Source organism: Triticum urartu, chromosome 7A, assembly GCF_056163025.1.
Source record: "Triticum urartu cultivar PI428250 chromosome 7A, HENAU_Tu73, whole genome shotgun sequence".
NCBI classification, from domain to species: domain Eukaryota; kingdom Viridiplantae; phylum Streptophyta; class Magnoliopsida; order Poales; family Poaceae; genus Triticum; species Triticum urartu.
In genome coordinates, this window is record NC_141879.1 from 9454904 (window position 1) to 9599082 (window position 144179).

General features: G+C 44.1%; 6 protein-coding genes and 2 pseudogenes across 13 annotated transcripts; 3 read left to right on the forward strand and 5 right to left on the reverse strand.

Annotated features, from left to right (window-relative positions):
• Window positions 1–26287: 26287 nt before the first annotated feature.
• On the forward strand, window positions 26288–36263 carry LOC125525298 (uncharacterized). 3 transcript variants are annotated; one of them, XM_048690296.2, is made up of 15 exons: window positions 26289–26502; window positions 26611–26689; window positions 26785–27074; window positions 28535–28793; window positions 28895–29123; window positions 29196–29346; window positions 29451–29741; window positions 30135–30399; window positions 30773–31004; window positions 31084–31234; window positions 31353–31538; window positions 31643–31804; window positions 31931–31993; window positions 33459–33633; window positions 36121–36263. In XM_048690296.2, exons 1-14 carry the CDS (start codon window positions 26497–26499, stop codon window positions 33606–33608), a joined length of 2514 nt encoding a protein of 837 aa, XP_048546253.2. In that variant the 5' UTR covers window positions 26289–26496; the 3' UTR covers window positions 33609–33633; window positions 36121–36263. The 3 variants fall into 3 exon arrangements, with proteins under 3 accessions (XP_048546254.2, XP_048546253.2, XP_048546252.2); XM_048690297.2 differs by lacking the exon at window positions 36121–36263 and having other exon boundaries at window positions 26288–26502; window positions 31649–31804; window positions 33459–33849; XM_048690295.2 differs by lacking the exon at window positions 36121–36263 and having other exon boundaries at window positions 26290–26502; window positions 33459–33844.
• On the reverse strand, window positions 34576–35268 carry LOC147956846 (uncharacterized; annotated as a pseudogene).
• Window positions 36264–38912: 2649 nt separating the features above from the next.
• Window positions 38913–71715, forward strand: LOC147956847 (cysteine-rich receptor-like protein kinase 44). 3 transcript variants are annotated; one of them, XM_087534692.1, is made up of 11 exons: window positions 38913–39151; window positions 39295–39370; window positions 39445–39537; window positions 39778–40036; window positions 40139–40367; window positions 40447–40597; window positions 40739–41029; window positions 41120–41378; window positions 42044–42099; window positions 42201–42386; window positions 71096–71715. In XM_087534692.1, the coding sequence occupies exons 3-11, from the start codon at window positions 39475–39477 to the stop codon at window positions 71231–71233; spliced, it is 1632 nt and encodes a 543-aa protein (XP_087390818.1). In that variant the 5' UTR covers window positions 38913–39151; window positions 39295–39370; window positions 39445–39474; the 3' UTR covers window positions 71234–71715. The 3 variants fall into 3 exon arrangements, with proteins under 3 accessions (XP_087390818.1, XP_087390816.1, XP_087390817.1); XM_087534690.1 differs by lacking the exons at window positions 42044–42099; window positions 71096–71715 and having other exon boundaries at window positions 38914–39151; window positions 39778–40367; window positions 42201–42336; XM_087534691.1 differs by lacking the exons at window positions 42201–42386; window positions 71096–71715 and having other exon boundaries at window positions 38914–39151; window positions 39445–39621; window positions 39778–40367; window positions 41120–42194.
• Window positions 71716–77839: 6124 nt separating this feature from the next.
• On the forward strand, window positions 77840–85802 carry LOC147956848 (uncharacterized). Of its 4 annotated transcripts, none has more exons than XM_087534907.1 (15): window positions 77840–77972; window positions 78121–78196; window positions 78274–78467; window positions 78789–78864; window positions 78936–79168; window positions 81776–82034; window positions 82118–82346; window positions 82425–82575; window positions 82675–82965; window positions 83054–83315; window positions 83636–83864; window positions 83943–84087; window positions 84206–84391; window positions 84502–84657; window positions 85294–85802. In XM_087534907.1, exons 1-15 carry the CDS (start codon window positions 77967–77969, stop codon window positions 85456–85458), a joined length of 2658 nt encoding a protein of 885 aa, XP_087391033.1. In that variant the 5' UTR covers window positions 77840–77966; the 3' UTR covers window positions 85459–85802. The 4 variants fall into 4 exon arrangements, with proteins under 4 accessions (XP_087391033.1, XP_087391032.1, XP_087391035.1 ...); XM_087534906.1 differs by having other exon boundaries at window positions 84496–84657; window positions 85294–85801; XM_087534909.1 differs by lacking the exon at window positions 85294–85802 and adding an exon at window positions 84784–85220 and having other exon boundaries at window positions 84496–84656.
• Window positions 85803–91972: 6170 nt separating this feature from the next.
• Window positions 91973–93104, reverse strand: LOC147956849 (MDIS1-interacting receptor like kinase 1-like). Its single transcript, XM_087536675.1, has 2 exons — window positions 92450–93104; window positions 91973–92334 (listed from the first exon to the last, which is right to left on the reverse strand). Exons 1-2 carry the CDS (start codon window positions 93102–93104, stop codon window positions 91973–91975), a joined length of 1017 nt encoding a protein of 338 aa, XP_087392801.1.
• Window positions 93105–113767: 20663 nt separating this feature from the next.
• On the reverse strand, window positions 113768–114645 carry LOC147956850 (uncharacterized). Its single transcript, XM_087531489.1, has 2 exons — window positions 114551–114645; window positions 113768–114368 (listed from the first exon to the last, which is right to left on the reverse strand). The coding sequence occupies exons 1-2, from the start codon at window positions 114643–114645 to the stop codon at window positions 113768–113770; spliced, it is 696 nt and encodes a 231-aa protein (XP_087387615.1).
• Window positions 114646–117386: 2741 nt separating this feature from the next.
• LOC147956851 (MDIS1-interacting receptor like kinase 1-like) lies at window positions 117387–118241 on the reverse strand (annotated as a pseudogene).
• Window positions 118242–122790: 4549 nt separating this feature from the next.
• LOC147956852 (uncharacterized) lies at window positions 122791–130635 on the reverse strand. The gene is made up of 3 exons (XM_087531490.1): window positions 129864–130635; window positions 127108–129303; window positions 122791–123119 (listed from the first exon to the last, which is right to left on the reverse strand). Exons 1-3 carry the CDS (start codon window positions 130633–130635, stop codon window positions 122977–122979), a joined length of 3111 nt encoding a protein of 1036 aa, XP_087387616.1. The 3' UTR covers window positions 122791–122976.
• Between the last annotated feature and the right edge of the window lie 13544 nt (window positions 130636–144179).

A 144179-nucleotide genomic window follows, 5' to 3' on the forward strand; every position in this document is an offset into this window, starting at 1 on the left:
TTTCTCCTATCCCATGTTGTCGAAGTTGGCATTGGGTATATAATGCAAAAATTGCCATTAGACTCAAACAAGGTGGTCATGCTTCTTTAGATTTCTCGGTAAAGTTGTGTAAGGTTCAGAATTCAACACAATCTAGTGCTAGTAGAAATGGATTTCAGTTATACGGAGAGCAGTTAATTTGGGAATTTATTGCTAGGGTTTCACTTGCTTATACAGTGCTAGTAACTTTCCTAAAAGATTCCAAACAAGTTGTTTTAGATCCATATGCAAGGTTCCTTAGTTTTTATCTCTTCCACATCACAAAAAGGACACAACTTGCTTACACATTGGCAGTAAGTTGCCTAAAAGATACCCATCAAGTTGTTTTAGATCCATATACAAGGTTCCTTAGTTTCATTTTTTCCCACGTCACAAAATGACACGACTTGCTTACACAGTGCTAGTAAGTTGCCTAAAAGATTCAAACAAGTTTTTTGATCCATATCCAAGGTTCCTTAGTTTTTATTTCTCTCACATCACAAAAAGGACATAACTTGCTTACACAATGGCAGTAAGTTGCTTAAAAGATAACCATCAAATTGTTTCAGATCCATATACAAGGTTCCTTAGTTTAATTTTTTCCCACATCACAAAATGACACGACTTGCTTACATAGTGGCAGTAACTTGCCTAAAAGATTCCAAACAAGTTGTTTTAGATGCATATGCAAGGTTCCTTAGTTTTTATTTCTCCCACGTCACAAAAAGGACACAACTTGCTTACACGGTGACGGTAAGTTGCCTAAAAGATACCCATCAAATTTCTCTTTGTCATCCATATTCAAGTTGCTTTTCCAGAACTTTATCTTTTTAATTTCTTTGTCTGCACCACAAAAATTCACAGAACTTTTTTGTTTACACAGTTGCAATAAGTTGCCTAAAAGATACCTATCAACCTGAGTAGTAACCCACGTAACACATCCATTTAAAAAGGACCAAATTTGCTTACACAAGTGTAGTAAGTTGCCTAAAAGACACCGACAAGTTGCTTCTGCATCCCATATATACGCCCACTTAGTTAAACCATATTTTTTTGCTTCTTTCCGACACCTTACTAACCACAACATCCATGTATCTACTAGTGATTATCTAGATATTAAAACCATGACACCTTAGTTTAATGGGATTGATCCAATAGAAATCGTCACACACAATCTGAAAACATGCAAGACAAATGAAACTCCACAGGATGGATCATTCATAAAAGAACATCTTTCTTTTCTTTTAAAATCTCATCTCTTGTGGACTTGGTTATCCACCCACTCCCACACAAACCTTGTCTTGCATAGTGTAGGATTGTGATCAACAGAACCATAATAACTGCACTTATTCTTCCATTTGGGTGTAGCGTAACAACTAAGTTTTGTGTTTTCATTTTCGTTTTGTATTTTTCGCAGACCACAAAAAAAACCTTTTCTAGCTATCAAACTAATGCCCAAGTAAGGAAACCTCTACCAGCTACCACCGGAAACCTCTACCAGCTACCACCAGCTACTCTCCATGTAATTTCTCACTCCCTGCTCCAGAGACTTAATCGTTTTACTATCTAGATAATCTAGCACCCATGAGCACACAAGGAGTTGCTCGTTGGTAACACTTGTTTTGCCTAAACAATCCCTATAAGTTGCTGCATTTTCTAACACACTTCTGGTTCCACAACAAATCTAAGGAAAAAAAGAGTGGTCAGGTCAAAACATGACAAGAAATCAACAAAATTTTGCTTATTGGTAGCCTGAATTTGCTTAAACAATCTCATGACATTCCTATAGTATTTCAGGGGATACATGATTTGCTCACTTCAATCCACTTTTTTTGCTTGCAAGTGCTCAAGTAGTTGTTCACACCTTTTTTTGCACATTAAGGCCCTGTTCGGTAATCACCCACTCCCGGAGTCCACGGAGCGGGGAAACAGCTACTCCTCTGTTTTAAGCTGCAGCTCCGCCAACTCTGCTCCCGGAGTTGTGGAGCGGAGCGGTACCAAACAGGGTCTAAGTCTCTAGCACCCTGGAGAACAGAGGAGTTGCTCACTAGTAACATTGTTTTTGCTCAAACAAAGCCTACATTTTGCTACAAGTTGCTCACAACCTTTTATTTTCACACATTAAGTCTCTTTTTTAGGAACCAGCAGGAGCTCTGCCTCTCATTAAGAAGAGAATTGACTAGTTAATAAGGAAAAATGGCCGAAGACCGATACACATCAAGTTCTAGCACGCACGAGCACACAGGAATTGCTTACTGGCAACACTGATTTTGCTTAAACAAACCTTGAAAATTATTGCTCTTTTTTGTTTTTCAACACACTTGCAGTACAGAAAGCAACCTAAGAAAAACATCAAGGGGTTTCTCTGGATGTACAACAACCGGTAGTTGGACAAAGAAATCTGAAAAAGTTTTCATGTACTGACATGACTTGCCTATTGTCAACATTTGATTTGCTTAAAAAAACCACTATAGTTGTTCACACCTTTTTCTCCTACGCATCAAGTTCTAGCATGCACGAATATTGTTTACTGCCAACACTGATTTTGCTTAAACAAACCCTAGAACTTGTCTGCTCTTTTTTGTTTTCTCAATTCCTAGTACAAAAAGCAGCCTAAGAAAAGCATCAGGGTGTTTCAACGGATCTACAACAACCAGTAGTTGGAGAAAGGAAAACGAAACAGTTTTCATGTACTATCAGGGCTAGCTTTTTGTCAGTACTTGATTTGCTTAAAAACCCGCTATAGTTGCTCCCTAATTCCTTTTTGTCGTTTTCTTGCAACAGGTGCAGTACAAATCAATACTTACCTGCTCATGCTGAAAGAAACAACACTTGAAAAAAGAGTTGCAATCAGGATGAACAAGGTGAGGAAAAATCAAACCTTCTCGGGGTTAGTTAAATGTAGCGCGAGAAAAATATGGGTCAATTTTTCCTGAATTTTTATATGCAAGTTTTTACTTAGAAAAAACCCATATAAAGGTGCAACCAAACTTTATCTGTTTTTTGCATCTCGGAGTTTTGAGCATGGGTGGCCAATAAATCAGTCTCTTTTTTCACCCGCATACAAAACATAAGCCCCAGGAGATATTTGTCCAAAATCCAAAGCAAATGCTAAAACAAGAACTTCAAGAGGGCTATGTTTCTTTTTTTCACTCAACCAAATAAACATGAGTACATGACTTGCCTCGAAACCATTCCCTACTTGCCCAAACATTATAGAAACTTGCCTAGATATGTGAATAGCTAGAAGTACAACCAACACAACAACTACAGTTACAGCAAAGCCCCAGAAAGATACATTGCGCAAAATCCAGTAGCATAATTAAAAACGAAATACAACAACTACTGCTACAATTGCGCAACCTGTGGTTCAAGGAGATATTTGCCCCAAAAATTCCCTAGTAACAGCCAAACCTATAACTTTCAAGACCTCTTTTTTCCTTAATTTATTTTTCTACCACACAAGAAACATTAGTTGACTGCATTTTTTTCCCCATGATTGCCTGCACATATACACAACGTGCCCAAAAGCTTTGACAAGCTTGAAGATCAACCAAAAAACAGGAGCCTCACGCAACCCACAACACTCTACAGACATTTGCAAAAAATCCAAGCATAAACTAGTACAGTACTTTGAAGAGGGCGCTATCCCTGTGTTTTCAGCACGAGTTGCCTCGAAATCATTTCAGACTTGCCTGCACATCATACCAACTTGCCCGGGCAAACACATTTTTTGCACGCATAACATCTCACTTCTTTTTTGTAGTTCCAGAAACATTAACTGCCATGTTGTTGTATATTCCCTCACTGATACACCGTTGGTTCCCACAGGGTTTTGTAAAAGAGGAGGCGTCTCAGAGGGCACATCAAGATGGAAACTCACTTTTTAGGTGTTAGATTCGTTGCAGGAGGGCGAGTAGGGGGCGTGGGGGTGGTGGGGGTGGGGGTTTGTGGGTTGGGGAATTCAAGAATCCCTGAATCAGATCCATGACCACCAAAAAACCGGCAGCAGTTGTGGCAATGGAGAGGACAAATGAAGAAGGGCAGGTTTTGGGGGCTGCGATTAGGAGAAGGAGGCGAGGTGGGTTTGGTGCGTCGGCGGGAGCCTCACGCTAATGTCGGTAGGGGGAGCAGCACTTAATATCGTTTGCCAATTGGATCAGGGGAGAGGCCCACTACCTAATTTGGGGTGTGTGCCCTGGACCGCTAGCCAGCCAACGGTTGCTGGCTAGTCGCGTCCAATTATTAATATAGGAATAAAATTTCGACGTACATACACGACAATGTATTTCTTCTATATCTAGACCCATCATCTAAGAGAAGTAATATGGATCGAAGGAAGATGACAACAGCTTAACAGTACTAAGCTAGTATCGGAAAAGACGTCACAGGAGTCGATAGAAGGGCTCGTGGAACAGCCAGCGGTCCGACTGGAGCAGGTCGTCCACCAGCCTGCGCCCCTCCGGGTTGCCGTGGAGCCACGAGAGCCACCAAGACAAGGGCGAGCCAGAGCGCAGGGACGAGGGACACAAGCGCTAGCAGGCTGGCGGCGAGGTACAGCAGGCTGCCGGCGAGGTCTAGCAGCGCGGCCCATAGCGTGAGGTCATTAGACATTATGCCATTACGGTGGAAACCGCCGGTGCGCAGCAGGTCGGAGAAGGCGCGGAAGGCGACGTAGTAGAGACACACTGCGCAGATGACCATAAGCCTGCTCCGCTCCTCGGGCTCGGCCGCCACGGCTTCCTCGGCCTCGTCGCCGTTGTACGGATTATTATTCAGCGGAACGAGGTCCGCCATCGGCCGAGCTATGGGCCTATGGCTGCTGCGGTGCCACGTACGTCTCGATCTGTAGCTAGCTCTCGACGTAATCGATCACCTCGTGCGGTGCGTGTTGATGACTACCGTGTCCAGGTGAGTATATATGTGCTTGATTTATGGTGTCCTAGGTTGCAGAGTTGGGATCGGACTCGAGAATAGAGAAGGAAACATGTACACGTACGTAGGGTCGGGAGAGTCGGGGAGAAGTTGACCGTACTACAGATCGATCGTACGTGCATGCATCCACGGGCAACGTCCACTAGTAGAAAACGGGCCTATTGTCCCGGTTTGTAAGGGCCTTTTGTCCCGATTCCTGAATCGGGACTAAAGGGTCGTTATTAATGTCCTGACCCTTTAGTCCCGGTTCAAACCAGAACCGGGACAGATGGGCCTTCACGTGGCCTGTGCGCCGAGCCCAGGCAGGAGGGCCTTTGGTCCCGGTTGGTGGCACCAACCGGGACCAATAGGCATCCACGCGTCAGCATTTTTATGGCTGGGGTTTTTGTTTTTTTTTGAAGAGGGGGGGTGGGGGTTTGGGGGGTTAATTTAGGTATTTCATATGTTGTGTTAGATAGCTAATTAATAAAGAGAAGTGTCCTCTCTTATGTCCGTGCTTGGTTGACGCTACGTACTATACATACGTATAGAGAGGACTAGACACGCTAGCTAGCTAGTAAGCAAACGAAGGAAACAGAAGATCGTCATGAACATATATGCATACAGAGAGAAGTGATATCGACCACCTCTCCTTATCCGAGAGATTGGTCGAACAACAAGTTCTCGTATATCTATCCGACACTACCGGCTACATATATACAATAATTATCTCTTACAAATATAATCTTCTAAACTACGGACGCATGGTCCACATAGTATTCTCCGTCTTCAGCAATCACGTGGTCAAGAAAGAATGCCGCCAATTCCTCTTGAATTGCTCGCATGCGATCTGGTGCTAGGAGTTCATCCCGCATCCGAAACATCTAATTTGAAGAAGGGGGTTAATACATATATATATGAATGAATGAAACTTAACACAAATGATGGTAATAAAATAAAATTGTGAATATTGTTATTTACGCTCTTCATATTGTTCGTCAGAGTAGCCCCGCTCACAGGTCATGTGGCGGATGGACTCGCAAACGTAGTATCCATAGAAATCATTCCCTTGTTCCTGCCACAACCACTTTATAAGAAATAGAGGTCAATCAAACTGATAAGCAAGAATGCCAAATGGTATTGATGAAACTAGCGCTTGAATCACTGGAGATGCGCGGAACATGCTACTATAGTACTTACTTTCGGGTGTCTAAATTCCAGCTTCTTCGGCAGTCCCGGAGCTTTTCTGGTGAATTTTCTCCAAACCCTGCCAGACAAAGAAAACAATTACTTGATATCATAAATGAACAAAGTTGCTGATATGGTGGATAATGATCGATTTAACTTACTTCTTGAGCATTTGAGTCATGTCCGCATACTCCTGGGGATCTTTTCGTTTAGAGTCCAGACAATTACTACTCCCCGCTCAAGCTTAATCTCTAGGAGAACATAGTGGTACCTGCGCACGCATGCATAACTCATCAATTACATTACTATAACCTTGACTAATATATAAGGGAAACCGAATATGCACAAGACAGTAACACTCACTTGAAGTTGTAAGGAAAGAGTATTATATCTTTGTTTTCATTTATTACCAACGATCATAGCAAGTTGGCCTCGGTATCTGCGGCATGAAATTTAACCTCAGTTGCATCTATGAGATATGTGTTAATGAACCCAATATCACCGACTTGTCTTTTCTTCAATTCGACGATCTTCAATCTGCATAATATAGTGAGGATAATTGTAAATACATGCAATGAAAGAGCTGAGCTATATAGAGAGACTTAATGACAGAAGTAGTACTACTTACAGACAGTAGCAGGTGACCGTTGCTTTATCGAGGGCCAATTGATTGAAAAACTGATAGAACTCCTCAAATGGAATAGGCAACAGTTCAATTCCAACGAGGTCATGCTCCTTTTTAACTTTCACATACAAAGTATTCCTCCCCCCAGACTCTCTGCAGATTTTCAAGTACCAATCATGCAATCTTCGCATCATCGTTGATAGAGATCTTTCATCTTTGACGAGAGGCTTCCCGTACTCGTATCTGTGTATCCGCACCTCCATGAAATCATAATGTACATCGTTGGGTAGGTAATCTCCAAGATTGCTATAACCGGGCACCATCCTCGGATCGACGATGTCGCTAGGCACCTTGAGCGGGGGGCACGATTGATTCCCTTGTTTGCTGAGCTGGGCAATTTGTTTCCCAGCTCGTCGTTCTTTCATCCTTTGATCACTGACTGTACTTCCCGACCGCTCCGCTTCGACAAATGCCTTTCCAATAATGCGCTCATAGTTGCCTTTCGGTGGAGACTTCGGTGGTTTTGCCAGGGCAGCCAGAGTGCGCTTCGCTTTCACCGGATCTACCTTCACCTCCGAAGGTGGATGTCTCTGTGCTTTCAACCCTTGAAACCAGTCCTTCACTTCGGTTCGCGCGATCTTCGCGTTCTCCTTCGGGGTCATCTCATATGGTAAATTCTCTGGAGTCTTTAGAGAAGGACCGAATCTGTATGTCCTCCCGCCTCTGGCTGTACTGCTAGATGCCGGCAGAGTAGACGGAGCGGCTGTCTTCTTTACTTGCTTACGAGGCGGAGGAGAAGGACTACGACGCGCCGGAGCAGCCGGAGCAGCGGCGGGTCTCTTCCGCCCTTGCTGACGAGGCAGAGAAGGAGGAGGCTGGCTGCTCGGGCGCGCCGGCGCAGGCGGAGAAGGAGGCAGAGTGCCGCCACGCGCCGGAGAAGGAGCCGGCCGAGTGCCCTAATCGTCACTCGCTGGAGGAGTAGGCGGTGGAGGAGGAGGAGTGCCCTGACTCACCGGAGGAGGAGGAGGAGGAGGAGGAGGAGGCGGAGGCGTTCAGTTCGGAAGGTTGATGAGCTCCTTCCGCCATAGGCATGGAGTCTTCAGAGCAGAACCCAGCCGAGTCTCCCCTTCACCGGTAGGGTGGTCAAGCTGGAGGTCCTCAAATCCCTCTGTTATTTCATCCACCATCACCCTAGCATATCCTTCTGGAATCGGCCGGCAGTGAAAAGTTGCGCCGGGTTCAGTAGAAAAAATAGAGCCAACAGCCGCCTTGACCTTCATATTAATCCATTGCGTCATAAGGTGGCAATTTTGAGACTCCGTGATAGCATCCACGGGATAGCTGGCAGGAGCCGACAAGACATGCTCCGGCTGAAGCAGCTCGGTGGAAGCCACGCTGCTTCTCCGCTGAGATGGCGGGGTAGCTTCGGGGGAAGCTTCGGCAGTTCGTTTGCTGCGATTTGCTTCTCGTTCCTCTATCGCTTGTACCCTAGCGTGCAGCGCCTGCAGTTGGGTCTGCTCCACTTTCTTCCTCCTCTGTGGCATTTGTAACCGCCTGCGTCCGGAAACCCAGCCTTCCACGGAATGGAGCCTGGCGTGCCTCGTGTCCGTCCAGGGTGCTTAGGATTCCCGAGGGCCATTGTGAGCTCGTCGTTCTCTCTGTCTGGAACGAACGTCCCTTGCTGCGTGATACGTCTCCAACGTATCTATAATTTTTGATTGCTCCATGCTACTTTATCTACTGTTTTGGACTATATTGGGCTTTATTTTCCAATTTTATATTATTTTTGGGACTAACCTATTAACCGGAGGCCTAGCCCAGAATTGCTTTTTTTTGCCTATTTCAGTATTTCGAGGAAACAGAATATCAAACGGAGTCCAAACGGAATGAAACCTTCGGGAACGTGATCTTCTCACCGAACGTGATCCAGGAGACTTGGACCCTACTCCAAGAAGTTTCCGGGGAGGTCACGAGGGTGGAGGGCGCCCCCCCTGGGCGCGCCCCCTGCCTCGTGGGCCCCTCGGAGCTCCACCGACGTGCTCCTTCCTCCTATATATACCTACGTACCCCCATTAGACCAGAGACGGAGCCAAAAACCTAATTCCACCGCCGCAACTTCCTGTATCCACGAGATCCCATCTTGGGGCCTGTTCCGGAGCTCCGACGGAGAGGGCATCCATCACGGAGGGCTTCTACATCAACACCATAGCCCTTCCGATGAAGTGTGAGTAGTTTACTTCAGACCTTCGGGTCCATAGCTAGTAGCTAGATGGCTTCTTCTCTCTTTTGGATCTCAATACAATGTTCTCCCCCTCTCTCGTGGAGATCTATTCGATGTAATCTTCTTTTTGCGGTGTGTTTTGTTGAGACCGATGAATTGTGGGTTTATGATCCAACTTATCTATGAATAATATTTGAATCTTCTCTAAATTATTTTATGTATGATTGAGTTATCTTTGCAAGTCTCTTCGAATTATCCGTTTGGTTTGGCCAACTAGATTGGTAGTTCTTGCAATGGGAGAAGTGCTTAGCTTTGGGTTCAATCTTGCGGTGTCCTTTCTCAGTGATAGAAAGAGTTGCAAGGCACGTATTGTATTGTTGCCATCGAGGATAACAAGATGGGGTATTTATCATATTGCATGAATTTATTCCTCTACATCATGTCATCTTGCTTAAGGCGTTACTCTGTTTTTAACTTAATACTCTAGATGCATGCTGGATAGCGGTCGATGAGTGGAGTAATAGTAGTAGATGCAGGCAGGAGTCGGTCTACTTGTCACGGACGTGATGCCTATATACATGATCATACCTAGATAACCTCATAACTATGCTCAATTCTATCAATTGCTCAACAGTAATTTGTTCACCCACCGTAGAATATCTATGCTCTTGAGAGAAGCCACTAGTGAAACCTATGGCCCCCAGGTCTATTCTCATCATATCAATCTCCATTACTTTATTTTACTTGTTTTGCTTTTACTTTTCACTTTGCATCTTTATACCAAAAATACCAAAAATATTATCTCTATCAGATCTCACTCTCGTAAGTGACCGTGAAGGGATTGACAACCCCTAAGCGTTGGTTGTGAGTTGCTATCGTTTTGTGCAGGTACGAGGGACTTGCGCGTGACCTCCTACTGGATTGATACCTTGGTTCTCAAAAACCGAGGGAAATACTTACGCTACTGTGCTGCATCACCCCCTCCTCTTCGGGAAAAACCAACGCTAGCTCGAGACGTAGCAAGAAGGATTTCTGGCGCCATTGCCGGGGAGGCCTACGCCAAGTCAAGTCAAGATTTACTCTCCCGTCAACGAGCCATTTCTGGCGCCGTTGCCGGGGAGGCCTACGCCAAGTCAAGTCAAGATTTACTCTCCCGTCAGCGAACCATTTCTGGCGCCGTTGCCGGGGAGGCCTACGTAAAAGTCAACATACCAAGTACCCATCACAATCTCTATCTCTCGCATTACATTATTTGCCATTTGCCTCTCGTTTTCCTCTCCCCCACTTCACCCTTGCCGTTTTATTCGCCCTCTCTTTCCCTTTGCCTTTTTGTTTGCTCGTGTGTTAGTTTTCTTGCTTGTTCGTCAAGATGGCCTTACCTAATTTTGGTGATCTTCACCTTAAAAGGCTAGAAGATATCGAAAACGATGTCAGGAAGTTTATGGTCTTGCAATTTGAGCATAATAATTTCTTTAGAAACGAGCTTAAGGAACAAAAGAGTTTTATGAGTTATATGAATAAAGAGCTCGATGATATGTCCAAAGAATTTGATGGTGTAAGAGCCCAAATTGCTCATCTTGAAAAAATGACCGCTGAAATTTCGGATATGCAAGCCACCTTAGTCAATAAGATGGCCGCTAAACCGAATAACTATGAAAATCAAGATGAAGATCTAAAAGTTATTGATGTGTCCCCTATTAAATCTTTGTTTTGCAATATGAATCTTGATGAATCTGATTATGATCTTCCCTTACCTAGAAGGCGTTCTAAGAATTCTGAGTTTTTAGATCCTGATGATGAAATTGATAAAAAAGGGATTGAAAGAAATAAAAATCTAGATATTGCTAAACCCACTATTTTGGATCTCAAGGAATTTAACTATGAAAATTGCTCTTTAATTGATTGTATTTCCTTGTTGCAATCCGTGTTAAATCTCCTCATGCTTATAGTCGAAATAAGGCCTTTACCGAACACATTGTTGACGCCTTAATGCAATCTTATGAAGAAAAGCTTGAGTTGAAAGTTTCTATCCCTAGAAAACTCCATGATGAGTGGGAACCTACAATTAAGATTAAAATTAAAAATTATGAGTTTCATGCCTTGTGTGATTTGGGTGCTAGTGTCTCTACTATCCCCAAAGCTTTGTGTGATTTGCTAGATTTCCATGACTTTGATGATTGCTCTCTAAACTTGCATCTTGCGGATTCCACTATTAAAAAGCCTATGGGAAGAATTGCTGTTCTTATTGTTGCAAATAGGAATTATGTGCCCGTAGATTTTATCGTTCTTGATATAGATTGCAATCCTTCATGTCCTATTATTCTTGGTAGACCTTTCCTTAGAATGATTGGTGCAATTATTGATATGAAGGAAGGGAATATTAAATTCCAATTTCCCTTAAAGAAGGGCATGGAACACTTTCCCAGAAAGAATATAAAATTACCATATGAATCTATCATGAGAGCCACTTATGGATTGCCTACCAAAGATGGCAATACCTAGATCTATCCTTGCTTTTATGCCTAGCTAGGGGCGTTAAACGATAGCGCTTGTTGGGAGGCAACCCAATTTTATTTTATGTTTTTTGTTTTTGGTTCTGTTTAGGAATAAATAATCCATCTAGATTCTGTTTAGATGTGGTTTTATCTTTTAATTAGTGTTTGTGCCAAGTTAAACCTATTAGATCTTCTTGGAAGATAGTTATTTGATCTTGCTATAATTTCCAGAATCTTTGCGCTCAGTGCCCGAATTGTCAAAAATCTCCAGAACGTGATAAAATAGTGATTCCAATTGCTGCTGATCAATAAACAAATTGCCCAGGTCGTCTAATTTTGGTAGAATTTTTTGGGTTCCAGAAGTTTGCGTTAGTAACAGATTACTACAGACTGTTCTGTTTTTGACAGATTCTGTTTTGCGTGTGTTGTTTGCTTATTTTGATGAATCTATGGCTAGTAAAATAGTTTATAAACCATAGAGAAGTTGGAATACAGTAGGTTTAACACCAATACAAATAAATAACAAGTTCACTACAGTACCTTAAAGTAGTCTTTTGTTTTCTTTCTCTAACGGAGCTCACGAGATTTCTATTGAGTTTTGTGTTGTGAAGTTTTCAAGTTTTGGGTGAATTCTTTTGATGGATTATGGAACAAGGAGTGGCAAGAGCCTAAGCTTGGGGATGCCCATGGCACCCCCAAGATAATCCAAGGACACCAAAAAGTCAAAGCTTGGGGATGCCCCGGAAGGCATCCCCTCTTTCGTCCACTTCCATCGGTAATTTACTTGGAGCTATATTTTTATTCACCACATGATATGTGTTTTTCTTGGAGCGTCTTGTATTATTTGTGTCTTTGCTTGTTAGTCTACCACAATCATCCTTGCTGTACACACCTTTTGAGAGAGCCATGTATGAATTGAAATTTGTTAGAATACTCTATGTGCTTCACTGATATCTTTTGAGCTTGATAGTTTACTCTATGTGCTTCACTTATATCTTTTTGAGCGTGATAATTTTTGCTCTAGTGCTTCACTTAGATCTTTTAGAGCATGGTGGTGGTTTGTTTTAAAGAAACTTGATCTCTCATGCTTCACTTAGATTATTTTGAGAGTCGTTAATAGCATGGTAATTTGCTTAATGTTAATATACTTGGTATTCAAGATATGTGAAACTTTCTTTTTAGTGGGTTGAATACTAAGATAAGTTTGATGCTTGATAATTGTTTTGAGATATGGAGGTGATAATATCATAGTCGTGCTAGTTGAGTAGTTGTGAATTTGAGAAATACTTGTGTTGAAGTTAGCAAGTCCCGTAGCATGCACGTATGGTTAAAGTTGTGTAACAAATTTGAAGCATGAAGTGTACCTGGCTTGTGCATCCTTATGAGTGGCGGTCGGGGACAAGCGATGGTCTTTTCCTACCAATCTATCCCCCTAGGAGCATGCGCGTAGTACTTGATTTTTGATGACTTCTAAATTTTTGCAATAAGTATATGAGTTCTTTTGACTAATGTTGAGTCCATGGATTATACGCACTTTTACCTTTCCGCCATTTGCTAGCCTCTTCGGTACCGTGCATTGCCCTTTCTCACATTGAGAGTTGGTGCAAACTTCGCCGGTGCATCCAAACCCCGTGATATGATACGCTCTTTCACACATAAACCTCTCTATATCTTCCTCAAAACAGCCACCATACCTACCTATCATGGCATTTCCATAGCCATTCCGAGATATATTGCCATGCAACTTCCACCATCATCATCATCATCATCATGACATGCTTTACTTTTGTTATATTGCCATTGCATGATCTTGTAGTTGACATCGTATTTGTGGCAAAGCCACCATGCATTATTTTTCATACATGTCACTCTTGATTCATTGCACCATCCCGGTACACCGCCGGAGGCATTCGTATAGAGTCATATCTTGTTCTAGTATCGAGTTGTAATCATTATGTTGTAATCAATAGAAGTGTGATGATCATCATTATTAGAGCATTGCCCAATCAAAAAAAAGAAGAGAAAGGCCAAAAAGAAAAAAAGAAAGGCCCAAAAAAAAAGAGAAAATAAAAAGGGCAATGCTACTATCTCTTTTTCCACACTTGTGCTTCAAAGTAGCACCTTGTTCTTCATGTAGTGAGTCTCATATATTGTGCTTCAAAGTAGCACCATGATTTTCATATAGTGAGTCTCATAAGTTGTCTTGTTCATACTAGTGGGAATTTTTCATTATAGAACTTGGCTTGTATATTCCAACGATGGGCTTCCTCAAAATGCCCTAGGTCTTCATGAGCAAGCAAGTTGGATGCACACCCACTAGTTTTCTTTTGTTGAGCATTCTTAGCTCTAGTGCATCCGTTGCATGGCAATCCCTACTCCTTGCATTAACATCAATTGATGGGCATCTCCATAGCTCATTGATTAGCCTCGTTGATGTGAGACTTTCTCCTTTTTTGTCTTCTCCACACAATCCCCATCATCATATTCTATACCACCAATAGTGCTATGTCCATGGCTCGCGCTCATGTATTGCGTGAAGGTTGAATTTTTTTGAGATTATTTGAGTATGAAACAATTGCTTGGCTTGTCATCGGGGGTATAGAAGTTGGGAACATCTTTGTGTGACGAAAATGAAGCATAGCCTAACTATATGATTTTGTAGGGATGAACTTCCTTTGGCCATGTTATTTTGAGATGACATAATTGTTTGATTAGTATGCTTGAAGTATTATCATTTTTATGTCAATATGAACTTTTGTCTTGAACCTTTCGGATCTGAATATTCATACCATGATTAAGAAGATTTACATTGAAATTATGCCAAAGTATCACTCCGCATCAAAAATTCTCTTTTTATCATTTACCTACTCGAGGACGAGCAGGAATTAAGCTTGGGGATGCCTGATACGTCTCCAACGTATCTATAATTTTTGATTGCTCCATGCTACTTTATCTACTGTTTTGGACTATATTGGGCTTTATTTTCCACTTTTATATTATTTTTGGGACTAACCTATTAACCGGAGGCCCAGCCCAGAATTGTTGTTTTTTGCCTATTTCAGTATTTCGAGGAAACAAAATATCAAACGGAGTCCAAACGGAATGAAACCTTCGGGAACGTGATCTTCTCACCGAACGTGATCCAGGAGACTTGGACCCTACTCCAAGAAGTTTCCAGGGAGGTCACGAGGGTGGAGGGCGCCCCCCTGGGCGCGCCTCCCTGCCTCGTGGGCCCCTCGGAGCTCCACCGACGTGCTCCTTCCTCCTATATATACCTACGTACCCCCATTAGACCAGAGACGGAGCCAAAAACCTAATTCCACCGCCGCAACTTCCTGTATCCACGAGATCCCATCTTGGGGCCTGTTCCGGAGCTCCGCCGGAGAGGGCATCCATCACGGAGGGCTTCTACATCAACACCATAGCCCTTCTGATGAAGTGTGAGTAGTTTACTTCAGACCTTCGGGTCCATAGCTAGTAGCTAGATGGCTTCTTCTCTCTTTTTGGATCTCAATACAATCTTCTCCCCCTCTCTCGTGGAGATCTATTCGATGTAATCTTCTTTTTGCGGTGTGTTTGTTGAGACCGATGAATTGTGGGTTTATGATCCAACTTATCTATGAATAATATTTGAATCTTCTCTGAATTCTTTTATGTATGATTGAGTTATCTTTGCAAGTCTCTTCGAATTATCCGTTTGGTTTGGCCAACTAGATTGGTAGTTCTTGCAATGGGAGAAGTGCTTAGCTTTGGGTTCAATTTTGCGGTGTCCTTACTCAGTGACAGAAAGAGTTGCAAGGCACGTATTGTATTGTTGCCATCGAGGATAACAAGATGGGGTATTTATCATATTGCATGAATTTATTCCTCTACATCATGTCATCTTGCTTAAGGCGTTACTCTGTTTTTAACTTAATACTCTAGATGCATGCTGGATAGCGGTCGATGAATGGAGTAATAGTAGTAGATGCAGGCAGGAGTCGGTGTACTTGTCACGGACGTGATGCCTATATACATGATCATACCTAGATAACCTCATAACTATGCTCAATTCTATCAATTGCTCAACAGTAATTTGTTCACCCACCGTAGAATATCTATGCTCTTGAGAGAAGCCACTAGTGAAACCTATGGCCCCCGGGTCTATTCTCATCATATCAATCTCCATTACTTTATTTTACTTGTTTTGCTTTTACTTTTCACTTTGCATCTTTATACCAAAAATACCAAAAATATTATCTCTATCAGATCTCACTCTCGTAAGTGACCGTGAAGGGATTGACAACCCCTAAGCGTTGGTTGCGAGTTGCTTCTGTTTTGTGCAGGTACGAGGGACTTGCGCGTGACCTCCTACTGGATTGATACCTTGGTTCTCAAAAACCGAGGGAAATACTTACGCTACTGTGCTGCATCACCCCCTCCTCTTCGGGGAAAACCAACGCTAGCTCGAGATGTAGCACTGCGCTGCTTCGATATAGTGCTGAAGCCTCGTGACTGGTATTTTCAACTGCTCATCCGTCCAAATGCACTTCCCTGTTACAGGGTCCAAGGTTCCGCCAGCCCTGAAGAACCAAGTTCGGCAACGGTCTGGCCAGTTCATTGTCTCTGGTTCGATCCCATTATCAACCAGATCATTCTCAGCCTTGGCCCACTTAGGCCGGGCTGCGAGGTAGCCACCTGACCCCGTGCGATGGTGAAGCTTCTTCTTCGCAGCATTTTTCTTGTTTGTCACCGACATCTTCTTACTCTTTTCCGATGTCTTGTGGGCCACAAATGCGGGCCAGTGATCTCTGATCTTCTCATATCTGCCCTTGAATTCTGGTGTCTCTTTTTTATCGACAAACCTATTCAGCTCTTTCTTCCACCTCCTGGATAGGTCTGCCATCCTCTTAAGAGCAAAAGACTTGATTAATTCCTCTTTAACTGGCTTCTCCGGATCATCCTCTGGTGGTAGGGTGAAATTTGACTTCAGCTCAGTCCAAAGATCATTTTTCTGCATATCATTGACATAAGACACCTCAGGGCCTTCTGTAGCCGGCTTTAACCATTGCTGGATGCTGATCGGGATCTTGTCCCTAACCAGAACCCCGCACTGAGCAACAAATGTGTTCTTTTTCCGGATGGGTTCAATCGGTTGGCCGTCGGGCGCGATTGCTATGATCTCAAACCTTTCATCCGAGCTCAACTTTTTCTTCGGGCCTCGTCTCTTTACCGAAGTTGTGCTCAATTCGGAGGGCTAGAAAAAAGAACAAAGACTTAATTAATATGTGTACATACCAAAACAATGAATGCATCAATTAGCTAGTCAGCACACGCTTAACTAATATATATACCTGGCCGGACTCGGTTCGGTCACCGGAGCCGTCATCACGGTCTCCTTCTTGCACCGACATTGGGTCACCGGAGCCATCCTCACGGTCTCCTTCTTGCACCTGCATTGGGTCACCGAAGCCATCATAATCATAGCCAGCTGCTTCTTCACCCTCTCCTTCCAGACCATCGGTGTCGTTGAGAAACAACGAGCAGACGGCATCACTTCCTTGTGCGATTATGCCCCTCAATAATGCTTCTTTTGCTTCGTCTCGGGCGGTGTCCATAGTTTCTACAAATATTTACAACATGGCAATTATTATTCAAACATGACAGATGGATATATTAGTGGCAAACGTAGAACTAGCTAGCTAATCACAGTAAGGAATCATATTAATTAGTGGCCTCGACGCTGCTTGTCTAGGGTTTGGGGTGGCCTCGACAACGCTTCAAGGGTTTGGGGTATATCGACAACGACGACGTACATGGGAAAACAATATTATCGGGGAGGGGGTATATCGACCCCCCCACGTGTTGAAGTTATCGGGAGGGGGTATATCGACCCACCCTCGTGTTGAAGTTATCGGGAGGGGGTATATCGACCCCCCCTCGTGTTGAAGTTATCGGGAGGGGGTATATCGACCCCCCCCCACGTGTTGAAGTTATCGGGAGTTTATATCGACATGACATACATACATGGGAAAATAATATTATCGGGGAGGGGGTATATCGACCCCCCCCTCGTGTTGAAGTTGTCGGGAGGGGGTATATCGACCCCCCCACGTGTTGAAGTTATCGGGAGTTTATATTGACATGACATACGTACATGGGAAAATAATATTATCGGGGAGGGGGTATATCGACCCGCCCCCTCGTGTTGAAGTTATCGGGAGGGGGTATATCGACCCCCCCTCATGTTGAAGTTATCGGGAGGGGGTATATCGACCCCCCCCCCACGTGTTGAAGTTATCGGGAGTTTATATCGACACGACATACGTACATGGGAAAAATAATATTATCGGGGAGGGGGTATATATCGACCCCCCCTCGTGTTGAAGTTATCGGGAGGGGGTATATCAACCCCCCCACGTGTTGAAGTTATCGGGAGTTTATATCGACACAACATACGTACATGGGAAAATAATATTATCGGGGAGGGGGTATATCGACCCCTCCCCCTCGTGTTGAAGTTATCGGGAGGGGGTATATCGACCCCCCCCCCCCACGTGTCGAAGAAAAAAATAAGAAAAAAAAGAGGAGAAGAAGAAAGGAATAGAGGAGAAGAAGAAAAAAATAGAATTGTCTTCTTCTTATTTATTTCTCCTCGTCTTCCTCTCCCCTCTTCTTCTCCTTTCTTCCTCTTCATATTTCCTTTTCCTCTCATTCTTTTTCTTCTTCTTCCTTCTTAAAAATACATGAAGTATTATTGCTTGTTTTTTTAAATAATGTTCAAATAGAAATTTTAGAAAAAAGTAAAGGTTTTGCCTAATTCATTGTTCATATGAATATACAAACATTTGCATATTTACAATAATCAATATCACCAAAAAAAATCTATGAACAGAAAAAATACTATTTTTTCTAAAAATCTATCTTTTGCATACATATAAACACATACATATACTCATACATATACATATAATCAGGAAAAACATACATATATATATTTGCAAAAAAAACAGGGGGAAGAGGGGGGCAGTCCCGGCCCTGACCAAAGCGAGGCAGAGGCGACGGCGGCGCGGGGCGGCGACGGCGAGGCAGAGGCGGGGCGGCGACGGCGTCGGGGCGCGACGCGGGGCGGCGACGGCGTCGGGGCGGCGCGGGGAGGTGACCGCGACGGCGCGGGGTGGCGCGCAGCGACGGCGTCGGGGCGGCGCGGGGTGGCGATGGCGTCTGGGCGGCGCGGGATGGCGTCGGAGGCAGGGGCGACGACGGCGACGGCGAGGCGCAGAGGGGCAGCCTAACGGCGTCGTCGGGGCTGGATCGAAGAACTGAATGAAAATTTTCACAAGTCTTGCATATATAGACAGAGCATTGGTCTCGGTTCATGGCACGAACCGGGACCAATGCCCCTTTAGTCCCGGTTTGTGCCACCAACCGGGACCAAAGGCCTCTTTTTAGCAGCCCAAAGGGCGGGAAGCGGCGGCCTTTGGTCCCGGTTGGTGGCACCAACCGGGACTAAAGGGGGCATTGGTCCCGGTTGGTGCCATGAACCGGGACCAATGCCCCCCTTTGGTCCCGGTTCGTCCCACCGATCGGGACCAAAGGCCTTGTGCTGCCCCGCGCCTAAAAGTTTAGTCCCACCTCGCTAGTTGAGAGGGCTCGAGGGTGGTTTATAAGCGCTGCTGCGCCCACCCTCGCGAGCTCCTCTCAACTGCAGGCTTTCGGGCCTAATCTCTCACTATATGCCTGTGGGCCTACTGGGCATCCTGCGGGCCTGAATCCTGGCCCATGGTAGAGTTTCTAGTCGTATTCAGGCCGTGGGGGCCCAGTAGGCGGCACTTTTTTTCTTTTTTTCTTTTCTTTGTTGCTTTATTTATTTTATTTTGTTTCTACTTACAACAAAATTCTTATTGTTGCTATTTTTAGTTTTTTTTCTTTAGTTTTTTGTTTTGTTTTCTGCATTATTTATTTTCTTTTGTTTTTTTTGCTTTATTTTTTAATTCTTTTCGTTTTTAGTTTTAGAAAAATTATAAACTTTCTGTTAGTGCCATTAGTTTTCAAATTTGAAAACACTTTTTTCGTTTTTTGTTTTCTTTGTTGCTTGATTTATTTTATTTTGTTTCTACTTACAACAAAATACTTATTGTTGCTATTTTTGTTTTTTTCTTCAGTTTTTTTGTTTTGTTTTCTGCATTATTTATTTTCTTTTGTTTTTTGCTTTATTTTTTAATTCTTTTTGCTTTTAGGTCAGCAAAATTATAAACTTTCTGTTAGTGCCATTAGTTTTAGAAAAATTATAAACTTTCTGTTAGTGCCATTAGTTTTAAAATTTGAATAGTTTAAATTTGAATTAGTTAAAATTTGTGTGAATCACAAGTTTGTGATTAACTTTACTAAAAAAATGAACATAGATGCACCTATAGAGAAAATTCAACCTAAATTCATAATCAATTTCTATGAATTTCAGAGAAATTCATTATGAATTTAGGTTAAATTCCCTGTATAGGGGCATCTATTTTCACTTTGAGAAGAGCTCAACAAGGCAGAGAGGGACGGGCTTATAAACCGGTGTGGGCGCCCTTCGGTTGGCGAGGTGGGACTAAACTCTGGGTGCAAAGAGGACCAACCCTTTAGTCCCGGTTTGTGGCACAAACCGGGACTAATGGTCATGGGCCAGGGGCGAGCCCTATTTTTTTCCAGTTTTTTTGCTTTGTTTTCTGCATTATTTATTTTCTTTTGTTTTTTGCTTTATTTTTTATTTCTTTTTGCTTTTAGTTTGAGAAATATTATAAACTTTCTGTTAGTGCCATTAGTTTTCAAATTTGAAAACACTTTTTTAGTTTTTTTTGTTTTCTTTGTTGTTTTATTTATTTTATTTTGTTTCTACTTACAACAAAATACTTATTGTTGCTATTTTTATTTTTTTCCTAGTTTTTTGTTTTGTTTTCTGTATTATTTATTTTTCTGTATTATTTATTATAACTAAAAAAATGAACATAGATGCACCTATAGCGAAAATTCGACCTAAATTCACAGTTTTCAAATGAACTCTGAAAAGGTTGGCATAGCATACTCGTCTGTTACAAAGTTGGCATGGTATCATCAAAATAGTTGCGGGAGAAAGTCTTCACTTTTTCTTCGCTTGTGCATTTGCTTATTGCGCCGTAACCATGGATAATCTTCATCGTTTATCAGGATGCTTGCGTCAGCCTTGACATTGAAGGGAGGAATTTCATGAAACTTTTCATAATCTTCAGACATGTCTGTCTTGCCCTCCACTCCCAGGATGTCCCTTTTTCCTGAAAGAACTACGTGGCGCTTTGGCTCATCGTATGATGTATTCGCTTCCTTATCTTTTCTTTTTCTTGGTCTGGTAGACATGTCCTTCACATAGATAACCTGTGCCACATCATTGGCTAGGACGAACGGTTCGTCAGTGTACCCAAGATTTTTCAGATCCACTGTTGTCATTCCATACTGTGGGTCTACCTGTACCCCGCCTCCTGACACATTGACCTATTTGCACTTAAACAAAGGGACCTTAAAATCTTGTCCGTAGTCAAGTTCCCATATGTCCACTATGTAATCATAATATGTGTCCTTTCCCTTCTCGGTTGTTGCATCAAAGCGGACACCGCTGTTTTGGTTGGTGCTCTTTTGATCTTGGTCAATCGTGTAAAATGTATTCTCATTTATCTCGTATCCTTTGTAAATCAATACAGTCAAAGATGGTCCCCTGGACAACAAGTACAACTCATCACAAACAGTGTTGTCACCTCTTAGACGTGGTTCCAACCAACTGCTGAAAGTCCTGATGTGTTCACATGTAATCCAGTCGCCGCACTGCTCCGGGTGTTTGGAGCGCAGACTGTTCTTGTGTTCATCGACATACAGGGTCACCAAGGTAGAGTTCTGTAGAACCGTGTAGTGTGCTTGAGACCAAGAATATCCGTCCCCGCATATTATTGAGTCACTTCCAAAAGTGCCTTTTCCAGTCAGTCTCCCCTCATACCGCGATTTAGGGAGACCTATCTTTTTAAGGCCAGGAATGAAGTCAACACAAAACCCGATGACATCCTCTGTTTGATGGCCCATGGAGATGCTTCCTTCTGGCCTAGCACGGTTACGGACATATTTCTTTAGGACTCCCATGAACCTCTCAAAGCGGAACATATTGTCTAGAAATACGGGCCCCAGAATGACAATCTCGTCGACTAGATGAACTAGGACGTGCGTCATGATATTGAAGAAGGATGGTGGGAACACCAGCTCCAAACTGAAAAGACATTGCGCCACATCACTCCTTAGCCTTGATACGATTTCTGGATCGATCATCTTCTGAGAGATTACATTGAGGAATGCACATAGCTTCACAATGGTTAATCGGACGTTTTCCGGTAGAAGCCCCCTCAATGGAACCGGAAGCAGTTGCGTCATAATCACGTGGCAGTCATGAGACTTTAGATTCTGAAACTTTTTCTCTAAGACACAGTACACTGGAGTTTTCACCCGGCTTCACAGCCCCCTTACTTTTCCCATAGCCACGACTCAATGGATTACAAAGACGGCTTTGTAGCCTTGGCAACAAACGCAGCGCCCACGCATCCGTCGCGCTGCATGCACGGACATAATCTGCATGCCCACGACGCACATGACCCGGCCGTGGCCACTAATCCCTGCACTACCAAACTGACTTGACCGGCCCATGCAAGTAGCTAGCTTATCCATCCGACGCATGCACTGACGCACGACGCGGACAGCTCCACTCCATCGGCCACACCTAACAGACTGACTACTACCACCAGTACACACTCATGCTACTGCCATGAGCACGCACACACACTACACATGCACGCCACGCTGCTGCGTCCCACACGCCCCGCCCGTCCCACGCGTCACTGACACGTCCGACGAACCCGACGAGCCCGACGGCACCAGTGTGTCCCGCCCATCCCGCGCGCACCCGACACGCCTGACGAGCCCGACCACACACGCCGTGGCTTATTCCAACACAAAGCTTTAGATAAAATGAATGAACTCCTATATAAAGAGGAGATGCTATGGTTGCAGCATTCTAGAGTTAACTGGCTAAAAGAAGGGGACCGAAATACGATTTTTTCACAGGAAAGCAGTGTGGCGCGCGAAGAAGAATAAGATTGTGAAGTTGCTAAGGTCCGATGGCAGCTGGGCATCTTCACAGGCCGAGATGGAGGATATGGCCACCCAGTTTTTTCAGGTGTTGTTTTCTCAGGATCCAAACCTAAATTCGGACGACATTGTGAATTTGTTTGAAAAGAAGGTTTCCGAGGACATGAATGTTGCATTGTGTAAGGAGTTTTCTGACAAGGAAATATTAGACACTCTCTTTGAGATTGGCCCCCTAAAGGCCCCTGGTACTGATGGGTTCCCGGCCAGATTTTACCAAAGAAACTGGGGGATCCTAAAGGATGAAACTATTGCAGCGGTCAAAATGTTCTTTGAAACGGGTAACATGCCCGCTAACATAAACCATACTGCTATTGTTCTTATTCCAAAGGTGGATCATCCATCGAATTTGAGGGAGTTCCGGCCTATTAGTCTGTGTATGGTGCTGTACAAGGTTATTGCAAAATGTCTAGCTAACAGATTGAGGCCTATACTCGGTGATATTATCTCAGTGAACCAGAGTGCGTTTGTCCCCTGAAGGCTTATCACCGATAATGCACGTGTGGCCTTTGAGTGCTTTCATTTCGTTGAGCAAAACACAAACCCGGGGAAGGTTTTTTGCGCTTAAAAAATTGATCTGTCAAAGGCATATGATCGAGTGGACTGGGGGTTCCTTGAGAAGGCGATGAAAGGCTTAGGTTTCTCTCACTGATGGATCGGTTGGATCATGTCATGTGTGACCACGGTGAGCTAGTCTGTAAAATTCAATGGAACTTTGCTGGATTCGTTTACCCCTTCCCGTGGTCTCCGCCAGGGCGACCCTTTGTCGCCATTCCTATTCTTGTTTGTCGCAGATGGCTTCTCAGCTTTCCTACAGAAAAGATATTAATGGTAGCCGGATTGTGCCCTTGAAAATTTGTCGCCGAGCCCCGGGTATCTCTCACATGTTATTCGCCGATGATACGTTACTCTTCTTCAAGGCTGAGTCTGAGCAAGCTTTGCGGATTCAGCATGTGATCAATACCTATGCTCAAGGTACAGGCCAATTGGTAAATGTTGATAAATGTTTGTTGATGTTTGGGAAGACCTACCCTAGTGCTATCCAAGAGGAGGTCAAAGCTGTGCTGCAGGTTACACAAGTAGAGTTTGAGACTAAATATTTGGGTCTCCCAACCCCCGAGGGCCGAATGTCACGAGGGAAGTTCCAAACCATCCAGGCTAAGCTCCTAAAAATAATGGTGCAGTGGGGAGAATTTTCCAATGGTGGAAAAGAAATACTCATCAAGGCGGTCGCTCAAGCACTACCGACCTATGTGATGGGAGTATTTAAACTCCCTGCAGGGCTATGTGAAGAACTCATGAAAATGATCAGAGAATTCTGGTGGAGTGCTAGCAAAAATCAGAGGCGTAAACACTGGATCTCATGGGACTGTATGATCCGGCCAAAAGCTTGTGGTGGTATGGGTTTTCGAGATTTACAACTTTTTAATCAAGCTCTGTTATCAAAGCAAGCATGGAGGTTAATAGAGAATCCTGAAAGTTTATGAGCCCAAGTCCTCAGAGCAAAATATTTTCCAAATGGTCTGCTGGTGGACACGGTCTTTACTGGAAATGCGTCCTCAAGTTGGAAGGCAATTGAGTTTGGCCTTGAACTGCTGAAGAAGGGGATCATTTGGCGCATAGGTGATGGCGCAACGGTTCGGATCTGGAGAGACCCCTGGATCCCTCGAGGCCCCTCGTGCCGACCCATTACCCCTAAACATCGGTGCCGCCTCAAGTGGGTTACAGATCTACTGAACACAGATGGCTCTTGGAATATGGGGCTGTTACAACAACATTTTTATCAAGCCGACATTGATGAGTATTGAAAATTAAGCCTTCTCGGCGGCTGGAATCTGACGTCATGGCTTGGTTTCCAGATAAACGGGGGCTGTTCTCGGTCAAAACTGCTTACTTTCTTGGTTTACAGGAAAAAATGACTGCTAAGGCTGGTCGTAATGATAGTATCATAGCTAGTATCATGCATGCCAACTAGGCAATTTTGATGAGGTGTCATAACATTAAATGAAGAAAGAGAGGGTGTAGTATCATATCATGATACTGTATCATATTAAATGCTATGCTACTTTGTGTCATGCATGGCAATAAATAGAGTACTACATAATACTAATATATGATACTATGCATTAGGGAGGTAGTATCATACACTAGTATCATATGCATGATACTAGTATATGATACTCCCCATTACAACCAGCCTAATGATCCAGGAGCGACTAGCTCTCGTCCGGATGGCCGACGACCAGCCTGGGATCTCATATGGAAGAGCCCAGTGCCACCCAAAGTGCGCATCTTTGCGTGGAAAGCTGCACACAAAGCTCTGGCCACTGAAGCAACAATGAAGTCCAAGCACATGCAGGAGGTTCAGGCCTGTACTATATGTGGGAGTGATGTGGAGGATGCTCAAGGCCTCTACTATATGTGGGAGTGATGTGGAGGATGCTCATCATGAGCTAATTAGCTGCTCACATGCTGCAGGCCTATGGAACGCCATGAGGGAGGTTTGGGACATCCCAAACAGTGATGACCTTTAGGACAGGGAGCCGCAGTGGATTTTTCGCCTCTTGAAGAAGTTAACTGAAATTCAACGTACCATGGTTCTGATGACCATGTGGAGGGCGTGGCATGTGCATGATGAAATAACTCACCACAAGCAGGCAATCCCGATTGAGGTCTCACGTAGGTTTGTTGCAAGCGATTTAACCTCGCTTCTGATGCTGCAACAGCACCCCGAGGCTGATGACATCAAAGGTAAAAATTTGTTGTCGATTATCTTGGTGAACCTGCCTGCAAGATGAAGCCTACGTTGCCTGTGGAACGGTGGCAGGCACCGGTAGTCGGCTGGGCAAAGCTCAATGTGGATGGGTCATTCATGGCCACTGACGGTACAGCAGGGGCAGGCATGCTTCTTCGGGATCATAATGGGGCTGTGATGCTCGCTGCTATTAGAGGACTTGTGAACTGCGCTGATGCGCTGGAAGCAAAAGTGGCGGCAATCCATGAAGGTATTATATTGGCCCTTAGCTGGACTGAGGTAGACCTCATAGTGGAGACCGACTGTGCAGAGGCTATGCATTTGATTTCTTCTACAGAACATGATCGCTCAGCGCATAGCCACAGAATAATGGAGATTAGATTGTTGCTATCTCAAGAAAGGAGGATTCAACTAGTTAAGATCAAGCGTAACATGAACTCTGCTACTAGCCACACTCTCGCGCAAATGGGATGAATATTAACAGCGAACTGCTTGTTGGATGCGAAACCCCCCTGAGGAGATTGCGAGCATCATTGCCGCTGATTGTAACTACATTACTTGATGAATGAATTTTCCTTTCCCGCAAAAAAAAGATTGGAAAATACAACAAAATTAAATGGAAGTTTCCTTTGGGGTTGGGGTAGCATGCGAAGAACGAGACATGTGGATCCACCCGCCCTTGGCTAGCGGCCAGGAAGTGGGCTGCGTGGTGGGGGCACGGAACAAGACGCCAGCACAGTCCATGTGGAGTGCAGCTACTGTTGAGAGCAGGTCGAGCAAATTGAAAAATACTAGCTAACTAACCAATTAGCTATGAGCTGCGGCTAAGTTTATTTTAACAATTACGGTGGTGGTCGCGGTGTGGGAGTGCGGTAGGTGGGAGCGAAGACAAACATGGCATCTCTCCTCCCTGCTCCCCATTGCTGCACCATTATTCTTCCTGGTGAGGGGACGGCAACATATTTCCGTCGCCAATAATCGACTACTTGCAGTACTCTACTCTGTCCACTCGAGCACCATTTGGATTTGGGTGTCCGTCGATTCGGCCAACGTCGATTTTTCAGTAGCTTGATTGGCCGTGGGCTAAGCTTGATTTGCCGCCATGAGGGTGAGTTTAGCTGAGCAATCTTGCTGATCCGTAGCAACACTGGTTTGCAGACTATCGATCGGTTAATTTGTTGCTCATCTCGTTTTGTTCTTTCTATGTGGATCGCAGCGGAGGATGGTGATCAAGACGGTGCTGACCGACCTCAGGCAGCAGCGGAAGGTGATCAAAGCCGTTTCCACTCTCTATGGTACTAGTACTACCACTTCCCTTCAGTTTTCTCTCTCAATTTCGAGTCTTGCTCGCGAGTTCGTTTGTGACGCGAACGTCGACGATGAGCCTCAGGTATCGACGCGATTACTGTGGACTTGCGGCTCGGGACGATCACCGTCATCGGCGTCGTCGACCCCGTGCACGTCGTGGGTGAGCTGCGAAGGTTGTTTGGGATTGCTGAGATCATCTTGGTCGGGCCCGCCGAGTATGAGGAGAAGAAGAAGAAGGAGGCGGAGGAGAAGAAGAAGAATAAGGTGGAGGTTCCTCGGTATGAGTGGCCAGTCGGGTTCTTGAGCAGCATCACAGACAATTTCTCCGAGGAGCGCATCATTGGCCGTGGTCGGCATGGAGTAGTCTACAAGGTACCAAGTATGATTTATCCCGGAAGTGCATAATCGCTCCAAATTTCATTAGTATGTACTCCCTCCATTCCAAAATAAATGACCAGAGGGAGTAGCTGATAACACAAGATCCAATTTCTGCAATACCATCTTTGTGATTAAAGTTCTCAGCAGAGACATCCATATGCTCTGTTGGTGGGGATTCCATGTACAAGCTGTGTGGTCAACTGACCCCACAGCTTTTGGTCAAAACAGCCTAAATTTAGGGTCCCGATAACTGCCACATGTGTGGTGTATCGGGTAGTTGTGCCACACGCCTCGTGTGGCATGGACAGCAACCAGCCCACACACCTACGTGTGGGCAAAACAACTAATGCCCACACATATTTTTTTCCCCTTTTGAACCCTCTCACACGCGTGCGTGTGGGCGAAGTTGATAACGCCCACACGCTCGTATGTCAGGCCTCGTACCCTTCTGGTCCCGCACGTGACGCGTGACGCCTACCGCGCGCCCGCGGTTGCCATGGTCCAGACCCTCGTCCATGTTCGTTTATCTGCAATTGCCATGTCGCTGAACTATGGTTGCCATGTCGGACAACTGCAGTTGCCATGGTTGCTCAACTGCAGTTGCCATGTATGGTCTGATCTAATGTAGTTGCCATGATTTCATAACTTTAGGAGTTGCCACATACTAACACTAGGCAGTTGAGAGAGTTGACATGTGCTCACAAGCATGCTAGGGCAGTTGCCACGTAAAAGGAAGAGTTGTCATCTGCTTACGTGCACGTTAGGGCAGTTGCCATGTACCATGCAAAAACACATGGCAACTCGGTAAAAGACAGTTGCCATCTGCTTACGTGCACACTAGGCAGTTGCCGTGTACCCTGCAAAAACACATGGCAACTCGGGTAAAAAAAGAGAGTTGTCACCTGCTTATAAAGCACACTAGAGGCAGTTGCCATGTGCGCTGCAAAAACACATGGCAACTAGCAGCTTACGTGTGGGAGAGGAGACGGGCGTGTGGACGAGATGGCAAATGCCCACACACCAGCCCTTGTGCGTGACTGAAAACTGGTATGTGTGTGAACTGCTAAACGCCCACACACCGGCCCCTCCGTGTGGTAAAACGGATGTGCGGGCGAACTATGTCACACACCACACACACGCCTTGTCCTACGTGGCACAGAAAATCAGCCAGATTGTGTCAAAATTCGTGCATATAGTACTGGACGGTGATGGATGCGTGTGGTCGAGATGGTCAACGCCCACACTTGTGGGCGTTAACATTTCTATAAATTTACTGCACGATTACTGTACACTATGAAGAAAATAATCCTTAAAAGTAACACTGACCCCACAGATTCTTCTGGCTGGCTTCGCCACTTACTACTACTGTGTCCCACACATAGAAAAGCTTATAAAGCTGCAACAGCTCCGGAACAGTTAGCAATGGTGACTTAATACATAGTATATTTTAACAGGGAGTGCAGGACAATGGGGTATGCATTGCTGTGAAGAAGCTTCATCTCATGCCGGGAATTGACAACGAGGAATTCATAAATGAGTTTCATAATGTTGTGAGGGCCCGACATCAAAATACCATACTATTACTTGGTTACTGCCATCATACAGCACAAGTTCTTGTTGAGCACAATGGAAAACATGTTTCAGCTATAGTGGAAGAAAGATCTTTATGCTCTGAATACTTGCAAGGAGGAAGCCTTGACAACCATCTTTCTAGTATGATTATGCTCTACTTACTTGCACTATTATTTTTGCATGGAAGAACAATGATCCCTAAACTTTACTTTTTGGTAATAAATGTTTTTTTACTTCTATAGATGAACCATGTGCACTTGCTTGGCACACATGTTACAAAATAATTAGAGGGATATGTGAGGGTTTACATTACCTTCACAAAGGAGTTGAGTATCCTATTTACCATCTGGAATTAAAACCTACAAAGATTTTTCTGGATAACTACATGATGCCCAAAATTGGAGGTTTTGGCTTCTCTAGACTCTTTGATACAACGGAAACCTTCAATACATCAGAAGTTGCGCGAACAAGGTACGTTAATAAACATGAGAAGTAATCGGATTCTTGTATGAAGCTAAAATAAAATCTTTTTGTACTATTCAGTGTATACATGCCACCAGAATACATCAGCAAACGGCAAATCACACCAAAATTTGATGTATTCAGTCTGGGCATTATAATCTTGCAAATAATGGCAGGAAAGGAGAGCTACACCAAATATGCAGATATTCCTCCCAAAGAATTTATTGAACATGTATGAAAATACTCTATTTTATGAAACGTAACATTCTTTTTACAAATATTAGGTTGTGCATTACATCTAGGCATGCATGCTAAGGAATTGTTTCAATTCTGCAGGTATATGGATTATGGGTAAATAGGATGCAGGGCACAATATCGAAGGATACTTCATGTGAAGTTAGAACATGCATCGAAATAGCTCTAAAATGTGTGGAGTCCAGTCAAGTGAAGAGGCCTACTATAAAGCAGATCATACAAAGACTGAACAAGATTGATATTGTTGAGTGCTCATCTATAGGTGAACTATATAGGACAAGGGAGTTTGCATTTGAGTTCTTAGAACGTATTACAAATGACTTTTCTGACCAGAACAAAGTTGGCAGTGGTGGATATGGAGATATTTATAAGGTATGGTATTACTCCCTCCATTTTTACTTATACAAGGCCACTATGGAAAATACACTTTGCATCTATATAAGGCCACCAACAATAATCGAGACAATAGTTCATGATATCTCCTTGTACTAGTAACCTGTTTAATAATTGCATGCTTGCAGTCATAATAACATTCCACTCTGCTTGCTATCCCGTCCTTGCATGCATGCGATGTATTAATGATCCCAATAAATGAAAAGAAAAGTTGGTTTACAAAGCAAGGCATTAACTTTTACCTTGGTACCTGTAATATGAGTTTGTGGCCTTGTATATAAAAATGGAGTAAGTACTTCATCTTCTGAATTTCACATGAAACTACTGTTAACTACAAGAACAATGTGTGATAAAAACAGAAAATTTCAACAGGGGGTGCTAGACAATGGAGAAGAGATTGCTGTTAAGAAACTTCATCATCGTCAAATGTTGTTCATTACTGACAAGCAATTTAAGAATGAGGTTATTAATCTAATGAGGGTCGAACATGAAAATATCGTACGGTTAGTTGGCTACTGCCACCATACATCACAAATATTTGTTGAGTACGAAGGAAAACATGTATCTGCTAGTGTGCTAGAAAGAGCAATTTGTTTCGAATACATGCAAGGTGGAAGCCTTGACGATCAACTTTCAGGTATGATTCTGCTCTACTTGCACTAAATTATACATGCAAGGTGGAAGCCTCTCTTACATTTGTTTACAGAGGGAATATTTGAATTTCCTACAGCATAATCAACTACATAAGGGGGGAAACATGGTCTATTTACTCACCCTTGGATCCATACACATGATTCATGCTTCGGCTAGGTGTTGAATAGCAACCAACAAGAAAGGAGATAGTTCCCGCGAAAAAAAACCAAGAAAGGAGATAGATGTTAGGGTTGGGGGAGATAATGGAACTTTTCTTTTTGCAGCGTCTAGGAGGGAAATCGGGCGGTACGGTCGACTATTGTGTAGAGAAAATATACTTTATAAATACTAACATACTTTTTTATTTACTTATACAGCTGAATCTTGCAAACTTGATTGGGACAAATGTTACAAAATAATAAAAGGAATATGTGAGGGTTTACATTACCTTCATAATTCCGTTAATCCCATTTACCATCTGGACTTAAAACCAGCAAATATTTTGTTGGATAAGGATATGGTGGCAAAAATTGGTGATTTTGGCTTGTCAAGACTCTTTGATTCAGCGCAAACCTATATCACAGCATCCCGAGATCTTAAAGGAACATTGTAAGTTAATAATCCAGAATAATTAATTGACATCTTTTCTCAAACTTTCAGAAAAATAATTGTATTCGATGAAATGCAGTGGATACATGCCGCCAGAATACATCAACGGACAAATAATCAGTCCGAAGTTTGATGTATTTAGTCTCGGGGTCATAATCATACAAGTAATGGCAGGAAAGGAGGGCTACTTCAATTGTAAAGACACCCATCCGAAAGATTTTATTGATCATGTAAGGACAAGGATCCAGTATTACAGAAAACATTTTTTCACACGTATTTTATTGTGCCTTAACCCCCTCCCCCCGTTGTTCCTGCATGCTTTTTTGGCATTATGTTTCAATTATGTAGGTGCTTGAAAAATGGCGAGTGAGGCAGCAGGCAACAATGTCGTCCCATGTATCTGAAGAAGTGAGGACATGCATTGAAATAGCATTAAAATGTGTGGAGTATGACAGAAATCAAAGGCCTAAGATAGCCCAGATTGTTAATGAATTAAGTAACATTGGTATTGCTAAGAGTTCACCAGTAGGTCAGGTATATATCCTTTTCTCCTGTGGATCAATCTGGTTTTCATCATAACTAGCCTTTTTTGGCATTATGTTTCAATTAACCGGGTATGTGAAAACTGGTGAATGAAGGTGCAGACAACAATATCGCCCCATGTATCTGAAGAAGTGAGGACATGCATCGAAATAGTGTTAAAATGTGTGGAGGATGACAGAATGCGAAGGCCTACAATAGCACAGATTGTTAATGAACTAAGTAAGATTGGTATTGCTAAAGGTTCACCCATCAGCCAGGTACATATTCTCTGCTCCCGTGGATCATCTCTTTTTCCTCATGACTGGCCTAATGCCTTTCATCGTCCTACTTTAATTCATATGTTCCCTGCCCTAACCTGAAATTCTAAACACGTTCTCTCCCAGATTTCCCAAGCTACTTTTTCCAGCCCACAGCAGGTGGCACAGCCGGAACAAGGAGGAAGCCATGTAAATTACTTGCACTGAATTAGAAACATTTTTATTAGCAAATCTCTACCTCTCTACCTATATAATTAATTTTGCAATATAAAGCACGCATTGCTTCTGGTCGTCCGTCATCAAATTACCCTCGAAGTTGATAAGAATTACCCACCAATGCCACCCGTAAGTTACAAAAACGACTTGTGTGCAGGTGGCCTGTTTTTAAAATTTTGTTTTATTTTCCGATTTTTTTCTAATTTAAATAATTTTGGACTTAAAAAACTTCTGAAATTTTTAAAAACTGAGAACTTTGAAATAAAATTTTCAAGAAAGCATGAAATATTAGTGAATTAAAAAAATTCTCAGAATTTTTCTAAAAATGTTAGCATATTAAAAAAATCGCAATTTTGAAAAAAATGTTCGGAAAATAAAAAAACCAATGATTTTGAAAAGTCTGTGTATTAAAGTTTTTTAATAAAATTGAGCAAAATGTTTGCTAATTCAAAAATGTGCATGAATTTTAAAAATGTCCTAAAAATTAAAAACAGTTCATGAATTGCAAAAGAGTTTCTTGATTCATAAAATGTTCATGCATTTCAAAAAATGTTTGTGAATTTTAAAAAATATCCACCAATTTAGAAAAGAAAGTTCGTCTATTCTAAAATTGTTCTCCAATTCAAAAGGAAATGTTCCCAAATTTGTAAAAATGTTCACCAATGATCGAAGGTACGTAGTTAAACAGTAATGTTTCTGAGTCTTTATGACTATATACCTGTGTGAATTTTCAATAATTAACTTCCGGGATAGATCGGAATATTATAGTATGATTTAAAAAAATTCTTCAAATTTAGAATAATTCTTTGAATTACCAAGTTTTTTTACAACCATAATTTTTTTTCAAAAATGTGAACATTGCTTCAATCTGTAAATAAGTTTAAAAATGGTACATTTTCTTGCATTTGTGAATAAATTTTCAAAATCATGCGATGAGATGTGAACAAAATGTTGTCATAGTTATTGAAGATTATGACTTATTTTTTCTCCCGTTGCAACGCACGGGCCTTTTTGCTAGTATAATGTAATTTCTGAATGATAATAGAGACCGTATATTGGAGTTGCACCCACTAAGAATTTATCCCGCGATTGCTTTCCTACCATAAAAGCCAGTTGCCGATCATATCATCAATACTAGTAGGGACCGCTAAATGCACACCGATTATTTTTCACATACTAAATAACAAACACCAGGAATTGAACCTTCATTCTGAGGGACTGTTGGAGAAAAGACCAATTCACCTTGTCATAGACTTTTTTTTCCGACCAAGACCAATTCACCTTGTCATAAACTTTTGAGTGTCTGTTTTAAAAATAACACCGTTCAATGTTTTAGAATGAAGCTCGTGGACTGTCTCATTTAGTAAACATACCTAAGAAACATAAGGTGTGTATGTGTGTGTGTGTACCTGATTTAACAGTTCCATTCTGGATGTAGGAGGCAAACAAGCTGACTAGAACGCCATTGGGAGAAACGTCAAGATCAGGCCCTGGCCAAGCGTGCAGAAAGCTTAATTTGTGGAAGTGGAACGTAAAACTGAATCTGAAGAGGAAAGTAAAACTGAAGCTGAAGAGGAACGAAAGCTGAATTGGCACAAATACTCAACACAACTGTAAGTGTGTTCATGTTCGGTATGCAACTATGTATAGCTTTTCCCTCTTCTGTATAGGCATCCGGGTGGATCATTTGAATCAAAGCTAGTATTGCTGAGTATTTGTGGTGTTCGGCTCATCAGGCTTGTAGGATCGTAACAGGTTGCTTTGAGGACATTTTCATTGTCCACTCACTCCAAACACTGGTTGTTCCTCTTAGCCGCGGTGACCGCCATATTTTTCACACGGCCTCAATATTGCCCACGTATCGACGCATCGTAGCCAAACGGGATTGCTTGCATCAACACACGAGTTTGTTGGCTTCAATTAATGTGCACAAATATTCAAATTCTGTAGATTCATGGTGCCTAGGTATTACAAGGAGAACATGCACATCAGCCCTTGAAGTACGTACTCAATGCCTTCATCTAAGGCACTCCCAAAAGGGGACAGCAGAGATAATATTTTTCTGCACAAGCGGTGTTGGTGATTCTCATGTTAGTTTCAGCTGTCAAAGCAAGGACATGGCCATCTTAAGAACCAGTAGAGTGCTAGGGCAATCCATATGTTTTGACAAGTTCATGTGCCATACATAGTATGCTGGTTGGCATTAAGAGCATCTCCAACAGCCACCCAACGCGCCGCGCGCTAAAAACTACTTTGCCGCGCGTCCTTCACCTGGTTTTGCGCGGCCGGCAGCGCTGGCTTCAATAGCCGCGCTAAAATGCAGGCGCGCGCGCCGCTCCAGCAGCGCACGTGACTCGCTGGGGCATTGCCATATATTGCATTTTGGACACAAAATGGATTCCAAACAATCAAAATGCAATGAACATGGCATATAAATTTCACAGAAACAAGTTGATGAATAAAAGTTCATGCCCACAAGTTCAAAATCATGTCCACAAGTTCATCCAACCAAGTTCAAAATGCAAACCAAGTTCATGACACAAACGAAAGACACATCAAGCCTCGTCCTCGTCCTCGTCCTCATCTTCGGAAGACGATTCTTCCTCCTCCGAAGATGATTCTTCCTCCTCCTCATCATCATTGTCGCGCACCGCATCACGTGAAGCTCGGACGGTGTTGGCAAGATCTTCAACGGCATCTTCATGGGAAGGTGTGTGAGGCACACCGGAAGAGATTCCACCCATGGTGGCCGGAGGTGCACCCATGCCTCCCATGAGAGAAGCAAAACTCATGCCTCCCATGTCGGCCATGGCGCCGGGGGGTGCTCCAAAGCCACCCATGCCTCCCATGGTTTCCATGGTAGCTCCAAAGCCACCCATGGCACCTAAGCCGCCCACGGTACCTCCGAAGCCACCCATGCCTTCCATGGCACCAAGGCCACCGCCACCCATTGCTCGAATCATGGCTCTTTTTTGGATCAAGACTTCTTCACGGGCAAGATTGACATACTCCTTTTGCGCCTCATTAGGGATAGATGTGTCCAAGAAGAACAAGTGCTTCTCCCATTCCAACAATCTAGTTCACTCCTCATTGCTCACCTTCCTCTCCTCGGCCGCCACCCTCCTCTCCTCGGCCGCCAACCTCCTCTCCTCGGTCGCCAACCTCCTCTCCTCGGCCGCGGTATCTTGGTTCCTGGCCATTTTCCTCACCTCGTTGGCTTCTTTTCTTGCCTTCACAATAGCTTCCATAGCATTTTTGAGCTCATCATCCACTTTCCTCTTCTTCTTTTCGGCGGAGCTTCGGCGGAGGCGGGGCCAACGCTCCCCGCGTGAGGCCGATGCTCGGAGGAGCTCTGGCGGAGGCGAGGCCAACGCTCCCCGCGCTAGGGTTTGCGGCGGCGGCGGCGCCGGTGGAGGGGGCGCGGCTGTAGGATGGGGTGAGCGGGGTGCCGGCGCGTGCGTCCATCGGGTCCAGTTCGCCGGCGCCGGCGCGCGCGGGGCGAAGGTGGCGAGGAGGAGAGAGTGCGGCGTGAGCGCTCGTGTGTGCCGCGCGCGGAAGCGGGCGTCCCAAATACACAGTGCGAGTTGGCGATTCGGACCGCGCGCCCAACTCCATATGCCGCGCGCGCGGTTATTGAGCGCCCGCTGAAGCCACTCTACCAGTTGCGCGTGCGCTAAAATGGCCAAATTTACGGCGCGGCGCTTGTTTAGCGCAGCTGTTGGAGATGCTCTAACTTTGAGTGTAGAGAAGTATTTTTCTGCAAAGTTATAGGAGAAAACAAAGTACCACCTGTGCAAAAAATGTGGATTGACTATTGCAGGAAGCTGCCTGCAAAAAAAAAGACTATTGCAGGAAGGACCGTCAAACCAAAGGCTTAAATGACCGACAAAGAAAAATAAAATCCTAAGCTAGTAATCTATACAGGGGAACATTGTTAACTGTTAAGCCCTGTGGATTAGGGGAAGAGATTCATGGGAATTTGGCACACTTTGGGGATTTTTTGTGATGGAGGAATGATTCCCGTTGTCTGCTTATTTCTTTCCTGTAATGCTTATCTGTAATATAAAGTGTGTAACGGGGCTGCTGATCTGATTTTATAGAGCAGGGCCAATGTGCCTGTGGTCGATGTGCGCACAATGTTCTGCGATCTGTGTTCTAGACAGCGGGTTATGGGCGATATCGTGGGAAAATGACGGTGCTGCGCCGGCAATGGCTAATCCCTTCTTTGGATACCCAGAGTCTTGACGAGGTGAGTAGCTACTGGACATGGCAAACCCCACTGAAAGGGGAGCTCGAAATCACTGGTGTTTGTATGCTCTGTTCTTAGGCATGCTGCCTGAGAGGTGTTTGCTTAATTGTCTTGCCGTCGTGTCCACTTGAGAATTGAGTCCTCTTGTTGTGTCCAGATATCGTAAGATCAAGAGAGACTCCCAGAGGACTATCATTTAGTACCAGATCTAGATTTGGAGGAGCAGGAAAAGGTGATGGTGGACTTGGTGACGCTCAGGGGCGAGGAAGCAGGTGGAAAATGTTGAACCTCATGTATTATACGCACTTGTACCGTAGAGTAGTAGTAGCAGACGTGGGTGCAGTTTTGTTAGTCAAAGCGCACACGATCGCCTCCTCTCGAACGCGGCCTGGCCACGATCACCATCGTGCGCCCACGCCCGCTGTTCCCCTCTGTATAAGTGTCCTACTGATGCAATGCGATCGCTGTGTTCGATCCTCTTCCTTCTCTCTCTCTCGTCAACATGGTATCAGACGCCGAAGAAGCCAATCCCTTCGCGCCCAACCACCCTCCCTCTTCCGCTGCCATGGACACCAATCCTCTCACCTCTCCCCACTCCTCTGACGATGATGCGCCGCACACCGCCGGCGTTCTCCACACTGCCCTCGCTGACGCTGCGGGCGCGGCTCCGGTCGTTGCCCCGCCTTCGCTGGCCCCTGGCGCATTTCCATCCTCGGTGCTGCAGACGATCGATATTCGTCATCACGTCCCCATCACCCTGGACCTGCACGCCGGCAACTACAGCCAGTGGCGGCGCTTCTTCTTCACCATCGTCGGCATGTTTGGCGTTGGCGACCACCTCGTCGCCCCAACCGCTCCTCGCCGTCGCGATCCCGAGTGGGTCATGGTCGACCACTGCGTCGTCCACTGGCTCTTCTTCCGTGTTCTGCATGTCCCCACGCGACTCGACTAAGTCGCTGCAATGGGTGGAGGAGAAGAGCGTTGTGTTCATAAAAGGTTGTGGCTAAGTCTTAGTCGACTAAGACTTAGCATGGTTCTACGTGATTGTCTTGGAAAAAATATTTTCTCTTCTCGCAGGGTGCTCTTCTCCTGCCGAGATGCACTTGAGGCCGAACTATGTGCTTGCATGGAGGGTATTTCTCTTGCTATCCAGCGATTGGAGCTGCCAATTTGTGTGGAAATGGATTCCGTAGTGGCGGTGAATATGGTTAAGGACAAAGACACGGACAGGTCTATATTTGCCTCCTTGGTGAATGGGATTAAACACTTGATGTCCCTTCATGCAACTAGTTTATTTCATATAAATCGTAATCAAAATGTGGTTAGCGATTATTTAGCTAAATTTGCAAGAATTGAAGGTAGAACAGTAGTTTGGTTGGGCTCTGGTCCCTCACAGGTTGTGGACTTGTGTAAAGTGAATTGTAATTCACTGGATCCTTGATTAATACACGTCTTATTCGCAAAAAAAAAAACTACCAAGTCTTAGTCAAATGATATACTATACAAGAAGAAAATGAAAAAAACTGAAAATAAATTTTTTATACAAATCTCCATGCAACATCAAAGGCCCATAGCATCGACTGGGACATAACGAAGTCGACTTAGCAAAATTGTTCATAAAAATACGTTTGTGGAGGAACCAGTGGCGGCGGACTTGCTGACGTCAGAGGAGATGGCGGAGGAAGCGACGAAGTGGTGAGACATGGCTGTTGGCAACAGGTGGAGGAGATGAGCGTCGTGTTCATAAAAAAATGCAGTGTAGTCCCTCCGTTTCTAAATATAAGTCTTTTTAGACATTTCAAATGGACTACAACATACGGATGTATGTAGACATATTTTAAAGTGTAGATTCACTCATTTTGATTTGTATATAGTCACTTATTGGAATCTCTTGAAAGACTTATATTTAGGAACGGAGGGAGTAGAACGGATCGATGTCCTGTGAATCACGATACGGCCACTTGTCAGACTGGATCAGCACATCAAGCAACCCACGCACATCCGGGTTGCTGGTGCACCACTATACATAGTGGCGGAGGTAGAGGGTGGACAGGGTGGACCACGACCCACCCTAACATTGGAAAATGGGCTTTATACTATAGGGAAAAAACTAAAAATTAAAAGGAAAATGAAAATTATATGTACAATTGCACTGTTGGCCCACCCTGCCCTAGTGGGCTAGTTCCGCCACTGACTATACACGTGGGTCCGGGTCTGTATAGCCGGCTATTAGCGAGTGCGGACTTTTGGTGCTCGGCCATCATGCTGGATGATATTTTTAAAAAAAATCAAAAAGCCTATTTAAAAGTTTAAAAAAAATAAAAAAATCCGTGGAAACATATATGTGTTCCGCATGAACGTGTGCAAAATTCGTTTGAAAATGTTGTGATTTGTAGGCTGTACAAAAAAATAAAATCCAGGCCCAATAGCATAATATGCGTATGTTTGTTCACCAAAAAAATTCGAATTTTTTTGCTTTGTGGAAAATTGTATTTTGAAACGGTCCACCATGATGATCGGTCATCGTTGGCATTTTTTGGCTATTAGCTAACTATTATACATGAATATTATCATTTAACGGTACCCTGCTTAAAAAGCTATAGCGGCGCTTACTAATAGCCCCATATATGACTGGTGGGCTCGCTACGCAGGTCGACCGGCGCCTAGCGTCCACCTCGGAAAAGATCACGTAGCACAGCACAGGCCACGGAAACACTAGTCTCCTCGCAGGCCCGGCAGCAAGATATTTTCGACGCCAATAATTGACTCCTCGTAGTCCTCTTCCAGTCGGCTCAGATCTGTTTTGGCTTCCACTTTCCTCTCTCTCAAATCTATCTACCTCCATTGGCGTTGGTTTGATGGCCGCGAATCCCGCGATGAAGGTGATTATAGCTGAGAACTCTTGCTGATCTGTAGATGTTGCATGCCCGATAGATGCTGATTTGCAGGCCCCCGTTGCTTCCTCGTTTGTTCTCTGAGGATTACAGATTTTGCTCATCTCGTTTTTGTTGTATGACGATTGCAGAAGATCGTGTTGATGGTCGAGATGAAGGACGACCGACAGAAGCAGAAGGCGATAAAAGCAGTCTCCGTTCTCTATGGTACTATTACTACTTCTCTTCTTTCCAGTTTTGTTCCTGAATTCGTTTCTGACGTGAACAACAACGGGCCTCAGGTATCGAAATGATCGGTGCGGACATGAAGGATGGAAGGATCACGGTCATCGGCGGAGATGAGCCCATCTTTGCCGCCTGTTAAAATTTCAGCTGTAACTCGCAACAACAGTTCTGTCCAATTGCCAGTATTTTCTCGTCATACTGGTTGCAATCCAGAGCAGTACTGATGCATGCATGTAATTTCTTACAATTAGCTTACCTGAGATCTAGAGGTGGCAGAGGAGAAGAACAGTCTTGATCCATTAGTTTCTATCATCCATAATATTAAATGCTTAACAAATTAACAACACTATTGGTTAGCATAAAGTGACTTAATAGATATTTTTTAACAGGGAGTACAGGACAATGGTGAATGCATTGCTGTGAAGAAGCTTCATCCCATGCCGGTTCTTGATGACGAGGAATTCAAAAGCGAGTTTAGTAATCTTTTGAGGGTCAAACATCAAAATACCATACCGTTGGTTGGTTACTGCCATCATACAGCACAGGTGCTTCTTGAGCACAATGGAAAGCATGTTTCTGCCAGAGTAGAAGAAATATATTTATGCTCGGAATACTTGGAGGGAGGAACCCTTGACAAGCATCTTTCTAGTATGATTATGCTCTACTTACATTATCATTTTTGCAGGCATGAACAATTAATGATCCCTAAACTTTACATCCTCGTAATGCACATTTTGTTTACTTCTATAGATGAACCATGTGCGCTTGTTTGGCACACATGTTACAAAATAATTAAGGGTATCTGCGAGGGTTTACATTACCTTCACAAAGGATTCGAGTATCCTATTTACCATCTGGAATTAAAACCTACAAAGATTTTGCTGGATAACGAAATGATGCCCAAAATTGGAGGTTTTGGTTTCTCTGGATTCTTGGATACAACGGAAACCTTCAACACATCAGAAGTTATGCGAACAAGGTATGTTTAACACATATGGGAAATAATTAAATTCTTTGATGAACTTTTTGAGAAAATGAATTCTTGTTGTACTACGCAGTTTATACATGCCACCAGAATACATCAGTAAACGGCAAATCACACCAAAGTTTGATGTATTCAGTCTGGGCGTTATAATCTTGCAAATAATGGCAGGGAAGGAAAGCTATCCGAAATGTGCAGATATTCCTCCTGAAGAGTTTATTGAGCCTGTAAGGAAAATAACTATATAATGAAATATAACCATTTTCACTAATATTAATTAGGTTGTGCTATACATTCCCTGCAAAAAAAAAAGGTTATGCTATACATCTAGTCATGCATTGCCAAGGAATTGTGTTTCAATTCTGCAGGTCTATGAATTCTGGGTAGATAGGATGCAAGGCACAATATCCAAGCATACTTCACACGAAGTTAGAACATGCATCGAAATAGCTCTAAGCTGTGTGGAGTTCAATCGAGTGAAGAGGCCTACTATAAATGAGATCATACAAAGACTGAATAAGATTGATATAGTTGAGTGCTCATCTATAGGTGAGCTATACAAGACAGAGGAGTTTGCATTTGATTTCTTAAAACATATTACAAATGGTTTTTCCAAGAAGAATATAATTGGTCATGGTGGATATGGAATTGTTTACAAGGTATGGTTATTACTTCATCCTCTAACTTTCATATGAGCCTTGCCGTTAACTACAAGAATGACATGCCATAAAAATTGTGATTTTTAACAGGGATTGTTGGACAATGGAGAAGAGATTGCTGTTAAGAAACTTCATCAAATGTTATGGATTGAAGATGAGCAATTTAAGAATGAGGATAATAATCTAATGAGGGTGCAACACAAAAATATTGTACGGTTAGTTGGATACTGCCACCATACATCACAAATATTTGTTGAGCACGAAGGAAAACATGTTTCTGCTAGTGTAGTAGAAAGAGCGATTTGTTTTGAACACATGCAGGGTGGAAGCCTTGACAATCAACTTTCTGGTATGATTCTGCTCCACCTGCATTAATTAAATTGAATTTAAAATTTCTAGTACATAATGTACTACAGGGTGAGGGACATGGTTTATTTACTCACCCTTGTATGCGTACACATGATTCACGATTGGGCTAGGTTATAGAGGTTATGGTTGAGGAAGATGATGCGAAATTGGGGCGGTACGGTGTACTATCTTTTGGAGAAAACATACTTAATAATACTAATATACATTTATTTACCTAGTGGTACTAATATACGTCTTATTTATTTCTACAGCTGAACCTTGCAGACTTGATTGGAACAAATGTTATAAAATAATAAAAGGAATTTGTGAGGGTCTACATTACCTTCATAGTGCTGATAATCCAATTTACCATTTGGACATAAAACCTGCTAATATTTTGTTGGATAAGGACATGGAGGCAAAAATTGGTGATTTTGGTTTGTCAAGACTCTTTGATTCAACACAAACCTATATGACAGAATCCAAAGAACACGGTAAACTAATAACTCAGAAATGATCAATGAACTTCTTTCTCGAGCTTCTAGAAAAATAATTGTTTGATGAAATGCAGTGGATACATGCCACCGGAATACATCGACAAACAAAAAATCAGTCCGAAGTTTGACATATATAGTCTCGGGGTCATAATCATTCAAATAATGGCAGGAAAGGAGGGCTACTTCAATTGCCCACACACCCCTCCAAGAGAATTTATTAAACATTTAAGGGAAGGGAAACGATATCATGGAAAACATTATTCCACAAATATTTTATTGCCCCTTACCCCTGTTGCCTCTTCTCGTATTATGTTTCAATTATGCAGGTACGTGAAAAATGGAGAGTGAGGCTTCAGGCAACAATGTCGTCCCATGTAACTGAAGAAGTGAGGACATGCATCGAAATAGCGTTAAAATGTGTGGAGGACGACCGAAAGCGAAGACCTGCAATAGCGACAATTGTTAATGAACTAAGTAACATTGGTATTGCTAGAAGTTCACCAGTAGGTCAGGTACGTATTCTCTAAACCCACGGACCATCACTTTTTCATCATGACTGGCCTTATGACTTTCATCATCCTACTTTAATTCGTATGTTCCCTGCCATAACATGTAATAGTAAACATGCGCTTTGCGCTGGTAGGAATTTTAAACGAAACTAGTAGTAACCTAATAATATCAAATTTTCTAAAAAAAAAGATGTAGGATTTTGTTGGTATTTGTTTTGCCAAAATACAATATTCTTCATGACTGTGTTATTGAGGATCTCCCGAGCTACATTTTCCAGCGCGTAGCAGGTCCCTGTAGACACAAGTAGAAAACGGCCCATTTATCTCGGTTCCAGAGGCCCTTTAGCCCCGGTTCCAGAACCGGGACTAAAGAGTCGGGACTAAAGCCCAAAACCTTTAGTGTCGGTTCGCTTACAAACCGGGACAGAAGGGGATCCACGTGGCTGCTTCGGGCCACCCAGGCAGGAGGACCTTTAGTCCCGGTTGGTAAGACCAACCGGGACCAAAAGGCATCCACACGTCAGTAGCTGGCAGGAGCTGGGTTTTTTTTAAAGGGGGTGGGTTAGGGGTTTTGGAGGGTTAATTTAGGGGTATCATATTGTGTTAGCTAGCTAATAGAGAGAAGTGACCTCTCTTTATCTCTGTGCTTGGTCGACACTAGCTACTATACGTATAGAGAGAACTCAACACGCTAGCTAGTAAGCAAGTGAAGGGACCATTAAGTACACAAGATCGTCATGAACATATACAGAGAGAAGTGGCCTCTCTTTCTCCAAGAGATTGGTCGAACAACAATATAAGATCTCTTACAATCCCTAACATCTAAAGTCTATATCAATTTTCACATGGTATTCTCCGGCTTTATGTATGACGTGGTCAAGAAAGAATCCCGCCAATTCCTCTTGAATTGCTCGTATGCGATCATGCGGTAGGAGTTCATCCTGCATCTGCCAGATATAATTTAAAGAAGGGGGTCAATACATATATATGAATGAAACTCAACATAAATGATGCTAATAAAATAAAATTGTGAATAGTATTGTTTACGTACTTGATATTGTTTGTCAGAGTGGCCCCGCTGAGAGGTCGCGTTGTAGATGAACTCGCAAACGTAGTATCCACAAAAATCATTCTCAGCTTCCTGCCACAAGCACTTTATGAGAAATAGAGTTCAATCAAACTGATAATCAAGCATGATAAATGGTATTGATGAAACTAGAATCAATAAGAGATGCGCGGAACTAGCTAGTAGTACTTACTTTCGGGTGTGTAAATCACAGCTCCCTCGGTAGTCCCGGAACAATTCCGGTGAACTCTTTCCAAACCCTGCCGGACAAAGAAAATAATTACTTGATATTAGGAAATGACCAAAGTTTTCGATATGGTGCGATAATGATCGATTGAACTTACTTCTGGAGCATTTCAGTCATGTCCGCATAGTCATGGGGGTCTTTCCGTCTCGAGTCTAAGACAGTTACTACTTCCGGGTCAAGCTTTATCTCTAGCAGAATAAAGTGGAAGCTTCTCATGCATGCATATAACTCATCAATTACATCACTATAACCTCGAGTAAGGGAAACCGAATATGCACAAGACAGTAACACTCACTTGAAGTTGTAAGGAAAGAGTATTTTCTCTTTGTTTTAATTTTTAAGCAACGATTGTAGCAAGTTGTCCTCGGTATTTGTGTCTTTGTTTTTAACCGACCATTCATTTATGGTATTTGGGTTAATGAACCCGATGTCATAATCTGCATAATATAGTGAGGATAATTATGTATACATGCAATGAAAGAGCTGAGCTATATATAGAGACTTAATTACAGAAGTAGTACTTACAGACAGTAGCAAGTCACGAGTTGTTTGTCAAGGGCCAATTGATTGTATAACTGGAATAACTCCACAAATTCAACAGGCAACAGCTCAGTTCCAACGAGGTCGTGCTCCTCTTTAATTCTCAACATCAAACTATCCTTCCTAGACTCGCTGCAGGTTTTCATGTACAATTCATGCAATCTCCGCGTCATCGTTGTTAGAGGAGGACGACCAGGTTTGACGAGAGGCTTCCTATACTGGTATCTGAATTCATCCACCTCCATTATTTGAAACTCTACATCATCGCTCAGGTAATCAGCAGGATTGGTACCGGGCAGTATCCTGAGATGATTAGCGACTATATCGCTAGACGCCTTGAGCAGGGGGCACGATTGGTTCGCCTGTTCACCGAGCTGGGGAATTTTTCCCACTTCTTCATTCTGCTAACCTTGCATCACTGGAAGTACTTCTCGACCGCCGCGCATCTTCATATGTCTTTTTAAGACAGCGGACATAGTTGGAATCCGGCGAAGGCGGTGGTGGTCACTTCAGGGCATCAATAATGTGCTTCAATTTCACCGGGTCTAGCATCTCCTTCGGAGGTGGAGGTTTCTTTGCAAAAAGTCCCTCACTTGGGCAGCACAGATTTCCTCTTTTTCCTTCTCGGTCTTCTCATATGGTAACTTCTTGAGAGCCTTGAGACTTGGACCATATTTTAATTGCTTCCCGACTTTGCTTGTACTGCTAGCCGCCGGAGCGGCGGCTTCTCTCTTCCGCCTTTGCTGACGCGGCGGAGTCCGCTGACACTTCGGAGGAGGCGGAGTGCTGCGACACATTGGAGGAGGTGGAGTGCCCTCACACGCCGAAGGAGGCGGAGTGCCGTGATCACTCGCCGGAGGAGGAGGAGGAGGAGGAGGAGGAGGAGGCGTCCAGTTTGGAAGCTTGATGTGCTCCTTCCTCCATAGACATGTACTTCTCAAGGCATAAACCAACTGATTCTCCCCTTCACCTGTAGGGTGGTCAAGCTCTAGCTCCTCAAATCCCTCCATTATTTCATCCACCGTCACAACAGTATAGCCATGTGGAATCGGATGGCAGTGAAAAGTTCCGTCAGCTTGAGGAGGTGCAACAGAGCCGACACCCGCCTTCAAAGTCAGGTTCTGCCATTTCATCATAAGCTCGCAATGTTAGGCCTCCGTGATAGTTTCCATGGGGTAGCGAGGAGCCGTGAAATCAGGCTGAACGAGCTCCGTGGAAGCCACGCTGCTTCTCCGCTGAGATGGTGGAGTAGGTTTGTGCCGCTGAGATGGTTGGCCGGCAACTGCAAGTTCCTCTAGCTTCGCTATTCTTGCATTGAGCTTCTGCATTTTGCTCAGCTCCGCTTTCCTCTTTCTCTCTCAGCTTCTGTAACCGCCTGCGTCGGGAAACCCAACCACCCACGGAACGGAGCCTGGTGTGCCTCGTGTTTGTCTAGGGTGCTCAGGATTCATGAGGGCCTCGGTCAGCTCGTCCTTCTCTCTGTCTTGAATGAACGTCCCTTCCTGCGCTGCGGTGATATAATCCTGAAGCTTCTTGATGGGTATTGCAAGTTGCTCGTCCGTCCAACGACACTCCCCTGTTTCTAGGTCCAAAGTCCCCCCAACCCCGAAGAACCAAGTCCTTGAACGGTCTGGCCAGTTCAATGTTGCTGGTTGGACCCCTTTAGCAAGCAGGTCTTGCTCAGCTTTGTCCCACAACGGCCGGGCTTTGTAGTAGCCACCTGACCCGTGTGATGGTGATTCTTCTTCTTTGCAGCATTTTTCTTGTTTGTCTCTGACCATTTCTTACCCTTCTCCGAATTCTTGTAGGCCACAAATGCGGGCCAGTGATCTCTTATCTTCTCATAACGGCCAGTGAATTTTGGAGTCTTCCCTTTATTGACAAACTTTGTGCTCAACTCTTTCTTCCAATTCCTGAATAGACCTTCCATCTTTTTAAGAGCACACGCCTTGACTGTAGGGTGAAATTTGCCTTCAGCGAGGTCCAAAGATCATATTTCTGTCTATCCTAGACATAAGAAACTTCAGGGTCGTCCTTACTCTTATTCCATTGCTGGACGCTGATCGGGATGCTGTCCCTAACAATCGCTCCGCATTGACCAACAAATGCATCTTAATTTGGTCCGCTTGGGTTCAATTGGGTTGGCCATCGTCCGCGATTTCTGTGATCGTGAACCTTTCATCCTGGCGCAACCTTTTCTTTGGGCCTCGTATCTTTATGGAAGTTTGGCTTGATCCGGAGGGCTATAAAAGAAGAAAGAAGCGTTAATATATGTACATACCAAAACAATTAATGCATCAATTAATCAACACAAGCTTAATAAATATATATACCTCGCCGGACTTTGCAACAGCTCCCTCCTCCGTTCGATCACCGGAGCTGTCATCATGATCTCCTTCTTCCTCCGCCATTCGGTCACCGGAGCCGTCATGATCTCCTTCCTCCTCCATTGTTGGATTACCGGAGCCTTCATCATCTCCTTCCTGACCATCGGTGTCGTTGAGAAACGACAAGGCATCACCTCCATCGCGGATTATATCCCCAACAACGCTCTTTCTCTTCTAGGGTTTGGGTGGTCTTGAGAGTTTATCGGGTAGGGGCGGCAGGGGGTAGGAGATCGACAACACTCTTTCTCATAGGAGAGGACACTTTGCAAAAAATAAACGCTATGCATGAGATCAAACTATCCATACATTCTCCCCCATTGACCTATGCCGGCAACAATAGATCAACGACGCTTCTAGGGTTTGGGGTGGCCTTGATAACGCTTCTAGGGTTTGGGGTGGCCTCGACAATGCTTCTAGGGTTTGGGGTGGCCTCGACAATGCTCTTTTAACTTGGTGAAATTGGGTGGCCTCGACAACTCTTCTAGGGTTTGGGGTGGCCTTGATAACACATTTTCAGTCCCGGTCCGGAGAGTTGGCCAGGCGAGAGGGGGTTGATCGATGTCCCCCCTCATGTCGAAGTTACTTGAGCACAAGAGCTCCGATTGAGACGATTTTGGATCCGTTGGAAAGCTCTCGGGGAGCCGATGCCAACACGATGATAGGGGGCCGGGGTGCTCCCTTGGCCTTGTTGATAGATAGAGCCGATGCCAACTTGATGATAGAGTCGATGCCCAAATTTTCATTTAACAAAAAAACTACCTTCAAAAAATACTTGCTTCGCCGCGGGTACTTGGTGCGACATGGACTCGGTGGAAAATGCGGTGGTGGCCGGGCCGGGCGGTTTTCTTTTCCTTCTTCATTTTTATCCTTTGTTTTTTCTTATACGTTTGTTTTCGTTTTCACTCTACATTTTCATACATATGAAAAACAACGAAGTTTGTATACAAAAGTGAACATATACATCTCATACATGAACATATACACATGAAAATTTATCTATCTATCTCATCTCATACATGAACATATACATGAACGTATACACATATACATGAAAAAACATATATACATGAACATATACACATATGCATGAAAAAACAGAGCATGGTGCTGCCCGCCGGCGAACATGGAGCAGCGGCGACGGGGAGCAGGGGACATTGGGAAGGGGGGCTCACTGTGGAGGGGGGGGGGAGCGCGGCGACGAGGACGGTGGGCTCAGGAGGGTACGCACGCGCGTGGCGAGGGCGAGGGCACGGGCGCGTCAGCTAGGGCACGTCGGGGCGGGCAGGGGCGCGGGGAAGCGTCGCCGGCGTCGGGGCAGATTGCGTCGAGGGCGGCGGTGGCGGCGACGGTGAGGTGGAGCAGCCTGACGACGTCGGCGGCAGATTTTCAGTAGCTTCTGAAATCCATTGTCAGATACACCATTGTCTGCCTTCTACTGCAGCAATTCTAGGATGGTACCGAGCTTTGTGTTGCCATCTTCGTAATTTGGGTACAACCCTTTTTTGTGATCCTCTAACATGTGATCGAACTTCAACTCTCCTTTTCACTCTCGCATTGTCACTTTGCATCAACAATGATCCAGCAAAAATCATCATCGAGCACATCGTCTGGTTCCTCTTGATCTTCAGCTTCCCCCGTTGTAGCATCACCGTATTCAGGGGGCACATAGTTGTCATCAGCCTCTTCTTTTTCATTGTCTTCCATCATAACTCATCTTTCTCCGTGATTGGTCCAAACATTATAGTGTGGCATGAAACCCTTCTCAAGCAGGTGGGTGTGAAGGATTTTCCAGTTAGAGTAAGACTTCGTATTCCCACATCTAGGGCTGGACAACACATAAAACTATTCTACTTGTTTGCCTCAGCCACTTCGAGAAAATTATGAACGCCCTTAATGTACTCGGAGGTGCGTCTGTCACCGTACATCCATTGCCGGTTCATCTGCGTGCATTATATATAATTAAGTGTGTCAAAAACCATTACAGAATATCATGAATAGAGAAGTGACCAAATTAATAGAAGTTTATCATCACATTAAAACCAAAGTACAGTAGTGATCAAATGTTACTACTGAAAAAATAAATACATAAAGTTCATACATATATAGTTCTCATTGAACAATAATAACTCTCTAGAGCATCTTGTTGGAGTTGTGTCGAATATAGTGTACAAGGTAGGTTACATTTGGACTTGTAGTTGTATTGTGTTTAGATAGGATATGGAGTCGTGTCCAAGTAGGACACTTGTATCCTAGGCCTCTCATATATAGCGGGGGTAGACACACGATGTAACCTATGCCAACATAATAGCACCGGAACGCGGGGTAAGCCGGCGGCATGTGCCGGTGTCCAGGGCGACCGGGTGCGGTATTGTGACGGTGTCATGGGGAGGAGCGCCCATAGTCAGGCCCCGGGGATGTAGCCATATCGGTGAACCTCGTTAACAAATCTCGATGTTGTGCTCGTGTGATTGTTTGGTCCTCGGATGATCAACGGTATGCCTCGAATTTATTCTAACAAGTGGTATCAGAGCTAGATTGTTCGGAGGCTGTGGATTATTGATTCAGAGGAAGATTGCCGTTGAGTTCATCGAGTGCGGAAGAATCAGTCTTCGGCCAAAGCTACTGCTCGGATCAGAAGCAAGTTTTTCCGTGAAAGTTATCATATACCGCGGTCGTCGGCGAATATTGGAAGCGTCGCGGTGGAAGGATCGCGATCGGTTGGTTGGCAGCTGACGTAGCGACAACCCTAGGCAGCGCGTGCGAAGTAGGCGCGCACACAGTACGGGCTGGCCCAGGCGGGGCTGGCAGGTACACGCGGCCACGCACGAAAAAGCTAGCTAGGCAATTGGCATGCTGCATGGAACGACTGCGGTGCAGATCCGATCGAGTCAAGAGATTTGTTTGACAAAAAAAGACACATGGCAGACCCAATCGGCGGAGAAACATTCATGGATACGTATCCGTTGAAGCTAGCAGGGACATTGACAAAGCAACAACCAGCATTGGAGATTGAGCCTTGGAGCTACACCACGTGAAGGCCAAAATTGTTTGGTTAAATTGCTATTAGTACTAGGAGGTGACAACGGGTTTGCTTCATGTATTATTGCATCGTGAAAAGTTCAATTGGCGTGACAGAGATGCTTGAAGGAGTTGCAGGAAGTCGTGACAGCTAAGGTGGAATTGTCATGTGATGGATGAAAATTCGCGGAAGACGGTTTGAGAGCCTTGAGTGTGTCATACAGTCGAATGAGTTCGACTGGGTCGGACTAGGCGGTCTGACGGATCGACATGAGTCAATTGGTACAGAAGACGGTGCGGGATCGGCGACGATGACATATGAGCGTGATGCTGATGGTGACCGACTTCTGGGCGTGGAAACACGTGGCGTAGGCCCGAGGCTTGTGTGGCTTCGACAAGACTATGGCGCGGGGTTGATTCAAGGTGATGTACACATGGAGCTTGGAGTCAACGGGGCGCGGGGTGGCACGTACAACCACCATGGAGTCATGTTGAAGGTGGAGCTGGATTGAGGGGCTACGGCGTAAGTCGACAGAGAGTCGAAGCCTATTCAGCTGGGAAAAGCGAGTGACATGCAATTTGGACTGGAGCCTAGTAGTCTGATGGAAGCATGAAACTCGTCATCGGTCGGCGATGATCGGTGGTACTCTGCAGTGGGTGTTGAGTGGTGTGGGTTTGCGACCCTTGAGACTCGATCGGGACAGCGGAGGCTCAACGCGGTAATAGCAGCAAGGCGTGCGGCATGCACGGGGGATGGAGACGGGCCAGGCCTCTGGCGGTCATACATGTGATGAGACAACTGCGAATTTGACTCAGGATGACTACAAGCAATGGTGAAATTCCTTCAAATTTCAGACAGACGGTCAAGAAAAGAGCGGTGATGTTGAGTTCAGGTAACTCTTATGTGTGACACCCAATATGTGAGTTGTTCACTTTCACGCAGGTCAGTGATCGGTGTGTGATGTCGTGGATGAATACTCTGGAAGTTGGAGCACAAACTAGAGTAACAAAGAACTTAATTTTGCTCGAGTGTTGACCATGGCAAGAAAAGAAGGGACTACAAGTTGCAGGTGGAGTCATATGGAGTCTTTGAAGTAGCAGCGGTACTCATGGGATAAGCTCAAGTCTAATGTACATGAAAGTTTGACGCATGAACAAATCCAGGGTGGTGGAGTATATTCGCCAAGGTGGAGTTTGATGGAGTTGCGTCGAATATAGTGTACAAGGTAGGTTACAGTTGGACTTGTAGTTGTATTGTGTTTAAATAGGATATGGAGTCGTGTCCAAGTAGGACACTTGTATTCTAGGCCTCTCATATATAGCGGGGGTAGACACACGATGTAACCTATGCCAGCATAATAGCACCAGAACGCAGGGGGAGCCGGCGGCATGTGCCGGTGTCCAGGGCGGCTGGGTGCGGTATTGTGATGGTGTCATGGGGAGGAGCGCCCATAGTCAGGCCCCGGGGATGCACTACAAGAAATATGTCAACTTATGACCTTCTGTCAGTGACCCTCGAAGAATTGGTCATAAATTTATGACCATTTTAGACCAATTGGTCAAAAGCTGTTCAGGGGGCTCCAAACCCTAAACCATTGCGACCATTTTGGTCAGAAAGGTCGTAATTTCCTTACACGAAATGGTCACAAAGCAAACAGTGCTAGTCCGCTGCCTTATTTCTAGTTGTTAATGACCAATATAGATGGTCATAGCCTTGTAGATTGTGGTGGGTTGTGATGACTAGGCGCTATCTCATCAGTTTTGCCTATGTGTCATGTCCATGTGGCAGTTTTTGCCCTAGGTTGTGAAGCAACCTATATTTCTATCATTCCCAAAATTCCAAAAAAAATCTCATAAATTCTTTGGGGCATATCTTCATCAAATATGTAAAAATCCTTCCTTGCCTAGTTCAAAACTAATTCAACAATATTCATTTTCCTATTCTGTTCACAACAACACTTTATGAAGGAAGTGCTATTTATATATTCTTGATTGCCCTTGGAATTTTTGGGCACTCTTTCCTATCCAAATCATTACCGCATGACAAAATTCAGCTCCATTTGCCTAGCAAATCTTCCTCGGGAAATTTCCAAAGTTTTTGTCCACCTAGAAGCATTGTGAAGGAAGTACCTTTTTTATATCTCTAAATGACATGAAATTTATACAGTTCCTTCATATGCCCAAATTATCACCCTCCTCCAAATTGCAGCTCAGTCAAATCATCTATGTGAGCCCAGGTTCAATTTATATTTTATGGCCAAATTGGCTCGTTGCAAAGCAAGTGTTATATAGACCCCTCCTATTACCCTCAAACTTTTCGGGCACTCTTCCATACCCAAATCATTGCCACATGGTAATATTCAGCTCAATTTTCCTAGTAAATCTTTCTCGGGAAATTTCCAAAGTTTCTACCCCTAGAGAAGCTTTGTGAAGTAAGTACTAGCTAGGCTTACCCAAATGATCTGAAAATTTACCAGCGCATGACCATACCTAAGTAACTTACCTACACCAATTTTGAGCTCATTTCATTCATCCAATCTCTCTCACTAGTTTTCCCAAGTTTCTGTCCATAGAAGAGCATTGTGAAGGAAGTACTACTTTGGCATGTCCAAATGGTATGAATTTTCTACAATGCTTACCTATGCCCAAATAACCATCCTCCACAAAATTTCAACTTACTCCATTCATTATTTTGAGCCCAGCTTCAACATTCATATTTTTGTCCAGCGTGGTCCTTTGCAAAGCAAGTACCACCTAGGATCCTCCTTTTGAGCTAAAAAATTGTGAAGACATTCTCCTTAGTAGATGATCATCCTCAGCCAAAACTCACGCCCATTGGCCATGTACATTTCCCGTACCGCTAATCAAACACTTGGCTGCTAATTCATGTTTGAGCATCGATCGGTCTCCTCGTGAGAATCTTATGTTGTAATTTTCTTCCTAGCACCAACCTGGGGAGTGCCCAACCCACTAGACATGCCTAGTCTTCCCAGAACACATGGCAACATTACGGTCACACGGTGACCACGCGACGGGCATGCGAGTTTACGCGCACTAGAGTTGGGGCCCTCGGCCACCGCCCAAACCTCGACGTATCGCCACCAAACCATGTATTTATGATTAAATAGGTCCTTATGTAACTAGAAATGATTTTTGGAAAAAATAAATAGCAAACTATGAGGCAGCTGCAGTTCAAATTTGACCCGCTTCCAACTGAATCGGCAGAAATTTGTCTTTTTCACGAGAGGTGGATCAAAAAAATTTACACCCAACCATTTTGTAAATTGTGCATTAAATATGTCCTAGTATTTTATAAAAATGATTTGGTCCAATTTTGCAACAATTATTTGGTAGTTCCTTCACAAAAAAACCTCCTTTCGGGCACTCGAAAAATGGAAAATGGTTTTTTCGTCCAACGAAAATGAAAACTTCCTTAGACAACAATGTTTGCCATTACAATATGCACTCTTGTGCACAATATGAGATCATTTGAACAAACTATGCCATGAATGTGGCCATAAGATTGATCATTTGGCTTGAAAGCCATTGATCTCCACACATGATAGCTCGTTTCTGAGAATACTTTTTTAAAATAATTACCGTATTACAAGTTTGTTATTTTTCCTGGGAACTTGGCCACATATGATGACACAATGCGGAGGTTTCCCAATTTTTTGATTTTTCTTGAATTTTTTACGCCCGTTTCAAAATGCGGTCAAAACGGCGGGAATGACCGTTCCTAGCTAGTGGTTGAATCTTGGAATTTTTTTGGTGTTTCTCTGATTAAATATGTCCTTATGTACCTATAAATGATTTTTGGAAAAAATAAATAGCAAACTATGAGGCAGCTGCAGTTCAAATTTGACCCGCTTCCAGCTGAATCGACGGGAATTTGTCTTTTTCACCAGAGGTGGATCAAAACTTTTGACACCCAACCATTTTGTCAATTGTGCATTAAATATGGCCTAGTATTTTAGAAAAATGATTTGGTCCAATTTTGCAACAATTATTTGGTAGTTCCTTCACAAAAAAACCTCCTTTCGGGCACTCAAAAAATGGAAAATGAATTTTCCGTGCAAAGAAAATGAAATCTCCCTTTGGCAACATTGTTTGGAATTCCAAGATGCACCCTTGTGCACAATATGAGATCATTTGAACAAACTATGCCATGAATGTGGCCATAAAATTGATCGTTTGGGTTGAAATACATGAATCTTCACACATGATAGCTCATTTCCGAGAACACTTTTTTAAAATAATTACCGTATTACAAGTTTTTATTATTTTTCCTGGAAACTTGGTCACATATAATGACACAATGCGAAGGTTTTCCATTTTTTTGATTTTTTTTGAATTTTTTATGCCCGTTTCAAAATGCGGTCAAAACGGCAGGCATGACCGTTCCTAGCTAGTGGTTGAATCTTGAAATTTTTTTGGTGTTTCTCTGATTAAATAGATACTTATGTACCTAGAAATGATTTTTGTAAAAAATAAAGAGCAAACTATGAGGCAGATACAGTTCAAATTTGACCCGTTTCCAACTGAATCGACGACAATTTATCTTTTTCACCAGAGGTGGATCAAAACTTTTTTCACCCAACCATTTGGTCAATTGTGCATTATATATGTCCTAGTATTTTAGAAAAATGATTTGGTCCAATTTTGCAACAATTATTTGGGAGGTCCTTCACAAAATAACCTCCTTTTGGGCACTCGAAAAATGGAAAATGGTTCTTTCGTCCAAAGAAAAAGAAAACCTCCTTAGGCAACATTGTTTGCCATTCCAATATGCACCCTTGTACATAATATGAGATTATTTGAACAAACTATGCCATGAATGTGGCCATAAGATTGATCATTTGGCTTGAAAGCCATTGATCTCCACACGTGATAGCTCGTTTCTGAGAACACTTTTTAAAAATAATTGCCGCATTACAAGTTTATTATTTTTCCTGGGAACTTGGCCACATATAATGACACAATGCGAAGGTTTCCCAATTTTTTGATTTTTTTTGAATTTTTTATGCCCGTTTCAAAATACGGTCAAAACAGCGGGAATGACCGTTCTTAGCTAGTGGTTGAATCTTGGAAACCTTTCTATGTTTCTCTGATTAAATAGACAGTTTTGTACTTAGAAATGATTTTTGGAAAAAATAAAAAGCAAACTATGAGGCGGCTACAGTACAAATTTTACCCGCTTTCTACTGAATCGTGAAAATTTGTCTTTTCCACGAGAGGTGCATCGAAACTTTTGACACCTAACCATTTGATCAATTGTGCATTATATATGGCCTAGTATTTTAGAAAATTGATTTGGTACAATTTTGCAACAAATATATGGTAAGTCCTTAAAAAAAGTTATTTTGGGGCACTCAAAAAATGAAAAATTGTTTTTCATGCAAAAGAAATAAAAACTCCCTTTGTCAATGTTGTTTGCCTCCCTTTGTCAATGTTGTTTGCCAATCTACGATGTAAACTTGTGCAAAAAATGACATCATTTGAACAAATATTTGATAGGTCTTTTACAAAAAAACTCATTTTTAGCATTGAAAAATGAAATGAAAAATTTGTATGTAATCAATCATGACCAATTTATATGGTCAAAAAATCTTCAAATTGTTGGTGCGCTCTGATTGGTCCATAGGCATATCACGCGGATCATGCATCAACCACCGTCGGATGCTTCTGGATCCAACGGCAGCCCTCACTCCCTCACCCAACCGCAGCCCAGCCACCCAAACCCTAACCTGCACCCGCACTCCTTCTCCCTCAGCTCCTCGCCGCCACCACCTCCTCCCTCTCCGCCCCAACCTCAGATCCATCCTCTATCCCGCCGACGACCCGCCCTCCCCCAGATCCCGCAGCCGACGACCCGTCCTCCCCTTCCTTCCCCTCGCCTCAGCCACCACCTTCGCTCCTCTCCCCTCTCCTCCCTGGCTGCAGATCCACTCAAGCTCCTCCTCTCCCCACCCCCACCTCCACCGCAACAATCCCGCCGCCGACACCCAACACCGCCCCCACCTCCACAGCGACCTCCCTCCCCAGCCCCTCCCCGCACCCGGAAGCCAAGCAAGGAGGCGGCGTACAAGGAGCTGTGCTTGCATCTCAGCATCATGGCGGGCTGCATCGCCATCATCGCCGTCATCCTGGTGAGCGAATCCACCGATTCCCTCGCTTTCCCCCTTGTTTAGTCACCGTTTGCGCCGCCCACCACTTCCCTGCGGGCTCGTGCTCACCGCGCCGGCCGCCCCTCGCATGGCCGTGTGCCACCCACGCCCTGCCTCGCTGAGGCCGCACCCTGCCCGCGCCCTCACGCGCGTGTGCTCGGGCTTGTCCGTGACCCGACCCTGCCGCCACGATCACGCCTGCTGGTGCCGTCGTGCCATCGCCGCTGCTCGCCCGCCGTCGCCCGTCCGCTCACGCCCATGGTTGCCCTCGTCCCGGCCCTTCCCCTGCATCCTGCGCACGACCTGGCCACGCCCCTACAGCCACCCGTGTGCAACAGCCCCTTCCCCTGGCCACGCCTACTGCTCTTTAGATGCTTGCTTTTGCTCTCTGTAGCCTGCTGCTTGCTAGCACTGTCGCCGCTGTTGCTAGCCAAGGCCAAAGCCCCGACAGCGCCCCCAACCCCAATTGCTTGTAATTTTATGGTTACGTGTGTACAAAAGGTGATCCGTTGTTCATTATTATTTTTAAGTCTTAGAACGCTGATTTGCAAATTGATAATTGCTGGAACTTAACTAATCATGACATGTCAATATGGAATTCAACCCAACACGCATCTTCGTGACATGTCATGTTTCTGTATTGTCAGTTTTGTTACTCCTTGCAAAGGTCAAAATTGCTCACATGCGTATTGATATTGTAGCATGTCATGTTTTTTAAGAAAGAAATCAAGTCAGATTATATACGTACAATTATTATGCACATACATATGGTGACATCTCATTATATTCTTCTGCTTCCACTTATATCCCTTCGGAAACATTCTTTGAGAATTTTGTAATGCCTCCTTTGGGGTGTTGATACACTATTGCACAAGTTCTATTGTATGTGAGTTCCTTTTGTTGCTGCAAAGCATTGATACAATATGTCATTTGCAGGGAGCTCGCTCTGCATCCGAGTCTCAGTCATCCCGCACAGCAAGGAGCCGGACCAAGGGAGCAAGCAGCGCTGCTGGTTCCTTGAGACATGTGCATGTGTGGAGTAATTTTGCTTAGAGTATTTAACAAGATTGAACTGTACATGTGTGGAGTAATTTTGCTTGGAGTATTTAACAAGATTCATTAAGATTTAACTTACTTTTCCAGTTAATTAAATGTACATCTTGGATTAGTTAGAAAATCATGAATTATTTGCAGAAATCCATAGAAGTATTGTACTCCAGTGTGCATTACTTACATAAACTTGCTTGCAAGCTTATTTTCTGACTTGTATATTCTGAAATTGAAAAAGCTTAGTGAACTTATGTTAAGTTTCAGTAATATTCAGTGGAGTATTTACTATAAATTTTGCACATCACAGTAATTTAACTTGCTGTTAACTGCTGTAGCATTAGGAGTAGTTTTACTACAGTACTGCTTGAACAGGGTGAATGGAGGGTGAGGAAGTTTTAGTGCAAAGTAGGATTGCACATGGAGTAGTTAGCAGTAGTAGATGTTGATGATCATAGTCAGGAGTAGTTTTGCCTTTGGTGATCATCCAAAAATGTGATGTACTATTGTACTTTGATTGAAAATGGAATGGTGTGATCCTACACAACATACTTTGAGTGAATGTTGAGTACTGTATGCACTTGTAGTAGATGTTGAGTACTGTATGCACTTGTGTAGTAGATATTTTATTGACTAGATATATACGTGTAGACGATTGATTACTGGTTTTAGCCCCAAGCCATCTTGTCTTGCTGTTTTTGGTGAGCTGGTGACTTGGGGCTAAAACCACTGTTTATGGTCGTCGGTGATGGTCATATATTAGCTATGAGATGTGAGGGAAGTACTGTAACCTCAAATGTGTGTCATCATGTTACTGTTGTAACCTCATACCGATCTCACTTTGGCTAATCTACAGACCGTGTCTTGTTCTTGTACACTATCTTGTCTCTAAAAAATGCATCTTTTTCTCAGAAATTTTACACTATATTGATTCTCGGACCAATGATAAGATGATGAAATTTCTTACTGCCCTTCAAGGTCAACTGTGCTGCCATCTATCTTGCTAGAAAATCTTAGTTAGTTTATGCATATAAATAGGTGTTGTTACCTGTTTGCATCTGAGATTGCATAATATTGGAGGAACATGCTTAATTGGCTTGTGTATTTTGCACTAATGGACCGGTGTCTTATTCTGTGCGTGCTGATGATGATGCTGATGATGCTGTGCGTGCGTGCTTGTAGGGCCCATGGGTGAACACCTCGCGCTGCTGGTGGACCGGCTGCTCACGGAGTCCATGCTGGAGATGGCCATCGGGACCAGGAAGCAGCCTGACACGGAGGCGGCGCTGGCCATCGACTACTGCTGCAACGTCACTACCGCCGCCGGTGACCGCGGACCGCCAACGCCGAGCAAGATGGTGGAGTGCAGGATCTGCCAGGAGCAGGACTGGGACTCCAGCATGGAAGCCCCCTGCTCCTGCCACGGCAGCCTCAAGGTAATTAAGACAACGCAAGCTAACCATAACAATGTCTGAATTCCGAACTGGATCAAGCAGCAATAATTGGTTGTTTCATCAGGATCGGACTGTCTAATTCTGCTACTATGTGCTATGCTTGTTGAGGTTGTATGCTTCAGGTGTAGAATATTCTTGCCACTACTATTGCGTAGTTAGTCTTTTTGCACTGCATTTGTACAATTGTATATTCTTGCCACTACTAGGTGATTCCTTGAATTATTCAGTTCGTTGTAGAATACCAGTTTGATGGAATGCCTAAGGTCTAAGGAGATAAACATTGGTATCCAGAATAGATCTACCTAAACCAACATGCACAAAACATGCATATCATCCCTTTAATCTGCATTAGTGTGTCTAAGTGGTTAGTGTATTGTAAGCTCCATCCATGGAGCAGTGAAATAAGCTGACGCTGTATAACGTGCAGCTAGCTTGTTGTTTAGACATTTTCCCGTTTTAAGTATTACTTTTCTCTATATCTGTGAATTGGATTGTTGATATTTCCTGGAGTCAATTTTGCTGTGTCAAGTCCACAACATCACCATGCATGTAGGTCTACTTGGTTCATCTTCAGGTTCAGGTGTAGGGGTTAGTGGCCTTAAGCATTAACCATTTAATCCTGATGAATGCTGCTTGTTTTGCACAGGCTGACAAGGACAGTGACGAGGTCTACGCATAGATGACTCTGCAATCAATAAACTCTGTAAGTACTGTCAGAAACGGAGCTTGGTGAAGATATTCAGAACATGCTGAAATGCGTTTTCTCTACATGTGCTTTTATCAGTTTGCATGCTGCATGTTTGATGTTTTGCCTGAGCTGGGGACGAAATGGTACAGAATGCCTGAAACTAACATTAACAGTGTTTAGTTTAAGTGTACATTTTTAGACCAGTGCCAGTGTTTATAAACGCTCAAAATCTATACAGTATTTCTTAGATTAATAACGAGGGCTTACTGTATAATTTAGGAAAGTTTTAATAATACTACAAATTAAATTAGGAAGTGAAGCACTACCAAACGTACTGTATACAATGTTCAGTTCAAGTTTAATTTTCAGTTTAGTGCCAGAGTTTATCATCAACCCAAAAAATATATATCTGATTTTCACATTGACGAGTACTACTGCTTACTTCTCCCATTCCTTGGCTGAAGACTCTGTTTTGAACCGATCCTCGCAGCAAGGAGGGAATGGCTGCGTCTGTTTTGTGCTTGGACGCCTTCTCCTATTTGTGCTAAAATTGAGGTGCCTGTTTAATTAACAAGCACCTTTCATCCCCACTGTGACAGTAATGCATTGAGGTGCCTCTGGACTGTAGTGTATTAGGTTGCCCGGAGTAGTAAAACTTAGTGTTGTATTGAGGATTGAGGGTGGCTAGGCTTATAAGTTAATCATCAGCGTGAATGCTTCGTTTGTCTGATCCTCACATGTTAATGCTTTGCTTGTCTGGGTGTATGATAATGACATATGTCTTGTGCAATCAGATTACATTTCTGTTTGTTATGGTAATCATCAGCATGCCTTTCATTTCTTTAGTTTGATTGTTTCCCTTGTATTCAATATTATTGGTTCTAATGGCTGATCCTTCCATTTTTATTGTGGCATCTTTATTTTCACAGGTGTTGTGTGTTCTGGAAGACGGAAGAGGAAGAAAACTTATTTTTGTTGAACTAAATTTTATGTATTCTGTTTTGTTGTACGTATCATTTGATACTTTTGTATAGGAACAAGTGATACTATTTTGTAGGGCTTTATGGCCTGTGATGTAAAGATATTTAGTGCTGAAATATGAAATTATTTGCAAAATTTGTCGAAAAGGAGGATCATTTGTACGAATATGTGAATGGGATGAAAAGAGTACTGGACCAACTTCAGGATTGAATTGTTATTTGAATGTATAAAAAGGCTGAATGTAAACCAGAAATGTTAAAGGGCCATGGACCAGAAATAAATAAAATCCCGAATTGTTGGGCCAGACCCATGTAGCTGACCAAAATTAAAAGGAAAAAAAAATCATAAAAAGGCCGAATTGTTGGGCTCGGCCCATGTAGAAAACTGAATTGGACCGGGCTGAATCTTGTGCCACATCAGCTTGCCACGCTGGATGCCTACGTGGCCTGGAGAGGTTGCTAGTGACCAAAACGCCACAATGGACATATTTTGGTCATAAACGTTTGCGACCATTCCAGAAGAAAGGTCGCTATAGTCAGTTTACGACGCCCAGCTTTTGACCTTATGCTTTTGGTCACAAAAAGGTCATAAATGGAAATTTGTGGCCATTCAGTGACCAATAGTGGTGGTCATAAGTTGACATATTTCTTGTAGTGATGTAGCCATATCGGTGAACCTCGTTAACAAATCTCGGTGTTGTGCTCGTGTGATTGTTTGGTCCTCGGATGATCAACGGCATGCCTCGGATTTATTCTAACACATCTAATTAAACAATACATTGAAACTATGTAAAACATTTCAATGCAACAATAAATGCGATCATAATCGCAACTAAGGTAACAATTGATCCAACGACGTAATGATACCAAGCCTCGGTATGAATGGCATATTTTCTAAGCTTTCTAATCTTCAAGCGCATTGCATCCATCTTGATCTTGTGATCATCGACGACATCCGCAACATGCAACTCCAATCTCATCTTCTCCTCCTCAATTCTTTTCAAATTTTTCTTCAAGTAATTGTTTTCTTCTTCAACTAAATTTAACCTCTCGACAATAGGGTCGGTTGGAATTTCCGTTTCACATACCTCCTAGATAAAACATCTATGTCACGTTGGTCGGCATAATTTTCATAAACACTAAATAAACCAAATAGTTATAAAAGATAATATATATACCACATATGAATCATAGACAGGACGAGGGCCGACGGAGGCGGATATCAAAACCATCGCACTATATAATAACAAACAATAATAAAAGTAAGAAAATTATACAATTATCTATATAAATCATATAAGTAAGAACTTTTTTCTTTTAGAAAGAATATAAAAACAAGAGGCTCACCACGGTGGTGCCGGTGACGAGATCGGCGCGGACGATCGACGACGGCCGAGGACGGGGACGGGACAGGACATACCGCCAAACCTAGACAAATCTTGAGAGAAATGGAGTTTGGGCAAGGAGCTTCAAGAGGAGAAAGCTTAAGTCTGGCTTGGGCATTTCATCGAACACCTCATCTGCATAGAAGGTGAGCTAGAGCACCATAAAGCTCTCTCACGGCCGGCTAAAAAACAGAGCAGTGGCTCTGTGAAGGAAATATGCCCTAGAGGCAATAATAAAGTTATTTATTTCCTTATAATCATGATAAATGTTTATTAATCATGCTAGAATTGTATTAATCGGAAACATAATACATGTGTGAATACATAGACAAACAAAGTGTCACTAGTATGCCTCTACTAGACTAGCTCGTTAATCAAAGATGGTTATGTTTCCTAACCATGAACAATGAGTTGTTATTTGATTAATGAGGTCACATCATTAGTTGAATGATCTGATTGACATGACCCATTCCATTAGCTTAGCACCCGATCGTTTAGTATGTTGCTATTGCTTTTCTTCATGACTTATACATGTTCCTATGACTATGAGATTATGCAACTCCCGTTTGCCGGAGGAACACTTTGTGTGCTACCAAACGTCACAACGTAACTGGGTGATTATAAAGGTGCTCTACAGGTGTCTCCAAAGGTACATGTTGGGTTGGCGTATTTCGAGATTAGGATTTGTCACTCTGATTGTCGGAGAGGTATCTCTGGGCCCTCTCGGTAATGCACATCACTTAAGCTTTGCAAGCATTGCAAGCATTGCAACTAATGAGTTAGTTGCGGGATGATGTATTACGGAACGAGTAAAGAGACTTGCTGGTAACGAGATTGAACTAGGTATTGGATACCGACGATCGAATCTCGGGCAAGTAACATACCGATGACAAAGGGAACAACGCATGTTGTTATGCGGTCTGACCGATAAAGATCTTCGTAGAATATGTAGGAGCCAATATGGGCATCCAGGTCCCGCTATTGGTTATTGACCGGAGACATGTCTCGGTCATGTCTACATTGTTCTCGAACCCGTAGGGTCCGCACGCTTAAGGTTACGATGACAGTTATATTATGAATTTATGCATTTTGATGTACCGAAGTTAGTTCGGAGTCCCGGATATGATCACGGACATGACGAGGAGTCTCGAAATGGTCGAGACATAAAGATTGATATATTGGAAGCCTATATTTGGATATCGGAAGTGTTCCGGGTGAAATCGGGATTTTACCAGAGTACCGGGAGGTTACCGGAACCCCCCCGGGAACCATATGGGCCTTAGTGGAAAGGAGAAAGGGGCAGCCCAAGGTGGCCGTGCGCCTCCCCCTTCTCCTAGTCCTATTAGGACTAGGAGAGGTGGCCGGCCCCCTCTCTCTCTTTCCCCCCGAGGAATCCTATTCCAACTAGGATTGGGGGGGGGGAATCCTACTCCCGGAAGGAGTAGGACTCTCCTGGCGCGCCCCTTGTGGCCGGCCAGCCTCCCCACTTTGGTCCTTTATATACTGAGGTAGAGGCACCCTAGAACACACAAGTTGATCCAGGTGATCTATTCCTTAGCCGTGTGCGGTTCCCCAGCCACCATAGTCCTCGATAATACTGTAGCGGAGTTTAGGCGAAGCCCTGCTGCTGTAGTACATCAAGATCGTCACCACGCCGTCGTGCTGACGGAACTCTTCCCCGACACTTTGCTGGATCGGAGTCCGAGGATCGTCATCGAGCTGAACGTGTGCTCGAACTCGGAGGTGCCGTAGTTTCGGTGCTTGATCGGTTGGATCGTGAAGACGTACGACTACTTCCTCTACGTTGCGTCAACGCTTCCGCAGTCGGTCTGCGTGGGTACGTAGACAACACTCTCCCGTCTCGTTGCTATGCATCACATGATCTTGCGTGTGCGTAGGAGTTTTTTTTGAAATTACTACGAAACCCAACAGTGGTATCAGAGCCTAGGTTATTTATGTTGACGTTATATGCACGAGTAGAACACAAGTGAGTTGTGGGCGATATAAGTCATACTGCCTACCAGCATGTTATACTTTGGTTCGGCGGTATTGTTGGACGAGACGACCCGGACCAACATTACGCGTACTCTTACGCGAGACCGGTTCCCCCGACGTGCTTTGCACACAGGTGGCTTGCGGGCGACTGTCTCTCCAACTTTAGCTGAACCGAGTGTGGCTACGCCCGGTCCTTGCGAAGGTTAAAACAGAGTCTATTTGACAAACTATCGTTGTGGTTTTGATGCGTAGGTGAGATTGGTTCTTACTTAAGCCCGTAGCAGCCACGTAAAACTTGCAAACAACAAAGTAGAGGACGTCTAACTTGTTTTTGCAGGGCATGTTGTGATGTGATATGGTCAAGACATGATGCTGAATTTTATTGTATGAGATGATCATGTTTTGTAACCGAGTTATCGGCAACTGGCAGGAGCCATATGGTTGTCGCTTTATTGTATGCAATGAAATCGCGATGTAATGCTTTACTTTATTACTAAGCGGTAGTGATAGTCGTGGAAGCATAAGATTGGCGAGACGACAACGATGCTGCGATGGAGATCAAGGTGTCACGCCGGTGACGATGGTGACCATGACGGTGCTTCGAAGATGGAGATCACAAGCAAAAGATGATGATGGCCATATCATATCACTTATATTGATTGCATGTGATGTTTATCCTTTTATGCATCTTATCTTGCTTTGATTGACGGTACCATTATAAGATGATCTCTCACTAAATTATCAAGAAGTGTTCTCCCTGAGTATGCACCGTTGCCAAAGTTCGTTGTGCCTAGACACCACGTGATGATCGGGTGTGATAAGCTCTACGTCCATCTACAACGAGTGTAAGCCAGTTTTGCACACGCAGAATACTCAGGTTAAACTTGATGAGCCTAGCATATGCAGATATGGCCTCGGAACACGGAGACCGAAAGGTCAAACGTGAATCATATAGTAGATATGATCAACATAACGATGTTCACCATTGAAAACTACTCCATCTCACGTGATGATCGGTTATGGTTTAGTTGATTTGGATCACGTGATCACTTAGAGGATTAGAGGGATGTCTATCTAAGTGGGAGTTCTTAAGTAATTTGATTAATTGAACTTAAACTTATCATGAACTTAGTACCTGATAATATCTTGCTTGTTTATGTTGATTGTAGATAGATGGCTCGTGCTGTTGTTCCGTTGAATTTTAATGCGTTCCTTGCGAAAGCAAAGTTGAAAGATGATGGTAGCAATTACACGGACTGGGTTCGTAATTTGAGGATTATCCTCATTGCTGCTCAGAAGAATTACGTCCTGGAAGCACCGCTGAGTGCCAGGCCTGCTGCTGGAGCAACACCAGATGTTATGAACGTCTGACAGAGCAAAGCTGATGACTACTCGATAGTTCAGTGTGCCATGCTTTACGGCTTAGAATCGGGACTTCAACGACGTTTTGAACGTCATGGAGCATATGAGATGTTCCAGGAGTTGAAGTTAATATTTCAAGCAAATGCCTAGATTGAGAGATATGAAGTCTCCAATAAGTTCTATAGCTGCAAGATGGAGGAGAACAGTTCTGTCAGTGAGCATATACTCAAAATGTCTGGGTATAATAATCACTTGATTCAGATGGGAGTTAATCTTCCAGATGATTGCGTCATTGACAGAATTCTCCAATCACTGCCACCAAGCTACAAGAGCTTCGTGATGAACTATAATATGCAAGGGATGAACAAGACTATTCCCGAGCTCTTCGCGATGCTGAAAGCTGCGGATGTAGAAATCAAGAAGGAGCATCAAGTGTTGATGGTTAACAAGACCACTAGTTTCAAGAAAAAGGGCAAAGGGAAGAAGAAGGGGAACTTCAAGAAGAACGGCAAGCAAGTTGCTGCTCAGGAGAAGAAACCCAAGTCTGGACCTAAGCCTGAAACTGAGTGCTTCTACTGCAAGCAGACTGGTCACTGAAAGCGGAATTGCCCCAAGTATTTGGCGGATAAGAAGGATGGCAAGGTGAACAAAGGTATATGTGATATAAATGTTATTGATGTGTACCTTACTAGAGCTCGCAGTAGCACCTGGGTATTTGATACTGGTTCTGTTGCTAATATTTGCAACTCGAAACAGGGACTACGGAATAAGCGGACACTAGCAAAGGACGAGGTGACGATGCACGTGGGAAACGGTTCCAAAGTCGATGTGATCGCGGTCGGCACGCTACCTCTACATCTACCTTCGGGATTAATATTAGACCTAAATAATTGTTATTTGGTGCCAGCTTTGATCATGAACATTATATCTGGATCTTGTTTGATGCGAGACGGTTATTCATTTAAATCAGAGAATAATGGTTGTTCTATTTATATGAGTAATATCTTTTATGGTCATGCACCTTTGAAGAGTGGTCTATTTTTGATGAATCTCGATAGTAGTGATACACATATTCATAATGTTGAAGCCAAAAGATGCAGAGTTGATAATGAAAGTGCAACTTATTTGTGGCACTGTCGTTTAGGTCATATCGGTGTAAAGCGCATGAAGAAACTCCATACTGATGGACTTTTGGAACCACTTGATTATGAATCACTTGGTACTTGCGAATCGTGCCTCATGGGCAAGATGACCAAAACACCGTTCTCCGGTACTATGGAGAGAGCAACAGATTTGTTGGAAATCATACATACCGATATATGTGGTCCGATGAATATTGAGGCTCGTGGCGGATATCGTTATTTTCTCACCTTCACAGATGACTTAAGCAGATATGGATATATCTACTTAATGAAACATAAGTCTGAAACATTTGAAAAGTTCAAAGAATTTCAGAGTGAAGTGGAAAATCATCGTAACAAGAAAGTAAAGTTTCTACGATCTGATCGTGGAGGAGAATATTTGAGTTACGAGTTTGGTGTACATTTGAAAAATTGTGGAATAGTTTCGCAACTCACGCCACCCGGAACACCACAGCGTAATGGTGTGTCCGAATGTCGTAATCGTACTTTACTAGATATGGTGCGATCTATGATGTCTCTTACTGATTTACCGCTATCGTTTTGGGGTTATGCTTTAGAGACGGCCGCATTCACGTTAAATAGGGCACCATCAAAATCCGTTGAGACGACGCCTTATGAACTATGGTTTGGCAAGAAACCAAAGTTGTCGTTTCTTAAAGTTTGGGGCTGCGATGCTTATGTGAAAAAGCTTCAACCTGATAAGCTCGAACCCAAATCGAAGAAATGTGTCTTCATAGGATACCCAAAGGAGACTGTTGGGTACACCTTCTATCACAGATCCGAAGGCAAGACATTCGTTGCTAAGAATGGATCCTTTCTAGAGAAGGAGTTTCTCTCGAAAGAAGTGAGTGGGAGGAAAGTAGAACTTGACGAGGTAACTGTACCTGCTCCCTTATTGGAAAATAGTACATCACAGAAAACTGTTTCTGCGACATCTATACCAATTAGTGAGGAAGCTAATGATGTTGATCATGAAACTTCGGGTCAAGATACTACTGAACCTCGTAGATCGACCAGAGCGAGATCCGCACCAGAGTGGTACGGTAATCCTGTTCTGGAAATCATGCTACTAGATCATGATGAACCTACGAACTATGAAGAAGCGATGGTGAGCCCAGATTCCGCAAAGTGGCTTGAAGCCATGAAATCTGAGATGGGATCCATGTATGAGAACAAAGTATGGACTTTGGTTGACTTGCCCGATGATCGGCAAGCAATTGAGAATAAATGGATCTTCAAGAAGAAGACTGGCGCTGATGGTAATGTTACTGTCTACAAAGCTCGCCTTGTCGCAAAAGGTTTTCGACAAGTTCAAGGGGTTGACTACGATGAGACCTTCTCACCCGTAGCGATGCTTAAGTCTGTCCGAATCATGTTAGCAATAGCCGCATTTTATGATTATGAAATTTGGCAGATGGATGTCAAAACTGCATTCCTAAATGGATTTCTGGAAGAAGAGTTGTATATGATGCAACCGGAAGGTTTTGTCGATCCAAAGGGAGCTAACAAAGTGTGCAAACTCCAGCGATCCATTTATGGACTGGTGCAAGCCTCTCAGAGTTGGAATAAACGCTTTGATAGTGTGATCAAAGCATTTGGTTTTATACAGACTTTCGGAGAAGCCTGTATTTACAAGAAAGTGAGTGGGAGCTCTGTAGCATTTCTGATATTGTATGTGGATGACATATTACTGATTGGAAATGATATAGAATTTCTGGATAGCATAAAGGGATACTTGAATAAGAGTTTTTCAATGAAAGACCTCGGTGAAGCTGCTTACATATTAGGCATAAAAATCTATAGAGATAGATCAAGACGCTTAATTGGACTTTCACAAAGCACATACCTTGACAAGATTTTGAAGAAGTTCAAAATGGATCAAGCAAAGAAAGGGTTCTTGCCTGTGTTACAAGGTGTGAAGTTGAGTCAGACTCAATGCCCGACCACTGCAGAAGATAGAGAGAAAATGAAAGATGTTCCCTATGCTTCAGCCATAGGCTCTATCATGTATGCAATGCTGTGTACCAGACCTGATGTGTGCCTTGCTATAAGTTTAGCAGGGAGGTACCAAAGTAATCCAGGAGTGGATCACTGGACAGCGGTCAAGAACATCCTGAAATACCTGAAAAGGACTAAGGATATGTTTCTCCTATATGGAGGTGACAAAGAGCTCAACGTAAAAGGTTACGTTGATGCAAGCTTTGACACTGATCCGGATGATTCTAAATCACAGACCGGATACGTGTTTACATTAAACGGTGGAGCTGTCAGTTGGTGCAGTTCTAAACAAAGCGTCGTAGCAGGATCTACATGTGAAGCGGAGTACATAGCTGCTTCGGAAGCAGCGAACGAAGGAGTCTGGATGAAGGAGTTCATATCCGATCTAGGTGTCATACCTAGTGCATCGGGTCCAATGAAAATCTTTTGTGACAATACTGGTGCAATTGCCTTGGCAAAGGAATCCAGATTTCACAAGAGAACCAAGCACATCAAGAGACGCTTCAATTCCATCCGGGATCTAGTCCAGGTGGGAGACATAGAGATTTGCAAGATACATACGGATCTGAATGTTGCAGACGCATTGACTAAGCCTCTTCCACGAGCAAAACATGATCAGCACCAAGGCTCCATGGGTGTTAGAATCATTACAGTGTAATCTAGATTATTGACTCTAGTGCAAGTGGGAGACTGAAGGAAATATGCCCTAGAGGCAATAATAAAGTTATTTATTTCCTTATAATCATGATAAATGTTTATTATTCATGCTATAATTGTATTAATCGGAAACATAATACATGTGTGAATACATAGAGAAACAAAGTGTCACTAGTATGCCTCTACTAGACTAGCTCGTTAATCAAAGATGGTTATGTTTCCTAACCATGAACAATGAGTTGTTATTTGATTAACGAGGTCACATCATTAGTTGAATGATCTGATTGACATGACCCATTCCATTAGCTTAGCACCCGATCGTTTAGTATGTTGCTATTGCTTTTCTTCATGACTTATACATGTTCCTATGACTATGAGATTATGCAACTCCCGTTTGCCGGAGGAACACTTTGTGTGCTACCAAACGTCACAACGTAACTGGGTGATTATAAAGGTGCTCTACAGGTGTCTCCAAAGGTACATGTTGGGTTGGCGTATTTCGAGATTAGGATTTGTCACTCTGATTGTCGGAGAGGTATCTCTGGGCCCTCTCGGTAATGCACATCACTTAAGCCTTGCAAGCATTGCAACTAATGAGTTAGTTGCGGGATGATGTATTACGGAACGAGTAAAGAGACTTGCTGGTAACGAGATTGAACTAGGTATTGGATACCGACGATCGAATCTCGGGCAAGTAACATACCGATGACAAAGGGAACAACGTATGTTGTTATGCGGTCTGACCGATAAAGATCTTCGTAGAATATGTAGGAGCCAATATGGGCATCCAGGTCCCGCTATTGGTTATTTACCGGAGACATGTCTCGGTCATGTCTACATTGTTCTCGAACCTGTAGGGTCCGCACGCTTAAGGTTACGATGACAGTTATATTATGAATTTATGCATTTTGATGTACCGAAGTTAGTTTGGAGTCCCGGATGTGATCACGGACATGACGAGGAGTCTCGAAATGGTCGAGACATAAAGATTGATATATTGGAAGCCTATGTTTGGATATCGGAAGTGTTCCGGGTGAAATCGGGATTTTACGGAGTACCGGGAGGTTACCGGAACCCCCCCCCCCCCCCCCCGGGAACCATATGGGCCTTAGTGGGCCTTAGTGGAAAGGAGAAAGGGGCAGCCCAAGGTGGCCGCGCGCCTCCCCTCTTCCCCTAGTCCTATTAGGACTAGGAGAGGTGGCCGGCCCCCCCTCTCTCTCCCCCCCCCCGACGAATCCTATTCCAACTAGGATTGGGGCGGGGGGGAATCCTACTCCTGGAAGGAGTAGGACTCTCCTGGCGCGCCCCTTGTGGCCGGCCAGCCTCCCCCCTTTGGTGCTTTATATACTGAGGTAGAGGCACCCTAGAACACACAAGTTGATCCAGGTGATCTATTCCTTAGCCGTGTGCGGTGCCCCAGCCACCATAGTCCTCGATAATACTGTAGCGGAGTTTAGGCGAAGCCCTGCTGCTGTAGTACATCAAGATCGTCACCACGCCGTCGTGCTGACGGAACTCTTCCCCGACACTTTGCTGGATCGGAGTCCGGGGATCGTCATCGAGCTGAACGTGTGCTCGAACTCGGAGGTGCCGTAGTTTCGGTGCTTGATCGGTTGGATCGTGAAGACGTACGACTACTTCCTCTACGTTGCGTCAACGCTTCCGCAGTCGGTCTGCGTGGGTACGTAGACAACACTCTCCCCTCTCGTTGCTATGCATCACATGATCTTGCGTGTGCGTAGGAATTTTTTTTGAAATTACTACAAAACCCAACACTCTGCTCGCAGGCAGGGGTGGGGGTATATATAGGCCACTCTTTATTCCCTGTTGGTGGCTAAAGCCGGGACTAAAGGACCACATTTGGTCCCGGTTCCAGGCACCAACCGGGACTAAAGGTTGTGGGGGAGCGAGGCCCATTGGTCCCGGTTCGTGTCTGGAACCGAGACCAAAGGGGTCAGACGAACCGGGACCAATGGCCCCTGAGGCCCGGCCGGCGCCATGGCCTCACGAACCGGGACTGATGCCCCGTTCGGTCCCGGTTCGTGAGTGAACCAGAATTAATGGCCTTACCCAGGCATCAACCAAAGCTCTATTTTCTACTAGTGAGAATTTCCTATGTAGCAAGGCCATGTAAAATATCTGCATTGACTTAGAAATTTTTTATTGTCATATGCAATATTTTTTCTGCATAACCAAAGCTTATTGTCACTTATCATGTGATTGTTTTCCTACGCTATTAGGGGGCGCTAAATGCACACCAATTATTACCGCATACTAAATATAAAATACCAGCAATTAGACCGTCCTTCCGAGAGACTGTTGGAGAACAGATCAATTCACCTTGTCATAGGCTTTTTTGAGTGTCTGTTTTGAAAATAACACCGTTCAATTTTTCGGAATGAAGATCATAGACTGTGTCATTTAATAATTACATACCTAAGAAACATATGGTGTGTGTGTGTGTGTGCATGCGTGCGTGCGTGCGTGCGTGCGTGCGTGTGTGTGTGTGTGTGTGTGTGTGTGTGTGTGTGTGTGTGTGTGACTCCCTACATGATCTAACAGTTGCTTTCTGGATGCAGTGGGCAAATAAGCTGACTGCATTGAAGTCCTTGTTATTATCCACTCACTTCAAACACTGGCTGGTCCTCTTAGTCGCAGCAGGGATCGCCATATTTTTCGCATGGCCCCAATTCTGTCCAGGTATTGACGCACTGTAGCCGGGCAGGATTGCTTGAACGCGTGAGTCTGTTGGCTTCAATTAATGTGCGTGAATCTTGAAATTCTGCAGATTCATGGTGCCGAAGCATTACGCGGAGAACATAAAACAACATCCCTTGAAGTACATAGTCAATTCGCTCATGTAGATATGCACTCCTAAAAGGCTGACAACAGAGAGAATATATTTGTTACACGAATGGTGTTGGTGATTCTCATGTCAAGTTTCAGCTGTCAAACAAAGGAAATGGCCATCTTCAAAACCAGTAGAGTCCTAGGGTATCTGTATTTTTTTAGAAGTTCATGTGCCATGCATATAGTCTGATGGTTGGCATGAACTTTGAGTGTAGAGAAGTGTTTTTTGTAAATGTCTAGGAGGAAACAAAGTGTCACCTGTGCGAAAAACATGCATTGACTATTGCAGGAAGGACCGCCAAGACAAGGCTTAAACGGCCGAGAAAGAAAAACAAAAGCCTAAACTAGCAATCTAGATTACAGGGGAACGTTGTTAACTATTAAGCCCTGAGGATTTTGGTGCACTTTGGGGCTGTTCTGGGATCGAAGAAAGATAGGGAAAGAAGGAAGTGTTAGTTAATCTAAGCCTGCTCTCTGCTTATTTCTTTGCTGTAACATTTATCTATAATAAAGTGTGTAACGGAGCCGCTGGTCAGATGTTATAGACCAGGGCTAATGTGCCTGTGGTCGACTTGCTCACCTGTTCTGCGATCTGACATGGGGTTGTGGGCGATGTCGAGGGAAAACGGCGGTTGGCGCCGGCAATGGCGCGGCTGATCCCATTTGTGGAACTCCCACCAGTGTCTTGACGAGGTGAGTAGCTAGCTACTGGAAATAGGACGGCAACCCCACTGAAACGGGAGCTGGAAATCGCTGGTGTTTGTGTGCGCTCTGTTCTTAGGCATGCTGCCTGAGAGGTGTTTGCTTAATTGTCTTGCCGTCGTGTCCACATGAGAAGTGAGTCCTCTTGTTGCGTCCAGATATGGTGTGATGGAGAGAGACTATGAGAGGACTACCATTTAGTACCAGATCCAGATTTGTAGGTGCAAAAAATGGTGATGGTGGAATTCTGACGCCCTAGGCGTTGGAAGAGGCGGCGAGGAGATGTGATTGTCGGCAATGGGTGGAGCAGATGAGCGTGGTGTTCACCGAAAAATACGTTTGTGCAACATGTGCAACAGTCTCATTGCACATACAAAGAATTAAACAAAAAAATCATTACACTTTAGCAACGGTATATATTCTAGACACTAATTAACAGTGTTTGAAAATTAATGATGAAAAGATGATCAAACTATGCATCTACAAAACCTCAAAAAAGAAAACAAAACACTATGCGTCTACAACATGTGGATCAAGGGCCGATCGGATTGGATCAAGCTATCCACAAGCCTCTCTCCCTCGGGATTGCCGTGGTACCACTCAATGAGGAGAAGAGCAAACTTGCCGAAAGAGCGGGCAAAGCAGAAGGAGACGGCGCCGGTCAGAAGCGCGACGAAGAGCTTGGCCGCGGTTGACAATGGCCGAAGGGATTTCTCGTACACGAACATCCATGCTAGGATGATGCCGAGCGTGACGGTGAGGCAACCCACTAAGCATATGAACACGCGCCTACTGCATTCGATGGGCTCCGCCTCTACCCCCATCTCGCTGCTATCTAGATTCAGCTGAACGTCGGCCATGTCCCGGTCTCGTCGTGTCCGACCGGCCTGTGTGATTTCGACTGTCGGTGCTGAGGCATGCTGTATTTGTTGACTGTTTGTACACGTTACTCCTTGTCCTAGCCTTTAGGATCTGACAGTTGGACGACGGCTGCGTGGCTAATTCTTAGGGACTCTTGTGATGGCTGATCAACTTATCCCTATATAGGTACGGCAATACCTAAGTCAATTCCGTCGGTGTTGGAATCAAACATGACATACGTGTTGGTTTCGTAGCCATCCCCGACAAGAAGTATTTGGCTTGGTACCGTACCACGAGTCGAAGGAATAAATGACTTTTCGCCTAAATTTATCTCTACAGCTGTAGATCCCACGAAAGTACATACTGGCTAGTACTTTTTACACGATTGCCCCAAGAATCTACAATGTGGGGTAATTGCTAATGTTTTAATTTTTCTCTTCACAATGCACCGTGCTTTAGTTCGTTTTTTTTAAGTTGTGAAGTCAGCTGACCCACAGCCAACACATAGAATCGCCACTGCACGCATCCATGGCCGACATCGTCGAGGATCATAACATGGTGGTGGCGTCGGAGCCTGCCCAGTGGTGTAGGCGCGTGTTCATCTACATCTCGTTCGCCACATTCATCACCGTCTCCAAATTCTTGACGGACCACATTTTTTCGTTTGTGTGTTATTTCTTAGATTCAGAGCCCCGCTTCGGTACAACACCCCCATCGGTGAAGTTGGCCCCTGCGTTCATCCTGGGGCTCCAGGCTTGGCTTCATATAGAGATGAAACAAAATTAAACTGATGTGTGTGCTACAGTACATATTTAGCTGCAAATGAGACCGATGTTCTTAATAGTTTCCACCCTCCTTAATTGAATGTAACTGTTTGTGCCAGCCACCTTTCATTCAATTTGTAATTTGTGTATGTTCCACAAGACACTTTTTGTTTTGGTGTGCTGGGCACCTCCAGAATGTGAATATGCGATCTTTGCCTATGTGTGTTTGAGTTTCCTTTTTCCACCACTATTTGTCTCCAACCTTACTGGAGCTTCTGATCATCGTATTCATGTTCTAAGGAGAAAGAGGGAACCACACCATGCTACTATGGCTGTTTGGGACCTTCCTCATGCCCGTTGATTAACGTTGCTGCTTGTCGCGACATTCCATGAATGCGTGTTTGACGAGAGTGACCTTATTATGGCATTGTAGAAGTTGTTAAGGTCTTGCTTGACAGTGCAGCGGCCTAAAGTTAGGGGTCTTTGTTTTGCTTTGGATGCTCATTTGTGTGTTATTTTTTAGATTCAGAGTCCCACTTCGGTACAACACCCTAACTAAACTTATAGAAGTCAATATGAATCTTTGGCAAATCATAGCCACGCTGTATGTGCTCATTAGCTATTCTTTTTTACCTTTTTTTAACCTTCGAAAAATAGGTGCGTCAAAGTGGGGTTTGAACTCCTGACCTCCTTGTGTACTTCCACATCATCTAACCAACTGGGAAAGCAAGGTGTTCGAACTCTGGACCTCCTAATATACTTCCACACCATCTAACCAACTGGAAAAGCAACTTTGTTGTGCCTAGTTAATTTATTTTTTGTTCTTCTTGTCCGTCTTCTATGTCTGGTATCTTCGGTTTTATTTGTTTTTTTCTTTTTGTATTTTCTTTTCCATTTGCTTGAATACATTAAAAAATCATGATTTTTCAAAAAATTCATGAATATTTTTCAAATTTATGAACTTTTTATTAAATTCATGATTTTTTCAAATTCATGAAATTTTATTCAAGTTGATAAAAAATCACATATCGTTAAAAAATATAAATTGATGAGCTTGAAATGCTCCCAATTCATGAACTTGAAATTTTATTCAAGTTGATAAAAAATTCACATATCATTAAAAAAATACAAATTGATGAACTTGAAATGCTCCCAATTCATGAACCTGCAGCAGTGATGTATAAGTTATGGAGAAAGCAATAGCAATGAACTAAACGATCATAGTGCTAAGCTAATGGATGGGTCAAGTCAATCACACAATTCTCTAATGATGTGATCTCGTTCATCAAATGACAACTCATGTCTATGGCTAGGAAACTTAACCATCTTTAATTAACGAGCTAGTCAAGCAGAGGCATACTAGTGACACTATGTTTGTCTATGTATTCACACATGTACTAAGTTTCCGGTTAATACAATTCTAGTATGAATAATAAACATTTATCATGATATAAGGAAATAAATAATAACTTTATTATTGCAATAAACATGATCCAATCATATTCATGCTCAACGCAAACACTAAATAACATTTATTTTAGGTTCAACACTAATCCCGAAAGTATAGGGAGTGTGCGATGATGATCATATCAATCTTGGAACCGCTTCCAATACACATCGTCACTTCACCCTTAACTAGTCTCTGTTCATTCTGCAACTCCCGTTTCGAGTTACTATTCTTAACAACTGAACTAGTATCAAATACTGAGGGGTTACTATAAACACTAGTAAAGTACACATCAATAACATGTATATCAAATATACCTATGTTCACTTTGCCATCCTTCTTATTCGCCAATTACTTGGGGGAGTTCCGCTTCCAGTGACCAGTCCCTTTGCAGTAGAAGCACTCAGTTTCAGGCTTAGGTCCAAACTTGGGTTTTTCACTTGAGCAGCAACTTGCTTGCCATTCTTCTTGAAGTTCCCCTTCTTCCCTTTGTCCCTTTACTTAAAACTAGTGGTTTTGTTTACCATCAACACTTGATGCTTTTCTTGATTTCTACCTTCGTCGATTTCAGCATCATGAAGAGCTTGGGAATCGTTTCCGTTAGCAATGTGAGACAGTTCTCTTCTAAGGAGGTCCAACTACTCTCCAACTAGCAATGTGAGACTAAACTACCCACCACACCCATTGCCATAAAATTCACATGGGCTCTTGTAGATATTTCTGAAATTGTTAGATGGGCCCTAAGGCCCAACCACATCTTTCAACACCATTGAGAGATTTCTATGGTTTTGTAATTGGTAATTGGTAGAAGAATACACTTGGTTCCATAATTGAATCCATACATTTGGTTCCATTGCTGGATCCATAATATTGGTAATTGGGAGATTTCTATGGTTGGATCCATACACTTGGTTCCTCAGGTTTGTTTGTGAGATTTGTATTTTGCCCATGCGGATTCTCCTGCATCTATCCCTCCTATAGTCTCCTAGAGGAAAAGCAAACACAGACTGAAAAAAAAGGCAAGAACAATAAGTAAGGGCTGTTTTGCCCATAGTAAGGTTGTAAAGTTTGTGTGCATCTCATCAGCCACCAAGAACCACAAATTGCTGATTCCCTATCCCTACATATCAGAGGACAAACGAACTTCAGAAAGGCCTCAAGAATTGGCAAAAAAAAAACCTAACCGCTGCTGAGCGCCGCCCCTCCTCCTCCCTTGCTGGAGACGGTGGCGGTAGGGCTTCCCGCCTCCTTGCGTTTGGATCCGGTTAGGGCCGGGGCACCACGAATCAGAGGGTTGTGGCAACGCAATATGGGACCACCTGTCAGCCGTGATCGCTATGACTCGCTTGATATGGGATACACTTGCCAGCTGCGAGTGCTGTGTCCCGCATTAAGCGAGACGCTAGCGGGTCTCGCGTCATGTGCTACAGTGTTGGACTGGCCAACTAGAGCATTTTTTTCAGAAAAAACTGAGTGAAAAATGTGTCTGTGCGCCGGATCAAACCTGGGATCTCCTCATTGCAAGGGAACATTGCTAGCCTCTGCGCCACCATCGAATTGGTGTCCACTACATAGGGCGTGATCTACTAAGAGTAAACAGCACCGGTTTTTATACTGGTTCATTTTTTCCTACTTTTACTGTTTTTTCTTTCTTTTTTCTTCATTTCTATTCGGTTTTCTCCGAGTTTTCTTCTTTTTTCCTTTTCTTCTGTTTTTTCTTTTTTCTCTACTTTTTTTGTTTCCCTTTGTTTCTTTCATTATTTTTATGAAGTTTTCCTTTCTTACTCATTTTTCTTCTTTTATTCTTAGGTTCTTTGGTTCTTCCTTGGTTATCAATGCTTTTTTTGTTTTCTTTTGTGTCTTTTCTTTTTTCTTCTCTGCTTTTTCGTTTTGTTTTCATTCTTTCTGCATTTATTTCTTCTGTTTTCTTTGTTTCTTTTTTTTCTACATTTTTTGTATATGTCAACAACATTTTTCTAATACTTCTTTAACATTTTTCAATACTAATTTAATGTTTTTTAATGCGTGGTTAACATTTTTATTGTACCATTTTAAATTTTTTTAATGCTTGATTAACATTTTGCAAATACAAGATTAATATGTTTTGAATACATGGTCAACTCTTTTCCTATACAGACTTTAAAAAATCATGTTAGATTAACATTTTTCAAATACAAGATGAACATTTTCTAATAAATGGTCAACTTTTTTTCGATGCAAATTTAATATATTTTCAAATGCTTTATTAACTTTTATAAATAGAATATTAAAAACCTAACACATGGTCAACATTTTTTCTATACACATTCAACATTTACCAAATGCTTGATTAACTTTTTTTCAAATGCTTGATCAACATTATATATATATATATATATATGATTAAAAAATCATCATTTTCAGTACATGTTCAAGATTTTTTCTATACACATTCAAAATTTGTCAAATGTTTGATCAATATTTTTCAAATAATTGTTCAAAATTTTTTGAAGTGCTGGATTAAGATGTGAGATAGTCATCTCACATCTAGATGTGAAATAGCAAATCTGTACGTGTACGACAGGCCATGGAAACAAGTCTGGTGTGGTCTCCTTGGGCTGACACCGGGCCCCACATAGTACGAGTGTGCGAGGGCGAACCACAACGCAGCAGATGGGGGATAACGGCCACCAAGATATTTTCGTCACCAATAATTGACCCCTTGTAGTACCCCTCCAGTCGAGCAGGATTTTGAGTGTCCATTCGGCCGACTCAGATCTATTTTGCCTTCCCCTTTCCCCTCTCTTAGATCTATCAACCCACGTTAGCGTTGGTTTGAGGGCCGCCATGAAGGTGATTATAGCTGAGAACCCTTGCTCATCTGCACATGTTGTCAGTTCTTTGGATACTGATTTGCAGGCCTCGGCTGCTCATCTCGCTCTGTTCTCTAAGGAAGGATTGCAGACTTTGCTCATCTCGTTTCGTTGTCTGACGATTGCAGAAGATCGTGGTGAAGGTCGAGCTGAAGAACGACAGACAGAAGCAGAAGGCGCTCAGAGCAATCTCCGGTCTCCATGGTACTACTACTACTACTACTCTTTTTTCCAGATTTGTACGTGAATTCGTTTCTAACTTGAACAACTACGGGCCTCAGGTATCGATCAGATTGGTGTGGACATGGAGGATGGGGAGATCACGGTGGTCGGCCCCGTCGACCCCGTCGCCGTCGTGGCCAAGCTGCGAAGGTTGTTTGGGAAAGCTCAGATCGTCTCGGTCGGGCCCGCCAGAAACATTTTATCCGAGGAGGGCATAGAAATTGGTCGTGGTGGGCATGGAGTAGCCTGCAAGGTATACTATGAGATTACTATGCATCTTTTGTTTTCTAAGAAACTGATAACACAAACAGCCCAAAATATCAGCCAATGTGAATCCTGAGTGATCATACACGTAGGTTCATAAAGAATGGCATTGCGGAAACATATTGCATTCCTCGTCTTCCACAACGCCCAAATAACAACAGATACACCTACTTTTAGTAAGCTTCTACTAGCTTTCATCGGCAAAGTAAAAGGCCATCTACTGAGATCCTTAACAGACTTCATGGTACTACTACTACTTCTCTAGGATTACAGACATTGCTCATCTCGTTTTGCTGTCCGATGATTGCAGAAGATTGTGGTGAAGGTCGAGCTGAAGGACGGCAAACAGAAGGCGAAGGCGCTCAAATCAATCTCTGGTCTCCATGGTACTACTACTTCTCTTCTTTCCAGTTTTGTTCGTGAATTCAATTCTCATGTGACCAACAACGGGCCTCAGGTATCAATCAGATTGGTGTGGACATGAAGGATGGGAAGATCACGGTCGTCGGCGTCCTTGAGGCTGTCGACGTCGTGGCCAAGCTGCGAAAATTGTTCGTGCATGTCCAGATCATCTCCGATGGGCCCACAAAGGAGGCGTACGAGTTTACATTCGGATTCTTGAACCGCATCACAAACAATTTCTCCGAGGAGCGCATAATTGGTCGTGGTGGGCACGGAGTAGTTTACAAGGTACTGTATGATTACTACTCTTGCATCTTTTGTCTTGTACTCCCGAAAGTTATAACACAAATAGGAAATGAAAACAAGCGCCCTCTAGCATTGGCAGACGCTTTATAGGCCTCAAATGTACACTATGGTCGGAGACTAGTCATAGTAGTGAAAGTAATATAAGTACTCCCTCCTTTCCGGTTTATAGGCCTCAAATCTGAAATCTCATCAATCAAGGCATATGGTGAGTAGAGGAATGTATCTCGTACTTTACAAAACTACCCAAACTAAATTGATGCATTAATTTGAATTAGTTGCAGTGCATGCATGCTTGGCCACTACATGAGTAGTAGCATTACATGCATTGGTGAGTTCCTTTTTAATTCTTGCATGCAAAGATTTGATACACCTCAAAATCTCAAAAGGAGATGGAGATGGGCCCTTTAAATTGAAAAAATGAAAAAAAAAATGAGATAAGCCCTATAAACCGGAAAGGAGTAGTAACATGCATCCTCATTCAATGATAAATAGACATATTGATGATAATGATATAGTATTAAATGAGCAATAATATGTTATGTTACCATCACACAACGGTTCTCAGGAAAAAATAAGTCTACAAACTAATAAATGCAATCATGTATGATACGACACCTATGTATTATTACGTGCAATGTGAAACCTAATCATCAAATCCAAATTATTACATGCAATGTGAAACCTAATCTAAAGTGGAGCTCGTCCGACTCTGCCGTGCCCATCTCCAGCGGCCGGTTGCGCCCCTCAAAGTGTTGCTCTAGTTACCGGTGAGGTAGAATAGGACATGGCACACGCACCGGTTCACAGGACTCGAGGCGCCACCGTCTCCCATGCCCTACTCTTCCTCGTTGGAGCCCGTTGCGAGCACGTCACCGGTGGACGTAAGGTCGATGATGGATCCATCATGGGAGGAGCTGGCGACGTCCAACACGACGCGGTTGCGGAGTCCGGGGTGGTCTTGCACCATACACGGCACCGGAGAGTGCGAATCCACCTTGCCAATGTCCACCGCTAGGGCTTCCGCTGCCTCACACGGCGGGCACGCCACGCTATACTTGGATCGGACGACACTCATGCGTTCACATTAGCCTCGGCGCACCAATGTAGCGGTTGCACATCTGGCAGCATGTTGGGATGTACGAACCGCACCGCCTCCAGTGAGATAGCAGCGGCACACCTCACGCCAGATCCATGTGCCATTTTGGAGGACACTATGGATTCCCGACGGAAGGAGTCTGGCCGCTGCAGTCAAGCTGCCACCTCCTGGGAGCGGCGCGGCGTGAGGCAAACGACCATCTCCTCCTCAGGCCCGCCTGGGAAGAGCTCCGGGTCAATGGATCTGGAGGCGTAGGACTTGGATCCGTTGCCCGCCTTGCTGGAGACGGTGGGAGATCGCTGGACGGGAGCTTGTGGGCTGAGGGGAGTGGAGTGGAGTGGAATGCGGGTAGGTTTTCTTCCAGAGTTCGGATAGGGTCTAATTTATGTGGGGTCGGGTGGTCCAGATCAAGGATTTGGATTCCGAGTGCACCTTTTTTTCTCGTGGGGCACCGAAATTCCCGGTTACCGCGGTAACCACAAAATCCCGGAAAAAAATCGCACGAAATTTAAATCTGAATTTTGAATTCAAAACTCTGAATGATGTATAGATTGGATCTGGACTCAGTTTTGTCAGCAAACCACCTTGTGGCGCAGTGGTTAGCTCGTATATGAGCTTCGTTATTTTTAACTGCAGCTTCCCCTTTTATCATAAAAATTGTGAAAAGAAAAAAAAGAACGTCGACACTCGAACCCGTGACCATAGGGAAGAATAAGCAAGTCCGCGTTTACCACTACGCCACTACAGACTGCCAATCTTACAAAGTTCCGAGCATATCTAACCTAACTATCAGAGTTTAAATTCAAAAAATTCGAAAAAATTCAAACCTTTTCGCTCGGTACTTACTTTTCTCGTGGGGTGGCGAGAAACGCGGATACCGGCGGTATCCAAATATTCCGCCCGGTACCCAAAACCATGGTCCAGATTGGGCCGGATCCGACATGGCGGACGCGTCCGGGTGTCCCATATCTGGAAAGTGGGGAGTGCCGGTCTGGAGTTTCGGCCGGATATTGGGGCGCCTGGTTGGGTGGCGTTTTTTCGTCTGAACAATGACTGGATGGCCGGCCCGGCCGTTTGAAGCGGGTATGGGCCGGGGAGGGGGGGGGGGGGGGGTGGTCTGGTTATAGATGCTCTTACACCATAAACACTTCTTCCTCCCACAGGACTAGAGAAACCGGAGCCAAAACACACCCCTCAGTCATCTATCCTCGACACCACAAGAGCCCATCTTCTCCGCCTGCTAAAAATTCCTGCTGCATTTCGCAATAGCAGTTCTGGCCAATATGACCAGTACTTTCTCGTGGCACTGGCTGTAGTCCAGAGCAATAGTGATACATGCACGTAATTTCTTACGATTTACTTACAATCTAGAGGTCGAAGAGGTGAACACCACTCTTGGTCCATTAGTTTCTATATATCATCCATAATATTAAATGCCTAACAAAGAACACAATCGGTTAGCATATAGTGACTTAATATATATGTTTTAACAGGGAGTACATCACAATGGTGAATGCGTTGCTGTGAAGAAGCTTCATCTCATGCCGGGGCTTGATGATGAGGAATTCAAAAACGAATTTAATAACCTTATGAGGTTCCGACATCAAAATACCATACCGTTGGTTGGTTACTGCCATCATACAGCACAGATGCTTGTTGAGCACAATGGAAAGCATGTTTCTGCTCGAGTAGAAGAAAGATATTTGTGCTCCGAATACTTGGAGGGAGGAAGCCTTGAAAACCATATTTCTAGTATGATTATGCTCTACTTATTCTATTATTTTTTTAATGCATGAACAATTAATGATCCCTAAAGTTTACATCTACTTCTATAGATGAACCGTGTGCACTTGCTTGGTACACATGTTACAAAATAATTAAGGGCATATGTGAGGGTTTACATTACCTTCACAAGGGATTCGAAGAACCTATTTGGCACTTGGAATTAAAACCTACCAAAATTTTGCTGGATAAGAACATGATGCCCAAAATTGGAGGTTTTGGTTTCTCTAGACTCTTTGATTCAATACAAACCTCCAACACATCAGAAGTTATGGGAACAAGGTACGTTAACAGACATGAGATGTAATCCAATTCTTCTATGAATTTTTTGTGAAAATAAATTATTTTTGTACTATGCAGTGTATACATGCCACCGGAATACATCAGTAAACGGCTAATCACACCAAAGTTTAATGTATTCAGTCTGGGCGTCATAATCTTGCAACTAATGGCAGGAAAGGAGAGCTATACCAAATGTGCAGACATTCCTCCCGAAGAATTTATCGAACGTGTATGAGAAAACTCTTTTTTATGAAATTAACAATTTTTACAATATTAGGTTGTGCAATACATCTAGGCATGCATGCTAAGGAAATGTTCAATTCTGCAGGTATATGGATTCTGGGTAAATGGCATGCATGGCACAGTATCGAAGCATACTTCAAGTGAAGTTAAAACATGCATCGAAATAGCTCTAAAATGCGTGGAGCCAAATCGAGTGAACAGACCTAGTATAAATGAGATCATACAAAGAATGAATAAGATTGATATTGTTGAGTGCTCATCTGTAGGTGATCTATATAGGATAAGGGAGTTTGAATTCGAGTTCTTAGAACATATAACAAATGTTTTTTCTGAGCAGAACATAGTTGGCCGTGGTGCATGTGGAGTTATTTACAAGGTATGGTATTGCTTCATCTTCTGACTTTCATATGAACCCTACTGTTAAATACAAGAGTGATGTGCCATAAAACAGAGATTCTCAACAGGGAGTGTTGGACAATGGAGAAGAGATTGCTGTTAAGAAACTTCATCAAACGTTGACGCCGATTGATGACAAGCTATTTAAGAAAGAGGTTAATAATGTAATGAGGGCCCAACATGAAAATATTGTACGGTTAGTTGGCTACTGCCACCATACATCACCAATAATTGTTGAGCATGAAGGAAAACATGTTTCTGCTAGTGTGATAGAAAGAGTAATTTGTTTCGAATACATGCAAGGAGGAAGCCTTGACGATCAACTTTCAGGTATGATTCTGCACTAGTTGCACTAAATTATATTTGAATTTCTTACCACATAATCAACTACGTAAGGGGGGGAAACATGGTCTCTTTACTCACCCTTGGATCCATACATATGATTCATGCTTCGGCTCGGTGTTGAGTAGCAACCAACAAGAAAGGAGATATATGTTAGGGTTGAGGGAGATAATGGATCTTTTTTTGTAGGATCTAGGCGGTGGAAATCAGGCAGTACGGTGGATTATGTCTTAGAGAAGACATACTTGATAATACTCCTGAAAACAGGCAGTACAGTGGAGTACTAATATACTAATTTACTTATACAGCTGAATCCTGCAAACTTGATTGGGACAAATGTTACAAAATAATAAGAGGAATATGTGAGGGTTTACATTACCTTCATAATGCTGTTCCTCCCATTTACCATCTGGACATAAAACCCGGAAATATTTTGCTGGATAAGGATATGGTGGCAAAAATTGGTGATTTTGGTTTGTCAAGACTCTTTGATACAACGCAAACCTATATGACATGTGGAGTTACTAAAGGAACACAGTAAGTTAGTTATTCAGAAATATTTAATCAATTTCTTTTCTTGGGCATGTAAAAAATAATCATTTTGATGTATTGCAGTGGATACATGCCACCAGAATACATCAATGAACATCTCATCAGTCCGAAGTCTGATGTATTTAGTCTCGGGGTCATAATCATAAAAATGATGGCGGGAAAGGAGGCCAACTATGCACACACCCGTCGGGAAGAATTTATTAACCATGTAAGGAAAAGGATCCAGTATCACAGAAAACATTTTTTTCACATGTATTTTATTGTGCCTCACCACCACATTGTTCGTGCACACTTCTTTTGGCATTATGTTTCAATTATATATGTAGGTATGTAAAAAGTGGCAAGTGAGGCTGCAAGCAACAATGCGGTCCCATGTATTTGAAGAAGTGAGGACATGCATCGAAATAGCATTAAAATGTGTGGAGGATGACCGAACTCGAAGGCCTACGATGGCCCACATTGTGAAGGAATTAAGTAACATTGGTATTGCTAAAAGCTCACCAGTAGGTCAGGTATATATCATTTTCTCCTGTGGATCAATCTCTTTTCCACCATAGCAAGCCTTTTTTGGCAGAATGTTTCAATTAACCAGGCATGTGAAAACTGGTGAATGAAGGTGCAGGCAACAATGTCGCCCCATGTATCTGAAGAAGTGATGACATGCATTGAAATAGTGTTAAAATGTGTGGAGGATGACAGAACACAAAGGCCTACAATAGCCCAGATTGTTAATGAACTAAGTAAGATTGGTATTGGAAAAAGTTCAACCGTCAGCCAGGTACATATTCTCTGCTCCTGTGGATCATCTCTTATTTTCCATGACTGGCCTTATGTCTTTCACCGTCCTACTTTAATTCATATGTTCCCTGCCCTAATCTGAAATTCTAAACACTTTCCCTGCCCGGATTTCCCAAGCTACTTTTTCCAGCCCGCAGCAAATGCCACAGACGGAACAAGGAGCAGGCCATGTAAATTACTTGCACTGAATTAGGAACATTTTGTTTGTCAAATATATTGCAAATTTTGCATTACTAAAGAGACCGCACATGGAAGTTACACCCACTAAGAATTTATCCCGTGATTGCTTTCCTACCCTAAAGGCCAGATGCCGAACACATCATCGATGCTAGTAGGGAACGCTAAATGCACACCCATTATTTTTCAGATAATAAATTAGAAATACCAGCAACTAAATTTCATTCCCAGGGATTGTTGGAGAAAAGGCCAATTCACCTTGTCACGGGCTTTTGAGTGTCTGTTTTAGAAAGAACAAGGTTCAATTTTTTTAAGAATGACGCTCGTGGACTGTCACATTTAATAATCACATAGCTAAGAAAGATAAGGGGTGTGTGCGCGCGCGCGTGTGTGCGTGTGTGGATCCCTACCTGATTTAACAGTTCCATTCTGGATGCAGCGGGCAAGCAAGCTGAGTGGGCTACACCCCGTATGCAACGCCGTTGGGAGAAACGTGGATATCATGCCGTCGCCAAGCGTGCAGAAGCTGAATGTGCGGAGGTGGAACGGAAAACTGAAGCTGAAGAAGAACGTAAAACTGAAGCTGAAGAGGAACGTACACTGAAGATGAAGGGCACTGCCGAAATTGAAGCTGAACCCTGCAACACAAGATCAGAAGTGGTGACACCGCCGGAAGCAGGAGAACAAGAGGGCGGGTCCCACAAGTCAGCCAGACTTCATGCCCCCTCTAAGCGATACGCTGGCAATGACTGGGTCCGGTATTACACAGTGGTCCACAACTGTGTAAGTATCAAGTGTGTGCATGTTTGGTATGTAAACTATAGTGAAGTCTATTTTAAACCCTGAATTTGTACGCCTAGTCGGGAATGAACCTCAATCTCTCAATCTCTGAAGTTCATGTCCTGTACTTACACATCCCGGTCTAATCTCGACCCCAGCCCGGTATTAGACTAATTTGGTACACCAGAAAAGGGACAAACCCCACCAGGATAACTCTCTACTCTCACTGACTAATGGGACCCACATATCATATCTATCTTCTCACCTTATCTCGTCCCCAAATCCCCTTCGTCCTCCCCGCCTCATCTGCTCGCGGGCAACCGCTGCCGCGCCTCCGGTGGCTTGCCCCACCTATCTGGCCGCCAAGAACCGGGGTCATCGACTAGCAGCACCAAGCAGTAGCACCTGAGCTACCCGAGCAACCGCCATGTAGCAGAGCACGGCGCCCTACCTTTGGAAGAGCAGCGTTAGGATCACGCACCGACCACCGGGTACACGCGCAGACGATGTGTACCACTCGCTGCGGCCGCCGGGGATCCCCGTCCTACCTGGACCGTTTCGTCATCGACCTCCTCCTCCGCCATGGACGCATGCCCATCTACACCCGCACTGGTCGTACTCAATTTCACTTGACCGGAGGTGGCCGCAAACTTGCCGCCGGCCCGTACTACAGCCATCACATTGCAGATTGATTCATAAGCCAGCGACTGAATTTAGTGCTTTCAATCTAGCTGACCTAAGCAAGCAAGCAGGTGGATTGATTCTACTGGATTACAAGTATAATCCACGCGCTGCTCTACAACTAGCATTACTAGCATGGATGTGCCGTCAGAGGTGAGGCGAGCCGTCGCAGTAGGCGGTGAGCCCCCGCCGGGCGGCCGCGGACACAGGAGGAACTGGAGCGAGGCAGATATGGGCGCGAGCAAGCTAGCCAGTAGCGCACGCTATCATTTGAATCGAAGAACCCTGAGAAGGGCGAAACACCCTCGTGTAATTCTACATCAGCGAGTGAGTAAAGCTAGTAGTGCTGAATATTGCCCATGTATCGACGCATCGTAGCCAAACGAGATTGCTTGCATCAACACATGAGTTTGTTGGCTTCAATTAATGTGCACAAATATTCAAATTCTGTAGATTCATGGTGCCTAGGTATTACAAGGAGAACATGCACATCAGCCCTTGAAGTACGTACTCATGTTAGTTTCAGCTGTCAAAGCAAGGACATGGCCATCTTCAGAACCAGTAGAGTGCTAGGAAACTCATGTGACATACATAGTATGCTGGTTGCTTGCATTAACTTTGAGTATAGAGAAGTATTTTTCTGCAAAGGTATATGAGAAAACAAAGTGCCACCTGGCAAAAATGTGGATTGACTATTGCAGGAAGGACCGTCAAACCAAGGCTTAAATTACCGTAAAACCAAAGCAGGCTCGTCGACCACGGGCACATTAGCACTGGTCTATAACATCTGACCAGCAGCAACGTTAGTACGGAACCCTACCGGACGCAAATGGTGAGCTCGTCGACCACCAGACGCAAATGTATTTGTAGCTCAGCAATGCTGATCCCATTTGTGGAACCCCAGTGTCTTACGAGGTGAGTAGCAACCGGAAATGGCAACAAAGAAGGCAGCCCCACTGGCAGGGAAGCTATAAGTGACTATTTTTTGTGTGCTCTGTTCTTAGCCATGTTGCCCGAGAGGTGTTTGCTTACCTGTCTTGCCATCGTGTCCACCTGAGAATTGAGTCCTCTTGCTGTCTCCAGGTATCCTGAGATCGAGAGAGACTCTGAGAGGACTACCATTTAGTGCCAGATCCTGATTTGGAAGTACAAGAAAAGGTGATGGTAGATTTGTCGACGCCAGTGGCGTTGGGGGAAGCGGCGAGGAAGCAGGTGGAGGAGCCGTGACTCTCGGTGGAAGACATGAGTGTCCTTTCATCGAAAAATACATTTTCGCAGGAAATAATGATGTCGGACTTGGAGCGTGTTTGGTTGCTACCCTGGTGCAAAATTGCCTGGCCTGGAGCTTCCTTGGGATCTGCCTGGTCCTGTTTGGTTTGTGTCCAGGGACATTAGATACTAGCCTGGCATGCAAAAGCCTGAAACCTGATTAGCCGCACCTGGCCGGCCGGCAGCGGGGTTAGCCTAAGCCAGGCGTCCATCCCCATGCGCCTGGGTGTGCCTGCTGGAGTGCCGGAGGAGACGACGGAGCCCGTGAGGAAGCCTATTGAAGATCCAGATAGCCAGCTGAACAACACTGTTACAGTCAGATGGTGAGCTGTTGATGATGTAGATCGGACCTCGTGGTGAGATCCGATCGGTTTTTGCGGCCCGACCTTTCACGACACTCCACCTTCAGTAGCACTAACCTCTCGCCCGCGCACGCGATGTACACGAAATAGAGGGTTTGAAACTTGCGGCTCAGCACGAGAAAACCAGTCTCGATGACGGTACTCACGCGCAAAACAATTTCCTCGCAGAGAAATCGCAACACAGAGGTTTTCTAAAGCTTCCTCCAAAACTTAGGGATTTTTAGACAGCTTTCTCCAAAACTCAATAAGGGGATTTACCCTAAAAACACTATCGTGTTTATTATCAAAATATAACCTGCCCTTTACAAAGACCGTACTTTGGCTATTTATAATAGTATAGCTAACCCGTACATGGTTTGACCAACAAGCTAACTACACCCCTAAACTGAAAAGGAAAACAAACTTGACCATGACAACCGACTTGACTAAATCTTAGGAAACAAAAACAACTAGGACGACTTGTTATTTGGTGCTGGTGACTTCTCGTACAATTCACAGGTGGACCCCACCCGGTTTCTTTCAAAGAAATCAAGTCTCTAATCATAGTTGTCCACGAGTACGCTTCTTTGTCGGGCGGCCGCACCAGATGGAACTTGTATTTTTTTAGAACTCCTTGTTGGTGGTTAGCTGCGTACATGACTAATCTCCTTTGGATGCACGTGAACTCATTTATCTCTGGCCCAAACTGAAACTGATCAATGTTGCATGCGGATTCCTTCGCTGGCTCAAACTGAACTCCTTCCAAAATATCTCCACGAACGTGACTCACAAAGGCTTTATATTTCCTATGCATGCATGGCTGTACGCACATGCATACAAGTGCTACTGTAGGCCTACTAGTAATTTCCATGGAGTCTTGTACATTCTTTACACTTTCCTGATCAATATGCATATACTTCAACGCATCTGTGTCATCTATTTTCAATCTTGGCGATGCAACAATTATATCTTCATCTTGAACAATACTAGTATCATATTCGGCCATCTGTGCAGACTTTGTTTTATCACTAGCGACCATCATAGATAAATTACACTGGGTCATATCAGTTGAAGATCCTATGGTTGCCTTCGATCCAGATCTAACAGACAACATTGCGAATGTTGCCTGTCACAGTATTATTGTACATCATTTTTCTCTAGTTTGAGATATACATAATTTGAAAATATATCATGCATACCACCACAGTTTTATCAAAGATTCTTATTTTAGATTAAAGTACATTATGAGCAACAACATTTCACAAACAAGACACGTCCACTAGGCAACCATATAGATGACCACTATTCAAAAAGTCGGTCGATTAATCAATAACTGGCCGAGTGCTTTTGCCAGCAAATCTTCGGCTTATTACTTTCTTTTTCTTTTCTTGTTTCCCATCAGAGGTTTGTACAAAGATATTGTTACACATTGGTTTCACATGTGAAATGGAGCCCGGGAGGTCCTCCTTGTAGATCCAAAATGAAGCCATCCATTCATATCGAGAAGTGTAGTGAATTTACACATTTACACAGGCAGAATATTTCCTAAAAATTCTTAATCTTCCATTGTCACAAAAGCGTGACAGGCAATATAGTCAGACACACTTAAAGAAGTAATAAAAAACACTTCTTCTTCGTTAGAAACACCCTAAACACATCAACGGAGGAGATCTCTACAATTTTCTAAAATGTGAACAATTTTGTAAAAAACAGAAGCAAAATTGAAAAGCCAAAATATTTCGAAATTATGAACAATTTTATGAAAATAATAACATTTTGCGAAATTCTGTTAACTTTTTGGAATTTGGAACAAAATTAAGAAAACATGAATATTTTTTGAATTTTCTCTTTTTTAAGATATTTTCAGAAAAATGAACATTTTTTAAATTTGGAAATTCTAAAATTTTAGAAAATTTTATTAAAAGAAAGCAACAATTTTTAAAACTCTAATTTACTTTATTTTTTATTTTTTGGAAACAAAGCTAATATTTTTTTAATTTCTGAACGTTTTTGGATTTTCTAAGCAAAATTTCAAAACAAGGATATATTTTAGAAAATTGAAAAATTAGAAAAATTGCTATTTGTTATAAATTTCCGAACAATCATTCATAAAGAACAGTCAAATTGAAGAACTAAATATGAAGGTAAATAAAAAATGGAAATGGAAATAAAAAATAACAAAGGAGAGAAAAGCAAAATAAAGAAACAGAAAAAAGTAAAACCAGAAAAAAAAGAAAAAAATGCCAGGGCCGTCCAACAGGCGCTCGGCGGGAGCGATGCCGTCGCCTAGTTGGGTCAACGGATTAACATTTTTTGCTTTCTTTTATATTTTTTCGTTTTCCTTCTCTTTTTGAACTTTATTATTCTTTTTAAACCATGCTTAAAATATGAAATATTGTTTGAAATACCAAAAAAATCTTGTTTCCAAAAATTTTCTGCAATTTTTATAAAATTTCTTGAATTTCAGAAAATATTCCCATTTTTTGAATTTTTTTCCACAAATTTAAGTAATGTATGTGTTCCAAAAAAGTTAATAAATTTGAAAAAGTACATGGTTTACAATTTGTATTCAAAATATCATCAATTGTTGGAAAATTGTTAACAATTTTTGAAAAAGTGTTCAAGTTTGCAAAATTTTCATACACAATTTGAAATTTTGAAAAATGTTTACAAATTTCAAGAAATCTTTACGACATGAGAAAATGTTCATGCTGATTGATAATGACGGAAAATAATAGAAAAGTTAAAATTAGAAAAAACTGCATGCGCACGGATGCAATCGTTTGCCGTAATCTGGCACGCTCCTCTCAACTCGTGATTTTTTGGATTATGGATAAATGATCCAACATCTTGCAACAATCTTGCACGAACAGATGAGGCATTTGTGCCAGGTTATAATGAATCTCGACACCGTTTACAAGTTGCGAGACATCCAACAATTTATCGGCCTTTTTTTTATCAGGAAAACCCACAAAATGTAAAATCCATCGAAAACTGAAACAACTTGGCATAGTGCCCTTAATTGGTCATGAAAGGCCATGGAAAAAAATTAGTCATGAAAGGCCATGAAGTGACCCAAATTTTGACCGGGTGGCCATGCCTATAGTAGGCATCAATGCCTGGTTTGAACGGATTCTGATGCTTTATGCACGTTGCTTAAGTCTGGCCGTATGTCGTCCTTTTTTGACCGAGAAATTTCAGAAAATGCAAAAATTGTCAAAAACCAAAATAAATTGGTGTCTTGAATTGGTCATGGCAAAAATTGGAGCCATTTCAAAGATGTAGGGAAATAAAATGCTCTCGGATGGAGCCTACTAGCCTACCCGAACACCCTCCGTTGAACAATGTCTATTTTTGGACATCTTTCAAATGACCTCAACTTTTGCAAGAAGATGCTTAGAAATGGACTTACCGAAGTATTTACCATTGTTAGTGGAAAACCTGTTACTCTCTTGATCAGGAATTCATCTTATCATTTTTCTTATAAGAAAACTATTCTTGTAGCTACAAAAGTGGAAGGTCGTGACAGAAATCAAAAAATCGCACATGTTCATGCGATGAGCTTTGGGGGAGGCTCCCTGTTACAAATAGAAATACCTGGAGGTAATGCATGCTCACGCCCCAAACAAATATCTGATGTACATGTTCACTTTGACCTCTTCGGTCGTTCAGTGCAGCTCCTGTCAGCAGAAGGAACTGAAATATAAAATCTGATGTGATCCTGCAAAATGTCCCAAATAACAATCCCCAGGATAATGTTATGTCATATACTCATTATTCAAGTGCTCGGAACTAGCAGGAAGAACGTTATGCACACATAGAAGGAAAACAAGCGGCAGAATTTTACAGAGGTGAACTCAATAGGACAGCAAAACGTTCTCGGAAAATGACAGAGCACCCACGTTATTACTATGGCAAATTTTAACATGGTGAGGGACCATGTTAAAACTGCTCATTAATTATACTTGAGATGTCTCTACAAATTTATTCAATTGAGTCATCATACGACCAATTCACGAGTGTTCTTTCCCAAAAAGATAACAAGCATCACAGCCGGGTGAGGAGGCCACGGAATGGGCCACACCCACGGCCACGGCGGAGTCGTTTGAGAGCCATATGCATGGACGGCCTTTGCTGTGGATCCACAACGGTGCACTCGACGCCCAGCCTGAATACAATTGCCATGTCGTCCATGTACCGTGCTTGATCTGGGATGCGCTTGTCCACGGCACTCTCGAAATTCACCAGTTGTTTTCCCATCAGCCCAGTGAATTTGTGCGCCCAAATCACCAGATTACCATCCCCTCCAGCTTCATTGGCCAGCCGCCCCGTCACGAGCTCTAGCAAGATCACACCAAAGCTATAAGTATCTACCTTCTCCGTCATCTGGCTTGCCGTGTTCCCATACTCTGCAGCAAATCATTTATAAGTACTATACTAGTTAAACACCAAGCTAGCTAAGACAGAATTCCTGTTAAAATGTCAAGATAAAATTCTATTGCGTGCATCGATAGCCCAACATACCTGGAGCTGCGTAATAAAAGTTCCCAGGAAGCACGCCCATGATTGGCAACGGTTGCCCGATTCCGGCCATGTTCATCCATGCATCATTAAAATTGGTTATCACGGCCTTGCGATTCTGATCAAGCAAGACGTTGTCAGAGCTGATGTTGTGGTGGATAATTGGCTTATTGCATCCGTGGTGCAAGTGGCGGAGCCCGTTGGCCGTGCCAATGGCGATGAGCCTCCTCTGCGGCCAGCACAGCGGCTGACGGGCATCCATTGGTTGGTGCAGCCAGGATTTAAGGCTGCCATTCACCGGATACTCGTAAACGAGCATGATCGCATCTTCTCTCTCGATGAGCTCTATGACTTTGATGATATTATCGTGAGGATTGCTGGCTAACATGATCATCTCTGACCTGTAGCGGTACATGAAATTTTCATCTACTTGTGGTGTTGAGTTCATTTTCTCGAACTTCTTGACGACCAGCGGGCACGGGTGAGTGATGCCAGCAACGCCCTGACCATGGACTAAGTATTGTTGTTCGTCCTTCCATGTCCTTCTGCTAGACCATATCGTTTTCACGTTATCTTCACAAAGGTTGTCGACAATGGCTTGTTCATTGAGCAGAATTGGCTGCGTCACACCAGGACGGCTCCAGAACAGCGAGCTCATTCTCTCAGAGGCTGGGTAGGGCGTGGAGAGGTTGTGTCAAGGATGTGTCAACCTGCAGACACATTATTTATCAGTATTCAGCAGTACTATCTCGGTTATATACATATAAAACTGTTGTGAGATGAAGAGGGATGCATGTTCATTATTAGTTTGACAGCAATGGACAAAGATCGGTGTTTTGTAGAATTTGTGTGCCTTTCGAAATAATACAGGTTGTTATTTTTTCTAACTGGCGTCACGCAACTTTCTATTAATTGCTTGACCGGAACTCCCATGGGCGTGTTATGCATGGAGATTGTTGGATCGGGTGGGATTCGGTCGTGTCCATTGGTTCTCTGTTAATGATCGAGCAGCGAAGCTCTCCTATCTGTTGCCATCAGGAGATATGTTTAGCTCCATGGTAATGTCAGAGGAGGAGAATGTCATGGAAGCCGAGATTAGAGGACTAGTAATGGCGATTGGAGTCTACAGCGTTGAGGAACTTGCTTGGAGTTTCGGGATTCGTAGCAGCGGTATGTAAGTGGGGGCGAAAACATAGGTGAAGTTCAATGTCTTTCGTTCTGGGTGAAAATCTAAGGTCTGGTCTTAATTGGTTGTGACTGGCAATGGTCTTGTTGAAGGCATTGTTTTGAGAGTGGGGATTATCTTCAGGGTGAAAACCCAAAATCTACGATCGGACGACGATGGCGTTGGTGCACTGTTTCCTCCTTGGAGGCGCGTCGCTTTTGGAGAACCTGGACATTAGGTGTTCTCTTGGTGGTGGTTGTGCTGCTGCTGCAAGACCTGAAACACTGTAGCAGATTTTTTGGCTATGTGCATCCGTCATACCATTAGGACATGCGTTGTTGCAGAGGCCGGGTGTAATTGGTATCTTCGCGATATTAATATATACTCTATCAAAAAACATAGATCAACGGCACCTAGATGTTAGACCCAAACAAGTAGCAAGTGAAGGGGCAGGAAAGGGAAGAGGCAAAACTCGCTATCAGTGCTCGATGTCGAAACACCAGTTGTGGGGCAAAAACCTGTTGACACCATAACCCGCTAAGAGAATCTTCAACATACAAGAGTTGCTATATTTTTTGTGCAGCTTATTTTTCATGATTCTTCATACACAACGATACAAGGATCAAATTACTGAAATGTTGATAACTCACTGAAATGCCCGTTTTTTACCACTTACTAGAATAGAGGAAGCGGAGAGGCGGCATCATGGGGGGAGATGAGAGGACCGTCTACATGGGAGGAATTTGATGTTGGAGATCGAACAGGTCGGAGTTTGAGAAGAAGGGTGCAGCCCAGGAACCGGTCAGAGTTTCTGTCCACCATTGCTTACTAGTTCATTTTGAGATAATAAAATTCACCCTTTGTCGAAAAAATTGCTTACTAGTTGAGAGAGAGGGGGGGGGGGGGGGTGCTCTTAAAGAACAAGGTGAGAGGGAAAAGTGGGAATGCAAAAAACAGCTCGCCTCGGTCGTTCTCGCCGGTGGCTGGGCGAAACCCTTGCCGCCGCCACCAACACCTCCTTCCCCGCCACCCCTCCCCTCACCATCGTCGGGCGAAGCCCGGCTGGCGGTGGGGCCTCTTTTCACCCCTTGCCACCGCCGGAAAGCCCGGCTGGCGGCGGGGCCTCTTTTCCCTCCTCGCCTGGTGGTTGCGATGCGGGACATGATGAGCAGGTGGGGAATGAAACGCTCACGCGGGGCGGCGCCTCGGGCGGCCGGGCCTTGGGCATGGCGGCGGGACTGCGTGGTGGCGGCTGCGTGTCGATGGTGGTGGGGCGGGCCAGCGTAGTGGCATGGTGGGGCGACTAGCTATGTGTCGGCTTCATCAGATCCGGCAGCTGGCACCACGGGCTGCAACGACGCGGCATAGCGGTATTTGGAGAGCATGTGGGGTTGGGCCTCGACCTGCGTTGTCCGGTCAGATGTAGCATGGCTGGAGGGCTCCTACTAGATGCGGGTTTGATCTGCCTGAATCTCGCTCTGGTCAGCGACGGGTGGCTTGGGGTTGTGGCATGGCCGTCCTAGTTGGTGCACAGTCATGGGCTACCACGGCATGGACGAGCGAGCCGAGTGAGGCCCGTCGCTGCTAGGCATGGGCTGAAGCAGAGCGTAGCGAGTCTAAAGTTAGCCCATGTGGGCCGCCCCGTGAGGGACGCCTGGTGGTGCCGTGGGGAGGTGCAAAGTCCCCCCGCTGTACAGATCAGTATTGACCTAGGTCACTTGTGTTATATATATATCCTTTGAAAGCCGCCACACGGGATAAGTTGATCAGTTGAAAATCCCCAGCATTTGTAACCTCCCTTGATATAGTGAAGATTTGTGGGCTGGCGCCCGTAGTTTTTTCCGTTCATGTTGGAGGGGCTTTCCACGTTAAATCTCGTGTCTCCTGTGTTGATTTCATTCTTCTTTGCTTCGATTTGCATGTCGCATCTCCAACAATTGACATCAGAGCCTTGTTTATGTATAGGGTTTTGAAGAAATGGCATCGATGAAGTTCGATCTTCTGTTGTTGGACCACGGCATGAGGTTTTCCTTGTGGTAAGTAAAGATGCGGGCTATGCTGGCACATGCTGATCTGGATGAGGCGCTAGATGGCTACGGTGGAAAAGAACAGAAGGCGTGGACTAATGATGAGAAGCGCAAAGATCATAAGGCTATGTCTACGATTCATCTTCATCTGTCTAACAATATTTTGCAAGAAGTGCTGGAGGAGAAAACTACAGCAGCTCTCTGGCTCAAACTAGAGTCGATCTGGATGTCCAAGGATCAGACCAACAAGATGCACATGAAGATGTAGTTGTTCATGTACAAGTTGTAAGAAGGTGGTTCGGTACTAAACCACTTATCGATCTTCAAGGAAATCGTTCCTGACTTATAGTATATGTAGATAAAGCATGATGATGAAGATTTAGGTCTTCTACTTTTATGCTCGCTGCCTAGTTCCTTTGCAAATTTCCAAGACACTGTATTATATAGCCATGATGAACTAGCTATTGGGGATGTATATGAGGTCCTTCAAGAGAACGAAAAGATGAAAGATATGTTGCAATCTGAGAAATCGTCCTCCAAAGGAGAAGCTTTGCAGGTACGAGGCAGGCCCTAGTACAACAACAACAACAACAACAACAACAACAGAGATAAAAGCAATAGCGGTAGAGATAGTTCGATGTCCAGAAGATCTGAGAAGGACAAATTCTGCACGTATTGTAAGAAAGAGGGTCACCTCATTGATGACTATTGGAAGTTGGAAAATAAGGAGAAGAGTAAGAGTACGTGGAACCCTAAAAAAATCTGATGGTATTGGTAACGTCATTGTTGCATCTAGTAATAAGTCTTATTTAGATGATGCTTTAGTTGTTTTTGCTGGCTGTGTTTCATGTCATGATGAATGGATACTTGATTCTGCATGTTCGTTGCATATATGATGTAACAGAGATTGGTTCAGTACTTTGAGTTTGTGTGGAGTGGAGATGTTGTGTGTATGAGAGATGACAACCCACGTGAGGTTATGGGAATTGGTTCTGTTCAGATTAGAATGCATAATGGCATGATACACACGTTGATAGATGTGAGATACATACCAGGCATGGCCAGAAACCTCATCTCGCTGATACTCTTGACGTCAAATGGTAAAAACACTCTAGTTTACATGGAGTTCTGAAGGTAACAAAAGGTTCCTCGTTCATATGATAGGTGACATGAATTCTGCTAAGTTATATTGTTCTTAGAGGAAGCACTATTAGTTGTTGTTATTTTTTATAAATGCAGTAAAACTAATATTTGGCATATGTGCCTTGGGCATATTTGGCATGGCAGAATTGACCAGGAGAGAACTTCTGGATGGCTGCATCGTAAGTGAGTTGAAGTTTTGTGAGCACTGCATTTTTGGTAAGCACAAGAGGGTAAAATTCAATGTTGTTGTTCATGCCATAGAAGGTATATTAGATTACATACATGCTTATTTGCGGGGACCTTCTCCTAAACCCTCACTTGTTGGTGTTCATTATATGCTTACAATTATTGATGACTACTCCAAAAAAGTGTGGCCTTATTTTCTGAAAAATAAATATGATGTGTTTGATGCTTTTAAGGATTGGAAAGTTATGATAGAAAGGTAAAAATACTTCGTACTGGCAATGGTATGGAATTCTGTTCGAAAACTTGTAACAGTTATTGCAGAAACTTGGGCATCATCATGCACCACCACTCCGTACACTCCTCAATAGAATGGTGTGCCTGAGCGCCTGCACAGAAACATCATCTCTAGGGCTCGTTGCATGTTGTCTAATGCACGCATGGGCAAACACGTTTGGGCTGAAGCAGCCTCCACCGCCTGCTACCTCATCAACAGGTCACCGTCCGTTCCACTTAACAAGAAAACTCCCATTAAGGTCTGGTCTGGTACATCAGTTGATTATTCAAAGTTGAGAGTTTTCGGCGGCACTGCATATGCACACGTTGATAACAGAAAACTTGAGCCTAGATCTATTAAATGTGTGTTTGTTGGTTATGGTTCGGGGAGTAAAGGAATACAGGTTATGAAATCCAGAAACTAATAAGGATTTTGTGAGCATGAGTGTTTTTTTCAATGAATCCATTATGTATCATGATGAAGTGTCCACATATACTTTGGATGTAGAGCCACAATGAGTTAATATGCAGGTGGAGCACCTTGATGAGGAGGAAAATTTAATTGTTGACTATGATGATGTTGCTCTAGATGGACAGGTAGATGATAATGTTGATGATGCTTCAGATACAGAGGTTCATGATGATGATGTTGTGCAGCACTCACCCATTGTTTTGCAGTGAGAAATTTAGTCTCTTGTACCCGATAGGAGAAAGAGAGTCATTAACAAACCTAAACGTCTAATTAAAGAGTGTCACATTGTTCATTATGCTTTCAGTTGTGCAGGACATGTTGAGAACATCCTTGAGCCATCCACATACACTTCAGTAGTTATTTTCGGTGACAACAAGGAGTGGATTGCTGCTATGCAAAAAAAGATGCAGTCACTTGAGAAAAATGGCACATGGCATGTTGTGCGCTTACTTAAACAAAAAAGAAGACTGTTCGCTGCAAATGGATCTTCAAAAGAAAGGAAGGTTTGTCTCCAAGTGAGCCCGCGAGGTTTAAGGCAAGCCTAGTAGTTAAGGGCTTCAGTTACATACCTGGTATTGATTATAATGATGTGTTCTCTCCAGTTGTGAAGCATAGTTTTATTTGTACACTTTTCGATATTGTTGCTATGCATGATCTTGGGCTTGAGCAGTTAGATGTCAAGACTACTTTTCTGCATGGAGAACTGGGGGAGGAGAATTACATGGACCAACCAGAAAGTTTCATAGTGCCTGGTAAGGAGGAATTTGTTTTCAAGTTAAAGAGGTCCTTATATGATTTGAAACGGTCTCCGAGACAGTGGTATAAAAGGTTTGATTCATATATGATAGCACATGGATTTAAGAGGTCTGCATATGCTAGTTGTGTTTACATTAAATTTGTCGATGGATCACCTATATGCTTGTTGTTATATGTTGATGACATGTTGATTGCGGCCAAGGGCAAGAATGAGATCACTGCTTTAAAGGCACAATTAAGTAGTGAGTTTGATATGAAGGGTCTTGGTGCTAATAAGAAATTTCTAGGTATGAAGATTACAAGGGACAGAAATTCTGGTTTGCTATTTCTTAGTCAAGAAAGTTAGATTAAGAAAGTTCTTCATCGTTTTAACATGGATGATGCTAACTCAGTAAGCACTATCATTGCTCCCTGTTTCAATTTATCATCTTCTCAATGTCCTACTACGGATGAAGATTTTGAGTATATGTCGAGGTTTCCATATTCTAATGTTGTCGGTTCTTTAATGTCTGTCATGGTGTGTTCTCATCCTAATTTGTCACTTGCAATGAGTTTGGTCAGTAGATACATGGGTAACCCTGGTAATGGACATTGTAAGGTTGTTCAATGGATTTTCAGGTATCTTCGTGACACTTCCAATGCTTGTTTAAAATTTGGATGACTGGTGAGAGACTAACTGGCTATGTGGATCCAGATTTTACGTCCAGCGATTTGAATAAGAGGGGGACCCTTCTAGGTTATGTGTTCACTATTGATGGTTATGTCGTGAGTTGGACGACAATGTTGCAGCCAGTAGTTGTCCAGTCTACCACTGAAGCAGAATAGATGGTTATTGCAGAAGCATGTAAAGAATTGGTTTGGCTAGAAAGTTTGTAATCTGAGCTTCGTGGAGATAATTCTTCCATTAGTTTGTTTTGTGACAGTCAGAGTACCATACCTCACCAAGGATTAGATGTTCCATGAGAGAACAAAGCACATTGATGTCAAATACCATTATGTTCAAGACATTGTCGAGCAAGATAAACTGAAGGTATGCAATATTAGTACTCATGATAAACGTTTGAGCTTTTGCTCAGACTTAATTGGTATAACTCATCAGTCTTAGGTGCTTGCTTGGCGCTGAAAGTGTTTTCTTTGTTGTTTAGGGAGGAGGTTCTCATTCATGCTACAAGATAAAATTTGTCTCAAGGTGGAGTTTGTTATGTTATGATCCAAATATAAGTATTAACCTAGGTCACGAGATAAGTTGGTCAGTTCAAAATCCCTGGAGTTTGTATCCTCCTTCGATATAGTGAAGATTTGCTGGCTAGCGCCCATGGTTTTTTTTCACTTCGTGTTGGACGGGGTTTCCATGTTAATCTCATGTCTCTTGTGTTGATTTCGTTCTTCGTTGCTTCGATTTGCCAGTCGCATCTCTAACACTGTATACTATCTAAGCTTAGATGAAAACATTCCTATTCTCCTGGGAGAGCCACATGAGTTTATTTATCAAGGGCAAAAACCTTGCCGTGGTTTACAAGAGAACCAACCGATCGCAAGGATACATCTGTTACATAGAGATATAAAAGATAGATACGGGAAGAAGATAGTTAAGATTACATGTCATGTTGTCCTCAAACTCTAACAGGTTAATGCTTGGTTCTTTATAGATAAAACGGGGCCAAAGACTTTTTTTGTAAGTGGGAAGGCGACGGGGAGCTCAGCGTCGGTGCATCAAATTAGTTGAGCGAAACGTAGAGGCAGAGGTCGGAATTTGAGAAGAAGGGTGCACCGAAGGAATTTGGTATTGGAGACTGGACCAGTCGGAGTTTGAGAAGAAGGGTGCAACAAGGGAAACGGGAGCTCGAAGCGGCCGGTGACGAAATCAACTTTGGAAAGTAGATCCTCGTCTCCCGGTGCTTCGGAACCGACCCTACGACGCCGGCCGGTGGTGGCTGTTGTTGTTTTTTTGCGGGTAGAAATATTGTATTACTCAAGCCATCAAAGAGTTACAATCAGCGGTGACTAGCTCAAGCACTGCCGGGGGACCAGAGCCAATCCAAGTCATGGTTCTTCCCTTAGTACGCGCAAAATTTGCTAGACTATCGCTAACCTGATTTTGAGTCCGGTTTACATGAGTAATACAACTTTCACGAAGTGATAAAAGATATCTAATCTCTTTAACTAAGGAAGCATAAATAGACATGTCTTTCTCCTGTCCTTGAATAAGCTTTATAGCAACAAGTGAATCCAATTCAATGGCCACTGGACGATCACTTCTCTGGATCACTAGAGATAGCCCTTCCATGCAAGCACACAACTCCGCCTCCAAAGCATCACGACACGAGTAGAGTGTTCTGCAAGCTGAAAAGATTACGCCCCCCGAAGGGTTCCGTAATACCATACCTGCTCCTGCCCTGCCATCAGCAAAAGAACCGTCCGTGTTTAGCTTTACCCACCCTTCCGGTGGAGCAGACCACTTGGGGCCGGCCGGTGAGGGCGCTGCATCAGCCTGAAGTAGTGTGCGACCGAAGGAGATGATCGATTTCCCCTTGACTGGATCCATGTGTGTGTTCATTTTGATAGCAATTAGCGACTCCAGATAGCTAACAAGGAACCTCCTCGATACCTCAAGAGGCGGCGGAATCTTGTTGTGCACTATCTCATTACGAATGAACCAACACCTCCAGAGTGTCATAAGAAGCATGGACCTCTCTATTTCATGTAGTGGCTGTAGCACTTGGAACAGCCATTCCTTTCCAACATTCGCCACAGTATCAACCAATGGAAGATTCCAAACATCTGACATATACAACCATAATTCTCGTGCTCTAGGTGTTGGAAATATGCCCTAGAGGCAATAATAAATTGATTATTATTATATTTCCTTGTTCATGATAATCATTTATTATCCATGCTAGAAATTGTATTAATAGGAAACTCAGATACATGTGTGGATACATAGACAACACCATGTCCCTAGTAAGCCTCTAGTTGACTAGCTCGTTGATCAATAGATGGTTACGGTTTCCTGACCATGGACATTGGATGTCGTTGATAACGGGATCACATCATTAGGAGAATGATGTGATGGACAAGACCCAATCCTAAGCCTAGCACAAGATCGTGTAGTTCGTATGCTAAAGCTTTTCTAATGTCAAGTATCATTTCCTTAGACCATGAGATTGTGCAAATCCCGGATACCGTAGGAATACTTTGGATGTCCCAAACGTCACAACGTAACTGGCTGGCTATAAAGGTGCACTACGGGTATCTCCGAAAGTGTCTGTTGGGTTGGCACGAATCGAGACTGGGATTTGTCACTCCGTGTGACGGAGAGGTATCTCTAGGCCCACTCGGTAGGACATCATCATAATGTGCACAATGTGATCAAAGAGTTGATCATGGGATGATGTGTTACGGAACGAGTAAAGAGACTTGCCGGTAACGAGATTGAACAAGGTATCGGGATACCGACGATCGAATCTCGGGCAAGTACAATACCGCTAGACAAAGGGAATTGCATACGGGATTGATCGAATCCTCGACATCGTGGTTCATCCGATAAGATCATCGTGGAACATGTGGGAGCCAACATGGGTATCCAGATCCCGCTGTTGGTTATTGACCGGAGAACGTCTCGGTCATGTCTGCATGCTTCCCGAACCCGTAGGGTCTACACACTTAAGGTTCGATGACACTAGGGTTATAAAGGAAGATGGTATGTGGTTACCGAATGTTGTTCGGAGTCCCGTATGAGATCCCGGACGTCACGAGGAGTTCCGAAATGGTCCCGATGTAAAGATTTATATATGGGAAGTCCTGTTTTGGTCACCGGAAAAGTTTCGGGTTTTATCGGTAACGTACCGGGACCACCGGGAGGGTCCCGGGGTCCACCAAGTGGGGCCACAAGCCCCGGAGGGCTGCATGGGCCAAGAGTGGTAAGGGACCAGCCCCTGAGTGGGCTGGTGCGCCTCCCACAAGGCCCAAGGCGCAGCTAGGAGGAGAAAGGGGAAACCCTAGGCACAGATGGGCCTAAGGCCCACCCTAGGGCGCCCCCCCCCTCTCCCCCTCTTGGCCGCCCCCCTTTTTCCCATATAGGGCTGCCGCCCCCCCTAGGGGTGGGAACCCTAGAGGGGCCGCACCCTCCTCCCCTCCTCCTATAAATAGTGGGGGTTTTGGGCTGCCCAAAACGCGCGATTTGATCTCTCCCTGGCGCAGCCCTACCTCTCTCCTCCTCGTCTCTTGCGGTGCTTGGCGAAGCCCTGCTGGAGTACCACGCTCCTCCACCAACACCACGCCGTTGTGCTGCTGCTGGATGGAGTTTTCCTCAACCTCTCCCTCTCTCCTTGCTGGATCAAGGCATGGGAGACGTCACCGGGCTGTACGTGTGTTGAACGCGGAGGTGCCGTCCGTTCGGCACTAGGATCTCCGGTAATTTGGATCACGACGAGTACGACTCCTTCAACCCCGTTCTCTTGAATGCTTCCGCTTAGCGATCTATAAGGGTATGTAGATGCACTCTCCTTCCCTCGTTGCTAGATTACTCCATAGATTGATCTTGGTGATGCGTAGAAAATTTTGAATTTCTGCTACGTTCCCCAACAGTGGTATCAGAGCTAGGTCTATTGCGTAGATTCTATGCACGAGTAGAACACAAAGTAGTTGTGGGCGTTGATTTTGTTCAATATGCTTACCGTTACTAGTCCAATCTTGATTCGGCGGCATTGTGGGATGAAGCGGCCCGGACCGACCTTACACGTACTCTTACGTGAGACTGGTTAAACCGACTGACATGCACTAGTTGCATAAGGTGGCTAGCGGGTGTCTGTCTCTCCCACTTTAGTCGGATCGGATTCGATGAAAAGGGTCCTTATGAAGGGTAAATAGCAATTGGCATATCACGTTGTGGTTTTTGCGTAGGTATGAAACGTTCTTGCTAGAAACCCATAGCAGCCACGTAAAACATGCAAACAACAATTAGAGGACGTTTAACTTGTTTTTGTAGGGTATGCTATGTGATGTGATATGGCCAAGAAGAATGTGATGAATGATATGTGATGTATGAGATTGATCATGTTCTTGTAATAGGAATCACGACTTGCATGTCGATGAGTATGACAACCGGCAGGAGCCATAGGAGTTGTCTTTATTTATTATATGACCTGCGTGTCATTATACAACGCCATGTAATTACTTTACTTTATTGCTAACCGTTAGCTATAGTAGTAGAAGTAATAGTTGGCGAGACAACTTCATGAAGACACGATGATGGAGATCATGATGATGGAGATCATGGTGTCATGCCGGTGACGATGATGATCATGGAGCCCCGAAGATGGAGATCAAAAGGAGCAAAGTGATATTGGCCATATCATGTCACTATTTGATTGCATGTGATGTTTATCATGTTTATACATCTTATTTGCTTAGAACGACGGTAGTAAATAAGATGATCCCTCATTAAAATTTCAAGAAAGTGTTCCCCCTAACTGTGCACCGTTGCGAAAGTTCGTCGTTTCGAAGCACCACGTGATGATCGGGTGTGATAGATTCTTACGTTCGAATACAACGGGTGTTGACGAGCCTAGCATGTACAGACATGGCCTCGGAACACATGCAAAACACTTAGGTTGGCTTGACGAGCCTAGCATGTACAGACATGGCCTCGGAACACAAGAGACCGAAAGGTCGAGCATGAGTCGTATGGTAGATACGATCAACATGAAGATGTTCACCGATGTTGACTAGTCCGTCTCACGTGATGATCGGACACGACCTAGTTGACTCGGATCATGTAATCACTTAGATGACTAGAGGGATGTCTATCTGAGTGGGAGTTCATAAGATGAACTTAATTATCCTGAACATAGTCAAAAGGTCTTCGCAAATTATGTCGTAGCTCGCGCTTCAGTTCTACTGTTTAGTTATATTCCTAGAGAAAATTTAGTTGAAAGTTGACAGTAGCAATTATGCGGACTAGGTCCGTAAACTGAGGATTGTCCTCATTGCTTCATAGAAGGCTTATGTCCGTAATGCACCGCTCAGTGTGCTGAACCTCGAACGTCGTCTGTGGATGTTGCGAACATCTGACATACACATTTTGATAACTATGTGATAGTTCATTTAAACGGTTTAGAGTTGAGGCACCGAAGACGTTTTGTAACGTCGCGAAACATATGAGATATTTCGAGGGCTGAAATTGGGATTTTAGGCTCGTGCCCACGTCAAGAGGTATAAGACCTCCGACGATTTTCTTAGCCTGCAAACTAAGGGAGAGAAGCTCAATTGTTGAGCTTGTGCTCAGATTGTCTGAGTACAACAATCATTTGAATCGAGTGGGAGTTGATCTTCCAGATGAGATAGTGATGTTTCTCTGAAGTCATTACCACCAAGCTGCTAGAGCTTCGTGATGAACTATGATATATCAGGGACATATATGATGATCCTTGAGATATTCGCGATGTTTGACTCCGCGAAAGTAGAAATCAAAAGGGAGCATCAATCGTTGATGGTTAGTAAAACCACTAGTTTCAAGAAGGGCAAGGGCAAGAAAGGGATACTTCATGGAATAACAAATCAATTGCTATTCTAGTGAAGAAACCCAAAGTTGAACCCAAAACCGAGACTAAGCGCTTCTGTAATAAAGGGAACAGCCACTGGAGCAGAATTACCCTAGATACTTGGTAGATAAGAAGGCTGGCAAGGTCGATAGAAGTATATTGGATATACATTATGTTAATGTGTACTTTGCTAGTACTCCTAGTAGCACCAGGGTATTAGATACCGGTTCGGTTGCTAAGTGTTAGTAACTCGAAATAAATGCTACGGAATAAACGGAGACTAGCTAAAGGTGAGATGACGATATGTGTTGGAAGTATTTCCAAGGTTGATCAAATATCGTACGCTCCCTCTACCATCGAGATTGGTGTTTGCGTTGAGCATAGACATGATTGGATTATGTCTATCGCAATACGGTTATTCATTTAAGGAGAATAATGGTTACTCTGTTTATTTGAAAAATACCTTCAATGGTCTTACACCTAAAATGAATGGTTTATTGAATCTCGATCGTAGTGATACACATGTTTATGCCAAAAGATAGTAATGATAGTACCACCTACTTGTGGCACTGCCACGAAGTCATATCGGTATAAAACGCATGAAGAAGCTCCATGTTGATGGATCTTTGGGCTCACTCGTTTTGAAAAGTTTGAGACATGCGAACCATGTCTATTGGTGTATATGCATGAAGAAACTCCATGCAAATGGACCGTTTGGACTCACTTGATTCTGAATCACTTGAGACATGCAAATAATACCACATGGGCAAGATGACTGAAAGCCTCGTTTTCAGTGAAATGGAACTAGAAAGCAACTTGTTGGAAGTAATACATTTTGATGTGTGCAGTCCAATGAGTGCTGAGGCATGTAGTGGATATCGTTATGTTCTTACTTCACAGATGATTTGAGTAGATGTTGAGTATATTTACTTGATGAATCACGAGTCTGAATTATTGAAAGGTTCAAGTAATTTCAGGGTGAAGTTGAAAGATCGTCGTGACAGGAGGATAAAATATCTATGATATGATCGTAGAGATGAATATCTGAATTACGAGTTTGGCACAGAATTAAGACATTGTGGAAATTGTTTCACAACTAATACAGCCTGGAACACCATAGTGTGATGGTGTGTCCGAACATCATAACTGCACCCTATTGGATATGATGCATACCATGATGTCTCTTATCGAATTACCATGATAGTTTATGGGTTAGGCATTAGAGACAACCACATTCACTTTAAATAGGGCACCACGTAATTCCGATGAGATGACACCGTATGAACTATGGTTTAGGGAAACCTAAGCTGTCATTTCTTAAAAGTTTGGGGCTGCGACGCTTATGTGATAAAAGGTTTCAGGCTGATAAGCTCGAACCCAAAGCGGATAAATGCATCTTCATAGGACACCCAAAACAGTTGGGTATACCTCCTATCTCAGATCCTAAAGCAATAAGGGATTGTTTCTAGAATCGGGTCCTTTCTCGAGAAAAAGTTTCTCTTGAAAGAATTGAGTGGGAGGATGGGGGAGACTTGATGAGGTTATTGAACCGTCACTTCAACTAGTGTATAGCAGAGCACAAAGAGTTGTTCCTGTGGCACCTACACCAATTGAAGTGGAAGCTTATGATATTGATCATGAGACTTCGGATCAAGTCACTCCCAAACCTCGTAGGATGACAAGGATGCGTACTACTTCAGAGTGGTACGTAATCCTGTCTTGGAAGTCATGTTGCTAGACAACAATGAACCTACGAGCTATGGAGAAGCGATGGTGGGCCCGGATTCCAATAAATGGCTCGAGGCCATAAAATCCGAGAGAGGATCCATGTATGAAAACAAAGTGTAGACTTTGGCGGAACGGCTCGATGGTCGTAAGGCTGTTGAGTACAGATGGATTTTAAAAGGAAGACGGACAATGATGGTAAGTATCACAATTAAGAAAGCTCGACTTGTCGTTAAGATGTTTTCCGACAAGTTCAAGGAGTTGACTACGATGAGACTTTCTCACTCGTAGCGATGCTAAGAGTCTGTTGGAATTATATTAGCAAATACTGCATTATTTATGAAATCTTGCAGATAGGATGTCAAAGCATTGTTTCCTCGACATTTTCCTTGAGGAAAGGTTGTATGTGATACAACCGGAAGGTTTTGTCAATCCTGAAAGATGCTAATAAGTATGCAAAGCTCCAGCAATCCTTCTAAGGACTGGAGTAAGCATCTCGGAGTTGGAATGTATGCTTTGATGAGATGGTCAAAGATTTTGGGTGTATACAAAGTTTATGAGAAACTTGTATTTCCAAAGAAGTGAGTGGGAGCACTATAGAATTTCTGATGAATATATGTTGTCGACATATCATAGATCGGAAATGACGTAGAATTTCTGGAAAGCATATAGGGTTATTTGGAAAGTGTTTTTCAATGGAAAGCCTGGATTAAGCTACTTGAACATTGAGCATCAAGATCTATAAGGATAGATCAAAACGCTTAATGGTACTTTCAAATGAGCACATACCTTGACATGATCTTGAAGGTGTTCAAGATGGATCAGTCAAAGAAGGAGTTCTTGCCTGAGTTGTAAGGTATGAAGTTAAGACTTAAAGCTCGACCACGGTAGAAGAAAGAGGAAGGACGAAGGACGTCCCATATGCTTTTATCATAGGCTCTCTACAGTATGCTATGCTGTGTACCGCACCTGAAGTGTGCCTTGCCATGAGTCAGTCAAGGGGTACAAGAGTGATCCAAGAATGGATCACAGGACAGTGGTCAAAGTTATCCTTAGTAACTAGTGGACTAAGGAATTTTCTCGATTATGGAGGTGGTAAAAGAGTTCGTCGTAAAGGGATACGCCGATGCAAACTTTGACACTAATCCAGATTATTCTGAGTAGTAAACTGGATTCGTATAGTAGAACAGTTATTTGGAATGGCTCCAAATGTAGCGTAGTAGTTGCATCTACAAGATGACATAGAAATTTGCGAAGTACATACGGATCTGAATGTTGCAGACCCATTGACTGAAACCTCTCTCACAAGCATAACATGATCAAACCCAAAACTCTTTGGGTGTTAGTCACATAGGGATGTGACCTTGAGTGTTAATCACATATCGATGTGAACTGGATTATTGACTCTAGTGCAAGTGGGGGACTGTTGGAAATATGCCCTAGAGGCAATAATAAATTGATTATTATTATATTTCCTTGTTCATGATAATCGTTTATTATCCATGCTAGAAATTGTATTGATAGGAAACTCAGATACATGTGTGGATACATAGACAACACCATGTCCCTAGTAAGCCTCTAGTTGACTAGCTCGTTGATCAATAGATGGTTACGGTTTCCTGACCATGGACATTGGATGTCGTTGATAACGGGATCACATCATTAGGAGAATGATGTGATGGACAAGACCCAATCCTAAGCCTAGCACAAGATCGTGTAGTTCGTATGCTAAAGCTTTTCTAATGTCAAGTATCATTTCCTTAGACCATGAGATTGTGCAAATCCCGGATACCGTAGGAATACTTTGGATGTGCCAAACGTCACAACGTAACTGGCTGGCTATAAAGGTGCACTACGGGTATCTCCAAAAGTGTCTGTTGGGTTGGCACGAATCGAGACTGGGATTTGTCACTCCGTGTGACGGAGAGGTATCTCTGGGCCCACTCGGTAGGACATCATCATAATGTGCACAATGTGATCAAAGAGTTGATCACGGGATGATGTGTTACGGAATGAGTAAAGAGACTTGCCGGTAACGAGATTGAACAAGGTATCGGGATACCGACGATCGAATCTCGGGCAAGTACAATACCGCTAGACAAAGGGAATTGCATACGGGATTGATCGAATCCTCGACATCGTGGTTCATCCGATAAGATCATCGTGGAACATGTGGGAGCCAACATGGGTATCCAGATCCCGCTGTTGGTTATTGACCGGAGAACGTCTCGGTCATGTCTGCATGCTTCCCGAACCCGTAGGGTCTACACACTTAAGGTTCGATGACGCTAGGGTTATAAAGGAAGTTTGTATGTGGTTACCGAATGTTGTTCGGAGTCCCGGATGAGATCCCGGACGTCACGAGGAGTTCCGGAATGGTCCGTATGTAAAGATTTATATATGGGAAGTCCTGTTTTGGTCACCGGAAAAGTTTTGGGTTTTATCGGTAACGTACCAGGACCACCGGGAGGGTCCCGGGGTCCACCAAGTGGGGCCACAAGCCCCGGAGGGCTGCATGGGCCAAGAGTGGTAAGGGACCAGCCCCTGAGTGGGCTGGTGCGCCTCCCACAAGGCCCAAGGCGCAGCTAGGAGGAGAAAGGGGAAACCCTAGGCACAGATGGGCCTAAGGCCCACCCTAGGGCGCGCCCCCCTCTCCCCCTCTTGGCCGCCCCCCTTTTTCCCATCTAGGGCTGCCGCCCCCCTAGGGGTGGGAACCCTAGAGGGGGCGCACCCTCCTCCCCTCCTCCTATAAATAGTGGGGGTTTTGGGCTGCCCAAAATGCGCGATTTGATCTCTCCCTGGCGCAGCCCTACCTCTCTCCTCCTCGTCTCTTGCGGTGCTTGGCGAAGCCCTGCTGGAGTACCACGCTCCTCCACCAACACCATGCCGTTGTGTTGCTGCTGGATGGAGTCTTCCTCAACCTCTCCCTCTCTCCTTGCTGGATCAAGGCATGGGAGACGTCACCGGGCTGTACGTGTGTTGAACGCGGAGGTACCGTCCGTTCGGCACTAGGATCTCCGGTGATTTGGATCACGACGAGTACGACTCCTTCAACCCCGTTCTCTTGAACGCTTCCGCTTAGCGATCTACAAGGGTATGTAGATGCACTCTCCTTCCCTCGTTGCTAGATTACTCCATAGATTGATCTTGGTGATGCATAGAAAATTTTGAATTTCTGCTACGTTCCCCAACACTAGGGCATCGACAAAACGGATGGAAGTTGTCCTCCGGTTCCACGCCACACATCGGACATATGTTGGTGATTTCCAAGGTCCTTTTATGCTTGTTAACCCAAGTAGGAAGGGAATCTGAGACCACTCTCCAAGCAAAAAATTTGACTGTGGGGGGACTTCCGTTTTCCATATCAAGTTCCAGATGGCCCGGCAGCCCTCCGGATTAGTGCTAGACGCAGGTTGATATTCTCTGTTGGCTTCCTCAAAAGCAAACTCATACGCCAACTTCACCGAGAATTGTCCAAACCTCCCTGGACCCTATGCAATTGTATCCTTCTCATGCCTCGGAGACGCTCTAATTTTAATGATTTCATTCACATCACAAGGCCAAAAGTAATTCTGCAGCAAGTTCATATTCCATGACCCATTGTCAGTAAGTAGTTCGGACACATAACGGATGCGGCAATTACCTCTTGGAGTGACCGGTTTGAAGGAATGGGGTCTAGGTATCCAATTGTCTCTCCACACACGAATGCTTGCTCCATTGCCCACTCTCCAGACTAGGCCTTTTTTCAGGAGCTCTAGTCCATAGCTTATGGCTTGCCATGACGAGGAGGCATTACCAGAAAAGACCGTGTCCTCAAACTGACCATCCGGATAATAACGAGCTTTTAACAGTCGAGCACAAAGGCTCTCCAGCCTCTCAATAAGTCTCCAAGCTTGGCGTGCGAGGAGTGCTTGGTTGAACAGTCTGTAATCGCGAAATCCAAGCCCTCCTTTACATTTTGGCTGCAACAAATAATCCCAAGACTTCCAATGAACTTTCCTGCGACCATCTTTAGAGCCCCAATAAAAGTTTCTCATCATCCTTGTTAAGTCATCACAAACTGAGAACGGAAGTGTAAAAAACGCCCATTATGTATGTTGGGAGAGATTGTGCAACTGACTTGATTAGAACTTCACGGCCCGGTTGCGCCAGCCACCCATCTCCCCACTGTATGAGTCTCTTAGTGAGACTAGCTTGCAAATTTTGGAACCGTCCTTTAGACATCCGACCTTCAGATGTAGGCAGACCCAAGTATTTTTTCTCAAATTCAGCCTTGGTAACTTCAAGTATAGTACGGACATCATTCTGGACATCGTGTGGGCAAGCATGTCTGAATAATATAGAGCACTTGTTTAGATTAATGCTCTGGCCAGTAGCACTAGCATACAGGTCCAAAATCTCCTTAACTTTCAAGGCTTGATCCCGTGTTGCTTCAAAAAACAGCAAGGAGTCATCTGTGAATAAAAGATGTGATATTCCCGGCGCCCTTCTATAGACTTTTATAGGAGTGATATTGCCAATATTAACTTCATGATTCAGAATCACAGAGAGCCCGTCAGCAACAAAAAGGAATAAGAAGGGCGATAATGGGTCACCTTGCCGTAGCCCACGCGACGGTGCAAACGACTCTAGAAGGGTTCCATTAAGTTTTACCGAATACCTCACCAAAGTGACACATGTCATAATCCAGTCCACCCAACGATGAGAGAAACCCAATTTCTACATCATTTGCTTCAAGAAAACCCAATCAACTCTGTCATATGCTTTTGATAAGTCGAGCTTATAGGCACAAAAATTTCTGGTGGGATCTTTCTCTTGCTTTATATGGTGTATGCACTCGAAAGCTATGAGTGCATTATCCGTAATCATCCTTCCGGAGATGAAAGCACTCTGCTCCGGCGATATAATATCATCTAAGATTGGCCTCAACCGGTTCACCAAACACTTTGATATGATCTTGTAGATAACATTACATAAGCTCTCTTGTAGCTAGAGGTAGAAAAAGGAGGAGCACACAGTACATTGGAGTTTCACCCGGTTTCACAGTCCCGTTACTTTTTCTTTCCAAAGCACAAAACTTCCGTACAAACAATGGCCGTGAATTTATAGGCTCACAGCTGGGTAGCACCCAAGTTTCCGTTGCCCATCTCCTCCACTCGCTAGAGCGTGCGAGTCATGGGCTTCGGCTGCGCTCTTGCCGCGCACTAACGCGTACGACGCGGCCGGCCATTGAACTGACCGCTACGCGCTGCCGCTAATGTCGCTACGGAACTACTTTGCGGCCGACACTTCATGCCCGATTTGCAGACGATACTTTATCCAGCGGCTGTTAGACACTTGCTCTGAGCCATGCATGGTTGGATTTATAGCGTCGTCTGTAAATCGGCCGAACAGTGTCGTCCGTGTAGCAGTACTCATGTCGCTAACAACACAGGCCTATGCAATGGAACCCAACGTGAGCTCACGCACCACCAGACCACACACACACCATGACCATACACATGACAGTACTACAAGTAGACACACTACACGCGTACGCCATGCTGCTGCGTTTAGCATGTCCCGCGCGCCACCAACGCGCCCGACGAACCTGATGAGCCCAACTGCACCAGTACGTCCCGCACGTTCTGCGCGCATTCCAACTATGACGCCAAGCCATGGCTTATTCCAACAGTGGCGCCGCTGGACCGACGCAGCGGCCGCAGTCTGCTAGTCTCCTGCGTGCGTGCCGGCAGCCGCATGCCGTGAAGGAACGGCCGGCCGTCCCAACTCGTCTGCGCAACAAGAGCGAGGGCTTGCGGCTCCATCATCTCCAGGCGGATCCGCAACATACGTCGTGTAGTGGCGCTGACTAGAGGACACCACCTGTTTGTACGTGATTTTGCCTCAATTAGTAGTACTAACTACTGCTAGATGAAAGAGCAATGCATATTTGTGCTACGTGCTGATGTGGCCCAAATTAGTTGAGGCAGGATTAGCGCCCGAGCCCCTACACGGCTGAAATCAGGGGGCGGAGGAGAGGATTTAGGAAGGTTACGTAAGTTGTCTACGTAGGTTTACCTAGGCGTAGCATTTTTGTAGATGAAATTATCATTGTGGGTTTAGAAATTTCATTGGAACTTTTGTGAATAATTTCTAAAACATTTACGGAGCCAGTGAAAACTTATGCTATGATTAATCTACAGAAAAAAAAGTTGTAGAATCCGAATCAAACATTTTAAACAAGTGATCTATGGGCATGATTTGATAATTCTTTCTGGAACACAAATATGGAAAGAAAGCGGTATGAATTGTGGAGAAAAAAGTGATATGAATTCGTGAAGAAAATCGAGAGGATAGAAGCAAAATTTTCTGGAGTATGAACTAATTGACAGCGTATACGTACCTCGATCAGTTCCAATGAGAATGAGAAGCCAGCCGGACGGGGAGACATTGGTAACTCTGCTTATAAATTTTCTGGAGTAATAATAATCCAATCGAGGCCTCGTACTTTCAGCCGCCGCGATGCCTGTCAGCTTCAGAGCAGGGAAATTAAATTTATAAATAAAGCAAGGCTAATTTACAATTATATATTCCGCCTCGGTCTTGGGTTTTGTTTTGTGGCAACTGCCAAGTCGTATGAGAACCATAATCATTTGCTTTCACCGGCCAGCTAAGAGCACCTCCAACAATTTTACTTTTTCCCATATAAGAAACTGATTTAAGGGCGTTAGGTAGAAAAAAAAGACTGCCTCAACATGTCCCCTCTTCTTAAAACCAAGTATAAGAGCATCTCCAGCCGTTGGCCCCCAGGAGGCGCTAAAAATCGTTCCCTGGGAACGTACCAGCGATAAACGACGCGCTGGGGGCGTGATGCCCCCCAGTCACGGCGTCCATGTTTAAAAAAATATATAAATTACGGCACAAACACGGCGCAAATTCAACCAAACTTCGACGAGTTCGTTCATATTTAAAATATTTTAAAAAAAAAGCTACTAGGTTGCTCCTCGCCGTCTCCCTCGCCGCTCATCGCCGCCCGCCGCCCTTGCAGATCTACATGCCGAGGAGGCTGTAGAGCCGCGTGTAGTCGCAGCCGCCGCCGCCGCCGTCGTCGTCGTCGTCGTTGTCGTCGTCGTCGTCGCCTCCGCCGCGGCCGCCGTCCCTGTTGCAACCCTCCCCCGGTTGGCGCGGCGGGTTGGACGGTCCGGGGGTGTTGTCGTCGTCGTCGCTGTCGAGGACCACGATGCCGTGCTCGTCCTCGCGCCCACGTTTGCGGGCGGCTATCTCCTCCAGGGCCCGGCGCTGCCGGACCATCTCGTCGCGGAGGTAGTCGTCCCGCGCCCATTGCATGGCGTCCTCGTCAGAGATGCCGCGCCGGGCTATCTCCTTGTACTCCGCGGGGAGGCCGGGCTCCGGCTTCGGCCTGACAAGGACGAGGCGGCCAGAGGCGGGGGCGGAGTCATCGATGCGGACGCCGAAACTGTGGGTGCACGCGCTGACAGGCGTGTCCCGGGGCTCCGGCTTGACGGGGCGGAGGCAGGGAGAGCCGGTCGACCGACCTGACGAGGAGGAGGACGCCCCGGGGTCCATGCGCCTCGGCGTCCACGAGCTCCCACGGCGGCGAGAGAAGGACCGTGGGAAGGGGTACTCCAGCCTCGGCGTGTTGCCACCCTCGATTTACTCGAGGACGGCCTCCAGCGTGCGGCCGCGCACGCCCCACCATCGGCGCCACCCCTCGGAGTTGAGCCTGCCGGAGGGAACGACGCTGTTGGTGGCCTCGAGCTGCACGGCGTGGCGGCGGCGGAAGTATGGCTCCCAGAGCGGGCTGTCGGGTACTCGGCCTCAAAGAGGAGCCGAGCTTCGTACTCGTGAAGGTGGCGGCGAGCGAAGCTGTTCGCCGCCGTGCCGTTGCCTGGGAAGCGTTCGGCCATTGTTTGAGCTGGAGACGGCGAGGGGAGAGGGAGGAAGGGGAGAAAGGTGGCGCCGGCGGTGGAGACTCTGTGCGTGCCACCGGCGCCCTGGGGGTCGGCTTTATGTAGGCGGAGGCGCCGCGCGTACGCGCGGCCGCCGCGTTACGCGTGGCATGCGAGGGGACGCGCGTCGTCTCGTTTTCACTGCGCCGCCCGTGAGGCATCAATTGCGGAGGCTGACCGGCGCGGCAGCGCGCGGCAATTTTGGCATTGATTCGCCATGGGAAACGAGGCGATGAGGACGACGAAGCGACGAGAAGCGAGACGAGTCGCTGGCAAGGAGGGCCCGCGGCTCTTTCGCGCCAAAAACGATTCGCCCGGCGCCCCGAGCGCCCCCAGCACGCCGGGGTCGGGTTGGGTCCGCCGATGCTAATTTCGGCCCGAGTCGGCGAAAATTGGACCCTTGGAAGCGCGACTGGGCCGATTTTTTTACGCCTGCGGCCGAAAACTCGCCTGGAGTCCTTGTTGGGGACACGGCTGAAGATGCTCTAATCAGCCCAACTTCCTATATATAGAGGAATATGGATTTTCCCAAAAACCTTCCCATGAAAATGCCACGTCGGTGCGCCGCTGCCAACCCACCAAGCCGATGCGCCGCCGACTACCATGCGACCATCATCGACCACCGATGATTATCGGTGCCGTCGTCAAGAACCACTTGTTGGAAATGCTCAACTGCAAACCCCACTTAAATTATACAATAGCCCAGTATAATCACTTTTAGAGGGTGTTTTTAAGAGGACAGGTTGGAGATGCTCTAAGAGTATCATTAACAAGTCCCCTTTCCCGTATAAAAAAAATGGTCTAGGGCTAGATGAGCAAAAAAAACAGTTCCAAACAAGTCCTTTAACTGCAACTTAGGGGAAGAAAGCCTTTCCGTAAACCTTTTACTAAAAATGCCACATTAACGTGCCGCCCCCGCTGACTACCGCTGCCGCCACGCCACCTGTGAAAAACAATTATAGGAGAGTTTCTAAGGGAACCTGTTGGAGATGCTCATCTCCAAACCTATCCTAAATTGTATGGACACTCCGTATAACCACTTTTAGGGGGGAGTTTATAAGGGGACTTGTCGGAGCAAGGTCGCGATCTCCTCCATGTATAGATGCCCTGTCTCTTCCGGAAACGCGCATGAGATCTACATGCGTACGCATAAAGAAAGAGAAATCTCATTTACTAAGTGTAACGCAACGTCACATACGGTCTCTCGTAATGCATATACCCCAACCCATCTAGACGCTACTGAACTACTCTCGCTAGACTACCATTTCCTATCTTCATCCACTCACAACATTGAGTCTTAATACTATACTATCGACAAGCAGCTACGAAGGGAGTGCGGAGTGTCTAAACACCCTCCTATTCCATTAGATCCAGGGGTTCCAGAACGTGCAGATGAATACCGAGTTCACTTCTCTCCTCGAGTCTTGATGAAGGCACCGCTGGATGCCAGTCCACAACAGCAACAAATTGGAGTTGGCAGTGGGCGTTAGCGCACGTAGGCCAACCCAAGCCAGGATATAACCCCAGATTGCTCGCCCATAAAAGCAACATGCAAGAGGTCCATGAACAGGGCCATAGTTTGAGCATGAGGGGGCAAGAAAGAGAAATTTTCACAAAATTTGTACCTTTTCTTTTAATTATGTGTACTTAATCATCTGATGTCTTTGTGTTAATGATGATCCACACATGAATAAGGATCAAAATTTGAAGACATCTAGCACCGTCTAGCACCATTGACTTAAACATAAGAATTGCTGTCATCTTAACTATAAACATGCACCATTGAATAAGGATCGTCGTGAAGTCTGCAAACCGAGCCTATGCTTCACCAGAACCCACAAGATTCAAAGCACGCCACATGATTTGATCACTCTTCTTCGCCATCAATAGCCACTTGGTCCTAGGCGCAACGGTTTGGAGTTTCAAGTAATGAATCTAAGGCCCCCCAGGTTTTTGGGATGTAAACCACCTACCAACCTACCTTGTATTGGCCGCCTTTTGCATCATCAATCCATGTCCAAAAGAAACCGAGTTAAAATTTTGCCACAATTTTGAGAAACCACGACCAGAGATCTATTTCAAGCACATGAAATATGCACCACTAAGTGATTGTCAAATTTATTAACACGAGCCTCCCAGTCACTGCAATCAACCCAGATTTCCATGTCGGCTGTCTATTCACAATTTATCAACATATGGCATGAGACCCACCTTCCTCAGGCCCTTGTGTGACAGCAACAATCCCATGTACTTGATAGCGGAAGGCTTCCATTGCAATGAGGAATCTATGAGAATTGTCGTCACATCCATGTTGTCACATTTGATAGGAATGATCTCACTCTTAGCTAGGTTGACCTGCAGCCCAGAAGCCCTCCCAAAAAGAACTATAGTGAGTCCGTTGTTTTTCCGACCCTCTAACAATAGGCGCATGAAGAGGGCCATGTCATCCGCGAATAGACAAATTGATGCTTGATGCCCAAGGAGCTAGGGGTTGTACGATTTGCAACTGATCAAAGCGAAGGAATACGATGTTTAACACATTAATTTTCATGAGGAAAGCATTGGGGAAATCGCGTCTTCTTGGCGAATGCCACGTCCAACACTTCCACGGTAGTGTTGCCATTAATCAGAATGCGTGAGCTTGAGGTGTGAAGGATAGTTTCTATGTACTCTCTCTACCCGGAGCCAAATCCTCTTCGCTAAATAACATCAAGAAAGAATAGAGAACTAACCTTAAACATGGATGCCCTTGTCCACATCATCTTGAACATTTTTAGATGGTTTGGCATCATCCATTGTAGTTATCCCGAGTCCAAATTACCTATAGACCATCCACTCATGCTCCATTGGCCACCTTCCCGGTTACTAGCTCCAGCAGCACCACACCATACCTTCCAAGTAATGAAGTATTATCAATACCCAAAGTTACCAACAAGGATCTCTGCGATTAACATTGGTTGGTTAGGCCCGGCAACACCAAAATCGGGGATCTTCGCATTCAACTCCTGATCAAGGAAGCTGTTATTAGAGGTGAGCTTGTGGTGGACGATCGGTGTGTTGCATTCGTGATACATGTGGTAAAGCCCTTGGGCCACGCTAATGGCAATGATCTTCCTCTCCAGTCAGCTTAGCAGCAGCTCACCCTCCGCCCGCTGGTGCAACCAGTAGTCAAGGCTGCCATTCAGCGGGTACTTGTAGACAAGCATGATCGCATCTTCCCTCTAGATAAACAACAGGACATTGATGATGTTTTCATGACAGACGCTAGCTAACAGGATCATCTCTGACATGCAGCAGTTCTTGACGTTATCATCGACTATTTGTGTCGAGTTCACATTCTGGAACTTCTTAACAAGCAGCGTAGTCGGGAGACTGATGCCAGTTGTGCCCTCAATGTGGACTACATACAGTTCGTCCTCTCCTATCCTTCTGCTAGCCCACATGCTTCTCTTATTATTTTCAGTAAGGTTGTCGACTATGCCTTGTTCACTGTGCTTGACTGGCGGCGGGGCTACAGGATGGCAGCTGGGATTGAACCACCACGATCCGGGCATTTCCAGCGGCCGGGTAACGCGCGAAGAGGCTCATGTCAGGGGTGGTCAACCTGGAGCTATGAGAGGTAGATAAAGATGCATGTTCGTCATTAGTTTGATAACATAAAATGATAAAGAATGATGAAAATTACAAGAATATGTGTGCCTTTTGAAGTAGTGTAGAATGTTATTCAAATTGAGACAATGAGACCTTAGCCATTCATGCTTTAAACTTATTAGGCCCCCTTCGCTTAAAAGGATTACTAGACATTCCAAAGGAATTGTGGATTCCATGGTTTCTTTACCCTTTCTGTGTTCAGTACAAAGGAATTCACTACAATACACCAGAGGAGAGGATTGCTAACAGGGGCGATTTCATAGGAATCAACAAATCTGCCCTGACCTCTTTTTTTTTGGAAGACCGAGGCTGCTAAATAAAATATGCTAAGGTGGGTCCATGCATGAGGAAGATTGGCTAGCATTCGAATAAAAAATTATCATACATCTGCTAATGCGTGGTTAGTACTACTAGCAAATAGGCCCGTGCGTTGCCACGGGAGAAAAACAATCAGATTATGCAAATTATGCCAAGATGAGATACGGACTTTTAAAATGCCACTTCATAAAGTACGACAAAATCATGTCATGATGAGATAAGAGACTTTTAAAAAGTCATTTCAAAAACTGAAAATGTGATGGTCTCATACGACTTTATTTCCTAAGGCGTCACAACGAAATGTTTTTTGGCTGAGGAAACTGTATTGATAGACGCTGCCTAAGGTAGACTGATGAATGATGTGTCTCGCCTTGACCTAGCGTTGTGGTGTTTTTCATGACTAGTAAAACTATAGTACCACAATAAACATAGATATGTATGGAAGCAATTAGACATTTAGTCATTTCATATAGCTTACAAAAACTAATCCATTGGAAAATGTGTCAATTTTTTTGGGCTCAAAGTTGTAAAGAACACAGAAACCTTTTTTTAACCCGATGTGCGATGGACTAAATTAAATAATAAAACAACCTTCCAGACCCCCTCAAAAAGTTTATGTAAGCGATGGTTTGTTTTGTTCGTTATTTACGTATCTGTTTCAATTGATTTGTTTGATTTTCGTGATCCTTTTCTAAAATTTCATGGTAATTTTTTCCAATTCCTGAAAGTGTGCTGAATACACAAGCATTATATAAGAATCATGAACATTATTTTATTTCATGAACATATTTTTTGAACTCAAGAATTTTTTTATGATATGCAAACATTTTAAAAAAAATTGTGAACATTTTGATTTCCCGACCATTTTCTGAATTCATGGAAATTTATGATTTCTCAAAAAAAATCAAAACTCACAACCTTTTAAATTTTTGAAATCCCGAATTAATATAAAGAGGAGAAAACAAAAACAGAAATGAGAAAAAAGGTGAAAAACGAAATGAAAAACAGGAGTTTTTTTAAATCATGAACATTTTATGCTTTCCAGAACATTTTTTGAATTCACAAACATTTTATATTTCTTAATTCTTAGAAAAAACTCGCAACCTGTTGAATTTTTGGAAATCCCTAATAATAATTTATAGAAGGAAAAACACAAAACAGATATGAGAAACGAGCAAGCAAAATGCATACTGAAACAAAATCAGACAAATGGGCCGGCCCATTAAGGCGGCGGGAGAGAGGGATGGCTCGCAAAAAAGAGAGCATGGGCCGGCCCATTAACGCGGCGGGAGAGTGGGAGGATTTGCAAAAAAGAGAGAAAATGGGGGTGGAACCTGGGATGGAACACAGGTCTCCTAGCTAGACGGCTAAGGCATTAGCCACTGCGCTACACCTCCAATTCTATTATGAGAGGATATCCCGGCATAAGAATCAAATCCAACGGGATTTTGAGAAAAACCGAACCGTTCTATCACTTATGGATGGTATGGTGGGTAATTTATGTCAACTTCGAGGGTAATTCTAATGACGTACGACCAGAAGCACTATCTGCTTTACTATTATTATTATTATTATTATTATTATTATTATTATTATTATTATTATTATATTATATATTATTAGTGTTACTATTCATCACACATGGTGCAGAATAAGTTATTCTTCACCTGAGGTAATCTTACGATCGCTTCCTAAATAAATTACGTTTAGAATATAAATAGTTACATGCATATTAATTCAATACGTAAAATTTGGTATAAAAAGCAAAATATAGGTTATAAGACCAAAAAATCACATTTTATGTATGTTGTACACTATGTTTTTAATTCGTAATTTTATGTAACATAAAATATTTTTTACGGCCAGTACATATTTTTCTTACGTTCTCTTTTTATGTATGAAATAAGACAAAATTTATGAAACGTAAAAATAGAGTGCTATGTCAAAATAAAGAGGGGTGAAGAATAACTATTCCTCACCCAGGGTGACGAATAGTGCGACCCATTAGTGTTACTATTCATCACCCATGGTGTGTGTGTGTGTGTGTCTATATATATATATATATATATACATATATATATATACATATATATATATATATACATATATATATATACATATATATATATATATATATACATATATATATATATATATATATATATATATATATATATATATATATATATATATATATGGGAAGACTGTACTAGTACAACTCCGGGCAACCTTATCTTATCCATCCGACGTCCAGAACGCTTAGCTACTGTTTCTTTCCCCTATTTTCAATTCCTCCATATTATACGTAGAAGGCTTCTTATTTCCTACACTTTTATACTTTCATATGGTTTAGAATCCTATGTGACAACCATCCCTTCTAAGGTGAAGTTTTTCGGTTGGATCCTCTTGATGCCCCATGTCCAATCGAGCTGCCGTCCTGAAGAAGGGGTTTCCTGAGTGAAGTGAGGAGTCACATCGTCTTCGGCTGCCCCATTCCTTCTTGTTTCTAGGGTGCTATCGATGTCCCCTTCCCTCCCTTTTTGTGGGAAATTTTTTATCTATTAATCATCAATTATGGCAGTACAATGAAAACAACAAATTAAATAATAAGAATTATTTTTAAATCTGTAGACCATCTGGCGACGACGACTACAAGCAATGGTGCATGTTAGCAGTTAATCTTCAAATGTTAATAGCACGTTACATCATCGTGTGGGCTTGGCAGTCTGCCGTATTGACTAATTAAGTATAGGAAGTGGACTTGGAGTCCAATAGTGTCAGTGTGGTGATAGAAGATTTGACTGTGTACGTTTAGAAGTCCAAGTCCGCTTGTCATGTTGGTCGTGTTTACTCCTTGGCGAACGTGTATATAAACAGGCATAGAACAGCAAGATTGTATCGTGGGGATTTGAGAAAAGGAGAAACAAAGAAAAACAAAGAGAGCGATACATGCCCTTGGTTATAAGTTTTTTCCATGCGTGTATGTTCGCTTACTTTGATGTGATTGGTCCATGTGCGAATTTTTAACAACGTACATATCAGGAACATGCATGCATACAAGCCAGTAGGATGGCCATGCCCAATCCAGGATGCAGTTACTAGTACAAATTACATGAATGATGACATCCAGAGCCCCTGCCAATGGTTTTGAGTTTCGGTTTGAGAAGAATTTCAGCCATTGCCGTAATCACTGAATTTGAGTGAAATTCAACTATTTGTGTTTTCATTTCAGCCGAACCGCCGAAATTTTCATTTGAATTTGATAAGGATCAAACGTAATGTTTTGAAACTTAAAAATAATAATTTCATTCATGTATATTGCTGAAATATTTTGACCAAAAGGTAAGTATTTCACTATGTAAGGAAATTACTGAAATTACCTGAAAGTGAGAACTATATTCTCACCTGCTGTTGTAGTGCAGGGGCTGTTGAATTCAGGGAGCGTTGCTTGCCACATAGAACACAGAGCGCGCAGAGAGGAGGTTCTGGTGAAGAACATGTTAGCGGTGGAAGGAGGACGCGATAGTGGGCTGATCATGTCCAGGTGTTTCCGTCCGCTCCGTGGTGACCGGCAGCGAATTGGTGCGGCATCGGTGCGAGGGGGGAATTCGGGGCAGCAGCAGCCGTCGCGTCTGCCTCCGCCGCCGCATCGGCCGTATTCCACACCCTCGGGACGTCTCCTCCCGCATGCCTCCCACAATGGCACTGTCAGCCTCCTGTACGCTTCCCAATTTTGAAGAGAAGAAGACCATGGCCGGGAGTTCCCTCGCAGCTGGCACCTCTTTTTCCGGACGTCAATAAAAAAAAAGTGATGCCAGTGCCCATGTAGGCTGACTATATATATGGTACATAATAAATGAAACACTGAAACTAACCAACCGCAAGGTGCTGATTACACCGATGTGCGCCGCAAAAATACAAAATTGCACCTCGTGTCATCCGCCGATTGTTTTTGATTTATGTATACTTACGCCCGACCCTATCGCTCTAACTTTTTTGTCTCCATTCGTAGTCCTGGGAAGTTCCACTCAGGTGATAAAACCAAAGGTGATCGCTTTGGATATTCAGGTTAGCACAACGACGTGGAGAGCCAGAGAGTTCCGGCGGAGAGTTCAAAGGCCGTTGCGTTTTTTTTTTTAGAAAAGGGGTATTACCCCGGCCTCTGCATCCGAAAGATGCATACGGCCTAAATTAAAAACCAAAGAAGTCACAATATCTTAAGGTACAGAAAAAAAAGAACAAGCTGCTCCATCGAGCCAAATCAAAAGAAAAGCCACAACCGGCTGGCAAATAAAATAGGAGCACTACATGCCTATCCTATTACATGACCGCCATCCAAACCGGTTGAAAATACCCCGAGCTACCATCTCCCATCGGGTAGACGCAGTAGCCAAACGCCCCCTGGCCTCTGTCGGAGTGAGTAACGACCACGTACGGATCAATGCTGTGGCCCTGAAGATAACCTGCAAAAAGTGAAAGTTCGTTTTTCTGTTAAAAACCAAATCATTTCTGCAGTTCCATACTGCCCATAACAAGGCACACGCTCCCACACGAATGTGTCTTGCTACATCCAGGTTAACCCCATCAAGCCAAGTTCCAAATAACATATTGATAGAGGTAGGTGGAGTAATATTAAAAGCAATATGAATCGAGCGCCAAAGAATCTTAGCCAGCGGACAATCTAAAAAGAGGTGCCTTATGGTTTCGTTACAATCACAAAAGCTACACCTAGCAGAACCCACCCAATTGCGTTTTGCCAGGTTATCTTTTGTCAAAATCACTTGTTTATGCACAAACCACATAAACACTTTGATACACAAAGGTACCTTAACTTTCGAGACGTGCTTCGAGCAAGGAATGACACTAGTATTTATGACATCCAGATACATGGATTTAATCGAGAACCTGCCGTCCTTAGTCAATTTCCAAAACAAACTATCTGGCTGTTGGGACAGCTGGACATCCATCAACCTTCGTATAAGATGGAGCCATGCCTCCCACCGATGGCCTACTAGTGTCCTCCGGAAGCTAATATTGAGAGGCGTGGACTGTAAGACATTTGCAACATAGGCTTCTCTACGTTGAACAATGTTATACAGAGTAGGATATTGAAGTGCCAGAGGCGTCTCCCCAAGCCACGTGTCCTCCCAGAACCTCGTATTAGCCCCATCACCGACTAAGATTTTCGTCCTGTTAAAGAAAAGGGGCTTGACTCTCATCAACCCTTTCCAAAACGGGGAATCATTCGGGCGCACTGTCGCCTGAGCCAAAGTTTTAGCCTGAAGATACTTATTACGCAGAATCTGAGCCCATGTAGCCTCTGTCTCGGACGAGAGTTTAAATAGCCACTTGCTAAGGAGACATCTATTCTTGATCTCTAGATTTTCAATACCTAGACCACCTTGGTCCTTCGGCCTACAGATGATATCCCATTTTGCAAGCCTATACTTTCGTTTCAACTCATCATTCTGCCAAAAGAAACGAGATCGATAAAAGTCTAACCTCTTCCTGATCCCCACCGGGACCTCAAAAAAGGATAAAAGAAACATGGGCATACTGGTTAAGACCGAATTAATTAGAATTAATCGTCCTCCATAAGACATAAGCTTTCCTTTCCAGCAGCTCAGTTTCTTTTCGAAACGATCCTTGATACATTTCCATTCCTTATTCTTCAGCTTACGATGGTGAATGGGTATACCTAGGTAAGTAAACGGTAGCGAACCCAACTCACATCCGAACAATTGCTTATACGCCTCTTGGTCCTCATTAGCTCTCCCAAAGCAAAAAAGTTCGCTCTTATGGAAGTTAATCTTGAGTCCAGACAATTGTTCAAATAAGCATAACACAAGCTTCATGTTCCTTGCTTTCACCAAGTCATGCTCCATAAAGATGATCGTATCATCGGCATACTGCAGAATGGAAATACCACCATCAACTAGGTGCGGAACCAAGCCCGAAACCTGCCCCGCATCCTTAGCCCGACCTATTAAAATGGATAACATATCAACCACTATGTTAAAAAGAATCGGTGACATGGGATCTCCTTGCCTTAGGCCTTTATGTGTCTGGAAATAGTGACCAATATCATCATTCACTTTAATCCCTACACTCCCTTTTTGCGTAAAGGATTCAATCTGGTCTCGCCAAGCCTTGTCAAATCCTTTCATACGCAACGCCTGTTGAAGGAACGGCCATTTAACTTTATCGTATGCTTTTTCAAAATCCACTTTAAAAACCACACCATCGAGTTTTTTGGAGTGAATCTCATGGAGCGTTTCATGCAAGACGACCACTCCTTCAAGGATATTTCTGTCTGACATGAAAGCGGTCTGGGACGGTTGCACAACTGACTGTGCAATCTGCATGAGTCTATTCGTCCCAACCTTGGTGAAAATTTTGAAACTGACATTAAGCAAACAGATAGGTCTAAACTGCTCAATGCGAATAGCCTCCGTCTTCTTAGGAAGAAGAGTGATTGTTCCAAAATTGAGCTTGAACAAATGAAGCTGACCATTGAACAAGTCATGAAACATCGGCAACAGGTCACCCTTAATAAAATGCCAGCACCTTTTGTAGAACTCTGCCGGAAACCCATCTGGTCCTGGCGCTTTATTGTTCTTCATTTGAGAAATAGCCTCAAACACTTCTTTCTCCGTAAAAGGAGCAGTCAAAATCTCATTCTCTTTCGTCTCGAGTTGGGAAACATCCTCAACTCTTGATTCGTCCAGGGACACGAAATTCTCTACCGGAGAGCCAAACAACTGCTTATAATAGTCGGTAATGTAAAGTTTCAGGTTCTCCTGACCAACTATCGTCCCTTCATCTTGTTCTAATTGAAAAATTCTCTTCTTACGATGCTTTCCGTTAGCAATCATATGAAAGAATTGGGTGTTGTCCTCTCCTTGGACAACCTTACGAACCTTAGCTCTCAAAGCCCATTTCAATTCTTCCTCGCGGAGAAGTGCTTTCAACCTTAACTCGGCCTCCACTTTAGCCTCCAGCTCGGAAGTATCTAAAATAACGGTTTCAGCTTTTAACTCAAGGGAGTGAATGAGCATAAGGAGTCTTTCCTTCTCAGCCTTATATATCCCATTCGTATGCTTAGCCCATCCACGAAGGAACCTTCGAAGATGACGAATCTTGCACTGCCACCGCTCAATGGGTGACCTTCCCCCGGAGTCTTTAGCCCACTCTCTAGCTAACAACTCGATAAACCCTTCTCTTTCAAACCAGGCAAGTTCGAAAGAAAAGATATTCTTATTACCCATATGAGTTTGCGCTCCAGAGTCAACTAGTAATGGTGTGTGATCTGAGATACCTCGTGTCAAAGCCTGCACCGTTACCAGAGGGAACTTCTGTTCCCAATCGACGCTCGCCAAAACACGATCGAGCTTCTCAAAAGTCGGAACCGGTAGCGAGTTTGCCCAAGTGAACTTCCTACCCGAAAGCTCTATCTCTCTGAGATCCAAGCTTTCTATGATGGAATTGAACATAAATGACCATCTGCCATCAAAATTGTCATTATTCTTTTCCTCCTTTCTTCGAATAATGTTAAAATCTCCACCCACTAGGACGGGTAGTTTCTCGTTACCGCAAACACGGACTAAGTCAGCCAAAAAATCTGGTTTGAGCTCTGGTTGCGCAGCCCCATAGACTGCCACCAAGACCCAATCAAACCCATCCGCTTTAGTTCTGACCCGAAACTTTATCGCAAACTCACCCAACACTACACTCCGAACCTCCAACGTCTCGCACTTAACCCCAAGTAGAACCCCACCGGATCTTCCTCGAGGTGGGAGACAGTGCCAGTCAAAATCAACCCCCCCAGATAAGGTACTAAGAAATTGTGAAGAAAAATTACCTCGTCCAGTCTCGGACAAAGCAATAAAGTCTAAATGATGTTCAAGAGAAGCCTCTGCTAGAAACCGTCTTTTAGCCAAGTCCTTAAGACCTCTGCTGTTCCAAAAAATGCCTCTCATAATTCATCAAAAAATATTTTAGAGGTACGGATCCTAGCACTTCTACGCGCAGCCGACACCGGATAAACCTTCCGTTTCCAGGTTCGTTTAGGCTGAACGCAAACATCAGATGGTTCGGCACGCTCGGAATGATCGTCAATCCCCAAGGACTCATCCTCAAGATTAGAAGTTTCAGGGAGGCCATACTCATCCTCCTCCTCTGCCTCCTGAACCGCAGGATCGAGATCAGCACACAAGCCATCTAGAACTCTAACCCCAAGCGCATCAATCTCCGAATCATTCATCGGCCTAACCGCCGCCAAGTTACGAATCAAATCTAACGCTCGTTCAGCTTCCAGATCTAGCATATCATTAACTGATTTAGAAACCTCTAGATCATTATTACCCAGAGATACTCCTAATTGGTTCGCATTTTGCACAATCTCATCATTGGTAAAATGCAAAATAGAATTAAATTTGTTAACAGACATACCAGTAGAAAGCTCGATGTCACGCAGCTTGGCCGCCCTCAGCGCGCACCTGAGCTGCATGTCATCAACATCCGGCTGCTCCTGCAGTCTCCCGCTGACCCGTCTCCCTGCAGAGACAGGATCCGGGATCCCACCGAAAGTGATGACCTCCTCGCGAGAAGCTGCGCTAGGGGAAGAGCCTCCTGCCCGTCCCCCAACAGCGGTGACCCGCGCCGGGGCCACCGGAGGCACGTCCAACGGCGATGAGAGCTCGCAAGGCTTATGGGCTGCCACCCCGCCGACGCCCGCGGCCGGTAAACTCAGCCTAGCGCGGTCCAGGGAGTCCGGTGACGCAACAACCAAACCACCCAGCCCGCTCTCCAGAGCAGCCGACGTGGAACCGACGACCTCCTGCGCGCCCGCTCCCCCTCGAACCGGCGACCTCACCAAGGGGGCCTCGCCGACCCTTGGGGCCGCCAGCGTCCATGTCTCGGAGGGCCGAACCTCCTGCTGGCCCTCTCCTCCCACAACCACTGGCTCAGCCACCTCAGCCTGTGTCGAAGGAGAGGACACAACCGATATCGAGCCATCCTGCCCTGAAGCACCTCCGTCATCAGCAGCTGTCGACACCCGCATACTGGGCACCATAGACTCAGAACGTACCCTGTCACACGACACCCTCGGCGGAGCCGAGAACGCTCCAAAAGATCCAAACTGAAGAGTGGTAGTCGGAACTGTCCTGGAAGTCCCAACAGGGGCGGAATCACCATTATCTGACTGCCCCGAAGGCCCCTTGGCCTTATCATCATCACTCTTAGCTATATCATCCTGGTTCCCCGAACCCCCGCCGCCCTCAGAAGTGTCCATGGGGTGATCCCCCTCAAACTCATTGAACAGATTAGGATCCTCATACTCAACATCCAGCTGATATAAAACACCCGCATAAGTCCAAGGCACCACATCTGGCAAGAACTGAATATTGGCAACACTGACAAGCAGCCGTGCCACCCCATTAGCCCGAGTGAACTGCATATCCACCTGCTCAGTCCTGCCAATCAAAGAACCCAGGCTCCAAGTGACCAAGAAGCTGTCCAGAGGGCCAGATGGAGCACCAGAGAAACGAACCCAAATCTGAGTTAAAGGTGTACCTTGTGGCTCTTTCTTGGTCCATTTATCAAATTCAAGTACAAAACTAGTCCCGGTGACCCTGCTCATACCGAACTTGAGAATCCTCACCTGATCCTCCTTAGTCGGGAAATCCACTTTATAAGAGTTATCGGAGAGCTTAAGTAAGGACCACTGAAAATTACCCGGGGCGAGCTCTCTTAACTGCTGGATGATCTGAGCCTCGGACAACAGCCCGTTAAGCACCTTCACCACACCGGGGAAGGACGTTTCCACTATGGGCACCGAAGGCTCCGCAGAAGGAGACTCAAAAAGCATCAACTCCGAGCAACACACTCCATAAATCTGAATGGATGGTTTAGGCCCCAACATGAGAGGACATTCAGCCGCTGTGTGCTTAGGTTTCCGGCATAAGTCACATAACTCCGCAGTACAGTGCACCAAAAAGTGACCCGGTTCCCCACAGCGGTAACAATTGAGCTTCTTCTTCTTAGCCGCCCATTTAGACAGCTTGTCACTCTCGGCCTTGTCCGAACCTTGCTCAGAAGTAGCATCGCCAGTCTGCATGGGCTCTGGCACAGAAACTGCAGCTAAAGCCTGCACCGTCTCCACCGCCACCTGCGGTAGATCCGATGCAGCATCCGTAGACTCTGTCACGGTGTCGGTCTTAGCATGCCGAGGCTGGTAGTGCCGCCTGTTCCCACCCCGACCTCCACGAAAGCGTCCTCGGAAGGCACAGTTGTTAGGACCGGCCGCACCTTCGACAAAATTTCCCGGCGGTCCTTGAAAACCCCGGTTATCATTGTTGTTGTCCACCCAAGCATAGCCCCGGCCACCGCCGGTGGATGAAGAGCCCCGGTGCTGACCAGTGCCATAAGCATCATGTCCGTCATCGCCCCACTGACCATGCGCGGGGTTCCGATCATCTCCCGGCGACGCGCCCGTTCCATGGCCGGCGTCCCGACCGGGGCCGGTACTCGTGGTGGCGGAGCTGCTGCCCTGGGCTGGGACGCCACCATCCGAGGCGGAGCAGCCCTGGTGGCTCCAGGCACAGGCGAAGCCGCGGCCGGGGCAGCACCTCCCATGGTCCCGGCCTGGACTTGCGCAACCGGCGTGGCACGCGGAGGCAACGGCTTAGGAGGCATCGAGGCCGACGTCGGGCACAGCGCCGGCCGGCGAACCAAAACACTGGAAACCAAGGGCGAGCGGCGCGACACAGCTCGCGGAAACCCTCGGGTTCCCGAGCAGCGAACCCTAGCGGCGCAGGAAAGAGGCGGAGATGGACGTGCATGCGGGAGCGATCGCCTCAAGGCCTCGTCATGCACAATGCTATCTCCCGATTCACAGCAGGCCTGGCCAGCCCCCTGGGCCTCGAGCCCAGTACTAGCCAAGCCCACTGCATCGGCGCTCACTTGCGATTCGACTGTGCTCAAAAGAAAATTCAAACGATCATTCCTTTCTGCCCGAAAATCTCGAACGCCAGCAATCTCCGGCGGACGTTGCGACACCGCCCGACCCCCCTTCTTCTTCCGTCTAATTACTTTCGTCCAGCACTCCGGACGGATAAAATCATCTAATGTGATAAGCGACGGCCCATCTTTCGGTAATGGTCCACACCATGGTTTCACTTTCGAGTTCCGATGAAGGACCGGACATTCACGAAGAGAAGGTTTCTTGATACTCACCGAAGGTTTAGGCATGGGGCTAGGACCCAAGTGAATCGACGGCAACGGCCGGACCGACGTAGCCGGCACGTCCACCTCGTCTTCCTCCTCGTCAGCAAGAATCCAAAAGCGACCCCCAAACCTTTGCGTCGGCTTTGATCCATCGGAGTCCTCCGTGAGATCAACAGTGGCAATATGTTCTTCAACCTCCGGGGGTACCTGTATCCTCTCAATAACCTCGATGTGAAACAAATCAATAACGAAACACATACCAATATGAAGATCTTCTTCCACGGAGAGATGCCTTCCGGCCAAAATATCTCCTTCATCATCACGAATCGTCGTCCAGCGAGACGGGTGTGAGAAGATCATGCCATTAATCCATCGCCCCATCGTATGCTTATCTCGAAACCGAGCCTTCCATTTCGTAGGATTTTTGAATCCCCGATCCCGATCCTCGTCCTCCGTCGAAGAAGAAACCGGAGAAGTGGATGGATCAGAACGCCGTTCTGAATCCACCGCGTGGGACTGCCGGATCCCATCCAAAGGGCGTGGAGATCCCGGTAACAGCCGCAGCGGCGGCGGCGGCGGGAGCGCCGAGTCCCCGGCTGGGATCGCCTGACAATTCAGCGGCCGAGCGGCATCAGCCAGGCCCGATTCCTGAGCCGGCGCGAAGGGCGGCGGAGACTCGGGCACGATCGGCGTCGGCGGTGGCTCTCGCCCGTCGCCAGGCCAATCGCCAGGCCCATCGCTCTCGCCCATATTTGGCAATCTTTCCAAATACGTACAAAATTAGGCCCATCATCGACAGCCCTCTGCGTGCGCCAATGAAGCTCTGTCGTCCTACTTCACTGACAAGCTGGGTCTGGGTGTTATGGAAGATTACCCTATCCTTCTGAGAGTCGATGCCTGGACGGTTTTCTCAACAGCTAGCTCATGGGTGTGTCTAGCAAGCTGCAACTCGAACGTTACGACAGTTTCTTTTTCTGAATGAAGCTTCCAATTCGGTCCCACATGGGACAACCTTATGAATTGCATATTCATTGCTAAAACAGACGTAGAATATAAATCGTGGCTAAAACAAACATAAACCAAATAATCAGTTATTTCCCGCTTTTATGCTTTCAGTCTTCTTTCCATCAAATATAAAACTCCAACTAATGGTGGACGGCAACTCAAAAAAGAGAAAAACTAAGGATGGACCAACCAATTGAGCTTTTCGGCCCGCTCGTGGCCCACGCTGGACCAGACCGTACGTCGAAATCACTAGTTGAGGAGTACTCCTTACAAAGATCACTCCCATCTCTCCAGGTTGCGACAAGTGGCGCGCTGTATGTGTGCCACTTGTCGCAACCAGGGAGTTTTCCCTTTTTTCGTAGATCCATTTATTCAAAACATTTTATCTCTTAAACCGTGCGTCCAAATCTCAAACCGTTTTCACCGTTGGATTCTTCGCTCGAGATCTTCGAAACTAGATCCCATGTTGGTAGATTTTGACGAACTTTTTTTCACGAAAAAACCGGACAAAAAAACTGAACCGGGAGCACAGGTTTTTCCTTTTTCGAAAGAGGCACGCCCGTGTCTCTCGCGAAATCACAACCGTGCCTCTCGCGGAAGCAAAACCATGCCCCTCGCGGAAGGAAACAAAACAGAAAACGCGTTTTTTCCCTTTTCCAAGAGGCATGGTTGTGACTCCCGAAAGCACAACCGTGCCTCTCGTGGAAACAAAACCATGCCTCTCGCGGAAGGAAAAAAAGAAAACGTGTTTTTTTTCATTTCCGAAAGGCACGGCCGTGACTCTCGCGAAAGCACAACCGTGCCTCTCGCGGAAGCAAACCCGTGTCTCTCACGAAAGGAAAAAAAAACTGAAAACGAGTTTTATTCGTTTCTCAAATGCACGACTGTGACTCTTGCGAAAGCACACCCGTGTCTTTCGCGGAAGCAAAACCGTGAATGAAAAAAAAATGCGTTCTTTCGCGCAAAAAAAAATTTCGAATTTTTTTGACCCAAAAGCTAAGAAAGACCGGTGAAAAACCGAAACATTGAAAAAACCCGGAAAAAACCATTTAAAAAAAAGAAAAAGTGTGCGGAAAAATAAAAAAATATTGGAGGGAACGCCCAGAGCACAACACATGGCAGGTGGCTGAGAGTGCGCCAAGTGGCGCTGATCGTTGCGAGGCTCTCGAAGGAGCGCTCATTAACTAGTTGCTCATCGCCTCTCCCAGCACGGCCTCGCTTATGTTTGGGCTGGAGCATGTGCACGCCAGGGTCAGAGCAGGCCGTCCTAACCATACTTTAAAAACCGAACCGGTAATCAAACCGGTGCGGCTGTCAGTTCAGGTTTTACCCATCGGGCCGCCACTTCACCGGTCCGATGTACGGTATTTAAAGGCACAAAAATATTAGCAATGAATAAAACAACCAATAAATTAAAAAATTGAAACAACATGACACAGTAACCAGCTGTTCGCATATGAACACGTCATCATGCACCGACGCCCGGGATGATGCACCGCAGCTCACATCGAAGGAGATGTCAATCGGCACGTCATCATGCACCGACGCCCGGGATGATGCACCGCAGCTCACATCGAAGGAGATGTCAATCGGATGCAAGCAATCTGGCGGGCGCTTATGTTGACTCTAAAACCCACACGCTCGAGAGGAGCCCGTCTGGACGCATAGTGGCTACAGGTTTCCCTAGGTCTACCTGATCGCCCCTAGGGCCTCACCAACCACTGCCCTGCAACAAGAAAAACAAGGAAGAACAAGAAGAAGAAGATCAAGGAAGAGAGATAAGGGTAAAGGGTCATAAATGTGTTTGTCAATTGTGTGTTTTTCAACCGATCGTTGCTTCTCAGCTAATTATGAGGCGTCTAGACTTCCCATAAAAGAAAATAACTCAAAATCTCGTCCAAATCCTTCCAAAATTAACTCAACTCTGATTTAGGTATGCCTGAGACATCAATTGGGTTTGGGTTGTATATGTTGAATACGAACTTGGATGGATGTGAGACCAAAAGCAAATTTAGCTGTTTCGAGGAGACGAACAACTTTCATGCTGTATGTTTTCTATTTTAGGAAATCTTGAGGGCCGAATAGTTCATGCAAAACAGGAGATGACTCACGCCACCCATGACACATCAATCATATGGGTGTGTAGTGTCGAGTGTAACTTTTTGCTCATAGTACACCTGCACTGCACTGGCTCTAACTTTTGCATGCGATCTCAAATTTGGATGATTCAAATATCTAAATCAGTTGGCTTGACTAGAAGAAGACAATCCATGTAGAACACTTTTTCATATGTGGATGTCTTGGAGGCGTAATAAGATGAACAGACTCTAAATAGCAAATATTATTATTTCGATCATAGCTTCGGTCCCCGAGATGAGATTATATGGCCATGACCCAAACATCTTAGTTGTTCACCTCGACCACGCGGTAATTTTTTTATATTGGACACCTTTTCATTTTGGACAATCTTATATATGTTTCTTGCGGTGCGAAAATCTGGTGTCAACACATGCCTCTTGTTTTCTTTGGAAAGCTTGCGTGCCAAAATATAATTTTGTACCATGTTTGCACATTGGGCAATGTCAACACTCCATCGGCCATTTATATGTACTTATGACGATAATTTTGTATTGGACATGTTTATGCTTAGGGTGATAATTGTATATTAGCCATGATTATCCTTAGGGCGATAATTATATATCAATTATTTTTATTGTTAGGGTGATGATCATGTATTGGCCATTTGGACAAGCAACAAAATGCAGCTAATTGGATGTATGATGATGTGGTAATACTCTTTCATGATTTAAGAAGTTATATAGCATCCATGGACTGAAATAAGCTCATGAAGGATAACCAATCGTACCTGAGGATTTCCATGGCAGCTTCAGTGCCTTAGTTGAAGAATATGGATAATGTGTGAACCGAACATTTTGATGTGCAAATATTTCTCTTGGTTGTTCATAGCCTTCACTCTTCTCCTTCTTCACCTTTGTTTCACTTGTTGCAATTGAAGCTTGCACATCATTCTTATTTTGAGTGCTTCCTTTGGGAACTCATGTGATGCTCCTCTTTTTCATCTCTTCTGCACAAAGATTTTGCAATTTTTTCTTTTGTCAATATGATAATCCATGCAGATACTGGAACCGGTGGTTGGGGCTTTGTAGTGAAGGATAACCAAGGTGATGTGAGAGGCACAGGTGCTGGTCTTCTCCAGCATGTTGCCAATCCACTTCAGGCAGAAGCGATAGCATGTTCTGAGGCCTTGCAGGCTGCAGCTGACTGGCGAATGTTCGAAATAGTGATTGAATCAAATTGCCAGAATGTGGTGCGCGCGGTGTAGTGCAACGAGTTCGATTTAGCCCCAGAAGGAGTAATATTCAGGGAACATTGCCTTTTTGCTCAGCTACATTTTAATTTTGTTAGTTTTTTTGCCCCAAGGGGTTGTAATAAATTGGCCCATGAGACTGCAGTTGTGGGTTCTCGGAGGCAATCTCAAAAACAGCTTTGGTCTGAGGATTTGCCGGATAAATTTTAAACATTTTCTAAAATGAGGAACATTTTTTAATTCACAAACATTTTATACTGTTTGCTAACTCTTTTTAAAACAGTGAACATTTTTCAACAATTTTCTTGAATCGGCAAACATTTCTAGAATAGACGGACATTATATTAGAAATTGGTATAACAATTTTTGGAATTCACAAACATTTTTCATGATTTAATGAACATTTTTTAATTGCATGATTATTTTTGAATTAGTGAATATTTTATGAACGAATAAATTATTTTGTAAGTCACGAACAGTTTTTGAGTTTTTAGGATATGTTTTCCTTCATGAAATTTTTTGCATTCGTGGAATTTTGTTCAATTTGATTAACATATTTTAATACACAAACTTTTTAAGACATAATAAATATTTTTTATTTCACGAACATTTTTGAATAAAAATGTGAACATTTTTTTATAAAATCACGAAAACTTTTTGAATCCATAAAAATTTCACTATTTATGAAAATATTTACTTATAAGTTCCCATTTTCAAATATTCAGAACTTTTTTGAATTCCCAAATTATTTAAAGTAGAAAAAATAAAACAGGAAAAAAATAAAAAATAAAATTGAAAAAACAGGCTGCCTCGACATGGGCTGGCCCAAACAAGCGCACTGCGTCTTCTCCCCGCGCACAAATCGCAGTATAAGAGGTCCCTACTGCAAGGGCCGGCCCAGGCGGGGGATTACCCTATGTGAAAGATTTTTTTTTATCAATTATAGGTGGTATTGGTGGGTAATATTTTGTAACTCTGGGGTAATTTCCGTGACGTACCTCAAGAAGAAATAACCACTTTATTATTATGTATAATTATTGATAGATACTCCCTCCGTTCCTAAATATTTGTCTTTCTAAATATTTCAACAAGTGACTACGTACGGAGCAAAATAAGTGAATCTACACTCTAAATATGTCTATATACATCCGTATGTGATAGTCCATTTGAAATTTTTAAAAAGACAAATATTTAGGAACGGAGGAAGTAGATAGATAGATAGGTGGCATTGGTGGATAATATTTTGCAACTTTGGGAGTAATTTCTGTTGAATACCGTGACAAGCAATTGCCTCTTTATTATTAGATATAGGTATAGAATGATATCCCAGTCTATTACCGGTGCTCACGTTTATTCTTGGATTTACTTCAGTAATTTTGACGATGTGCGATTTAGTGAGAGGAGATCTTTCCACTGACTACGAGACGTCTTTGGTGACTTCGTCAATCTTAAAATGATATGCCGGCTTAGTGCCTCGAAGATGCTCATAAAGGTAAAGTGTGTGTATGTATATTCGTAAGGATAAATATATGCGCGTATATGTGAGATGCGACGCGCAATTGGCCTGTCATACGACGCGCCAACAAAAACACAGCGGATAAGACCCACCTTTCTACGCTCGTTATCTAGTTGTGGACTTGTGGCCGCCTTGAATTATTACAGCTAGTTATGATAGTAGTAGTACACAGCTAGGATTTGAAAGCAAGGTGGTCCTTGGTAAAAAAGGTTACAACAAACATGACATGTGAACATTCAAACTATTTTTTGCGGTTGGTCTAACTAATTACAAATGCCACATAAAAATAGATCAAATCTTACGAACATACTTTCTACCAGTTCATCTACATATGTACTACATCTGGTTAAATTCATTCTTCGCACACGGTAGTGCAATTAAGTCCGTCGCACACGGTTAAAACCCTCTTTCGCAACAAAGATCAGAATCGTTGTTCCTCTTCTATGCCCAACTCTTCCTCATCGGAGTCTGTCGCCTGCACATTGCCAGCCGATGTGAGGTTGACGATGAATCCATCATGGTCGAAGGCCGAAGTCTTCCATCAGTATCGACGCTGGATAGTGTGACTTCGCCTTGCCGACGTCTGCCGCAAGGGCTGCCGCGGCCTCCCACACCCTCTCCGTCGCACGACGGGCATGGCGCGCCATAGCCTGAGCGGACGGGCCACCGAAGGCCTCCGAGTCAGCGCGCCAGCAGTGGGGTGGCGCCTCCACCATGACATTTGGATGCCAGACGAAATGCACCTCCTCCAGCGAGGCAACGGTGACGCGCATCGCACCGGATCCAAGCGACATATGGGCGGACGCTATGGATTCCCACTGGATCGAGTCCAAACACTGTTGGGCATTCTCCTCGCGGGTGCGGCGAAGCGCAATGCAGACGCCATCTCCTCCTCGGGCCCAACCGGGATGAGGTCCCAGTTTGCAGATCGAGTGACTGAGGACTTGGATCAGCTGCCCTCCATGCCGGAGAAGACCGGAGATCACCAAAACAAAGCTTGATGGCGAAGTGGAATGGCTAGGGTTTGATCCGGGGGGCGGATGGGGACGAATATGTGGGGCCAGATGGGCAGGCGTAGGCTGGGGCCAGGTGGGCCATATCCGCCCAATTTTAGGCTAGATAGTAGGTATGAGAAGTCCGTCTGGTTCGGATTTTCTTGACCGGTTAGTGACAGGGCCGTCCGCCCAGGCATATAATGAGGGGGGGGGGGGGGGGGGGGGGAGGGGTTCTGCAAAGGTATAGGAGAAAACAAAGTGCCACGCGTACAAAAATGTGGATTGACTATTGCAGGAAGGACCGTCAAACCAAGGCTTAAATGATCGACAAAGAAAAATAAAATCCTAAGCTAGCAATCTATACAGGGGAACATTGTTGTTCTTTGGGGAACATTGTTAGCTGTTAAGCCCTGTGGATTAGGGGAAGAGATTCATGGGAATTTGGCACACTTTGGGGATTTTTTGTGATGGAGGAATGATTCCTGCTGTCTGCTTATTTCTTTCCTGTAATGCTTATCTGTAATGTAAAGTGTGTAACGGGGCTGCTGATCTGATTTTATAGAGCAGGGCCAATGTGCCTGTGGTCGATGTGCCCACAATGTTCTGCGATCTGTGTTGTAGACAGCGGGTTATGGGAAAATGACGGTCCTGTGCCGGCAATGGCTAATCCCTTCTTTGGATACCCAGAGTCATGGCGAGGTGAGTAGCTACTGTACATGGCAAACCCCACTGAGGCCTCATTTGGTACAAGGGGATTTGAGAGGTTTTGGAAGGCGGGGATTCAGGAGGATTTGGTGAATCCCTTTCTATTGGGGAACGTAGTAATTTCAAAAAATTTCCTACGCACACAGAAGATCATGGTGATGCATAGCAACGAGAGGGGAGAGTGTTGTCTACATACCTTCGTAGACCGAAGCGGAAGCGTTGACGCAACGTAGAGGAAGTAGTCGTACGTCTTCCCGATCCAACCGATCCAAGCACCGTTACTCCGGCACCTCCGAGTTCTTGGCACACGTTCAGCTCGATGACACTCCCCGGGCTCCGATCCAGCAAAGCGTTGGGAAGGAGTTCCATCAGCACGACGACGTGGTGACGATCTTGATGTTCAACTGCCGCAGGGCTTCGCCTAAGCACCGCTACAATATGACCGAGGTGGAATATCGTGGAGGGGGGCACTGCACACGGCTAAGGAACGATCACGAAAATTAACTTGTGTGTTCTAGGGTGCCCCCTATATAAAGGAGCCAAGGGGAGGGGGCGGCCGGCCAAGGAGGGCGCGCCAAGGGGGAGTCCTACTCCCACCGGGAGTAGGACTCCCTTCTTTCCTAGTTGGAGAAGGAGAAGGGGGAAAGAGGAGGAAGAGGGAAAGGAAAGGGGGGGGGGCGCCGCCCCCCTCTCCTTGTCCTATTCGGACTAGGGAGGGGAGGGGCGCGCGGCCACCTCTTGCCTCCTTTCCCCTTCTCCCTTAGGGCCCATGTAGGCCCAATAACCCCCAGGGGGTTCCGGTAACCCCCCAGTACTCCGGTAAAATCCCGATTTCACCCGGAACGATTCCGATATCCAAATATAGGCTTCCAATATATCGATCTTTATGTATCGACCATTTAGAGACTCCTCGTCATGTCCATGATCACATCCGGTACTCCGAACAACCTTCGGTACATCAAAATACATAAACTCATAATGAAACTGTCATCGTAACGTTAAGCGTGCGGACCCTACGGTTGGAGAACAATGTAGACATGACCGAGACACATCTCCGGTCAATAACCAATAGCGGAACCTGGATGCTCATATTGGCTCCTACATATTCTATGAAGATCTTTATCGGTCAGACCGCATAACAACATACGTTGTTCCCTTTGTCATCGGTATGTTACTTGCCCGAGATTCGATCGTCGGTATCTCAATACCTAGTTCAATCTCGTTACCGGCAAGTCTCTTTACTCGTTCCGTAATACATCATCTCACAACTAACTCATTAGTTTCAATGCTTGCAAGGCTTATGTGATGTGCATTACCGAGAGGGCCCAGAGATACCTCTCCGACAATCGGAGTGACAAATCCTAATCTCGAAATACGCCAACCCAACATGTACCTTTGGAGACACCTGTAGAGCTCCTTTATAATCACCCAGTTACGTTGTGACGTTTGGTAGCACACAAAGTGTTCCTCCGGCAAACGGGAGTTGCATAATCTCATAGTCATAGGAACATGTATAAGTCATGAAGAAAGCAATAGCAACATACTAAACGATCGGGTGCTAAGCTAATGGAATGGGTCATGTCAATCAGATCATTCACCTAATGATGTGATCCCGTTAATCAAATAACAACTCTTTGTCCAGGTTAGGAAACATAACCATCTTTGATTAACGAGCTAGTCAAGTAGAGGCATACTAGTGACACTCTGTTTGTCTATGTATTCACACATGTATTATGTTTCCGGTTAATACAATTCTAGCATGAATAATAAACATTTATCATGATATAAGGAAATAAATAATAACTTTATTATTGCCTCTAGGGCATATTTCCTTTAGTCTCCCACTTGCACTAGAGTCAATAATCTTGCAAATCTCTATGTCTCCCACCTGGACTAGATCCCGGATGGAATTGAAGCGTCTCTTGATGTGCTTGGTTCTCTTGTGAAATCTGGATTCCTTTGCCAAGGCAATTGCACCAGTATTGTCACAAAAGATTTTCATTGGACCCGATGCACTAGGTATGACACCTAGATCGGATATGAACTCCTTCATCCAGACTCCTTCGTTTGATGCTTCCGAAGCAGCTATGTACTCCGCTTCACATGTAGATCCCGCCACGACGCTTTGTTTAGAACTGCACCAACTGACAGCTCCACCATTTAATGTAAACACGTATCCGGTTTGCGATTTAGAATCGTCCGGATCAGTGTCAAAGCTTGCATCAACGTAGCCGTTTACGATGAGCTCTTTGTCACCTCCATATACGAGAAACATATCCTTAGTCCTTTTCAGGTATTTCAGGATGTTCTTGACCACTGTCCAGTGATCCACTCCTGGATTACTTTGGTACATCCCTACTAGACTTATAGCAAGGCACACATCAGGTCTGGTACACAGCATTGCATACATGATAGAGCCTATGGCTGAAGCATAGGGAACATCTTTCATTTTCTCTCTATCTTCTGCAGTGGTCGGGCATTGAGTCTTACTCAACTTCACACCTTGTAACACAGGCAAGAACCCTTTCTTTGCTTGATCCATTTTGAACTTCTTCAAAACTTTGTCAAGGTATGTGCTTTGTGAAAGTCCAATTAAGCGTCTTGATCTATCTCTATAGATCTTAATGCCTAATATGTAAGCAGCTTCACCGAGGTCTTTCATTGAAAAACTCTTATTCAAGTATCCCTTTATGCTATCCAGAAATTCTATATCATTTCTAATTAGTAATATGTCATCCACATATAATATCAGAAATGCTACAGAGCTCCCACTCACTTTCTTGTAAATACAGGCTTCTCCAAAAGTCTGTATAAAACCAAATGCTTTGATCACACTATCAAAGCGTTTATTCCAACTCCGAGAGGCTTGCACCAGTCCATAAATGGATCGCTGGAACTTGCACACTTTGTTAGCTCCCTTTGGATCGACAAAACCTTCTGGTTGCATCATATACAACTCTTCTTCCAGAAATCCATTCAGGAATGCAGTTTTTACATCCTTCTGCCAAATTTCTTAATCATAAAATGCGGCAATTGCTAACATGATTCGGACAGACTTAAGCATCGCTACGGGTGAGAAGGTCTCATCGTAGTCAATCCCTTGAACTTGTCGAAAACCTTTTGCGACAAGTTGAGCTTTGTAGACAGTAACATTACCGTCAGCGTCAGTCTTCTTCTTGAAGATCCATTTATTCTCAATTGCTTGCCGATCATCGGGCAAGTCAACCAAAGTCCACAATTTTTTCTCATACATGGATCCCATCTCAGATTTCATGTCTTCAAGCCATTTTGCGGAATCTGGACTCACCATCGCTTCTTCATAGTTCGTAGGTTCATCATGATCTAGTAGCATGATTTCCAGAACAGGATTGCCGTACCACTCTGGTGCGGATCTTACACTAGTTGATCTACGAGGCTCAGTAGTAACTTGATCTGAAGTTTCATGATCATCATCATCAACTTGCTCACTAATTGGTGTAGGTGTCGCAGAAACCGGTTTCTGTGATGAACTACTTTCCAATAAGGGAGTAGGTACAGTTACCTCATCAAGTTCTACTTTCCTCCCACTCACTTCTTTCAAGAGAAACTCCTTCTCTAGAAAGATTCCAAATTTTAGCAACAAAAGTCTTGCCTTCGGATCTGTGATAGAAGGTGTATCCAACAGTCTCCTTTGGATATCCTATGAAGACACATTTCTCCGATTTGGGTTCGAGCTTATCAGGTTGAAGTTTTTTCACATAAGCATCGCAGCCCCAAACTTTAAGAAACGACAACTTTGGTTTCTTGCCAAACCATAGTTCATAAGGCGTCGTCTCAACGGATTTCGATGGTGCCCTATTTAACGTGAATGCGGCTGTCTCTAAAGCATAACCCCAAAACGATAGCGGTAAATCTGTAAGAGACATCATAGATCGCACCATATCAAGTAAAGTACGATTACGACGTTCGGACACACCATTATGTTGTGGTGTTCCGGGTGGCGTGAGTTGTGAAACTATTCCGCATTGTTTCAAATGTACACCAAACTCGTAACTCAAATATTCTCCTCCACGATCAGATCGCAGAAACTTTATTTTCTTGTTACGATGATTTTCAACATCACTCTGAAATTCTTTGAACTTTTCAAATGTTTCAGACTTATGTTTCATTAAGTAGATATACCCATATCTGCTTAAGTCATCTGTGAAGGTGAGAAAATAACGATATCCGCCACGAGCCTCAACATTCATCGGACCACATACATCTGTATGTATGATTTCCAACAAATCTGTTGCTCTCTCCATAGTACCGGAGAACGGCGTTTTAGTCATCTTGCCCATGAGGCACGGTTCGCAAGTACCAAGTGATTCATAATCAAGTGGTTCCAAAAGTCCATCAGTATGGAGTTTCTTCATGCGCTTTACACCGATATGACCTAAACGGCAGTGCCACAAATAAGTTGCACTATCATTATCAACTCTGCATCTTTTGGCTTCAACATTATGAATATGTGTGTCACTACTATCGAGATTCAATAAGAATAGACCATTCTTCAAGGGTGCATGACCATAAAAGATATTACTCATATAAATAGAACAACCATTATTCTCTGATTTAAATGAATAACCGTCTCGCATCAAACAAGATCCAGATATAATGTTCATGCTCAACACTGGGACCAAATAACAATTATTTAGGTATAATACTAATCCTGAAGGTAGATGTAGAGGTAGCGTGCCGACCGCGATCACATCGACTTTGGAACCATTTCCCACACGCATCGTCACCTCGTCCTTAGCCAATCTTCGCTTAATCCGTAGTCCCTGTTTCGAGTTGCAAATATTAGCAACAGAACCAGTATCAAATACCCAGGTGCTACTGCGAGCATTAGTAAGGTACACATCAATAACATGTATATCACATATACCTTTGTTCACCTTGCCATCCTTCTTATCCGCCAAATACTTGGGGCAGTTCTGCTTCCAGTGACCAGTCTGCTTGCAGTAGAAGCACTCAGTTTCAGGCTTAGGTCCAGACTTGGGTTTCTTCTCCTGAGCAGCAACTTGCTTGCTGTTCTTCTTGAAGTTCCCCTTCTTCTTCCCTTTGCCCTTTTTCTTGAAACTAGTGGTCTTGTTGACCATCAACACTTGATGCTCCTTCTTGATTTCTACCTCCGCAGCCTTTAGCATTGCGAAGAGCTCGGGAATTGTCTTATCCATCCCTTGCATATTATAGTTCATCACGAAGCTCTTGTAGCTTGGTGGAAGTGATTGGAGAATTCTGTCAATGACGCTATCATCCGGAAGATTAACTCCCAGTTGAATCAAGTGATTACAATACCCAGACATCTTGAGTATATGCTCACTGACAAAACTATTCTCCTCCATCTTGCAGCTATAGAATTTATTGGAGACTTCATATCTCTCAATCCGGGCATTCTGCTGGAATATTAACTTCAACTCCTGGAACATCTCATATGCCCCATGATGTTCAAAACGTCGTTGAAGTCCCGATTCTAAGCCATAAAGCATGGCACATTGAACTATCGAGTAGTCATCAGCTTTGCTCTGCCAGACATTCTTAACATCGTCAGTTGCATCAGCAGCAGGCCTGGCACCTAGCGGTGCTTCCAGGACGTAACTCTTCTGTGCAGCAATGAGGATAATCCTCAAGTTACGGACCCAGTCCGTGTAATTGCTACCATCATCTTTCAACTTTGCTTTCTCAAGGAACGCATTAAAATTCAACGGAACAACAGCACGGGCCATCTATCGACCATCAAACATAACAAGCAAGATACCATCAGGGACTAAGTTCATGATAAATTTAAGTTCAATTAATCATATTACTAAAGAACTCCCACTTAGATAGACATCCCTCTAATCCTCTAAGTGATCACGTGATCCATATCAACTAAACCATGTCCAATCATCACGTGAGATGGAGTAGTTTCAATGGTGAACATCATTATGATGATCATATCTACTATATGATTCACGCTCGACCTTTCGGTCTCCGTGTTCCGAGGCCATATCTGTTATATGCTAGGCTCGTCAAGTTAAACCTGAGTATTCCGCGTGTGCAACTGTTTTGCACCCGTTGTATTTGAACGTAGAGCCTATCACACCCGATCATCACGTGGTGTCTCAGCACGAAGAACTTTCGCAACGGTGCATACTCAGGGAGAACACTTTTACTATGATAATTTAGTGAGAGATCATCTTATAATGCTACCGTCAATCAAAGCAAGATAAGATGCATAAAAGATAAACATCACATGCAATCAATATAAGTGATATGATATGGCCATCATCATCTTGTGCTTGTGATCTCCATCTTCGAAGCACCGTCATGATCACCATCGTCACCGGCGCGACACCTTGATCACCATCGTAGCATCGTTGTCGTCTCGCCAAATTTATGCTTCTACGACTATCGCTACCGCTTAGTGATAAAGTAAAGCATTACAGGGCGATTGCATTGCATACAATAAAGCGACAACCATATGGCTCCTGCCAGTTGCCAATAACTTGGTTACAAAACATGATCATCTCATACAATAAAATTTAGCATCATGTCTTGACCATATCACATCACAACATGCCCTGCAAAAACAAGTTAGACGTCCTCTACTTTGTTGTTGCAAATTTTACGTGGCTGCTACGGGCTTAGCAAGAACCAATCTTACCTACGCATCAAAACCACAACGATAGTTTGTCAAGTTGGTGTTGTTTTAACCTTCGCAAGGACCGGGCGTAGCCACACT

Excerpts from the sequence above, each read along its gene's own strand:
- LOC125525298 (XM_048690296.2), top strand. Across the intron at positions 27,075-28,534 it reads GGCATGGAGTAGTCTACAAG|GGAGTGCAGGACAATGGGGT; the intron begins GTACCAAGTATG and ends ATATTTTAACAG. Across the intron at positions 28,794-28,894 it reads CCTTGACAACCATCTTTCTA|ATGAACCATGTGCACTTGCT; the intron begins GTATGATTATGC and ends TTACTTCTATAG.
- LOC147956847 (XM_087534692.1), top strand. The coding sequence starts at position 39,475 with ATGGAAGGATCACGGTCATCGGCGGAGATGAGCCCATCTTTGCCGCCT. Across the intron at positions 41,030-41,119 it reads GATATGGAATTGTTTACAAG|GGATTGTTGGACAATGGAGA; the intron begins GTATGGTTATTA and ends GATTTTTAACAG. Across the intron at positions 42,387-71,095 it reads GAAGTTCACCAGTAGGTCAG|TGGGCAAATAAGCTGACTGC; the intron begins GTACGTATTCTC and ends TTCTGGATGCAG.
- LOC147956848 (XM_087534906.1), top strand. Across the intron at positions 79,169-81,775 it reads GGCACGGAGTAGTTTACAAG|GGAGTACATCACAATGGTGA; the intron begins GTACTGTATGAT and ends ATGTTTTAACAG. Across the intron at positions 84,658-85,293 it reads AAAGTTCAACCGTCAGCCAG|CGGGCAAGCAAGCTGAGTGG; the intron begins GTACATATTCTC and ends TTCTGGATGCAG.
- LOC147956849 (XM_087536675.1), bottom strand. The coding sequence starts at position 93,104 with ATGAGCTCGCTGTTCTGGAGCCGTCCTGGTGTGACGCAGCCAATTCTG. Across the intron at positions 92,335-92,449 it reads CTTTTATTACGCAGCTCCAG|AGTATGGGAACACGGCAAGC; the intron begins GTATGTTGGGCT and ends GATTTGCTGCAG.
- LOC147956850 (XM_087531489.1), bottom strand. The coding sequence starts at position 114,645 with ATGGCCGAACGCTTCCCAGGCAACGGCACGGCGGCGAACAGCTTCGCT. Across the intron at positions 114,369-114,550 it reads CGGCTCCTCTTTGAGGCCGA|GCTGGAGTACCCCTTCCCAC; the intron begins GTACCCGACAGC and ends CAACACGCCGAG.
- LOC147956852 (XM_087531490.1), bottom strand. The coding sequence starts at position 130,635 with ATGGGCGAGAGCGATGGGCCTGGCGATTGGCCTGGCGACGGGCGAGAG. Across the intron at positions 129,304-129,863 it reads GAAACCTTCTCTTCGTGAAT|GCCGGGACCATGGGAGGTGC; the intron begins GTCCGGTCCTTC and ends GCGCAAGTCCAG. Across the intron at positions 123,120-127,107 it reads TGACATCGAGCTTTCTACTG|GTTATCTTCAGGGCCACAGC; the intron begins GTATGTCTGTTA and ends CACTTTTTGCAG.